General features: G+C 38.0%; 6 protein-coding genes and 1 long non-coding RNA gene across 9 annotated transcripts; 3 read left to right on the forward strand and 4 right to left on the reverse strand.

The window, feature by feature from the left end:
- Positions 1-18,946: 18,946 nt before the first annotated feature.
- Positions 18,947-19,721, reverse strand: LOC6638857 (peptidoglycan-recognition protein SB1). Its single transcript, XM_002062045.3, has 2 exons — positions 19,622-19,721; positions 18,947-19,553 (listed from the first exon to the last, which is right to left on the reverse strand). Exons 1-2 carry the CDS (start codon positions 19,680-19,682, stop codon positions 19,036-19,038), a joined length of 579 nt encoding a protein of 192 aa, XP_002062081.1. The 5' UTR covers positions 19,683-19,721; the 3' UTR covers positions 18,947-19,035.
- Positions 19,722-19,986: 265 nt separating this feature from the next.
- Positions 19,987-22,390, reverse strand: LOC6638856 (probable ATP-dependent RNA helicase Dbp73D). Its single transcript, XM_002062044.3, has 3 exons — positions 22,285-22,390; positions 21,402-22,231; positions 19,987-21,342 (listed from the first exon to the last, which is right to left on the reverse strand). The coding sequence occupies exons 1-3, from the start codon at positions 22,305-22,307 to the stop codon at positions 20,150-20,152; spliced, it is 2,046 nt and encodes a 681-aa protein (XP_002062080.1). The 5' UTR covers positions 22,308-22,390; the 3' UTR covers positions 19,987-20,149.
- Positions 22,391-24,531: 2,141 nt separating this feature from the next.
- On the forward strand, positions 24,532-29,827 carry LOC6638855 (myrosinase 1). The gene is made up of 5 exons (XM_023180443.2): positions 24,532-24,773; positions 24,933-25,144; positions 25,474-25,675; positions 28,078-28,968; positions 29,046-29,827. Exons 2-5 carry the CDS (start codon positions 25,104-25,106, stop codon positions 29,565-29,567), a joined length of 1,656 nt encoding a protein of 551 aa, XP_023036211.2. The 5' UTR covers positions 24,532-24,773; positions 24,933-25,103; the 3' UTR covers positions 29,568-29,827.
- Positions 29,828-31,323: 1,496 nt separating this feature from the next.
- Positions 31,324-34,903, forward strand: LOC6638784 (myrosinase 1). The gene is made up of 4 exons (XM_002062042.4): positions 31,324-31,496; positions 31,887-32,088; positions 33,250-34,140; positions 34,200-34,903. Exons 1-4 carry the CDS (start codon positions 31,456-31,458, stop codon positions 34,710-34,712), a joined length of 1,647 nt encoding a protein of 548 aa, XP_002062078.2. The 5' UTR covers positions 31,324-31,455; the 3' UTR covers positions 34,713-34,903.
- Positions 34,904-41,302: 6,399 nt separating this feature from the next.
- Positions 41,303-42,700, reverse strand: LOC6638783 (lipase member H). Its single transcript, XM_002062041.3, has 3 exons — positions 42,467-42,700; positions 41,682-42,394; positions 41,303-41,612 (listed from the first exon to the last, which is right to left on the reverse strand). The coding sequence occupies exons 1-3, from the start codon at positions 42,648-42,650 to the stop codon at positions 41,379-41,381; spliced, it is 1,131 nt and encodes a 376-aa protein (XP_002062077.3). The 5' UTR covers positions 42,651-42,700; the 3' UTR covers positions 41,303-41,378.
- Positions 42,701-43,735: 1,035 nt separating this feature from the next.
- Positions 43,736-45,215, reverse strand: LOC6638782 (L-lactate dehydrogenase). The gene is made up of 3 exons (XM_023179290.2): positions 45,064-45,215; positions 44,006-44,844; positions 43,736-43,936 (listed from the first exon to the last, which is right to left on the reverse strand). Exons 1-3 carry the CDS (start codon positions 45,158-45,160, stop codon positions 43,772-43,774), a joined length of 1,101 nt encoding a protein of 366 aa, XP_023035058.1. The 5' UTR covers positions 45,161-45,215; the 3' UTR covers positions 43,736-43,771.
- A 4,064-nt stretch (positions 45,216-49,279) lies between these two features.
- Positions 49,280-109,835, forward strand: LOC111519750. Of its 3 annotated transcripts, none has more exons than XR_006954724.1 (6): positions 49,280-49,503; positions 49,571-49,835; positions 69,131-69,205; positions 69,268-69,389; positions 109,146-109,391; positions 109,450-109,835. It is a non-coding gene; the product is annotated as an uncharacterized LOC111519750 (long non-coding RNA). The 3 variants fall into 3 exon arrangements; XR_006954723.1 differs by having other exon boundaries at positions 109,146-109,385; XR_002724471.2 differs by lacking the exon at positions 109,146-109,391.
- Positions 109,836-113,751: the final 3,916 nt, after the last annotated feature.

Raw genomic sequence — 113,751 nt, forward strand, 5'->3', positions numbered from 1 at the left:
TCAAGTAGACTTGAATAACTATAAATTGTTAAATTATGTTTTTTTTTTTTTTAATATTTGTATCCTGAAGAAAACGAAATGCTAATTTGTATTGAGATCTTATAATCTCTAACTGGAGAGATGTAGTCTATTCTACTTATATCTAAAACAACTTTTACAGAAATGATATTTATATAAACTAAGGGTGTCGTAAATCATCTTTTTATTGGCCTTGTTTCATTTTCCTTTGTTGGCAGTACACTTTTTGGTTTTTTAGAGTATGAAACAAAGCACAAAAATCAAACCAAACTGAGCCTCTGGGAAGGCCTTAACATAGTCCGTATGGTGTACCTTGGAGCGCCATCGAGTTAACAGCAAGTGGCGGTGCATTTGGCTTTGATCTAAAACTCAAATCTTTGTTTTGTTGACTGTTTTCCAGCTGCGCTTTTGGCATTGCCCGCTGCTGTTGCCTCTTCTTTGGGTGAGTGTTTGTTTCTGTGTGTGTGTGTGTGTGTGTGTGCCTCTGGTTTTTAGCCCCGATTCCAATTCAATTCCGTTTCTCGTTTGCCATTAAATGCCACCAAGTTCACTTGCTGTGATCTTATGTGTGATTGTAACTAAAATGATATTGAATGAGAGCCTAAGCCAGACCAGACTCACATCAGACCCAAGTCTGATGAGGTGGATGAGCGTCTGTGATTGTGAGCTTTTGATTTGTACTTGTCTTGCGGCTTTTGCCATGCGTCGTTCATTGAAGGTGTGAAAGGTGTTTATTGTTTTGACTAATTGTTGGATTAAAGTTGGGCATACCAAATGAGTAACTGAAAAAAAAACGACTACTAACACCACTGTGTCATATCGACAATAACACAAATAGTCATTCTCAATCAACTTCACATAATAATAAATGCCAAACGATCAAACTCAGACAAATACACTCAAAATACACCAAAGTATTCATATTGTTCTCACGCTTAAATTGTTCTAAATTCTAATTTAGACAGAAGTTTCAATATATTTCATTTGGATTTTCAATTGTTCATTTAGATAACTGACCTTTAAGTGTAACAAAAAGAAGTCCTTACTTCAAATAGTTGGGAGAAAGGAGCCTAAAACGCATTTTTCTAAAATTTCACCAACAATTGAAATGATTGATGGAAACAAGCCCTTTAATTAAAGCTCTAACAAAAGTTATTTTCACTAAAATAACTTAACAAATTTTACTTTAATCAAATTGGTAAAAGTTTGAAGAAGTTATGTAAATAAAACAAGCATTATTTATGGTGAATTTTTGGTTGAAATGTATATACAGTAGAATCCGGTTATAACGACTCCGCTTACAACGTCCGTCCGCTTATAACGACTAAAGTTCGATGAGTGATTGGTTAGTCCCAATACAAACATACATGAAAGGGCCTCCGGTTAGTCCCTTGAGCGTCGTTATAACCGGATTCTACTGTATATTGTAACTAACTTAGCTAACTTATGCTTACTCTAGATCAATTTTTAAGTCGTGTCAATTGCATTTACATACTTAGTCTAAAGTTAGTGTTTTTCTAAAAATAATTTTATATTGACTTTTGGTCCTGAATTTTAAGGCGTCAGAGTATAGTTCCGATTGCTTCGCCTTTATTTAAAAGGAGTTTTCGTTATGCACTTTTGGTTTTCTTCTCTCATTTAAATAACCTTGTGGAATTTGCCACAACCAAGGAAATTAAAAAATCCTTGTTTTACACAAGTAGGATTTTCGATCAGAGCAAGTAAGCTAAAAATAAAGCTATCTATATAAACTTGCACTAAAAATAGATATCTACCTACTCAAGGATGAAAATCAGACCTATCCTGCTTCAATTCTTAAATTAAGAACTGGAAATTTAATGTTATTTAAAATTGCATTTTCTTTGAGTGTATGAGGAGGAAGCGTTGCGAATCGTATAACGCCTGGCCCTAAGATGTAATAACAACAAATTTATAGCTAAATAATGAACCTTATATTGTTCAAGAGTTGTGTGTTTGTGTGTGTGTTGTATGCGTAGCAAATGTGAAAATTCTGCTGACAGGCAAATGAAAACAAAGTCAGAGATTGGCAATTGTATTGTTTTGTTCTGCCCCGTTTGTCTGTTTATCTGTTTGTTGTTGAAATATCTGTTACATTCAATACACTGTTGAAAAATCACAAGATCACAATTTATGAGTTTAACAACAGAAGGTCGGTCGATCTTTTGTGATGACATTTTGAAGAGCGTGCGCATTAATCAATAAATTTGTTTGGCTGCCAGAGTCAACATACCGCATAGTCGCAGTCAGCCAGTCAGCCACTCAGTCAGTCATTCAGTCTGTCCATTCGTCCAACCCTCTGCGTTATACCAAAACAAAAGGACAATGCTTCGATTTTGGATGAATGTCCTTTAAACCCTCATTGATTCGATTTCATATCAAGTATTTTGTTTTGCTCTCGTGCTCATTTAGATGCCCTCCTTTTGTGTGTTGTCACAACACGGCAAAAGCAGCTGCAACATGCAACATGGCAAATGGATATCGGGGATCTCCATTCTCCATATTTTCGATTTTTATTGGTAGGTGTTGCCCAACAGAATATAATCACCCTGATATAAAACTCCATTCATTTACACCTCATTGAGCTTTGGCAATTGACAAGAATATCCCAATGATTTGATAAACTCTAACCACCGCGTTAATGGGTCCGATTATTGACTTGGTGACGGCTCATTAATTATTTATGCCAGTTGACGCCCATTCCGCCCATTTAAATGTGTGTTAGCTTGGCAAAAGAGTACCACATAAAAAGTATGAAGGCGCACTAGAATCAGCATCAGATATACCACAAAGTACTATATCCTATCCTAAAATAAAACGTTCGATTGGGAGTCTCATTCTCAGAGAAATTGGTCTCCAAATACCCTTCTTCAAGAAAGGAACTGTAAATTCTATTAAGAGAAACTAGAGAGCTGATATGAAAAAAGAGTATAGACACTATGGTAACCTTTGCCAAGAACAAATATTAAAGACCTAGACACATATTCCGACTAACTGAAATACTGAGCCAAGAAAAAATACATTAAATAAAACTAATTGTAGTGTTTCAGAATGAAGTACTTAAAGGTTATTTCATGGCCAACAGGTTAAATATCTGAAGTAGAAAATATAAATGCTATTTTTTGTTATAAGATTAAAAATATTGGAAAACTAGAATGAAAGACCAATTATTTGGCTTTCCAAAAGATAATTTATAGTTTTAAAGGTCTTTCTAGGCATTGCAAAAGCTTAAATTTATATTATTGTGTAGGTATTGTCGATTTCATGTACACAAAATATATATAAATTAGTTTTGGCTAAATTTTAAGACACAACGACGAACATAAAATGGTTCCATTTTTTATAAATTTGTTAGGGGGCAAGAAAGACAACCTTAGATAGTTTCTTTGATATTTTGAATGGCAAAATCTAAAGGATTTTATGCAGAATAAGGCTATCAATATAGACACAATATATACTTGTACGTAACATATATACTTATAAACGGTTGCCTTTGATGAGACAATTCGTTGATTGCAATGGTGACTGAGTTTGCTTTTCATTGGGTGACAACTGCCAGGCAATTTCCCCCAGCTACACAGAGTTGGCGGCTGATGGAGTGCGAAGGGGAGTTTGTGTTGTGTGTGTGTGAGTGTGAGTGAGTGTGTGGATGAGGGAGGTATGAAATTCCCGTGACCATGCCAGCCACATGCCAAACATAGCCAGAATGCCGCCGCATAGGTAAAAAGAAAAAGTGTGAAGCGCATGCGCAAATGTGCGATAAGGTAAAAAAAAAAATAAATAAAAGCAGAAAAGAAAGAAACAAACAAAAGGAGATGGAGCTGAAGGTGGTTGGTGGTGCTGGTGGTGGTGGTGGTGGTGGACGACAACGACTGCGGCTGAACGTTCGCACACTTCTTCTGGCCAAAGTCAGGCAAAGACAAAAGGCAATTGAGCGGCGGCAGTGGCAGCCGCTTGGTCAGTTCAGTTGGCAGAAATGGTAACAAACGATTACATCAATTTATGCGCGCCAACACTATAAAGTAATTTTCAGCTCGAAAATAGTAATGGAAGCGAATACAGCGAGTCAGAGTCAGAGATAGAGACGGAGACAGAGACAGAGACAGACAGAGAGATATACAATATATGGAGTTGCCAATGTCGATAAGCAACTTTTGCCACCTCAGTTGCTCGAGTTCGAGTTCAAGTATCGGTATCTCCGATATCTTGGTATCTTGTTGCGCCTTTGATGAGTGTTTGCCGTAATTGTTTCTGAACTTATGGCAGTGTGATAAGCAGCAGCAGCAGCAGCAGCAACATCGACACCATCGACAGCAGATGCTGCCGAGCAGCAATTGTTGGTAGTTACTTTGCCAGCATTGCATGTATTAATTAAGTCGACTCTTGCCACTTGGCAATAACTCAAAATGTTTCATGCGGCTCAACAACATTCACATTCACCTTTGGCAACATGTTGCAGCTACCTGAACATGCAAACTGCAACTGCTCAGCATTGGGAATCAGATAAACAAGGCGCACAATTGCAACAAGCGTAGTTTGCACTAATAACAACTCAATAAATAATAAAAGCAACATTCGCGATTTGCCTGCCGAGCTTTCTTGGCCTGGCTCCCTGGCTAGTTGTGCTCCTCGTTGGCAGCTCTTTTTGGAGCCGCTGCAACACAATAATAAACATGCGCATCTTTATTTTTATTTAGTTTTTACGCCTTATTTGCCTCAGCAAATTTTTGTTGAGCTTCCCACCGGCAACAGTAACAGCAGCAACAACAAGAGCAACAGCAACAGCAACAGTAACGATCGATCCTGTTCCTGTTCCCACCATTCCGCTCTCAACCACAGTGGTTGAATAAATTCTTAAATATAAATATTAAGTACATTAAAATGCATCAATCCGTTTAAGTTTTATACATTTTTTTTCGTGGAAAATTGATACTAAATCTCTCTGTCCAATTTTCTTTCTCGAGGTCAAATCATATATATTTTTGGAAAGATTTGACCTGACCATATCTTTCGACTTATCTACTGAAAGTGAAAGTCAAAAGATTTTATAACGTTTTATCTACAAGGATTCAGAAATCATTTTTACATAGAATACAAATCTTGCAAGTAAAATCAATAAAGTTTCTACATAGCAATAGACAAAACCCAGAACAATATTTAAACTTTGAACAATTAGCTATATCCAATGAAGAGAGTGGATCGTAATTGCAACTACTGCCAAATTATAAAAATAAACAAATATTTGTTTATCTTAAAACTATAAAACAATTACAAGTACAATGGCTTAGAAATGTTTCATGTATTTCCCGTGTATGTGATGTCACTTTAATAATTTTATACAATATAATACAATTCGAATATTCTATAATTTCTGTAAAATATTTAAAATTAAAATGTTTGAAAACATTTTTGAAACCACTGTGCGTTCATTTCGTTTCGAATTGCGATTTGTTGCCAGCAACATATTCTGGCAATGGGGCAATCAACGACCGCAGCAACATTTTGTGTTGCAGGCCGCAAAATTTATGCTAATATCCATTATGTCGAACATGTTATAGTTTCTTTTTTTTTCGGTGTAACCTCTCTTCCCCCACATCTTTGCTTGCCGCTTCTTCTACTTCATTTTTATTTGGCCAATGCGGGGCGTTAACTTGAAAATTGCTGGTTTACAGCGGCAGCAGCAGCAGCAGCAGCGGCGGCGTCGTCGAAGTTACTCTTCTTGCAGTAGCGCAAGTGTTGAGCTCTTAATAGAAAAAATATCTATATACTGCACTCAAGCCTCAAGTATCCGTAGGCGTTATTGGAGAGTCTGCATCTGCATGCAATGCTGGCGTAAATCAGAAGGTGTTATCGTCTGCATAAATATTGATATTGTTTGGCTCGAGTGATAGCCGGCGTTGCGCTTGCATCAGTAATTGCAGGGTTTTCAGGCCACATTCAACTCCAAGTCGTTCAAGTCGGTATCGAAGTCTGGGAAAATTGGCATTGCCATTGCCATTGCCAATGCCAATGCCATGGACATGGCCAACTTGAACGTCCCATTTTGCCTCCTTGTGTGCTGCACTAATGTTGCCGCTTAGGTGCGCCTAATGGGGCGTGTGTTCCCCTCTGTCTGTGTGTGTGTGTGTGTGTGTGTGTGTACATTGCCTTTGACTGGTTAACGCCTTCTTCTCAGGCTCCAGACTATTTGCGATTGCTTTTGGCTTTGCCTGGGTTTCTTTTTTCCTTTTATTTTTTTGTCGACAATTTAGTGATTGAGATTAGGAGGTGTAAATGCGCTTTGAAATTAATTTGTTCGCCACAAATTAAATTTTTATTATTAAAATGTCTCGTGTGTGGTTTTTCTTTGGCCTAAAAGAGTTTACCTAACATATGTATGTACCTTTGGCTTACAAGTAAGCCATCTCAGTTAGTTAACTGGCTCCAGCAGGATGTAATAAATGTTTATTTTGTTGGTATTGACCTCATCTAGAAGATAGTATTGACACCTTTAACTCTAAATTTCTCCACCTTCTGCTAACCTCATTTATTAATACATTCCAACTCTCTGATTCATTAGCATAAATGTAGCATAAATGAAGACATTTTGTCGGTCAAATAACAAAAAACATAATATCTGAGTAGGCATCATCGTCATCATGACCAATAATGGGAATCAGAGCACCAGAACTATTTTTTCCCAGCTTTTTATTATCGCCAAGCGATCTTGTCTTGGTATTGTAATAGAGCCAAATGGTTTGCTTCTTGATATTTCTTTTTTTTTTTTGTTTCTGTTTTTTGCTTCTCTCCTGTTTGTTGTGCATTGAATTAAATTAAAATTCAATGACAGAATCATCCTCAAGAAGGCGCTGGTGGTTGTCTACAGTTCGGTAGCGAGGGAGGGGTTAATACTGAGGCACCTACGTTTCGGTTTTGTCGTGCAAATCAAAATGAAATCACGGACAAAAAGAACATGAACCATGGGGTCCGAGTCAAAGATGAAGTCAAAACAGTTCGTGACTTAAATGAACCGCAGAAAATCATTTGGTAAACACAATCCCAAAAAAAAAAAAAAAAAAAAAAAAAAACCAAACCAACAACAACAAAATAACAGCAAAACAGAAGCAAAAGAAGGCGCCATGGCAAAACAAGATCAGTTATGGTAATGATCAAAGTAGATTTTTCTTCTGTTTTCTGTTTCTTTTTGCTCTTGGACATAGACTGGGCCCCACTTGTCATAGGACAGCTGGATGATGTCAAGACTTCTCTCAGTCTAAGCACAAAAGCACCAAAAACCGAAAAACCACTGAGTGCTTCTTTGAAATACACTCTAAGAAAATATGTTGCCGAGAACTATAAGTAAAATTTATTGCTCCAAATAAGGACTATGGAATACACTGTGAGAAATAGAAGTAGTTGAAAACCATTAGCTTTCTTCACTTTTTAGCCCCTTACCATGATTGGAGGAGAATTCCCGGTTATGGGTTGGGTTTTGTTATGGATCTAAAACAAAATAAATGGCTTTGACAAATGTAGAACTCAAGATATCAGAGAAAAGCTAATATCTTGTTTCTACGTTATACGGTTATAAATGGGCATATTGGTGGGTCCTTAACTTGATTAAACTAAACTTTTATCCTTTAATAGGCTGTATCGGTTTCCCTTTTTTTAGTTAGAATATTTTCACTATTCCATCCTTTTGGTATCTTTCCATTTTTCGTGAGATTTCTCAGTGATTGCTGATCGCAAGGATCAATCAAACTATATTTCTATAGATGATAACTATTGATAATAATATTACAGTGTATGGGGTTTTCTTTTTTGTGGATGGGGGGGGGGGAGGGAGGGGCTAGCAGTTTTATGGCTCACACATGTCGGCAAAAATTAAAAGGGGTAAAAACTCGGCGAAAAATTATAAATTTAGGTGGAATGTCAACGTTATCGCTGAGCTCATATCTACGATTGGGTTGCAGCATCTGCTGCATTGCTGCCTGCTGCCTGCTGCTGTCGTTTGATGGAGCCTTTGCCGGAGTCGGAGTTGAAGTTGCAGTTGGAGTTTGAGTCGAGGCTAAAACTGGGGAGGCATTTGCATTTGGCCTAAGCTGAAAATGTTTTGCTAGCTGCCGATCAATGACCAAGCTGCTGCTGCTGCTGCTGCTGCTGGGGCCAAGTCAAGAAGCGGGGCTATTTGGTAGGTGTTTCAACTTGGCAACAACAATTGCCGTTTGTCGCCCGTTTGGGGAGGCAAATTAAACTGTCGAAACTATTTCATGTCCAATGCGCGATTTGGCAAACAATTTGTGACATTTGAATGGCTGGCCGGTTCGTTCGAATTGACAATTGTGCCTGGTCCTCCTGGCTCTTTGCTCTCTGTGTTCTCTGTATCTGGTCATAGTCTCTGGTCTCTCTATCTCTATCTCTGTTTGTATGTATGTATGTACGTATGTATGTCTGGCCTTTTAGCCAGTTTTAAACGTTTTAGAAGTCTTTTGACGATCGATTCTTTGGGAAATGAAATCAGTACTAAAAGCCACCTAAGTAGCTCAATTTTTCGTTGTCGTCGTTAATATGGAAAATGTCTCACGCTCTAAATCTTACAATGTTGTCCGGGCAGTAAGTTTCATCGTGTTTATTGTTGTTGTTGCTGTTCGTTTTTACCTTTCTAATGCGAAAACTTTTAGTTTTTTTGTTGTTGTTGTGGTATTGGTTCAATGCCAGCATAATTTGCTTGGCCAACATTCAAGTACAACACATAGTAATAGTTGCTGCTTCTTCACTCTTCTCATCTATATTAGCTTCTTGGCAATTTTCTGTGCTAATTTCTCGTTTGCAATGTGTGTGTCTGTGCGTGTGTGTGTGTGTGTGCATCATCAGCCCGCATTTAATTTAAGCTCATTCTCATTTTAATGGCGCAAGTAGCAGCAGCTCCAGCACCAGCACCAAAGTAGCCAGTCACAGCAACTGGGGCCAAATGCAAAATTCATGTACCACATGGTGCAAATGCACGCACTGGTTGCAACAGCAGCAACACCACCACCACCACCACCGACGACACCAACAGCAACAACAACAACAACAACAATAATAGCAACATTAACTGGACAAGGGGGACATTAGCGGCTTGTTTACCAGCATCGGTAGCTGGGCAAAAGCTCACCTATTAACTGTTGTATCAGCAGTAGCAATAGCAACAGTTCTCTCAAGTAATCGTTGCATTTGGCAGTAAGAGTCATCGTAGTAGTTAATAACTTTGTACGTTAATTAATTGAAATTTTATTGATTAAGAAAAAAACTGACAAAAATATACAATGAAAACCCATGCGGTTCCTTTTGAGGGTTCTGCTTTTCTAATTTACAACGACAATTAATGTACTCTAACAGATGAGAAATCTAGAAATGAATCTATAAGTTTCCTTGACACAGGGATAGATTGATCCAAAGAAACTCTTTATCTAATGGTCGCATTTTGGTCCTATTTTGCAAAGAGACATAAACGTTTACTATTTTGATTTTAAACAATTTTAATTTCTATTAAATGATATGAAAAATTAAGTTTTGAGCTCATCATTTAGATTGTAATTGATACTATTTCTATTGGGAAATTTGTTAGTTATAGGGAAATGCAAATCCATTTTATACATTAGAAATAAACATATGAGTATATTCTCTCATATAAATGCAAACTATGAGATCAGAGATGCCTTGATATTAAAATCATTTTTGTTTTTGTTAACAAAACGACCTTGAAATCGAAATATTGTTCACAGATAGTAAACACACTTTTGCATCCACTCATTAAGGCACTGACAATAAAATAAAGTCTTTCAATTTTTATCCCCTGACCAATGGCATTGTTAGTTTGCCTTTTTTTTTTGTTTCTACAAAGAAAGATTAATCTTCCATGTACATAAATGTATGTATGTATATGAGTAGCCTCTCTATAGCCATGACCAGCAGCTGTAGGTAATTTAACTTGGTTTAAGTTTATTACAACAGATATCAATTTAATTGCCATTTGATAATTAAACATTTTTTTATAACATTTTCGTATGTTAATATAATACCATATTAGGAATATTTTTAAGCTTTGAAAATGCACTAAAAAGTTTTGATTCCCCTTTTTTAGATTATTATGTCGGGCTATAGCTTCCTGATACCTTTTTAAGTAACCTTACATCTAGTCCAAAGTAAGTTGATTCACACAAGGGTGAAAATTTATTTAATTCTACTTTGAACCATTTAAAAAATTTTGAATCAAGTGATATATAAATTTCTCTTCTGTGAAATCTTTATTTCAAGAATTTTAAAAGAATATTTTTAATTTGATATTAACAAATTTCAGTAGTCTTGAATCGTAATAGATTTAGATTAGTGACTAATATCATTATTATTACTATGGTCAAGAGTTATTTGTTTTAGAATTCATTTCACTTCTTAATCAGAATTCTATTTATTTTCAAAAAAGAAAATCTTGTGTAATCTTAGTAGGTTAAATTAGGTGGTTAAATGTGCTAAAAATTAAAGTCGCTAACTTTCTTCTTAATAATAATATATATAAAATAGTCTACAACAAAATTAAGTAAACTAAAGGTTTATAAAGGTCGTTATCATTATAAATAGGTATTAATGAAAGTTTGTAGAATAGTTTTCAAACGATTTTGGATTAACATTAGACTAGATTAGATTATGATTAAATCGTCTTTTTTAAAATCTATTGCATTTACACTTTCTGACTAATATAAAACGAGTAAACATTTTGGGTAATTAATTGTCTATACTCCTTTTTTTTTGGCAATTTTGATTAAGCCTAAATCAAATAATTATAACAACTAAATTACATTTTGGGAAAATCTGTAGTTTTTGAAAATTGTCAGAGTCGAGTCATAATTGTCAATGTTTTTGTTTTTGGTTTTGCCTTTCGCTCAATATTCTGTTCTCTCTGCTTATGGGACGTCTGGTCTAAGTGGTTGGGTGTCGGCGGCAATTCTTTGTGCCATTATCCCAGGTCAGTTTCATTTTGCTGCTGTCGTCGCCGCTGCGGTCGCCTTTTGGCGCAAATTTTTGAAATTACCGCTGAAGAGGAGAGGAGAGCTCTCATAGATAGACATACATACGTTCAGAGTTGGGTTTGGGCTTGGGTTGGGTCGGGTTGGGTTGGGGGGTATCGGCTCACTTTAGAGGTTGACAAAATCGTGTCGGCCGGCTAAAAGTTCCGCATTGAATTGCGGCGAACTATGTCGTTTTGTGGCTGAACTCCCTGAGAATTGGCTGAGTTGACTCCCAGTTGGCCATTGTAATTGTTGGTTGGTTGGTTAAAATCTGTTGAATCTGTGAGACATTTTAATGAATAAAAAATGTGCAAAATAAATATTTGACTATTATTAAAAAGAGCTTCACCTGGAGTCTGAGTCTGAGACAGTCATCAAATGATTTAATGAAAATGTAAGAAAAAATAGTTAACAATTAAATGAATACAATTGATTAAATGATTGATGGCCACAAACCATTGTCAGGGCCGGACTAGCCAAAACCGGTGTGTGAAATCCAATTTGATTGGTTTTAGAAAAAAAAAACTAAAATATTGTATCTATAAAACATATTCCACTGACTCAATTGTTAGCCCTTGTTGTACATTGAGAATTGAAATGAGAAAATATTTAAAATTAGATGTTCATTATGGGCTATTAGGTATTTACTAGCAACTGACTTGGAAGTTATGGTTTTACTTTATGGGTTTTGACTCTTTTTAATATGCTAGTTTACGATTTTTGCATAATTGAAATCTTCTTCTTTTTGATTTCAACATCGCTTTATGGGATGGGCTATGGGATGCTATACGATGCCGCTTTATGTTGGGCCTATTCTGCCATTTGGCATATAAGATAAAATTTTTGATTTCGGAACTGATATTTCTTCCCCTACATTCATACATACATAGGATGAAATAAATGTAAAATGTTGTGCAATTAGTTGACTTAAAGCATAAATCAAAGAGCCTAATAGACTGAACAAACATTGCCTGATGACTTTGACGTCAACAACGGCTGAAAAAAATAAAAATGAAGATGATGTCGATGTCGATGTCGATGTGAATATGGATGATGATGTGGCTGTGGCAAAGGTAAACCTGTTGCACTCTGTTGATCAGCATATGGCAGGAAAAATAAAAAAACAGAAACAGAAACAAAAAATATCAGAGCTCCCAACAATGTATGGGCAGAAACGGCTCTTGCCTCTTCATTTCAACCTGAGAATGCCATAGAGAAAGAGAAAGACACGTAATTAGCAATTTTGGTAGGCCGAACCGGCATAGATATAACTATATATATGCATGTACATATCCATAGATATCGGTGTAAAAAAAAAAAAAACCGAAAGTCAGAGCATATGTGGCCTCACTTTTGACTAGCATCATCTTTAAATGGGTTGGACCCAACCCTCTGCTAGCCGCTGCAGACTATTTAACAATTTTGTGTTTTTTACTACTACTAAAAATTCCAGTAACAGAAAGGCCCATCTCCATCTCCATCTCCATATCCATATCCAGCTCTAACTTCAACTCCAACTCCATTTGTAATGCGGGCGTTGCAAATAACGCGAAAAACAACAAGAGAATCGCAAGTTGTAAAATCTGGCTAATGGCAAGTTTGTTGCAAAAGCGTTAATTAAAAACCCAGCCAACTAGCCAACTTAACAGAAAAGCGAAAAAAAAAATAAACATCATCAGCCAACAACAAAAACTGACAACAATTTGAGCAACAAAAAAGAAGTGCATTAACTTTGTTGCCCCGAAAAACTGTTTGGCAGTTTGCTTATTGCCTGGCACAAACCAAACTAAACCAAACCAAACCAAACCAAACCAAAAATACACCACAAAATAATACATAGAAATGTTTGTTGCACTCATTGTTACACTAATTTGGTTTGCTATAGATAGATACTCATACATTTGTATACGATTGACAGTTTAGTCTATCGGCCATGTCTAATCAGGGTCGATTGTTTACCGCTTTTGGTCGTTAAATGAATAATAATCCTTAATATGGAGCATAAATGCTACGATTGTTACAATTCTCATAAAAGGCATGCCATATTGACACATAATGCCAAAAAATAAATAATATAGGCATATTTATTATTTCGTCGGTCATGATCATGGGAATGTGCCGAATCCAGAATACATACAAAAAAACTGCCAAAAATAAAATAAAACTTACTTAGCAATTGACAAGATAAACATTTGACAATCTTCTTATTGGCTGAGTACAAAAGCAAAAATAGACACAGACATAATAAATAATCAATTGAATATCTACATACTTATATATGAATAGTATTAGCCAAAATTAGAAATGTCAGCCAAAGACTAGAAAATATCATGAAATGATATTGGTAAATAAAACCCTCAAGAAACGTTCTGTGTGCCCTAGAAATGTCCTGTCCATCTTCTTCTCCATTATCTTCAATGGAGTAAAATTTTCCAAATAAATTTGGGATAAGAATTGAATTCCTTTACGTTTTTTTTTTGGAAAATTCGTTAAACTTAGTTTTTATTATTTAGATTTGGATGGGTTTTGAACGTGGATTTTACCTCTGAACCTGGTAAATATTTCCTTTATAACGCCTGGATTTCCTTCCATAATGCCTCATTTCCCCCACCCAAGGATGGAGCTACATCCGCCACTGAGAGCGGAATTAGTCGAGAAAGGGAAATATCAGTGTGATTATAAAGTATAAATGACGTTTGGAAAAGAATCCGGATTTTATCTAACTTTTAGCTACTGCGTTGCAGAGCATCCTTGGAAAGTTAATAAGTAAGCTTCAACTTTTTGTGTTGCCCATGATGTAATCTTCTTTACAAGATCATTATAGACATTGAGACATTCCAAGGAGTTTGAAATTGGAACAGATAATGTTATAAAATTATAAGATTGGTAAAACTCTGCCCACAGTAAATACCACAGATTGAATTGATCGATTGATTGATTGATTGGTTGAATTAATCTAATTTGAAAAATTTGTTTTTTATTTAGTTTTCAATTTAGCTTTTATGTTGCTGCATGAAATTGTCTACAATTTATAGATTTTATGCTAATTTAGTGCAAGTTTTATAACAGCTAATAAGAGTAATAATAATATAATCAATTGATTTAGATTGCAGTGCGGTTTCTAGGTGAGCTTGTTAGCCTTTGTAAAGACTTCAGAGTCATTCAATTAAAAGTACTAAATAATGGTAATAAGAATTAAAATCAACATAAAATATTTGTAATTATGACAGCAAAATATTGAGTGTATGTATTTAATTTAAAGTTTATTTAATAGGTCAACTAAACCAATTGATTTAATTTGATTTCAGTTTTTGTATATTTCGAGATTCAATTTTAATATGGTTCAATTGATTGGCTCTACTTTCAAAGCAAAGTTTAAAGATAATACATGTTTCAATTGTTAGTAGATTATTTGGAATAGCTCGTTTGTTTTCCGTGAAGCTAAAGATAGGTATTAATTTCCTTGGATATTTTAATAAAGTTGCCTAAACTCCTCTGTTTATTTATCAGAAAACTAAATTCCTGAGCTGACACCTTAAAAACAACAACAAAAGAAATTACAACAACAAAGGTGAGCATAAATGGGGGGAAGAAAAAATACCTCAAAGGCAAGATGATTGCGTGCCAACGATAAGGCGTGTGCCGCCGCATCCAAGTTCCAGCAGGAGGAGCAGCAACTTCTCCTGCGGTCAGTTGAAAGATGCAAAGTTAAAGTGCGCCTTATATCTTTGAACACGGTAGCTAACATGCTTAAGTTTAATTAATGATAAGAAATCTGTATCTAAGGCTGTTGCCGCCACCTCCACCGCCACCGCCAATATGCCCCAGCAGCTTGATCTTGGCCCATCTTAGCTCAGTTGAGCTCTGATCGTAATGAGGCAGAGAATTCAGGTGTGCGCTTGACCGATCCACCTTGTGGCATCTCAATATCATGTAGATTTTTGCTAATGTGTACACTTACTCTCTCCATCTCTCTCGGTCTCTCTGTTGGTCTTTTTAGTTATTTTTTTTTTTTTCTTTTTTTCGGGATAGCATCTCATGCTCTCATACTCGCCATTAATTAGTTGAATTTATTAGATGGCCATCTTCTTCGATGTCTCGTCGTCGTTGTTGCCATACGCCTGGGAATTTTTTGAATCCCTTGCATTTGCATTGCTTTTCGCACTATGCAAACGAAAAAAATCAAAGAAAAAAAAACAGGAGGAGGAAGAGGCCAGTCTTCCAATCGAGAGGCCATACCACTTACGCACACAAACACGGATGCATCTCTCTGGACGTGATTTGGACGTGGTTTCCACTCAGTTTACGATGTGGCTTTGTTCATGTTTGTCGAATCGAATGGCTTGAGCTGACATTGCTAAACGGAGGGGGATTAGAGTTCTAAACTTGACTATCATATTAGATATATAAAAGCGAAAAAACGAAAAGAGTAGAGAAGATTTTATATTGTTGCATCTTTTGCGATTTGGCGTTTTTATATCTGTTTCTTGCGTTGTATTGACATCTGATTGCTCTACAGATTGGCCTATTAGTAGGCTGATGGCACCCAAGGGATTTGTGTGGAATTAATTGCCGGATTAACCCACAAAAATAAAACCAAACGAAAAGAAAACAAACTTTAGTGTTACAAAAAGAACTCAGTTAGATACATACATAGATAAAATGTCGTTCTATTTTTCTCTTTCTCCTCTCTTGCTCTAAGTTATAGTATCAATATTTTAATGATATATGTATGTAGGTATGTATATATAAAAGCTTTTCTTGATCGGCAACAATAGCTGAGGGAAATGTCGCCAAAATGGAAAGAGAGAGAAAAAAAAAATACATTTCCATGGCCAATATGTTAAATCTTCACCCAGGCATCGCACAATGCTTATGTGACTTGTCAATGGATTTTGCTACCACGATGTCCCCAAGATTTGCAACCGACTTCACAGTTCAGAATGCGCGACAGAGACGGGAAGAGTGAGAGAGAAAGAAAGATCAAAGTGAAAATGCCGTCCTGGAAGCAATACCATGGCAAAACCAAAACCTAAAGCAAATACAAAACGTTAGTAAAGGCGCTAAACGGCGGCTACCCAATGGCGTGAATTTTCATTGCCCATACGCCCCGTACGCCTTGCCAATGCTTGGCCCAGCCCTGTCCTGCCCTGTCCTGCCCTGCCCAGCCATGCCCTGTCCTGCACTGTACTGTCCTGGCCCTGTTTATCTCTGCTTCACCATGGCACACCAGACGATCAATCTCTATTGCTATAGAGCAGTTTCGTCGTCGTCTTCGTCGCCGTCGTCGTCGTTGGCTCACTTGTTAAGCGCCTTGAAGCGTTTTGTAAGAACATAAATCCTTCAACTGTTGCCCCTGCTCATTCACTCTTGCCATCCCGCCTTCCGCTTCTTGCTCCTCGTTGGCGGTATTTGAATGCACCTACCCGTTTTGTTTTTTGTTTTCTTCCTCAACTTCTGCAACTCTTTTTTTTTTTTGTTTTTTTTTCCTGTGGCCAGGTTAGACGTAGCTGTTTTTTTTATTGCCATAAGTGGCAGGTAATTATGTCGCTTACCTGATAAATTACATTGTGGACATCGGCGGCGGGCGATATGGGCGACGGGGGTTGGTGGCGGAATGATGGGATGCCTTCGGGGATAGAGCAATTTTTGGCTATGTGGGAAAACGCAATGGATGTCATCATAATTTCACTCGTTTGTTTTATCTTGTCTCAGAGAAATCGACGACGAATTAATGGGGGAAATGTGTTTTTCTTGCTGAATTTCACATTTCAACTAAATCATGGTGAAAAACCTGATTTCATATCATACTCTGAGTGGCAAATAGTAGTTAGGCTTTCCCTCAATTAAACCTTTTCTATATATATTTTCAATAGGGTGCGCCTAACATAGATTAAGTTCTAATTTATGAACTTTATCATCGCTCTGAACTTTCAGCTTAAGTTTAGTATATTTAAAAGGATTTCTAAAAGCGCTGCCTTTTTGAATCGAATCTTAAAGCAGTTCGAATCGAAATCGAAACTTCATTATCTTTGGGTAAATGCTGCGTCAATAGGCGAATCCATCTTAAGTAGATGATCCACTAACCTAAGGGCACCATCAAATAGGATTAGTAGGAAACTCATCTGAAAAGATCTATACAGTCCTGGCCTTACAATATGATTAGTCGAGACAAATGTAAATATTTTCAAAATACCGAGGAATTTTATATTTAATTTTTAAACATCCAAAAATATTGATTACAAAGTGTTCTGTCAGACTTAAAGACCAAATTTAATTATTACATCTTTTTGACATCGTCTAACCGTATCCATCCGTCAGGGTTCTCTTATAGAGGAGTGGAAATATATTCACAGTATTCCTAATTCCACAAACAAATTTTTCTTAAATACTGTCCTTGGTCTGTGCAATTCAGGATTAATTAAAATCACAAGAAAACGAAGACTTAAACCTGGTGAAAAGGCTAATGAAAATGCTTAGAATCCTATTTAATAGTTAATTATTTAACAGAGTTCACAATTCCATATACGATTAATGCTTGAAACAGTAAAAAAGGACGACAACTTCCATAGTGCCCAGGAACATATAAGCCATTTTCTTAATTGGCCCATTAATAGTGTAGCCAATAAAAGATTTTGTGTATATTAATTTGACTTTGTCATATTAGTGCATATTGATTTGTTTGTTCTCTTTGTGGGAAACTCTTTGTTTTCGCGAAAAGTGCTAAAACTATTAGACCTAATGAGCCTGCCGATCGTAAACGTTAATGGGCAAAACGGTTATATTGGGGGCTAAGTTGAAGATATTCCAATGAGTTACGCGGGTGTGTAGTTAAAAGGAATGCAATGACAACCGCCAGATTTTTGTGTGTGGACAAGCCAATAGGAAAAACAACAACGTTTCCACGCATTCAACGCATTTTTCAATGCCTGCAATATCGGTAATCATCAGACAGAGGAAAACGTGCTGTATGTATGTTGCCTTTGGTGGTTGCCTAGTGGTGCTTGGTGCTTGGTGCTTGCTGGTGTCTGGTGGCTGAGATGGCTGATGCTTTTGGCTGGTTTGGGTTATGGTTCAGGTACATACCCGGTTACCTGACCTGCCCAATTATGCACCGCACGCCAAATGGTGAAATCGATGAAGATGCACAAAATGCAAAACGCACTCTCGGTCTAATGGTCAATGCGGTTACAGACACACACACACACACACACAGGCACACACACACAACCCAGGTATATAAATACATGCATTCGAGATATGTGGCCCGTACAATTATGGCCAAACAGGCAGTGGCAGAAGAAGCTACAGGTGGGTTGTGGTTGTCGATTTTGTTTTTTGTTTTGTTTTTTTTTTTTTTCGCTGTTGCTGTTTGGCTTTTCCAGTTTGCCAGTAATTTTATTTGTATTCACATTTCGGCTAACGAGCTGTGAACGTGATTATAACTGCCAGAGCAACATATGAAAATTATGTTCAAAATGCAATTTGACCAAACGAAAAACTAACCATCTTATGCTTCCCCTCCATCTTCATCTGTTGCCGTCCCCCAACAAATGCAAACAACACAATGGTTAAATAGAAAAAAAAAAGTAGCAAGCAGAAGCCGGTGGATTCAGATTAGGCACACAGCTTAGAAAATGCTGCAGATCAGTAGCAAGCAAAGCGAAACCAAACCCATATTCATGGAGTGAAAATATTTGGCTTATTGCCAGTGCATTGTTTGCTAATGCTTTGACCTCCTCCGATCACGGTCAGAGAGCGAGCATATGAATTATAATATGAATACAAAAGCGATTACAAAATCGTATAATGTGATATTGGATACAAACATTCTCGAAACTCAAACTATGAGCTGATATTTCAGATATTTAAAACTCTCTAAATCACTGGAATTTAATGGGGTTTTCCCATAGTCTAATTGATTTTCATCAAAAATGTTTAAAATATACAAATTGGAAATTCTAACTAAATCCTAAATACTCCTCCACTTTGGCCACGTTTTAATCTCATTGTATAGAGCAGTACCGGGACAGGCTGTTGCCTTGGTCTGACGATGACCCAGCAGCGTGTAATCATCCTTCAAATGTCCACCTTGTTTGGCCAATGCAATCAGATCCTTGGCATTCTGGAGCATTTGCTGCGATGGGGCTTGATTCTCAAAGTTACCAATGAACACAATGCCAATGCTATTGCGATTGTAGTTGGGGGCATGGGAACCGGCCAGACCGAAGCCACGACCCTCATACACTTTGCCATCGCCGGCCACAATGAAATTGTAGCCAATGTCACTGAAATTGCGTCTACCCTTGTGATCCGATTGAATGGCCTTGATCATACGTTTGCATTGTTCCGATGTCGTACATCCGTTGGGATTATCGGAATGATGGATAATCACATAGTCGACAGCGCCACGAATCCGAAGAGGAGAACGAGCTGAGACTGCTCCCCAACTGCTGCGTGGCTCGATGGTGAGGGCATCCGAGCCGAATGCTAAAAAGAGAGAGAGAGAGGATCGATTGGCAACAATTCCTCCAAATTGATTGATCATCGGGAATTACCTAATGCACAGCAGAGCAAAGCTACAGCCAGAGCCGGAAACTTGATTGTGGCTTCCATCATAGTGAGATACTTTGTGATGCTCAGCGATTCGACGCAGGCTGCTTAAATACCTGCGATAAGGGAAACAGAACCGTATACTCTATTCCATTTAAGTTTTGCTTATTATGATATCATTCTTTGGAAATTCAAGATTTTTCAATAATGAAATAAATTCTAAACAAACATAACTCCCTTTAATTGAGAGCATAAACTTAAACATTAATTGTCCTTAACTCTTCTGACTACATCAGTAAAGAAAGAGAATAAACAATTCGTGGTTTCTGAAATTTGTTTACGTACTCTAAGGTAATGTACCAGGGGGGAATCACAGTGATAAGACAGCAAACAGAAACATTTATTTATATATATACTAAATATATATTGTATATAGATGTTTATATACATACGGACATATATAGCGTAGGTTTATTTAAAATCTAATTATATTTACATTCAAAAAAAAAAATAGGGAAAAAAAAACATTGCTATTACTTCTCGATGGCTTTAAATATTTTGGCTTGACGTTTCCTCTTTGTTTCCTTGGGTTTGGTGACACCTTGCAATGACTTGTCGATTTTATGCACCTTTTCTCCTGGTTTCTTTATATCAGATATTGTTTTCAATTGCAATTTCTCCATAAGAGTTAGAGTACGCTGATCCTTGTGCTCCATCTCCTTATGCAATTTGGCATGATGAGCAAGGCGACGTTTCGTAATTGCCTTCTTGGACTTTTCAAGACTTTGTTGGTCTTTCAATGCACTCATTGCAGTCGAATATAGGTTGGCATGTTCCACTTCAAAGTCGGTAGAGACACTGATCTCATCACCCATGGCTTTGCCAGCATCAAGAAGCATCTTTTTGAACTGATCGAGATCCTGATCACTGAGCAGAGTCACGGCTGTGCCCAATTTGCCGGCACGAGCTGTTCGACCGACACGATGTATATAGGTTTTGATGTGACGTGCAGCCTCGTATGATATAACAATATCCACATCAGCTACATCTATGCCACGAGCCAAAGCATCGGAACAAATTAGGCCATTAATTTTACCTCTTGCAAAGTTGTTTAGAGTAGTAGACCGCTCCAGGGCCGACATATTGCCAGAAAGCTCTTCGACTGTAATGTCGTATGACTGGAAAAGTATTTTCAACACAAAGGCCAAGCGATTAGCCGTGTCGGCACTATTGCTAAAGCAAAGAAAACGCTTCCATTTATATTGCTGGATCAGGGCGAATAGCGTCAAAGGTTTCAGCCGCATTTCCGTCACACAATATTGTTCGGTTAGCTCAGCCGGTGTCGTATATTTGCCAACGATTTGATCCTGTACTGAATCCGTCTTTCCTTCGTTCAGTTGGAAAACGGGCAGATTTAGTACAGTGGTAAACAATTTTGGTTGAAAGAGACGCAAATTCTGTAATTTCTCCGGATCTTGTGAGAGGGTGGCCGAGAAAAGTAACTTGTGCGGTTGTTTGCCAAAGCTGGACAGCAGCTCGGCATAGCAGAGGGGCGCCTGTGTGCCAGACAGTAGCTGATCGGTGGTCTCCCGTACATGTGTATCCAAATGATACAACCAATTTTGAAAAACTGCATCCATAATACGATCCGCTTCGTCTATGACCAGAAATTGAAGAGACTTTAAACAGAAACCCTTTGTGGCATGGAGATGATCCACAAGGCGACCTAAAAAATAAAATGTTTCCATTATTAACTGTATGTAAGCTTGGTAATGTGGTAATTACCTGGTGTGGTCACTACAATATCCACCTTAGAGTAGTATTTGCCCTTGTACAGTTCCAACAGCTTTTCCTGCTCATCCTCTAGGCGATGTTGTTTGGACAAAAGGCAGACTTCAAGCTCAGTTTTGCTGCACAATGAGCTAATCACTTTGTAGACCTGTAGAGCCAATTCCGCCACTGGCAACACCACCAAAGCTCGAACTTTACACTCCACACGCTGGCTCAGTAATTGAACAATGGGTATGGCAAAGGCCAGAGTCTTGCCGCTTCCTGTGGGTGCTGAAACACAAATATCGCGCGGACGGAAAGGCTCTGGTTTGGCATGAGCCTCCAAAATCCATGGTATGACTGCCCGTTGGACGGGAAATGGGCGTTTTATCTTCATTTGTTTCAGGGCTTGTCGTGTGAAAGACTTTAAATAGCCTAACTGTTGCAGGGCCGAAACCGACTCTGTCTCATTTTCGGCCTGCTCTTCTAGCTGCAAATTGCCTTCAATGAGAGTGGGATGAGCCAGCCAATTCGGTAAGACTAATTCCACTTTTTGGCGTTTGGCTGCGGCTGCCAAGGCTTCAGCTCCCAGTACTTGAAAATCATTTGAAGGGGGTGTCTCTTCCTCTGCCAATGATTCGCTTTGCAGGGGCTCATCATTTTCTTTCTGATGCTCCTTCTCCTCCTGAAGTTCCTCGGCTACGATTGTATGCTCCGTTGTCTGTGGCTCCTTGTCCAGTTTCTCTTCTTCTACGGCTTTATGTTTTCGTTTACGTTTCTCAGCCTTTTGTAATAGTTTTTGTAGAATTTCATCTTCATTCGTCGACTTTGCCTGGTCGTTGTAACTACAATTGAATGTTGAATATCGTGTTTTTTAATATATGTGGAGTTCGCTTACCGATTTACTGTAAATAATTCCATAGTTCTATTAATAAAATTATGAAAATTAGAAAATTAAAAGAGGCAGCCCGGTTCCACGTGCTTTTGTTTTGTTTATAATAGAGATGTGCAACAAACTAAATATGCGCAACATTGTCTATCGGTTAAAATGTCGTGATAAAATGGTCACGAAAATAAATCGATTTCGTAATTAGCTCATCTCTAATATATGCGCGCCTCATTCAAATTCATAAGCGGTAAGCGGAAAAATTATGGCTTGTCTAATTGTCATTTTACAAGCTTAAAATGCAAATATTTTAATTATACAAGTATTTCGAAATCTTTGTTATTAAAGCATTGCAGCTTTAGTTATTCTTTTTTTCATGATTTTTGTTTTACATCTAACCATAGTTGGGTTTGTTTATACTAGCAATTAGATTTAAGTATTCTAAATTGGTTATTTGTGACGCACTAAATTCATTTAGTTACTTACTAGATGATTCGACTTTGACCTAGAGACATATGACAACTAAACTAACGAGAGATGCGAACTGTGCGAAATTGTGCTATCATCGCCGGCTCGACTGAATTAATTAATGCTGAATGATTATTATCGTAAAGCGAAACCGGTTAAATGCGTTCTTTGCCTTCGTCTGCATAGAGCTAAAAAAAGATTTCAGCTAGACTGAATTCTATGTTTGTTTTTATTCTTTGTTTGTCTGTTTTTATAATGTTCTTAAATGTATGCAAATATGCGATACGAGTTTTATTTGGCACGGAAAATTTGCAGACGATGCAATAATTTCAGAAATTTCCAAGTCTCTTTAATCATAAATTATAGAAAAGAAACCATAGATGACTTGGCTTCATGGTTTAAGTAAAATTTATTGCAAAATTGAGAAATAAAAAATCCATGTCGAATTTACTGAGATTTACAAGCAAATGTTAGTGACGTCAAAACTATTCCCTACATAATGATAAATTCATGATTGGTATGGGAAGATGGTAGATATATTATAAATCTACGTTACATCATGTGCTATGTTTAATTAAATTATGCATAAACGATTGGGTTATATGTTTGTAGGTTCATTCAATGGAGAAAGCTCGTGACCTGTATTATGCAAAAGTAATGAAAATTATATATAAATATGAGTGAATAAGTGAGACGACGCCCTCTTTCAAGAGATAATTTCGTTTTTTTTTTTTTTAATTTGTATTTGCATGGATTTCCGTGTTTAAATGGTTGTAAATTGAATTTAATTGCCAGATCGGTCATAAATCAAAACAACTTTCAGTTCAGAAGCAACCAAAAACACCTGGGCATCGATGTGCCCAGGTACACACATGTATATATATATAGACACACCCTTTTTACGACAATCCCGCCAAGTTATTTATGAACAATATATATTGATTTAATATATATATTGAAAAATTGGAAGCTTCCGTTTCAATTAACAGTGCAGTGCACCTTTTGGCGGTTACGGAACGGAATCAAGTGATTTGTACGATTTATATAAAACGTGAGCCCAAAAATAGGCTTACTTTCGACATTTCAATGAAATTAACCCAAAAATTCCAGAACCCTTTCATTTAAACATTAAAGTATGTACATATATATGAAACAAAAGGCCAACAACTGGAAATATATAAAACCGATTGCGGATATGAAAATGTGCATTGGGTTTTTTGTTTCTCTTAATTTTCTTCATTTTTTGTTTTTTTTTTTTTTTGTGGGGGTTTTAAAAATAAATACATACAACAAGCTGCACAAAAAAGGTTTCCGTTTTATGTCGATATTATCACATGTTTTAAAAATTTATTCTTTTATTTTAGTCTCTCTCTCTCTCCCTCTTTTTCTCTCTAGCTTTTTTTTTTTGAAGTTGGAGATGGACTCTGCTATTTAAACGGAATACAATGCGGTTTTATTTTGCTTAGATGTCATATCTTTTGCTTTATGTACTTGATTTTTGTGTATGTGTGTGTGTGCGTTTTTATCACATTCTAAATGACATGATTTTTAATCAAAGGCTTTCTTCAGTCTGGCTATTCTTATCTCATTCTCAAGTTCGTACAAGTGCACTTGTTTAAACATTCGAAACGTTTGCTTAATTAATAAAAATGTTAAACATTTTTCTCAAAGTTTTTGTTTTTTTTTTTTAGTTTTTTTCTTCTCTCTTTTTCTCGTTTTCTGTGAGTTTATGAGTGAAACGTGCCCTTTGTGTTTTCTGTCTCTTGTTTGTGGGATTTTTATGCCTTCATTAATTTCAATTTCAGTTTCAATTTAAATCGCAAACTATTAGTATAAAAAAAAAAACTGTTTAATTAATCTAAATCGCATGATGCAAAAGTAAACATTATAAACCTCCCCCACTCCCTCGCCACACACACTGAGAGAGACACACAGAAAATGTTTGAACCGAAAGTAAAGAGTTAAACGATAAGAGTCCCTCGGCTTAAGTCTGCGTATTCGAATTCGATTCTCTGTTGTCACCTGTTTACCAGGTGAGAATCCGCTCAGTGTTGTTGCTGTTGCTGTTGTTGTTGTTGTTATTTAACCCGCTGCCCACAGCAGCAACTGAAACGTCGACAGCAACGTCGACTTCAACGACCTGAACGACGTCGTTGCGTTTGCTTTATAATGGTAGGACTTGAAAATTTCAGAGTTCATTTGCAAATCTTTCGCGATCGTGTCGACAGCGTAAATTGGAAAAGTCAAACCGAAAAGAAACAATCAAGAAGTTTTTGTTTAAGAAAAGTGCAAAAAAAAAAAACATTGCTGATAAGGATATATCCATCATACTATACCGCCTATACATATATGATTTGTGCAAAATGTTGAAATTTATTTGCCCTATATTAGTTTTAATTGTGGCGTAAGTGAAACTGAGATAAGCAAAAGCAAAACAAACACCTCAAACATTTGCCCATGGTCAATAGTTTTTTTTTTTTTTCGTTTTTTAATTTTTTTCCCTCCTCTCAAAGTACATACTTCATATTCAAACCCATATATAGACCTTGATAAACACTCAAAACGCATTTAAACGCCGGCAAAGTGTGTCTAAAACATATAAATGATATGTGGGGGTCTATTGACATAAACTTATCTAAAGATTGTAATCTTTTTAGAAATTTATATTGTTTTGATATGATAAAATTCGCATTGTTTTATGTTTACTTATATCTAATCTTATCTAATTTGCAGCATCCATGGCGATCCAGTGAGTAAAACCCGTACCTTTCCCCAAGACTTCTTATGGGGTGTCGGCTCATCGGCATATCAAATCGAAGGCGGTTGGAATGCCGATAATAAGGGTGAATCCATATGGGATCGTATGGTTCATACATATCCCGACAAGATAGTCGATCAATCGAATGGTGATATTACATCAGATAGTTATCATCAGGTAAGAATATATGTTAATATATATGTATAAATGCAAATTTCCATGTCTGATGTTTTGAGGAAGTGCCAAATCGAACCGAAACAATGTTTGTCTAGGTCAAAAATTGTTGAAAACTGGTTTTTGTTAAATTATAGTTTTTTTTTTTCCAGTTTTTTTGTTTTTTTGTCAGAGGCATTGCTCTCTTTGTGGGTTAATCCATTATCTAAGCAATTATATTACAAAGTATGTGTGCATAGATTAGCTGTCAATATACTAACAATAAGTATATACATATTGCTTAACCAAGTGTGGAAATCTACTTGACAAAGATTCATCAATTATGATCATAGCATAGCATTTGCATAGTATTTTTAGCGAATGTCTCTAACGACTCCAACTAGTTGCTAGTTTGGATTATGGTTTATGGTGGAGACACCTGTTTTTTTAGTTTTCGTCCACTATCTTAGTTGACTGGCGAATCGTTAAGCGCATTGCCGCCTTTGATTAATTAACTGAATAATTGTAATTAATTGTCAACTTTAGCCTGATTGACTTAATGTGTTGTAGGCGTGACTTGTTTTTGTAGTTGACAATTCATTTAAAACGGAACTAGAGTAAAATCTAACCAACACATTCCATATAAATGATAAATAAATCAACAAATGAAGTGTGATAATAAATGTAGTGGAAAGTTTTTTTTTTTTTTGCAATTAGTAAGGAAACTTTTAGCATCTAATAAATATATATTTGCATGATAGGAAATTTACTTCAGAATTTAAGAAAGAAACTTATTTCGAGCAGAGAGATATTTAAGGCTTGAAAAAAGGCATCTCCGACTATAAAAGGTATATAATATAAATTCTTAATCAATATGAAGTTAAGAAATGGCAGCTGCCTCTTTAGAGCATTGAGTTTTATACTCTTTTTTTTTTGGGAATTTATTCCATTTAAGATGAAATTTCGTGAAGTTTTTGTTTTTAATATTTCATTATTTAGGATTTTTTTCAGGAATTGAAATTCAAATGTATTGAAATGATTTAAAATTTATTCGGCTTACTATTTCTTGGGAACAAAGTGGTCAATAATAGACCTTGAGATACGATTAATAGGAAGAACTAATTTCGTTCCTTTGTAGTTAGGATTAGTAATAAAGTTGAAGCGATATGGTAACTATGAACTCGTTTTATCAAGCTGATATATACTATTCTCTATAATGTTAGAGATTCTTTGGAAATTCTGGCATAAATTTAAATACCATGTTATTTGTCAGAATTATTATTATGAAATGTAAAACCTAATTTTTAGTTTTACACTCTCATTAGTCACTGTGCCAATTTTGATCGTAAAGCTTTCGTGGCAACAATCAGTCTCTCCATATTATTATAATATAATTAGTCAGATAATGTAGATTTTGTCCGATCAGCTACAGTAGGTTTATTTTTTTGTGAGTCAGTTATTGAAGTTTGCAAATAAATATATATAGATTTCGGTTAAACTTCGGTGACATTTATATGATTCGATCTGATATAAACATATTTACAATGTGCAAATAAAATCAATTAATCAGTGCAACATTTTAGACTGATATTCCTGGAAATTGATCAATGGACTTTGTTATATACCGAGATATGCAGTTATTGCAAAAACTTTTCCATTCCATTCGAAAGGAGTTTAATGGAGTTCAAATTTGAAAATGTTCAAGACATTATCAAGAATCTGTTGAAATGGATTAACTGTTAGTTATAAATAATCAACAATCAAATGATTCTGATACGAACAAGAAGTATGTACATATGTATATATTAGATTAGAGTCCAAAAATATAAACAAAAGGCTTAAATATTCACAACACCCAAACAAACATAAGTGTGTCGAAGCAGCAAGGTTATCATATAATATTATACGATCCAGATAATGGATGGATGGACGATTGCTATGGCTCTCTGTCTCGCTCTCTCTTTCGCACTCTATATATAGAACATGCAATTTTGTAGTAGACTGACAATTGGTTATATATCATATAGCCTCGATCTTATCGATTGCGAACAAAGTCATTGCCTAACTCATATTTAATGGCTGATTAATTGATTTAGCATAACTTATCAGAAATACCGTCCAGCCCCCCAACCTCCAACGCCCTCTTATACGCCTTATGCCAATCAAAGTGGACCTGCTGCCTGCTGCTGCAGGTGTTGTTATTGTTGTTGGATTCGATTGATAAATGGCACTAAATATGTTAGTTTGGTGGGCCATACGCCTCCTTCGTGTTGCGATTGCATTTCAATGCAAAGTCACATAATTAGCCTAACTAACTGACTAGCTGACAGGCAGACAGACAGGCAACAACACAATAGCATGGAGACTTGATCTTGGTCAAATATTTCAACCGGTTGACCTGCATTTTTCTTCTCCTTCTCTCTCAGTGGCGACGCGATGTCCAGATGGTTAAGGATCTGCATGTGTCCACCTATCGTTTCTCATTGTCGTGGACTAGAATCATGCCCGGCGGCTATATGAATCATGTTAGCACCGCTGGCATTAAGTACTATAGCAATCTGATTGATGAGCTACTTAGATATAATATCACACCGATGGTCACCATTTATCATTGGGATCTGCCGCAGCGTCTGCAAGAGCTGGGCGGCTGGACCAATCCAGAGATTATACCCATATTCAAGGACTATGCTCGTCTAGTGCTGGAGATGTTCGGTGATCGTGTCAAGACCTGGACCACACTCAATGAGCCATGGCATGTGTGTGAATATGGCTATGGGGTAGACTATATGGCACCTTCATACGATTTTCCCGGCATACCCGCCTATCTCTGTACCCACAATATGCTCAAGGCCCACGCCGAGGTGGTGCACATGTATCGTGAGCAATTCCAGAAACGTCAACGTGGACGCATGGGCATCACCATCGACTCGTCGTGGATGCAACCGAAAGACGCCAATTCACCGGAAGATCGTGAGGCCTCGGAACGAGCCCTGCAGTTCTATGTCGGTTGGTTCGCCCATCCCATTTTCTCCAAGGAGGGCAATTATCCCAAAGTTATGATCGATCGCATTCGGAATTTGAGTAGGGAACAAGGATTTGGCTCTCGATCACGTCTGCCAGAGTTCACCGAGGAGGAAGTTCGTCGCATCCGCGGCACAGCGGATTTCTTTGGCCTAAACTCGTACACCACTTACTTGGTCCATCCAAATGATCATAATAATTCGGTGAATTTCCGTGTGCCTTCATTCGATCACGATATGGGAGTGGTGCAGACCAGAGATCCCAATTGGCAGGGTTCTGGTTCGACTTGGCTGAAGGTGAGTAGAAATTTCTGGTTCTCGAATTTCTTCGGTAATAAACTGTTCACTGTCTTTCCAATTCCTTCCATTCTTAGGTTGTTCCTAAAGGTCTTTACAATCTGATCAGGTGGATTCATCGCGAATACGATGGCCCTGAGATTATTATCACCGAAAATGGAGTAAGTGATCGCGGTGGTCTGGAGGATTATGCTCGCGTTGACTATCTCAATTCGTATTTGTCCGCCGTATTGGATGCCATTGAGGATGGCGTTAATGTCAGTGGCTATATTGTCTGGAGTTTGATGGACAGTTTCGAATGGAAGGCCGGATTCACCGAAAAGTTCGGTCTCTACCATGTGGACTTCAATTCGCCAAAACGGACACGTACACCAAAGATATCGGCCAAAGTGTATGGGCATATTTGCAAATCCAACAGTATCGATTGGAGCTATAGACCTGTTCTGGATGAGCAGCAACTGGTGGCCATGGCCCAGTTGCCGGCTGACGATGACTCATTGGCCAAGGCCTCGGGGGCAGCATCCACGGCCACAATTTGGAGTTGGAGTCTGGTCTTGCTGATGGTGACGTTGGTGGGGCTAAACACTTGGCATTGCTAGAGCGGATGAAGTTAAAGTTGAGAAGGGAAAACGATTGTCAGTTGACTGTTTTCTCTCATGTTGTTGCAAAGTATTTTTTTCCATTTAAGTTTTGTCTAACAACCAATTATGTATGTATGTATCTTCTTCTTTTTTTTTTATCTCCCCCCTGTATATATGTATGTAATTTTATGTGTAAGCAAGAGACTCAAACTGAATAAAGAAATTTTTGTGATATTTGCAAAAGTTTTTGCAATATCTAGGTATCAATTTTCAAAGAGTTTCTTCAGTGTTTTTAATTTATTGGCTTTTACATTTACATTTTACGATCGTCTAATATTCAAAAATTATGCGTTTTGCGTGAATGAAACACCGCAGGGGATCTCGTTTGATTGGGTGAGACAACAACAATCTTGATTTGAAATCTGGTATACGAGAATGCTGTCAATTTTTCGATACTAAATACCAAAATGACGTCAATTTATTTTGATCACAAACGCATGAATCACTTGGTGTTTCCTTCTACCTTTCGTTTTTTTTTTTACGTAAACGGAAGTATTCCCCCTTTTACTTTTTGTTATTAAGGTACAAATTGGCTAAAATGATTCAGCTATAATCATACCCTTTTCCTCTATAACCATACAAATTGGTTAGAGTATTTCGCCTTCATTCAAAAATTAATGGTTAAGAGTCTCTCTCTCTCAAAAATCAAAATAAAATAACCGGTAAAGCACTATGTCATCTCTTATCTGATGGGATCACTGGGTTATATACAAAGGAAAGTTTTAATTGGAACTTAACAAGCCAAATAGTTGATGCTCTTATACAATTTCTTACAAATACATTAATTAGAATATTCAATTTTGATGTTTTGAGTGAAGATACCCAATATAACTAAGATTTAAAAAAAATAAAAAATTGCCAAAAAGAAAGATTAGGATATTACATTCTAAGAAATGGATGCAAAAGTTATGAAAAATAGTTTCAACAAACTTTACGAAATATATTTTGGGCAAATTTAGAAACAACAATTGTCAAATATATTTCCATTTAGAATAAAAACTTTCTAAAAACTATTTTCCTTATTAGTATAAAAACAAAAGACTTCTAGAATCTCATTAAACTAAGCAAAACTCAGTCAAGGATTGAAAAAATAAAATGAATTTCTTGTCTTTGATGGGAATTTGTAGTAAAATTGTTAGTCAATAAGAAAGAGTATTGCAAAGTCGTTGAATGTTTAGAACTAAGGAGATATCCCCGTCACACTGTCATGGCCTCCTTCTGTACATTTGTTTTAGTTTGTTAGGTGTCAATTTAGTTGGGATTTTTATGCCTTCATCAACATATTTGTATGTTAGTTTATGCGTGAAGCTCACATTTAGTTTGGGTTTTTTATGGCTCAACTAATTTGTATCAACGGTCTCGAATGCGATACAATTTATGATAAGCTGCGGTCTGCGATCAATCTGTTATTGAGTGGTCAGTGAAAATTCCCCGCCTCCTAGATACATATGAATGTTTTGAATGATATGCAAATGAGTAAAAGCAAACAAAACGATATTACGAATAATAACAATAATCTCAATATATCTCCCAGTCACCACCTGTTTGCCAGATGAGAACAAGTTGTTGCTGTTGCTGTTGCTGTTGTGGTTTAACCCGCTGCCGACTTCAATTGTAACGCCGGCGTCGAACTCGACGTTTGCTTTAAAATGGTAGAACTTAAAAATTTAGACTTCATTTGCAAATATTACGCGAACGTGACAAGATCTAAACGAAAAAGTTGTAAGCCAACTCTAAGAGAAAGGCTTAACAAGTTTTCATCAATAGCCAGTGAAAGTGAAGTGTTAATCACAAGGATACTTCCCCACCCCAACAAAAGGATACTCAATTCGAATAGTGCACAAAAATGTTGAAAATATTTTGGCCAATTTTCTTTGTAATTGTCGCGTAAGTGAGATTCTCCAATTCAATATCGATCGAAATGTAAAACACGACAAAAAATTATATAGTATAGATAGTCGAATTCCTGCCTTGAGCTGCCAAAAGAAACAACAAAATAATGAAACCAAGGCAAACTATTAAATACAAAAATAAAGCATTTGAAACCCGAATTGCTTAAATAAAAAAAAAGTCTCCCAATGACCTTGATAAAACCAGCAATTGATACAAAGCGAAATTAAATAAAATCCGACTTGGCCATAAATTCGAAAGTTGTTAGAAATTTGGAATTATTTTTTGTTCGTTTTTTTTTTTTATTATTTTATTTTTTTTTTTTAAGAGTTTTAGCATATAGATACTAAGTGCTTTTAATTAAATTTAAATCTTAAATGCTTCCAGCATCCATGGCAATCCAGTGAGTGAGACACGCAGGTTTCCCCAAGACTTCTTGTGGGGGGTCGGCTCATCGGCATATCAAATCGAAGGCGGTTGGAATGCCGATGATAAGGGCGAGTCGATTTGGGATCATTTGGTCCATACGCATCCCGAGAAGATCGATGATCAATCGGGTGCTGATGTAACAGCAGATAGCTATCATCAGGTAAGTCAATGCCAATTGAGGTAATCGAGTGGAACAACAAGCCATTGAATAACCAACTACATGCACTTGGATGACAGACTTAGACAGACCTTAATTATTCATGTTTAAGACAACCTGCTCGATAGCCAATTAGACGTCATATAACAATTAGATTAGAGGCTAATAATTCATTTTGCGGGTCATCAGACATGCCAGTGGAATTTTTAGCAACAATGTAGCATCAATTATGTACCAAGTATTGGCCAGACACCTGTGTTGATTATCAGAGTTGATTATCCGAGTCAATTTATTAACTAAATCATTTGCATACATAAGTCAAGGGGAACACCGGTGCGTAATGTCCTCCAAAGACGTGAATCGGGGACCAGATAGATTACATTATTCCATTTTTATAATCATTTTGTGGTCATCATAACTGGTTTTAAGTCACAATTCGCATATGAATCGGAAATTGCAGTGGATTCTAGGCAAACAGATCGTATAATGATGAGTAAGAGTGAGAAAGGGGAACACCACTGCGTAATGTAACCTGGTCCAGTGGGAGAGGCGGAAAAAAACCCGAAAAGTGGAATCTTTACGCAGTAAACTGGTTAGATATAAAGCCCTAAATGACTTACTTTGGAACAATCCTCTTTCGGTTCATCATATTTCTAGGTAAATTAGATATTTCTGTTGGTTTTAAATCATTGAGTCATTACTCTAGTCATATTTATGGCTAATTAATTAACCTCTCCTCTAGCGTCTCTCTATATGTATGTATCACTCCCTTGGAAGTTTTACCTCAAACGATTTGGAGCTGCTGCTGCAGGTGTTGTTATTGCTGCATTCGATTGATAAATGGCACTAAATAGTTTGGTAGGCCATACGCCCCCTTCGTGTTGCCATTGCATTCAATGCAAAGTCACATAATTAGCCTAACTGACTGACTGACTGACTAACTGACTGAAACCGATACCAACACCGACACCGAGTTGATCTTGGAAATTAGTAGTATTGAACTGGGGGAATTGGACTTGGCTTTGGCATGTGTCACCAATCAAAACTGAGCAAACTGACCAACTGGTTTCTTGTTGTCGGAAATTCTTGGCATACATTTTTTTGGTCACTAATTAAAATTCTTTTTGGTTAAATGTTTTTGCTTTTGCGTGTTCTGTTCTGCAGTGGCGACGAGATGTCCAGATGGTCAAGGAGTTGCATGCGTCCACCTATCGTTTCTCATTGTCGTGGCCCAGAATTATGCCCGGCGGCTATATGAATCATGTTAGCACCGCTGGCATTAAGTACTATAGCAATCTGATTGATGAGCTACTTAGATATAATATCACACCCATGGTCACCATTTATCATTGGGATCTGCCGCAGCGACTGCAAGAGCTGGGCGGCTGGACCAATCCAGAGATTATACCCGCATTCAAGGACTATGCTCGTCTAGTGCTGGAGATGTTCGGTGATCGTGTCAAATTGTGGACTACCATAAACGAGCCATACCAAATCTGTGAGATGGGCTATGGCTTGGACTATATGGCTCCGTCATATAAATATCCGGGCATACCCTCTTATCTTTGTGGTCACAATCTGCTCAAAGCCCATGCCGAGGTGGTGCACATGTATCGTGAGCAATTCCAGAAACGCCAAGGTGGACGCATTGGTATCACATTATCCTCATCTGGTTTTGCGCCCAGAAATCCAGATTCAGCTGAAGATCGTGAGGCTGCGGAACGGGGATTTCAATTCTTTGTGGGTTGGTTTGCCCATCCCATTTTCTCGCGGCATGGCAACTATCCCAAAATTGTGATCGATCGCATTCGAAATCTTAGCAAGGAGCAAGGATTTACACGGTCACGTCTTCCAGAGTTCACCCAGGCTGAAATACATCGGATTCGTGGCACAGCGGATTTTTTTGGCCTTAATACGTATACGACCTATTTGGCGACTACAAATGGTCATAATAATACTGGCAACTTTCCTGTGCCATCGTTTGATCATGACATGGGAATCATTTACAATCACGATGGTGTGGATTGGCCTAGTTCAGGTTCAGTCTGGTTAAAGGTAGGTTAAAATTTAAATTGTCTTGTGAAATCTTTGCTAGAATCGCCATCTATTTGCAGTCATATCCCAAAGGCATCTACGATCTGATCAAATGGATTCATCACCAATACAATGGACCCGAGATTATGGTCACCGAAAATGGAGTAAGTGATCGCGGTGGTCTGGAGGATTATGCTCGAGTTGACTATCTCAATTCGTATTTGTCCGCCGTATTGGATGCCATTGAGGATGGGGTTAATGTCAGTGGCTATATTGTCTGGAGTTTGATGGACAGTTATGAATGGAAAGCGGGTTTCAATGAGAAGTTCGGTCTCTATCATGTGGACTTTACATCGCCCGAACGTACCCGTACACCAAAGATCTCAGCCAGAGTTTATACACATATATGCAAAAATAATGGCATCAATTGGAGCTACAGACCCACTCTGAATAAAGAACAATTGGTGGCTATGGCCCAATTGCCAGCCGAAGACCTTGCGGGGATCAGTGGAGCCAAAGCCAACACTGGAACCTGGCATTGGTGTTGGAGTTTGACCCTTCTGGTCAGTTTGCTGAGGCGGGTGAGTGAGTGAGCCAGTTAGTTTATGGGCGTGGCGTGAGAAGGAAAGATCGTTGCCATATATACATTTTTTTTTTTAACGATTTTAAGCGAATGCTGTTTCAAAGTATTTCTTAAATTCGTAGGCTCGTAAACATAATTTTAAATATTTTAAGCCAGAGACTTAAACTGAATAAACCACTTTGTTGTGATACCATTTATAAATCATGTTTTGTTGGTGGTTTTTTTGCACAAAATAATAAATTAATGTGTTCTTTTGATTCTATTGTCAATGTGTACAAAAGACATAGGCTGATGTTGTGTGTGTGTGATCAATCGAATTTGTTAGAGTTTAATCGTTTGTAAGACAATTTAACATATGAACACACAAATTTAAAAGACACTTTATACATTTTTTACACCGAAACGTAAACTGTCTCAATGTGTTTCCGCTTTAGACATCAAAAGGCAACCAGACAAAAGGTCGCTAGAACAGAGTGCTCTTTGGGGTGACTGCCAATGGAGCGAGACACACAAAGCTCTGGGGTAATTGTAGGTGCACCTACCGTTTGGGGCTATGGGAAGATAAACCTCATGATCGTAAGGTCGCAAGTGGTCTTTGGTATCATTAGCTATGATTAAATTCATTGGCGTGTTATGATTATGCATATTAGGACAGACATGGGGGGCAAGCATCGACGTATTCTTCTCCAATCTGATCTGATCACATACACACAGCTGATCAGAGTTGGCTTTGATCATTTCGCATCCGCCTTGGTTTCTCTCCTTTTGTCCAATGAGAAGAATGCAAGCCCATATAATCCTAAAAATAGAGTGTGCCGCCCATTCTGTGAGTGAACAATTAAACCAGAAACGGAATTACATAAAAAGTTCGAGAACCAGAACCGAAAAAAATACAAATTCAAATACAAATACAAAAAACATATAAAAAAACCAGTTATGTTACCTTTCATTTCGGAGAGGCATTCACGTATACTTGGTACTCGGATTCTAATTAGCATTTTACTTGGTTGCGAGTCACACGAAATATTAAAAAACGGTTGGCATAAATTAAACAAAAATAAATAAAAATTAGACTTGCAACTTGATTGGGTTTTGTAATAGGAAATCTCTGTGCATACACACTCATATATCTATTCGATATCTACCCTTCAGTCTTCAGTCTCTCGGGCTACACCTGTCCAGCAAATGAGCAAGCGAGCGACCCAGAGAGTCACGAGCCAGGCGACCCGGCATTTTATAATTTATTATCAGCCATGTTTAAGTCTGGAGCAATCATGGCGGGGCGTGCGCCCCGATCTTTTGAGGTTCTCAAGTGTTTACAGCAAACACTACAAGATCAAGAGGGGTTTTTGCACTTTAGAGCTACTACCCACTTCATGTCCATTTGGCTAATTGTGATTAATGAAATTCGAAAATGAATTTCAAAGACCAAATGTATGTCTACGAAATTTATTTGACATGCTGCCTAGCAGGCATATGATATGTCGCTCACTTTTACAAGCATTCTTGCGGCGCGATCAGCCTACTGCCAGCTCCGGCCTTATGACCCACATAGAGAAAAATGTTTAGACGTAGAATTCGAATAGTATTTTTAGTCCGATTTTAATAAAATTTGGTGTGTCGGTAGAAAATAATAACACTAATTAGTGTACCAAGTTTAAATCAAAAAATTTGGGGAGTCTAGCTTTTATAGTCTCCGAGATCTAGTTCTTCATGCAGACAGACGGATATGACTCGTCTCATGATGCTGATCAAGAGTATTCAGAAGTATACTTTATGGGAACGTAAAAGGTTTCTTCTGAGTGGTATTTACACTTTGGCGACTTTAATAAACCATTTCATCCTCTGGGTTAATGGCACTTACAACAAAGTGAAAAATTATTAATTGGTTTCAACTTTTAGTTTTCGTTTTTATGGTCTAACCAATTTAAGTTAACGGTTATGAATTCGATACAATTTATAATAAGCTGTGGTCAGTGAGAAGTTGTTGCTGTTGTGGTTTATCTGCCGCTGATTTCAGTCGAAACAACTCGGCGCGTCGGTGTCGGAAGTGACGCCTTACGTTCGTACAACTTCAAAATTTAGAGTTCATTTGCAAATATTAAATGAACGTGACAAGAAGTCAACGAAAAAGTTATAAGCTTAACAAGTTTTCGTTAATAGCCAGTAAAAGTGAAGTGCTAATCACAAGAATACACCGCCCAAAAGGATACTTAATTCAAGTGATTCCAAATATTTTAGAGAATATTCTTAACAATCAATCAATTTTAATATCGATGAAAAAGTAAAACACGATTGAATTTTGTGGCTTAGATTTTCAACCATGAAGAATTTTGTATACCCTTGCAAGAGTTTTTGCTGCTCTTTCGTTACCTACAGGCGTCAAATCGACAAATACTAGTTTATAGTATATTTTCTATGACAGCTATATATACGGGTTTCCGATTTGGAACATTATGTGCGTAAGTAAAATTATTTTTAAACTATTCTATGGCACCTACGTAATATAGTCATCCGATCTTGACGAAATTTGGAACAGTCAATAATAGGCATATTTAACAGACAAATAATTGAGAAAAAGTAATTGAGAAAAGTCACTGTTAGTAAATTTGGCGTTTCTATGTGAGTTGTATGATATAGTGGTTCGATTCAGCTGAGTACGAAATATTCGTAGAACACGATATAATTGCATGCCATGTTTCTTGAAGGAGTTTGCGGTGTGTCAGAAGGACGGATACGGCTACATGAACGGTTGTAAGTCATTATGATCAAGAATATATTTATCTCGTATAGTCGGAGATGCTTTCTTGCACACTTCTGACCAAATTAATATACCCTTTTTTTGCAAGGGTAGTAAAACTCATCCAATACAAGTTGGGCATTCGAAAGTTGGTAGAAATTTTTCATTAGTTTTTTTCTTTTCATTTTTATTTTTGATTTTTAGCATATAGATACTAAGTGCTTTTAATTAAATTTAAATCTTAAATGCTTGCAGCATCCATGGCAATCCAGTGAGTGAGACACGTAGGTTTCCCCAAGACTTCTTGTGGGGGGTCGGCTCATCGGCATATCAAATCGAAGGCGGTTGGAATGCCGATGATAAGGGCGAGTCGATTTGGGATCATTTGGTCCATACGCATCCCGAGAAGATCGATGATCAATCGGGTGCTGATGTAACAGCAGATAGCTATCATCAGGTAAGTCAATGTGCCAACAGCAGACTGGCAATTGCCAATTGCCAATTGAGGTAATCGAGTGGAACAACAAGCCATTGATTAACCAACTACATGCACTTGGATGACATAGCAGATTGACAGACCTTAATTATTCATGTTTGAGACAACCCGCTCGATAGCCAATTAGACGTCATATAACAATTAGATTAGAGGCTAATAACTCATTTTGCGGGTCATCAGACATGCCAGTGGAATTTTTAGCAACAATGTAGCATCAATTATGTACCAAGTATTGGTCAGACACCTGTGTTGATTATCTGAGTTGATTATCCGAGTTAATTTATTAACTAAATCATTTGCATACATAAGTCAAGGGGAACACCGGTGCGTAATGTCCTCCAAAGACGTGAATCGGGGACTAGATAGATTACATTATTCCATTTTTATAATCATTTTGTGGTCATTATAACTGGTTTTAAGTCACAATTCGCATATGAATCGGAAATTGCAGTGGATTCTAGGCAAACAGATCGTATAATGATGAGTAAGAGTGAGAAAGGGGAACACCACTGCGTAATGTGACCTGGTCCAGTGGGAGAGGTGGAAAAAAACCCGAAAAGTGGAATCTTTACGCAGTAAACTGGTTAGATATAAAGCCCTAAATGACTTACTTTGGAACAATCCTCTTTCGGTTCATCATATTTCTAGGTAAATTAGATATTTCTGTTGGTTTTAAATCATTGAGTCATTACTCTAGTCATATTTATGGCTAATTAATTAACCTCTCCTCTAGCGTCTCTCTATATGTATCACTGCCTTGGAAGTTTTAACTCAAACGATTTGGAGCTGCTGCTGCAGGTGTTGTTATTGTTGCATTCGATTGATAAATGGCACTAAATAGTTTGGTAGGCCATACGCCCCCTTCGTGTTGCCATTGCATTCAATGCAAAGTCACATAATTAGCCTAACTGACTGACTGAAACCGACACCGACACCGAGTTGATCTTTTGGTATGTGTCAACAATCAAAACTGACCAACTGGTTTCTTGTTGTCGGAAATTCTTGGCATACATTCTTTTGGTCACAAATTATTTTTACCCTTATAAACGGTATACCAATTGTATATTAGTCAATATGAGAATGGGAAGATTCCGATTACATAAAGTATGTAATCGTACGAAAAATCGGTGAAGGATTTGGAGTGTAGTTATAGGTAATATAAGTCGGCTCTGCTCAAATGCTGCCGACAACGCTGTCAGTAGCCCTCAAGAGCAAACCAGAAGCCAACAGAAAAAATTATCTGTGCCTTTATACATTTTTATTATTTTGTATATTCGTAGGCTCTTAAACATATTTTAAGCCAGAGACTTAAACTGAATAAACCACTTTGTTGTGATACCATTTACAAATCATGTTTTGTTGGTGGTTTTTTTTGCACAAAATAATAAATTAATGTGTTCTTTTCATTCTATTGTCAATGAGTACAAAAGACATAGGCTGATGTTGTGTGTGTGTGATCAATCGAATTTGTTAGAGTTTAATCGTTTGTAAGACAATTTAACATATGAACACACAAATTTAAAAGGCACTTTATACACTTCTTACACCGAAACGTAAACTGTCTCAATGTGTTTCCGCTTTAGACATCAAAAGGCAACCAGACAAAAGGTCGCTAGAACAGAGTGCTCTTTGGGGTGACTGCCAATCGACCGAGACACACAAAGCTCTGGGGTAATTGTAGGTGCACCTACCGTTTGGGGCTATGGGAAGATAAACCTCATGATCGACCACTTGCGGGTCTTTGGTATCATTAGCTATGATTAAATTCATTGGCGTGTTATGATTATGCATATTAGGACAGACATGGGGGGCGAGCATCGACGTATTCTTCTCCAATCTGATCTGATCACATACACACAGCTGATCAGAGTTGGCTTTGATCATTTCGCATCCGCCTTGGTTTCTCTCCTTTTGTCCAATGAGAAGAATGCAAGCCCATATAATACTAAAAATAGAGTGTGCCGCCCATTCTGTGAGTGAACAATTAAACCAGAAACGGAATTACATAAAAAGTTCGAGAACCAGAACCGAAAAAAATACAAATTCAAATACAAATACAAATACAAAAAACATATCAAAAAACCAGTTATGTTACCTTTCATTTCGGAGAGGCATTCACGTATACTTGGTACTCGGATTCTAATTAGCATTTTACTTGGTTGCGAGTCACACGAAATATTAAAAAACGGTTGGCATAAATTAAACAAAAATAAATAAAAATTAGACTTGCAACTTGATTGGGTTTTGTAATAGGAAATCTCTGTGCATTCACACTCATATATCTATTCGATATCTACCCTTCAGTCTTCAGTCTCTCGGGCTACACCTGTCCAGCAAATGAGCAAGCGAGCGACCCAGAGAGTCACGAGCCAGGCGACCCGGCATTTTATAATTTATTATCAGCCATGTTTAAGTCTGGAGCAATCATGGCGGGGCGTGCGCCCCGATCTTTTGAGGTTCTCAAGTGTTTACAGCAAACACTACAAGATCAAGAGGGGTTTTTGCACTTTAGATCTACTACCCACTTCATGTCCATTTGGCTAATTGTGATTAATGAAATTCGCAAAAAAAGAAAAAGAAAAAACAAACCAAGAAACTATTAATTATTCTGAACTTTTACCAAAACATTTTTTTTTTATATTTGTTTATTCATTTCTATTGAGGAACGAAATTCGGAAATTTCCAACCACATGGGGAGTACGACCAAAAAGGCTGATGAAATTTCTTAACTAAATTGCATGAAGTTTGATCAAGGTTTCCCCTTGCACGAATGTCGCCAAAGCAAACATCGGTGAATCGGAATCTAAAACTGATTTATAGTTTTATAATGTGGTTGGGTAGATAATAAACAAAAAATACATACAAAAAAGGTCAGATGTGAATAATAATAGTGAGCCAATGCTTACTACTTCCCAATGGAAATTAACCAATGATTTTAAACAATTTTTGCTTAGAATTCGATTTTCCACATTCTCCTAACCACGATGAAATATTTTCTACTCTTTCTAAGCATAATAATGCTTAAGAATTTGATCTTTCAAGTCAAATATGTTATGCCCCTTTGCCCTAAAGGCAAGCAAAGCATAAATTCACACTAAAGTGTGGCCTACTTTTAAGCGCAGACTGAAAAGTGTTGAGTGAAACTAGGCAGAATATCGAATGACTTGATTTTGAAATCATTTGTGGGAAAAACACAATAGATTCATACAAGCTCGATTCCGATTTAATGAAATTAATCTTATTATTATTATTTTTTTGTGATTTTTTCTTTGAAGTCAAAAGATTTTATATGGAGTTGAATATTTTATTTCAGCTCAATCCCATAACTGACAGGTGCTCCCTACAGATATGCAAACAATTCTCGTTTAGTTTAACAAAAAAATAAAATAACTTTATTAACTTAATCTTAGCAATTAAATAATAGTCCTAATAACTCATTTCTATACACTTGTCTTATCTAACGAATTAGCCTCTTGCCGTGACTTGTATCTAAGGCCATGTTCCATATATGTGAATGGAGGATTGGGTTGAGTTAAACAGAAATACAGGCCCTTGGCATCGGCGGGATAGACAAGACCAATGTTAAGGGTATTCTTGAAATTGCAATCAGCCAAACGGAATTTGGCCCAGCTTTCACATTTGGTAGCTGGTATCATGACGCCCTCAATTAGAGCCTAATAGATATGAATATGGCAATAGATATTAATTAGACTTAGTTAATCGGCAAATAGGAGTTCACTTACCTCCATGAAGAGAACAAATGGATACATATGACTGCAAATCTTGGACTCGCAACCAGGCTGAAGTTTACGTCTGGGAAAGAAGCCCACACCATTCGGATAGATATCAACATTGCCCAGTGGAACACGCACTCCATATACATCACCCTCGCCATGGATTACAACCACACGAGTGGCAAGGCCTTGTTTCACCAAAATATCGGATGTGCGACACATGGTGGCTGGATCTATGGCTATTAACTGATTGACCAACTGTTTGCTACCCTTGGCATACAATTGAGCACCCAGAGCGGCTATATTGGCTCCCACTGAATGACCAGCCAGGGTAATGTCCTCTGGCTTGATGCCTGCATCAGTCAATGAGTTCAATAGTTTGTATATGAAATAGCCATGCACCGACAGATGATGTCGCACTGCATAATACAATTGCTCCACATTCCTGGCAAAGTCCACCACGATGACATTGAGATCACGACGAGACGTTTGCAGGAGAATCAAATGTTCCTGCACACTGAAATAGCTGTCGTTCGTATGGAAGGCATTCACATAGATAAGGGTCTTGCGTTCCGTATTGATATCGAAATCCTTGAGCTGTGACAACGAACGTACGGGTAGCTCAACGCTTTGATTTGTTATGGTCATAACATGGAGTCGGCCATCACTGGGATGAATACCTTGAAAGAGTGACATGACCCCCTCATCAACTGGGGCATCACCTGGAATAGAAGCAACCACCATGCAACTCAATTAGTGAAAAAGTCAGTTTTTGGAATGTTTTCGAAACTTACAAAAGGCTCGCCATCCTCGATTCAATTGCTCCGAGAGTAACTTGATATTATGTCGCTGAATCTGATCGATATCCGTTGCTGATAGAACCCAACACCGACCGATCAGGGCCAGAATAATGCCATAACTGAGGTAAATGCTCATCTCGCTCATTGCCACCGCTTGTCTAAAGCTTCTCTTACACATTTTCCAGCTGTGCCAAGTTCTTTTATAGCCAGACTAGAGCTGGGAAGTTGGATCTTATCGTAACCAAGTCTGGCTCTTATCTGGCTAGTTGGGGCAACTTGTGTACACAGTGTACGTTTTTTTTGCTTACCTTAGCACGTCTCTTCTACGTCTCTCTTCGGTCTGCAGTCTGCAGTCTGCAGTTAGCATTTTAGTTTGGTCTACTCAGCAAGATAAGTGAGTTTTTTTTTGCCATCTGCACGTCGTAAGTGCAGCCCTAATCTGGGTTTTGTTATTATTAATTCTTCTTCTTTCTGGTGGCTATGATTCTTAGCTGGTCGATTGATTGGATGGATGAGTCTCTATGTCTCATCTGGGTGTTGCGTGCCTTTATAAGAAAATTTTTTTTTATGTCAAAGAGCATTTTGGCTGTTTTCGTTTTTGGTTTTTTTATTCATTGAAATTTACTTTATTTCTTTGCATTTTTGTTGAGTGCGTAAAGTTAACTAGGTGTGTGATTTAAATCTTGATTATACTTTAAGTTGGTGTAAGTTGTTTTTTTTTTTTTTGTTTTTTTATCGATTAATGACTGTAAATTTGACTAGCACTTGAGTTCGAGGTGCATTTTTTTCATTCAAAATTTACGCTAAATGAGGTAGCGGCGGTTGTTTGTCTTCTTCGACTTTCGAAGACGGAAGTCTTCGAGAAGTGACTTAAAAATATAGTATATAGTCATTACATAACTAGAGCTAACAGAGGTAAGACAGAAGGAGAGAAAGAGAGAGAGATGAAGAGAAAGAGAGTTCTGGATAAAAGGAAATTCATGATAAATCATAGGAAATTCGGTTTCCATTCTTTATAAATTTCCCCTTTTAAATGAAATCAAAATATTCGAAATTTCTTTTTAACTTAACTTTGATAAAATTTATTACATTTAGGAACACAAAATGAACAATAATAATAATAATGATAATAATAATAGTTTAAAAAAAAGTGTTTATAAATAAATATGAGAAGTAGTCAAATTAAATACTGGGTGTCCTCTCTGTGTCTCCCCTTTTTTCTTCTTTGTTTGGTTTTTTTGACAAAAAAAAAAAACATTTGACTAATTTATATATTTTTGTTGATTGTATTTAGTTAATTTAAAATTTAAGACCGGCTTGGACTTCAGCCATAATGTTGGCCGACTTCTGCAACTGCTCCACTTCGGTGTCGGTGAGAATCTGCTTAACCACAGAGGTTACTCCATTGGCATTCAGGATGCATGGCAATGACAAGAACACATCCTTATCGATGCAGTGTTCGCCCTGTGAGAAGAAAAGAAGACAGGTAAGTTATTGCCTCTTGTGGGACTTAATCTCTTTGAGGGAACTTACCAAAACGGAGGTGGAAACAGCAGCCACACTGCTGGTGTTCCTCAAAATGGCCGAGGCCAAGGAAGCTGTGCTCAAGCCAATGGCCCAGGAAGTGTAACCCTTTAGCTTGATGACCTCATAGGCGGAATCGACAACCTGCTTGTGCAGCTCATTCCATTTCTCTGGATCCTCGCCAGTGCCCAGAGTTGGGTTCAATTCACGCAAGCGGACACCGGCAATGTTGACACCCGACCATACGGGCACCGAGCTATCCCCGTGTTCACCAATGATCCAGCCGTGGCAGGAGGTGGGGGCCACACCCAGACGCTGCGACATGAGGAAACGGAAACGAGATGAATCCAAATTGGTGCCGCTGCCAATGACGCGGTTCTTGGGCAGACCGGACAACTTCCAGGCCACATAGGTCATAATGTCCACAGGATTGGAGACCATAAGCAAAATGGTATCGGGACTGTATTCAACCAGCTTTGGAATGATGTTCTTCAGGATGTCGGTGTTGCGTTGCACCAGGGACAAACGGGATTCGCCCTCCTTCTGACGGACACCGGCCGTGACAATGCACAGCCTGGAATTGGCTGATGCGGCAAAATCGGTGCTAGCGGTAATTTGGGGATTCTTGAGGAAATTCGAACCGTGCTGCAAGTCCATCAGTTCTCCCTGCAGCTTATCACTGCAGACATCGATGAGGCACACCTCCTTGGAGACATTCTGGGCTAGGATGCTGAAGGCACTGGCCATACCAACCTGGCCAATACCGACAACAGTCACCTTATGACCGGAACTGGGCAACACCTCGGCAACTTGGGCCAATAGGCTATCCTTAATGGCGGTAGACATGGCTGTAAAGAAAAACAAATGCTTTCTGTTAGCTTCAAGAAAATTAACAATCGACTAGATTTAGTTTTCGGATTTGCGGATTAGTAATAATAATTGGAATAATTCTAATCACGTGCCTCCAATTTAGCCCCAAAAGACATAATTCAAAAATGTGGGCGTAAGGGGGCTCCCCCACACCCACACACGCACACACACACACACATAGACACAAATACACATACGGCTAGTTAGTTCGCGTTGTTTAACCTTCACGAAGGTCGTTTTAATGAACACAACTCGACATCGCGTCAACACGCAACCGGAGCAAACTGAAAACATTGCCGAAAATTAAGAGAGAGAAAAAAAATACCCGAATATAAGAAAATTAACTAATTTTGTGTCTAGTTTTTTTTTGTTCACATATTTTCTTTTTAAGTGAGTGCTTTGTTTCTGTTTTTTTTGTATTCTCTTTTATATAGCAATTTCATAGGGCAAACTTGTGATCAATTTGATGTGTGTCACAATTCAAATTCAATTGGAAATTGTCAGTTTATCTAATTCGAACCGAAATTTTGCAGTTCTGTCTATCAAACTGGAAACCAGGAAACTGAAGCCCAAAAACCTTTTTTCGCAAAGGGATTTCTGTTTTTTGTTGTTGTTGTTAACGAGTTTCAGTCATAATTACTTTCCAGAAATCATATCTCATATCTTATCGCTGGCAAAAATATTAAATCCAATTACTGTTAGGAGAATAAATCGTTCAATTGTTTACTTTCTGAATGAGTGTACGGTTCTATATATGTATATAGAAGATAATGGGGAAAACTAATCATCGTGACGTAGCTCTAGTGTGGGCCAAAGTTGAGGCCCATTTTAAGCGATGGCTAGATTAGATTGTCCCAATCGATTGTCGATCGTCGAGTTATGAACGTTTATTTGCATTTGCATTTTGTTTATCAGTGGCAACAAATATTTACATTAACATTGTGGCACGTTTTTTAATTAGAAACGAAAAACAAGAAGAAGAATTATGCACTAAACATTTTTGTCTTTTATTTTTTTTTTTGCTGACTTTTGGGTTTTTGGCGGTTTTAGAATTAAAAGTTCTTGAGAAATTTACTTGGTATTAAAATTATGTGGTTGACAAAAAAAAACCAAACCCAGAGAACAGATATTTATAAACTTCCTCTGTGATTAATGTGACAAGTCGTTGGATATATTTATTTTTAAAGTGTCAAAGAAAAATTCTATTGAACAACTAGATTTTCAGTATAGATTTTAGATTTATCTTCTATATATGTATATGTAGGTATATGTATATAATTTACTTTAATAATTATTTTCACCAGAAATAGTAATTAAAGTATGAAATTTTCTAGAAAAGTTTTCAACATTTTTGAAAGCTTTATGTGATTATTTTTAAGTGACTTTAGTGAGCTTAGTTTATTTTTTTAAGAAATTGAGATGGAGCTTCATTTGACCTAATTCTAAAATAATTTCAATATCTATGAAAATTTTAACACAATTCTGCTTAGTAATTTCTTTAAAATTGCAATTCTAATTTCTACTTTTGGCCTAAAATGTAGGTAATCAACATTTGATCGGTTTCGCTTCAGTTAGTTCGGTCAACTTTTCTGCCTAATGTATATATATATCTATTACATATGTGTATGTGTGTATATTGACTCATAAGAAAGGTCGTTAACATTGACCTCTATTAACCCTTCATGTTGACCCCAAAAAAGGAACTCAAAGTAACTCAAATGGATGAACTATCTATCGTATTAATATAGTTTTGTTCTCCTATAGTTTGGCAACTTGTTGCAAGCAGTGGAGGAGAATAAAAACTTGATGCCACAAAAAAAAAAGAAGAAATATGTGTGTATGACCTTCTTTCAAAGTCAAATATTCGAAAAACAGCTGTTTCCATAAATGAAAATTAGCAGCGCATGCTCTTTGCCAGAATGAAATTGAAAGTGAAAGTTAAGTGGAAATGGGTGGCCACTACCCATCCGACTAGTGCGGAAATGCGGAAGGCCAAGGGCGAGGTTCTTGCCACAGAAAGTTGAATAAACTTTTAAATCTAAATGTCCTCCGCCCGTGAGTGTCGCCCCCGACTTTTTAGTCCTTTTTTAAAATTTGTAATAAGTTTGGTGCTTACTTTTTCTTGATTAAAAAAAATTCACTGGGTTTGAATTTGGAAAATTTCTTTTTTGAAATTTACTGTTGCACTTGGTTTATTTTTGGCGCCTCCGAATAATTTTTTGATGTATTTTGAGGTCGTCGACGTTTTGTGTTGCGTTCACTTTGCGCGTTCGTTGCGAACTGTTTGGTTTGGAATTTAGCTTGCCGCTGCTGGATTTTTGTAGCCTCTCTCTGCTTATAGGCGGCAACAGCCGCAGCAGCAGCAGCAGCGGAGGCAGCAGAAGCAGCTGTCTCTGCCGACGTCAGGATGAATGACGAAACCATTGAGAGGGAATTGTGAAAGTGAGTTCAGTCAGCCCGGTCCGGGCTCTCTCTCTCTCTGTCTCTTTCTCTCGTCTTGCTACCACCATGCTGCTGCCACAGTCTGTCTGTCGGTTCATTTCTCTCCTCTCCAGAGCACTTCAGTCAGCCAAGTTAGTCTCAAGGTGACCTTTTGGTTACCGCTTGCTGTGTGTTCGTTTGTTTTTTTTTTTGTGTTGTTTCCCTGTTCTTATTATTATTTCTTTTTTTTGGGTATTTTTAGCCAAGACATTTCCCGGTTAGTGGTTTTCGTGTTCTGGAGTTTGAGTGCAATGTGGGTGGAACCCCTAGGCCAGGTGCCTAGCACCTGAAAGTTTTGTAAGCCATGAATCACCCTAAGTTCTGTCGATGCATAACAAAACGTTTCCTTCATTGGTTATTCCATTAGATCTGCAATTCGATTGTTTTCCCATTTTGGGAGTGGTTTTTTCCTATGCACTCGGCATGGTTGGTGGTTGTTCATGCCTCGTGACATCTGCTGGCACACGTGCCCAAGATCACACGCATGCACACACACACACACACTGGCAAACGTGATCTCGACAATAAAATTTTGGCCAACTGCCCAAGTCAGCTGGCTGCAGTAAATTAGCCAAGCAGATGCCTTAAATAATTAATAGTCACTGAAATTTCAATACTCTGCAAAAATCAAAAAAAAAAATAAAACAAAAGTTTTCAAAATTCTCAAAAAACATATATTTTCATAAAAGAAGCTCTAACAATCGAATTCATGGACATGAATTGAAACCTTCTAACCATATCAGAGGGTCCAATGGTTATTAGTATTATTCTGCAATATATTGAAAACTAATTCAATCAATATCGAGTATAAATATTGGTTGTTTTGAGAGCATATAGATATTTTAGTGTCTTCCAAGTTAAAATGCTTCGTTTGTATAGATAATATCTGCAGATATCAAGAGTGTTATATAGTAAAAAGAGAGAACTTCTTACAAACTTTTAGAGTGTTTTTTGTTGTGTGTTAATTAACAGAAATTGGCGAAAATTTGACGTCATAGTTTGATAGCCAGCAATGCAATGCCCCAATGCTTGTACAATGGATGAGTTGGAGGCAGGTGGGCGTGGTCGTTCCGCTGCACCTCACCGCCGGCGTACATGACTGACAACACATGGCTTGGTCTGGCTTGGCTCTGCGTAAATGAATCATTCCTCCCTGCATTCATTCCGGAACGCTCTCGGGCTCTCTCTCCCTCTCTCTCTCTGTGTGTGTGTGTGTGTGTGTGTGATGCCCCACACGTTTCACAATTGTAGCCAACGACTACGTCATGAACTTGATTTCCATGAGCGGAAGCAAAAGGGAGGTGAGCAGCATGCCGCTTAGTTGCTCTCAATGTCGTTGCAATTTAACGCATTTGTTGTGAAAGTGTCGGTGACCCATTTTTTTTCATTCCAATGCCAATGCCACTTACCAAACGAAGGTTACAGTGGATGGCCCCATGTTAGTTGCCCCACAATTGTGAAATGTTTGGCTTGCATTTTATGAAAACTTGTTTTTCATTGGGTTATTGAACCTTTGTGTATACATATCTAGATGGCTAGTCGGCTCATTTGTTCAAATGGATTTCTGGGAATAGGTGAAATCATATTACTCTTTGCTCTGGCTGATTACATAGTTCAAGACAATTTTGAAATTAAACAACTCTGTTTGGGTAATGTGAGCGCGGTCTAGACAGATGGCTCTTGGCTCTCTCTGATGAAATGAGCAATAACTAAGTGCATTTGTAATTCAGATCAGACACACAAACATTGTGTATATTGAGAGGCTTAAAAGATGTATGTATGTATGTACCCACAATTTTAAATTTTGCGCCAAATGAGAGAGAAAAAGCTCACTGGCGCTAAGAGAGAGTGACTGCTAGCGCCCCCTAGCAACATAGTCACAACGAACTGGTAGCCTTGTGTACTATTTTTCATTGTCTGGCAGCCCTTTATTTTCGTCTTGTGGTTTTGCCGGGTCATTCGTCAAGAAACTTAAATAAATTGCTATTTGTTTGGATTTTTGTTGCAAAATAATACAAAAATATTCCAGGCACATCCGGAAAAGAAGTAAACGAGTTAACAACAAATTTATTGTGCAAAAAGAAAGCCAATATCAACAATCTGAAAAAATTTTAATTGTAAACGTTTACATGACTTTGTGGCGGCCTCTGGCACAGGTAAATTTTTTTCTCTCTGGCCACTTGCATGCTTTAGTTTGATTTAATAATCAATTTTGATTGGCAGATAACTTTAAGAAATTGGAAGCAAAGGAGAAGAAAAGTAAAAACAACTGTAATCCGTTTTCCATGTTGCCACGAGAGGCCAAGTATATTGCAAATATTCTTCCAATAAGAAAATAACATGCAGTGGCGACCTCTGGCAGTGTATGTGTTTGTTTCGTTTACTCACGCTAGAGGTGGACTCTAGCGCCAAGCGGGTAAACAAAGAAACTGCAATATTGGCGCGGAATTCAAATTTGATGTGAATTTTATGAAAATCTTATTTATAGGTATGTAAACATAGTTCATAAAGTTTATTTCTCCTTTTATCTACGTTGTTTGCCGACCACTCTTTTAGCTTCTCAGTTTTCTTGATTTAGAAATATGAATCATTCCAAAGAGGGGCTATATACAATTTTAAAAATCGTTCTCATGCGTGCAAGGGTCTTAAAGTAAACTAATAGCAGATTTTCAGAAAGTCAACAACCAGTCTGTGGCGGCGTTATCAATGCGACAGAATCTGATTAGCACTCTGCCAATAAAATAACGTGTAAGCCAAGTGGCAGAAATTGACTTCATCCAGCTCCAGACACGCAATGCAACAAAAAAAAAACGGACCTCCTTTTAGCCACAGAAGATGTCGTAGCCGCCGAAATGAAAAAAAAAAAAATTAAAAAACGAAACAGAAACCCAAGAAAACTTCACTGCCTTCTCAGGCCGCAGAGCAAATTAATATTCAAAAATTGCGTTTTTATGCTAATTTTCACACACACTCAACTATATATAGGAGATTCAACTAAATGGCCAACCTGTCGATAGATTACTCAATGACAAGAGAAGAACAGGAGCAAAACCAATGGAGGGAGAATGCAGCAAGCGGAGCACTAGGTAGACAGCATTGGCTAGTGATGATCATCAGAGTCGTCGTCGTCGTTGTTGTTGTTGTTTTTGTAGTCGTCTTCGCCGACGTTGTGGGGCCTATCGCGTCTTGCCATCTTTTTGGGTTCTCTGACTTTGTTATTAATTTTGTTCTTCTTTTCTTTTTTTTTTTTTACTGCGGCTAGAGCTGGACACGAATTTCATTCACCCCAACTACCCGAAATATTACTCATACGCAGTGTTGTTTATTTATGGATAGTTGTTCTTGTGGTTGTTGTTGTTGTTGCTGGCATAGTTTAGCAATAATTAAGTTGTTAAATTGTTGCACGTAAGTCAAGTTTCAACTTCTTTTCATCTTCTCATTCTTTCTCTCTCTCTCTCTTTCTCTATCTATCTTTTCGTTTCTCTGGTGGCTCCGCTTAATAATAATGTTCAGCTTGACTTACGATCCACGTCCTTGGGTTACCTGATATAATATATGTGATACTTAAGGTATTTATTACAAGCGATTGTAATCTTATGCCTGAATTTCTTTGTATGCTTTTTTCGCTCCTTTTTGTAGCAGCAGCAGCAGCCTTAGCCATAGCCTCAGCCGAAGCTGATACGGGAAAAAGCACAAAATATTTATAGACAAGACGCCCGGCTGTTTGTTGTTGTCTTTAGTTTGGTTAAATGTAATTACTTGAAAGTAAATGACTATCAGGTACCCTGTTTCTTGAGCTTATTTCTTTGTCAATTCATTATCTTGAACTTAAAAAGTGATAGATCTTCATTCTTAGTTTTTGTTTTCAAGTGATAAATTTAGCAATTTCTGAGGAGATGTTTAATCTAGAATTCGATTTGAAAAATCTGATCGAATTCAGCAAGTACATATATGAATTTCTACAAGTATTTTGTGTGTTTGAGATGTTTTTATTTTAAATCTTCTAAAATAAAATGAACATTTTAACTAGTTATAAATTGTGCTTGTGCTCTCAAGATAATATGCTAATTTATTGAGTTATTAATCCAATTTAATGGATTAAACTTATGTTAGATATAGGTTTATTTCATTCATTCTGGCATGCCACAATTATTTCTCACATATACCCTGCATATTTTGCACTCTCCGCCTCATTAGGAACTGGAACTGAAACTGAAGTTGGAGCTGGCCAAGCGGTGGCGGCCTGTTGGCATCTTTTAGTTCTGCAGCGTCCACCAAATTATATAATACATAAACTATATCAGACATACCAACATCCAAGTATGTAGATATATAATTTGTATGTATGTATGTACATTTAGACCATCCTAGAGGCTTGAAGAGCAGAAGCAGACCAGTTTGCCAAGCTTGTTGCACTTGTTACCATTTTTTTTTCTATATGTATATACATATGTAGGTATATATAAACTTTTTTTTTTGTGTTTTATTTTTTTGCATGCCAAATATGCAAAAAGCTTTGGCGCATGTAATTTTCTTCTCTCCCTGTTGTATGCCAGTATGTGTGTGTTTGTTTGTGTGTGTGTGTGTGAGTTTGCATATAATGATTATTGTAGGTACAAGTGCGAGAAATCGTGTTAGATCGCGGGTAATAAATTTCGACACCAAACTATGCAAAAGGAGTCCTCCTAGTCCTACCACCAACCTCATCCCTCCCATTTGGCCAACAGAAGTGGCAGCCTTATGCACTTGCCTTTTGCTGCTCTTGTTGTTGCAAATGTTGTTCTTGCTCTTGTTGTTGTTGTTGGCAGTTTTAAGCACTTCCTTTTATTATACTTTATGGGCACTTGTTGTTGTCGAGAGACTTTAGTGAAAGAAGTCCATGAGACTAAGGCACAGTCAGAGGCAAAGTTAGAGGCTGCTGTCGCTTTTATGGCTGTCTCTCTTTTGGGGCCCCAAGTTAAGTAAATGCAATTCGAACGCAAGTATTTAAAATTTATACGTGATCAGAGCGATTAAACAGAACATTTCTATAGTATGTATGTTAAGAATTTAATAGGTAAATGAACAAAATCTATTACAATCGCAATCTTTCCCTAGAAACAATTCAATTTCCTTTAGTCACACTCGATTGATTTGTACAAATTCAATTACTTTTGATATATATATGTACATATATATTAATAGCTTTATGGCAAATATCAATCAATTGCAATCCGCCCACATATATATGTATGTACATATATCTATTACATGTATTCCTCTATACACCCCCACACAACAAGAAAATCATTTAAAAGGCGACCTCAAATGGTGAACTTTTTTTTCCTCCCCCTCTCCCTCACTCCCTGTCTCTCTCTCTTTCGCTCTCGCTTTTGCTCTTTGTGGCTTTTTCTGTTTGACATTTTTCCATGCCATTAACGACAACTTTAAGCAAAACAAACCATTTTTTGTGTTACCTTCTACTTGATCGTTGTTTTGTAGGTTTCTGTCTGGCTTATGACTTTTCACCAATGCACTCGACTGACTCGCGATGGCTGCCATAAGTGAATGGCTTTAGAGTTTGGGAGCCAGCCAAGGAGACTCTAAAACTGTGTCTGCCGCCCGCCCAGCATTATTGGCCCTTATCACCCCCCGCCAAAAGGAAAAACAGTTAAGAGTCACAAAGCGTTTGGTATTAGTTAGATGTCATATTAATGGCAACAACAACGAATAGAAAAAAAAGCCACCAACAGCAAAATATAAGCAACTTGACTTTTTTGTTTTTCGTTAAGCCACGACATTCAATTTGAACGCCCCATGGGGGCAAAACTTTAACCGACTAAACAGAGATAGACACAGATTTGAAATCGCCCAGTTAGAGAGAGAGAGAGAGAGAGAGAAATTGCCAACTATTTTGCAGTTTAAATTTTGGCCAATTGTCTGGTAAATAAAATATTTCAAAATAATAAACTAAATTGCTCATGGTAAGCCAATAAAATTGCTCGAATTATTAATTATTGACTCTGTAAAGGAATTTGCATAAATTCTTCAACAATTCATTCATCAATATGTACTAGGCACACCAACAACAATAGTTTGTAATTACCGCAACAACAATTGTTGCTTGTCACCGCAGCAACAGACGCGCCTCTGACAACAGTTGCTAATGACAACAGCAGCAATAAACTTCAAGTTCGACAAATTATTAATTAATTTTACGATTTCCAAAATTCATTTGTCTGTTTATTACCCATAAATTTCTAAATTGCCGATGCCTCTGCTTACTTTTTGTTAATTTTGCGTTAATTAAGTAGCTAATTATTATTATTGTTAACTCCTATGTCACTAAAATAACTCAAAATTTGACAAAAATTTACACAAATTAAGTTTTAGTTTAAAACAAAGTTTTATTATTTTTTAATTCTTATGTAAATATCTTGATATCCTTATCTTAAGATATGCATATTTTTTTTACATTCAAGGAAGATAATTTTACTTGGATTTCAACAGTGTTTATCCTTATGTTTACTGCTCTTACTTTGTCTTGGTAATGCTCTCTATTCAATTTCGATAAAAACTGCCATATATCAGGATTTGAATTGAATTGCCACAGCGGTTGAACTCTTTGATGATGCTGAAGTTGAAGCAGGTGGAAATTGAAAGTAAAGTTCAATAACCCATTCACATTTGCTTTAATTAGATCAAAAAGCAAATTACCAAGGTCGAAACAAATTTCATTTAGATTTATACACACACGCACACGACAAAAGACGCAGGGAGATCGGCATCAAGATCGAGATCAAGGGAACAAGCCAACAAGAACGAGACCAAAAAACTACAAACAAATATAAAAAAAAAAAACGAGAACGGACTTTGGCAGGCTTTTAGCTTTTAGCTCTGCCATAATTCAGTTGCCCAGATAAGCGATCTTAACTATCTACACGATCTGAACAGGGGATTGGGACTGGGACTGGACCCGGACTGGGGCGACTGTCGGCGACAATATTTGCATGCCATCATGCCACACGATGCAGTCGTCTGTCTGGTAAGCCATGGAGACTTCATCTCCATCTCTATCTCCGCTATCGACACATGGCTTTCTTTCTCTCTCTCTTCGACTTGAGCTTTCGCTTAGCTTCTCTTTTTGGTATCAGGGCCCATCATCGGTCCATCTTCACATTTTTCCTCCAACTTCCCATCTCTCCAATCTACCATCATCAATGCGAAATGATCGCAAATTATCTGCCTGAGTGGTATGGGACTTTAAAAGGCGAGCGGGTCTCTTCGATCTTTTACAGCTGACCATTGTGACATTGTGGCGGGATGTGTCGTTCGTCTTAATGGTTTTGTGACATTTTAAGATTCAATTCGATTATAGTTACTTAACGATGGCTGGCGCAAGATGAAAAGAACAAACACACACACACAAACACACATACACATACATACATACATGTGTGGGAAATTTCTATAATATTTCACTCACAGTCTGCTAGAAATGTTTCTACCTAATACGCCATGTTCACATTTTAATTGATCAACTTAAAGTTTTTGAAAAATAAAGTTGTTTTATTTCTTCTCCCTTTTTCTGTTTGCTTTTCTTTTGGACTTATAATCTCTCATCTTTTATAAAATTCTTGATAAAAGCAACACGATTGACATTTTTGGTTTTTGTCGCTAAAAGACGAACGACAACTCCATTTGTATGCGTTTTGCGTTTGCAAAACAACGACTGGTGAATACCCTATTTAAAAACTGTTAAGTTATGGTGCAAAACTCTTGAAATGCTTCGAAACGTTATAGGAATATAATTTGTTATTTAAACGTTTTGAATATTAACAAATGAAATTGGCTATATATGTTCATATAAAGATTGCCGAAAGCTTAAATTGATTAAATTTATTATACTTTATCGATCTGTTATATAAGATTCTCTAGTTGATTTTTAGGTTACCGATTTAAGGAGTTATTCTCTTTTGGTTTTAGAGTATTTCACAGGTAAACTGGAAATGGCAAGCAAATTGTATTCTCCTCCCGCTTACCTTACCTTACCCAACCCCTTTCGTCTGTTTTTGTTGTTTTGGTTTTTGCAGCTAAGATTAGCATCAATTTCTGGCTACTGTTGTTGCTTTTGGGAAGCACAACAAACCAAAAACAACAACAACAACAATATAACAACAAATTTTTATTTTTTTGGCCGATTATGATGACTTTTTGAAGGGGAGGAGAGAATGCAAAAATGAGAGACAGAGAAGGATAGTGAAAACGACAAGGAAAACGTTTTTGGGGGGTAAATGTTAAACGAATGTTTATGCAAATTAGAAGCGATCGCCGCTTCTGTTTGATGTCCTTTGCCAGCCAAAATAAAAAAAGAGTTGAATCTGTTGCCGCTGCTTTGGCTGCTGCTGTTGCTGTTGCCAAAGCCAAATTCAATGATGAGATCAAGCGTTGGCAAAGCAATTTTTGGCAACACGGGTAGCTGGGCCCTCCTCAGTCCCAGTCAGCGAGAGAGAAAGAGATTAAGTCTCGATACCGCAAACGGTAGCTGCAATTTGGCATAACATTTTGTGGCAACAGTTGGCCCAAAAACAAAAACAGCAACCAAAACCAAATTAAAGCAAAACGGTAAAGGTAATGCCAAGGCAAATGACAGCAAACATAACTCGGAAAGGCAAGGCAAGGCAAAAATCAATGAGAAATTGAATGCATTTGTCGTTTCTGTTTGTTTCCTTTTTGTTGTTGTTGCTGTTGCAGTTGTTGTTTTATGTTTCTCATTTAATTAAGTTAATTATAATGGTTAAATCGATAAATGGCTTGCAGGAAACTCGATGATAATCTTTGATTAAAACTTCATGTTAATATCAAATACTATTCACACATTGATGCCACCGCCCTCTGCCAGTAGCTGCCACGGTTTATTCCCATTTCCATTTCCATTCCCATTGCCATCCCAGTGACAGGCATATTGGACCCACCCACTTTAACTCTAACTGCACTGCAACAAAGGCGACCTGAATTGCTACAACTCAGCCAACAGGCAACAGCAAACCAGAGAGAGACGGGGGGAGAAAAAAAAATTAAACTTTGCATTTAAATTGCCATTTCTATTTGTTTGTCCAGACAACAGTTGAGCAGTTGGCAGGTTGGAAAGGCCCAGGAATAGGAACACACTAGTGACAGCAGCAATAGCATAGCACAGAGCACACTAGAAAGTAGCCAAACACACACACTCACACACACACACACTCACGTAGTCGGGGACAGAATAATAATTGCATCTAGTCACAAATTAACATAGTACAAAAAGCTTTACAACTCAATTTCAATAGAAAACCATGTTAAAAGAAGAGCACACACATTTGTGCCGACAGGAAATCTAATGATCATCTTAATTGTGTGTTTCAATTAATATCGTTTCAATTTCAATGTTTCTCAGTGCATGATACCAGATGCCAGAGAGAATCTATGAAATGCATTTGCCTGGCATAAACATTATGGGAATGCCTGCCATGGAAAAGCTTCTATGTTTCTCTTAGTAACTGCAGCAAAAATTCCTTTTGTCATCAGCATCAAATTGGAAGCAAGAATTGTACATTCTAGTAGAAATATCTACTGTGTTTGTGTCCCATAAGCAACATTTTTGGGTGCGATGGCAACAGTTTTCAGTTCCCTCATCAATAATTGCTAGTGACAGCAGGAATAATTAGCTTTAACTTGGCCAAGCTTTTACTTCGTTAAAATTTCAAGGGATATTTCTATTAGTTTTATGCATTTTTGGTTTTGGCATTCTCAAAGGACATAAATTTTGTCATATCAGAAGGAGCTTTTTGAATTTCTAAGGTTAATGTCCCTAATAGGCCTACACCTGTCAATTGAACACCTGTCAACCCTTGAATAGCTCCCACTGACACCCCACTGCCTTTGGTTATGCCCGATTCAGTTGAATTTCCTTAATGCCTGTCGGTCTGTTGGTTTGTCTGTTGTTCGCCTGTTCGTCTGTCTGTCTGTCTGTCTATATGTGGCGTCTGCATGATTGGCGTTTGAGGCGTGCGCGTGCGCGTGTCTGTTTGGCGTTGCTGTTGCTTTTGCTGTATCGGTCGAAACAATTAATTTGAATAATTAGCAGCTAACGACGCGACTTTACGACGATTGCACCGTGCCGCTGCCGCTGATTGCTCCAACTCAAGCTCAACTTGTCGATTGTGTCACGCCAATAGAGAGAAGTCGCAGAGGAGGCAGTTTTGTGAAACAGACAGAGGCAGGCCAAAGTCAAAGGCGGCTCAAGGAAGGTGGTAAGTGGAGGAGGCGAGAGATGGCAGGGGGCATCGGGCAGGTTGGCAATGCTGGCGATATATAAAAAATGCATTTGGCACTTGAGAATTTATGTGTGTATATGAGGGGTTGGAGACAAGGAGCATGTTGATGACGATGATGATGAGGATACGAGGAGAACGATGAGGAGGAGTTGGCTGGCTGGCTGGCAAGTACGTCACGCGAAATGATGAATTACTCGCCGGGGACGAGCGTCAGGCTTTGATGAGAGACGACAGCGTGAAATTAGACAAAAGGATAAGATGGGAAGAGCGGCGGTGGTGTTGGAGTTTGTGTTGGTGTTCGGTTATTAGGACCTAGAGGACGGGAAAAAGCTGTAATATGTGGAAGGAGAAACCATGTACCATATGTGTGTATACGCGATGTGACTGTCTGGGCCCTGTCGGCTTGACTTTGCACTCGAGGCGGCTGCTGGTGCTGCCGCTGCTGCTGCTGCAGCAAAACGCGCCTTGACTTAATGAAGATGACAAGAGGAGTTTTCCTTTTATTTTTTTTCTTTCTTATATTTCATACTCATTTCATTTGGGAGATGACAACGTGAGTCAAACCACCAAAATCTGATTAAGCTAAAGAGCAATTTGAAATAAAAACATGTTAGTTTGGAAAGAAGATAGAAGATAGATAGAAGATAGATAGAAGATAGATAGAAGATAGATAGAAGATAGATAGAAGATAGATAGAAGATAGATAGAAGATAGATAGAAGATAGATAGAAGATAGATAGAAGATAGATAGAAGATAGATAGAAGATAGATAGATGATACATAGAAGATAGATAGAAGATAGATAGAAGATAGATAAAAGATAGATAGAAGATAGATAGAAGATAGACATAGCAAGTAACAAAAGTCTGTTTTTGGTTATATAAACTTATTATTTATTCCTTTTGTCTTTTCATACAATAAGCGAGAAGGTTCGCTGCTCATCCTGTTAATGAAATAATGATGTAAGATATAACTTAAACATGAAACCCTTAGGCGAAGGAATAAAACTAATCATATTGGATGAGACAAAGACAGTAATATACACTTAATACGAAACATATTGCTACATATAGAACAAACCTAGAAGGAGTAGGGAAGTTAAGCTTAAGGACAAAAAAAATACATGTAGGTTAAAAATCAGTAGACCTTAGACAGAAGATGATGTCTAGCGCTTGTAATTAGGGTTATTCATTGGGTAATTCAGCGGAGAGCTATGCTTAGATGCGTTTGGCTTGTGGCACGTTGTCATCTCTAGGTCGACGCATGGGCGTGTTTCGGTTTGGCGAATCCTTCATAGAGTCATAGAGGTATAAAGGGACATGCATGCATTGCATAGGTGTTGCTGCTGTTGTCATACGAGGCGTTAATTTATTACAAATTATTATGATTTCTTTTTTGTGTGTGCGTGCTTACTTTATTCTCTCTTGTTTTTGTTTTTGTTGCATTTTTGTTTCTTTTTTTTTGTTGTTTTTATATTTTTCGCTTTTTGTTTTTTCTTCCGGAAAAGAAAAAACCAACAACAAGAAGAGAAGAAACAGCAGCAACAACAACAACAACAACAACAACTCTCGTTGAAGACGTCTAGACAAATGCACTTCAAAGGTTAACATGATAAATGTCGTTTGTTGCTTGTGACGCGACAAAACTTCGTGCTGCTGTTGCAGTTGTTGCTGTTGCAGCTGCAACACTTGGCTTGGCAAATGGGTAAAATGTCGCCGCAATGCAGTTGGGGATTTGTTTAATGTTTCTTTTTTTGTTGGTTTTTTTTTCCCTTCCTTCAGTTTGTTTGTTTATTTTTTTGTCCTCTCCTTGTATTGTTTTCTCCGATTTTGTTTGAGTTTTTTTTTGTCTGTCGTGTGGCAATTATTAAGCTAAGCAAGTCAACAAATTAATCAAAGACGTGAGCAATTAAACTGGCTGATGGAAATATTCAAGAGACTTTTAGTAAAATATAGCTCGACTTAGAGTCATTAAGAGTTGACAGACAAAAGCAATTTCTAATTGCCAAATAGACAGATCTGCAAAGACTTTATAAACAAAACTAATTCTTCTCATCTCTAGTGTGTAGGCAACTTTCATAATGAGAAACCTGATCAAATGCCACAAATCATAAGATTGCCGATTTCCAATTCCAATTCCATGTTCTTCTAATTGTGGCCCCTTTTGCAATAATTGCATTAAATATGCGAGAAAAATGGTAAAAGCTAAAAACAAAAACAAAAGAAGTAACACCAGAAAAAAAAATAAAAACTTGTCTATACCGATTGGCCATATCTATCTATAACTGTGCCAACACCAGAGGAGGTTCTCTTTGTGGTTGTTGGTGTTGGCTGTTGGCTGTTGCAAGTTGCTTCATCTTCAATTCCTCAATTCTTTGACTCATATGTGAATATGAGATGTGGTGAATGGACCGCAAACCGCGACACCAACGGCCACTAACTGGCAGCAACAGTCAGTAACAACGGTCAGTAATAACAGCAACAACTGCAACAACAACAACAACTGCAACTGGCAATACACTAACAAGCGACTTTTAGCCAAATTAAGTTGTCCAGTTTGCGGTGTACGCACAGCGGGTTGCAAATAACAATCTCCTGTTTACAGCAACCACAACCAACTGCAACAACAGCAATCAAAAATTGCCAACATATAACACCAACACCAACAACAACAACAACAACAACAGCATCAACCAAAAACAACAAGAAATCATAAAAAATTGCAACGACCTAAAAAACGCATTTAACTCATATTTCTTGCCAGTCTCAAAAATGTATTTTGTTTTCATTTTTTTTTCTTCAGTTTTTTGTGATTTTTCTGTTTTCCTTTTTGGTTTTTCTCTGTGTGTAACGTTACCTAGACAAAAAAAAAACATAATGCAAAGGCCTTTGCTCCTACAACATTGCTCCTATGTCGATTTCATATAAATTGTCAATATTTGACACATTTACGTGCCATGAAAACCAAAAAAAAACAACAACAAGAAAAAACACAAAAATATCAAATCAGAGAACAGAAAAAAATGCAACGAAATTTATCACAGTAAATCACATTCAATAAAAATGTAATTGAAGCTCGATTACCCTTACTTTTATCTACGGCAAAAAAAAAATGTATTCTTTATACGAAGAAAAACCATTGCAAAAGAATATTTTACGATTATTTAAACTTATACGTATAACATGCAATTACGGTTCAATAAGCAAATAAACTATATATACACTATAGAGTATGTATGCCATATTGATTTCATGTTTAACCATATCAAACATTAATTTTTTACATTTTCCCCTTAGTAAATTTTACAGATTAAACTCTTTGAGAGAAGATTGCCCTAAAGAGAAATTCAATTTGTTTTGTTTAATACTTAAATCAATAATTAAATTATAATGCCTTGCTTATGTTAGGGTATAAGAAAAACTTCCTTAATGAAAATGCCCTCCCCTTCGAGTCAAGAAAAATTAAGTTAATTTTGCTAGCCAGACAAAATATTTTTCAACACATTACGAAAGTTGATTTGTTGTTGTTTTTGTTTTTGTTGTTGTTGTTGTTGTTGCTAGTGTCTGCTCTTGGCTGTTGCTTCTGCACATCGTCGATGACGTCGAAGTTGGACAGCAAAAATTATTAACTAAAAGAGAAGGAAGAGTGCAACAAAAAAAAAAAGGAAAAAACACTACAAAAATTGCTTGAAAATTGACATTTGCTCGTTAATGGTGTGTATGGTATGGGCCACTTGGCTGACTTACCTGGCCAAGACGGCTGGTTAGCTTGGTCATGCAGCTGACCAACCAACCAACCAACCACCAGCCTCGTTTGGGTCTTTGTGTAGCTGCCGCCAGAGCCGTCGCCTGCGATTGCCAATAATTTAGAGCTTTTAATAAAAATGTTGCTGCTGTTGCCATAGCCAACTAGCCAGTAACAGCAACTGCAACAAGATTTATATCATAATTTATTTATTAATTTCATTAAGTAAATTTTGATTTGATAAATGGACATTGTATTTTTGGTTTGCCTTTAGCCAACGGCAAATGCCGAAAACTGAAATGGAAATTCAACTTAATAACTTAAACTCTACCCACCTCTCCACTTCTCGTTCTCGTCTCGTCCCCATGCCACTGCTGCCACCCTGCAAAACCAATTACTCTCATACATGTCTATATATAATAGATATATCCATACAGACCAAAGAAAATACAAAATTCACATGCATGTTTATAATCGGAAGCCAATTAAGCTTCAATTATCCGAATTCTCACAGATTTTGTATTAGATGCCAAACTAATTTGATTTGCTTCAACAAATTTAACAATTTACAATTTGAGCCAAGCTAATAACGATGCATTATCCTAAGCTGTAAAAGGAAGACCTAATTATATTTTGACTTTAATCCTTTTTGAATTTGTTAATGTTGTATTCACAAGAGGCTTTAATCAAGGAATGCATTGCTCAAAATTCGTATTTACCATCCTTAATCCTTTATTTAGCAAAGTTTTCTTCTAGATTGCTTGCCATAGCAAGAAAGGGTTAAGTTTATATCTTATATTAAGGCCAATAGTTATTTTCAATTAGGGCATTGTATTAAGTATTTATTATTAATTATTTAACTAATATTAACCGTAATTGATTTCAAGAAGATTAAGGAATTCTAGAAACCTTTTGCTAAAACAAAAGTAGGCCAACAATTCTCTCAATTAAATAACATAATTTATTTTACAACCAATAATTGTTAAACATAAAATATCGATTTAAATTTTTTGTTTAGTCATTTTGATCGAAAAGAACAATGAAAAGCAATATCATAAATATCGATAAAAATTAAATAACATCTTGAATAATGGCCAACAATTTTTGGATGAACATAAAAAAATGATTAAAACTACATTTAATTTTATATACAATAATAAAACTAAAATGCAACGAAACGAATAAATTTAAGCTACATAACAGCAACAACAACAAAGAGGCAAATGTTTGCGCCATCAACAGCAACAACGAAAAATCAAAAGCCCATAAAACTGACGACTAAAATCAATTGGCATAGCCTAAACTTAAAGGCGGACAGGGGAGCACAGATAGATAGAAGTGGTACTGGTGGGGGGGATGGAGGACAAAGGAAGGCTACCAAAAATTGAAGGTTTTTTTTGCCAGGCAACAACGGTTACAGTTGGCCTCTTGCCAAATTCAATGGATTTTACTTTTCGCTTTTTAAAAGCGAAAAAAATCTACTGTCGTGACCAATTAGTGATCCAACTGAGCGGGTGAAGCAGCAGCAGCAGCAGCAGCCACCACCAAAGAGCCAGATCGACGGGGGGAGGCGTGGTCGCGCAGGCGCACGTCAACTGAAGGCAGGCAGGCAAACGGACGGACGGACAAGAATAGAGACAGCAAAAAGCGAGAAACCAAAAACCGAAAACCAAAGTTGCTAAGCAAAGTTGAACCGCACTTTACATTCAAAATATTTTTGGGACTCTACAAAAAAAAAAAAAACGTTTGTTGTTGCAGTTGCATTTGCTGCTTCGAGGGTCTCCGACAGCATATTTGTTTATTTTTTCTCCCATTTCGTGTGTGTGTGTGTGTGTGTGTGTGTTGACTGTTGGCAAATCTTTTTGCCTGTTTTCGTAGTTGGGCGTGTTTTTTTATGGTCTAATCTATGGCCCATGTGAAGGAGTTGGAGGGAGGTGACAAGTAGAAGATGCAGTTCAGTTGAGACTAAACAAAGTGTTTCTTTTATTTAAATTGAATATTTTACCACTAAAAGTATGCAATAGTCAATGAATGCGCTCTATAATTGGGCCAAATTGAGACAAGACTTTTCCTTTCCTTCTATAACAACATGAAGTTTTTCTGTTAAGTGTTTGTCATTAGGTTTCATTAGATTGCAAGATTATTTTGTCTGCTTATCTGCAGTTTAAAATTAACTACTTAAAAGTTAGTGTCAAGTTTTTAATTTGGAAGTTTCTCTTTCTCTGTGTGTGTGTCTCTCTGGTCCATATTAGTCAGTGAGCAGTGAGCATCATCACCAGCAGCAGCAACAGCAGCAGGAGACAGCATCCATGACTCATTTGGCTCAGTGGTACTTTGGCTTACTGGCTGCTCGCTGCTGGCTGCTGGCTGCTAGCTGATGGGCGCGACACTCACTTGAGTTGCAAAAATCTGCCAAGAAATAACTGACAGTGTACACAAGCAACACTAATTGCTGTAAAATTACAAAACACAGACACAGAGAGTGAAAGAGACATAGAGCAACTACAACAAGTGACTGAGACTGAGACTGTAACTGGGGACTGGGATTGGGATTGGGTCGGAGTTTGCGAGTGTGCCTGGGATCCTGGGATCCCATGTTCCATGTGAAGGCAACTTAAACGAAATGAGCAACACAACATCAACAACAACACCAGCAACAGCAGCAACGAAAAAGAACTGCAAACAACTCAATTAACACAAAAAAACAGCACACTGTAATCGGGTTGCGAAAAGAAGTTCTTTTTTTGTTGTTGTTGTATGTACTTTTGTTTTGGTGGATTTTGGGTTGTCTTCTGACCACCATCAAACCACCACACCACCGACCCTTCACAACCGACCAACTCAACAGACTCAAGCGTCCTGTGGCATGCCACATTTTTTGTGGGTTCCTCATTGCCCTTGCGCTTGATGATGCAAATGTATGCAAGTTGACAAGCCAAAAGGAGGAAAAGAAATATAAACTGGAAAGAGAGATGGGAGCAACATTGGTAAAACATAATGTGACCAAGAAATTTAAAGAGAATTTAGGTTAAGAAAAGACCAGCTTGAAACCGACCTAGTGAAACTAAATGAGTTTGAAATTCTATAAATTTTGATTAAAATCTGTTTGAAACTATTTAATATTTAGCTCAGCATGGGTATTAGATGCCTTTTAGATTTAAGCCTAATAATATTGGCAATACATGGATAATTGGCAATACATCTGTATTTATGTCTAACTTATAGTTAACATAAAAATGGGGGAATGAAAAGTTTTGTTTACAAAGTGTTCCTTATCATTTAGTTAGGACAATATTCAGTTAAGCTACAAGCCATAAAAGTAATAAAAAAGACGCACAAAAACTGTAAAAAAATAAATAAATATAAACATTTTTATATAATAGGGTAAATTATCAGATGTCCTGCTTTGGCTCATCGTCAGAGTCACGCCCTAAATCATTTTAAGCAAACACTTGAGATCCGTAAAATGAACGCCCATTGTATGGGGTTCTCGTATACATCTCATTGTTGGTTTATCAAAAGAAAGCTTATTAATAATGCACAAATGTGAATACGAAGAGAACGAGCAACAGTGCCTCCTCTCAGTCTTCACATAATCACTAAATCAAAAAGGAGTAACTAAAAGCCAGAAAAAAATATGTATGTACATACAAACATAAATACAAAAAACTCTTCTGACATGAGAAATATGAAAATTGAAAAACGTTGAAAACGTTGAGCAATGCCAAGTCCAGTTTCAGTTCAGTTCAGTTCAGTTCCAGGAACAACAGAAGACAGAGCAACAACTCCATTGATGCACACATAACTCAAATCCAGGCCCCAAATAAAAAGAACCAACAAGCTCTCCAGCAACTGAAAACGCCCAAAGCGCGAGACTCAACACTTCAAACAAGTTTTTGACACCGAAGCACACACTCTCACATACCCCAAAAAAGAAACAACAAAATAATAATGAAATGAAATGAGTAAAGAAAAAAAAAAATCAAAAAACGAGTAAAAGGGAAAATATTTTTTATTGGCCATTTCAATTATCTTAATGCACTTTAATATACCCAGCAGATCTGCCAGAGATCCCAGAGAGTTGAAAACTTCAGTTTTACCGTTTTCCAGTATGTACATGTGTGTGTGTGTGTGTATGTATGCCTGTGTGTGTGTGAGTGATTATCAGCTAATAAGGCATCCATAAATTTTGGTAAGCAGCAGCAGCAGCAGCAACAGAAACCACAGCCAAGCCCGAAAATGCCAACGGGCCATTGCCTCGAGATGATGCCACAGATTGAGCCAGGGAGATTGCAATTAATTTGCAATAACTTTTGATAAATGTTCAAGTGGATGTGTACAGGAAAGTGGAATTAACGTCACACGATAACAAGTTGACGCGATTAACCGACTGAGATATACCCACTGAAGGGACTAACACACACACACATATAGACACACACGTATAGAATCAAGAATTTATAGTCTAAAAACAGGTCAGAATCATGTTCTTAAACACAACACTTTAAGGTGTTCAAAACTAAATTTTAGTCACTTTTACTAAAGTTTTTACTGGTGATTCGAAAACCTAAAAATAGAAGATTTAAATCGATTTCAAATCTTTTTTGTCCCCATTTAAGTCTTTGAAATTTTAAAATCAACTCACTAAATAGTGAATTTCAAGTGTTTCAAAAGTTTTTCAAGAGAGTTTTTCCCGTCCATTCCCGTTAATTACACTCAATTAAAGCTAATCCATCGGCGGCGCTATCAGTGCCAATTAAGGTGAATCTAATATCATTGATTTTGGTATTGGTTTCATTTTTTTTTAAGCACATTTTGCTGTTTTGCCCAAATCTTTTTCGATAAAATCTCAGAAACAGAAATACACCATAAGGCCATCTAATTTTATTAACTTGGTCATCAAATTTTATGCACGCCTCGAGCAAAAAAAAAAAGAAAAAAAAAACATTACATGCGACAAATTTGCCAACAGAGAGAAAGAGAGAGTGGAAGAGGGAGGGAGAGGGAGATATGGAATGGTCGTTGTTGCCTTTTGGTATGAAAATATTTGAAAAATGTTATCAATGAGCGAAAAGTTAATAAAAAATAATTAATTTAAGCGAATTGCTGGGAAACAGCAGCCGAGCAGCCAAGCGACCAAAGCGACTGGGATACCGTGTTCAGGAGGACCAAGACCAAGGCGAAGACCAGGGCGGGGTCCACATGCTGTTGCTGCTGCTGCCAGCACATTTAAATTGAATAAAAGTTGCTGAAAACGACGTTGAAGCTGAGGCTAAAACAGCAAAATGCAACGGCAACAACTTGGCAAGTTGCTGTTGTTGTTGTAGTTGTTGTTGCTGCTGCTGCTGCTGTTGCTGCTGCCGTTATGCGCTTAACATCTTGGCATCCAATCAATTAGTTTTTATGCGCTTCCCATTGCCAACTGTTGTTGCTGTTGTTGTTTATGTTGCTGCTGTTGCTGTTGCTGTTGTTGGCCTGGGCCAAGCCTCTCTTTCTCTTTCACTGCACTCTGTGTACTCTGTGGCAAAAGTCGTCAGCACAGTGTCAGCAACAAATTGGCGAAGGGACCCAGCGACAACGTCGTCGTCATCGTCATCGTCATCGTTGTCGTCGTCGTCGTCGATGATGATGACAACTAAACGTGGACAACACTCGCAGCTGGCACAAAAAAAAAAACACTAGATAACATAATATTAAGGAAAACCAAAACAAAAAAAAAACAAAAAATGGAAATGTAAAGAAAATATTACCGAAACGAATTTCGGTTCCCGTGAACAACGGCAACAACAACACAACCATTTAAGTTTGCTGAATTCGTTTCGGTATTGGAGAGACTGGTAAACCGCAACGAAATTGCAATTTACTTTGCGTAGTGACTGACTGGCTGACTGACGCCCCACAGCTAATGAAATGTCCCTGTCTGTCCCTCTTTCTCTCTGATTTGATTGTAATTTGTAGAAATTCTCAATTGTTAGACTCTCTTGTTAATGTAACCCTTTTACCATTGCATTCCCCGATGGAAAGTTCTTGGACCTTGTGGTCCAGTGTCTACCAGCAGCTTTTTGTCTTCTAGTCAAATGTAATGCAGCAAACATACTTTCGTAAAACAGAAATAATCGAGAGCTGTGAGCCAGCAGTCAGCAGAGAAACGGCATCAGGCTTAGTCTTAGCCTCAAATGTTATTCAAATGGCTTTCAAATGCCAACAAAATGTGCGCAAGTTTGCGGTTGTTTTTACCCCCCACTCCACCCTGATGCTCTCCCTCACTCTCTTATTCTCTGTTGGTTTTTTTTTTTTTTGTCTGTTTGAGTGCGATTGACAAATCAATTTGGCGATGGCTTTTGGGGTTTGTGTAAGTTGTGAGATTTTGGCAGGAGCAAAAAACAAAAAAGAAAGAAAGAAAGAAAAAAAATGGGCAACACCTGCTGGTGGTTAGTGGTTGTTGTTGTTGTTGGTGGTGGTGGTGGTGCAGCAACAGCAGTGACTGCATTTTGGCCAAGAATCCCCGCTAACTGACACCTCAACCAAGCCAAGTCGGGCCACGTCGATCAAAGCGGATTCGCATTCGAACACTTGGCAAATATATGCGCATTGCTAAGCAGAAGTGCAACGGGGGAGGGGTATGAAGATGGGGGTAAAGGCGGGCGTTGGGGGATAAATCGACGACAAGCTGGCGGCAGCTCTGTCTGCATAAATGCATGCGGATGAGGCTGTGGCTCTCTGGCTATTGCTCAACCTGGAGCTGGGAGTCGGGAATCGGGCGTCGGGAGTTGGGAATTGGAGGATCTGCCTTGTGGCATCTGCATTTTGTTGGCAAAACTGCTGCAATGGCAATGGCAATGGCCAATGGGCTTTCGGCCAAGTCATTGCCGCTTGTTGTTGCCATTGTTGGCTGTTGTCCAAACACAACTGAAGTGCTAAAAACATTCCAATGTCAGGTATTAGCAATTTAAGTTAACCACATTGATGGGGCAGCAGCCTCAGCCTCAGCATCAGCAGCAGCGGCGGTGGTGGCGGCAAACTTCTTCTCTTCTCTCTGTCTCTGGGATTCAAAACTCCCAACTCCGACTCCAACTGCAACATCAAACATTAACTGTGGACACAAAAAACGATACGATACGTTTGTACGTAGAATTGAAAAGATAAGAAACATTTCCCATTGATTGCACAACAATGTTGAATTTTAGACACCTTGGCTAATTTACTTGAAGAATGCTTTCAACTCATAAATCATGAATCATGTGTCAAGCAATACAGCATACCGATTCATCATAAGATGCAACCATTTGCATTAGCTTTTCATCGCTACGGCAACAGCTCAGACAATTCAAATCTCCTTAAAACCACAATGAAACCAACTGACATTTAGACAAGAATTCGTTTGTCAGATCATCTCTTTTTAGAGATGAAAGGCTACTAAATATCTGCCGCTTCAGTTAAATATCGATCAAGTTTAAAATAAGTATTCAAAAATGAAGTCCTTAGCTAGCCAGGACATTGCCTCTTCAAGTCTAACAAAGTGAATCTACCTAAAAGTGCCACAAATGACGTTTAGAACAAAAGTCATCCCAACGATGTGAAGGACTTAAAGTTAGTAATTAGTTTGTTCCTTCAATTTGAATAACAAACTAATTATTGTTAATTAAATGAAAAGTTACTGCAAAGATTGACACAGAGTTTTTTATTCTTATTTAAAAAAACCTTTTTAGTTATGAAATAACAAAAAATTTTTTACTTTTTACAGAACTAAAACCACAACCTTGAATTCAAGCAACATTTGAAGAGCTAAGTGACCATAAAAGTGATATATCAAGATCAGGTAAGAACAATAAGGATAAAACAATTGAGAATTTCACAAAGTAATAATCATTATTTCCACAGAAGACAAACTGGAATAGATGAGCGAAAGAAATGCATCTTAAGTATGTCTAAAAAGAAGTGTAACTTACTTTCATTTCATTTGCTAACGGATTCCCTTACTTTGGAGCTTGAAGAAAATGCAGGTAATGTTTTCTCTTGTCATCTACTTAACCCTTTTTTTTTTTTGCTCTGCGCCATTTCGCTGGCAGTCATAAATCTTGAGGGGCTTTAACCCAGAAACCATTTCTTTGCCATTGGCATAGAAATTGGTATTGAGGGAATTGGCATTGGCCAAACCCTTTCCAAGCGCAGCGTTGACAGCCATTTGGCACCACCAGGAAGTGAAATGTGTGCTGCTACAACGAAATCGTATAGAGAGTCAGAGAGAATTAAAGTTGTTTCGGTTTCCTAGAATTTTCGCTGTGAGGCGTAGCAACTGTTTACTGTGACATGTTTTGATTTGTGTCGTCGCAGTTTACGAGTCTTGTCATATGTTTAGTGGGCCTCCTCCATGGAGGATGGCTGAATGTTGTTATCGATGACATTAATAGCAATTGAGTCTGGGGCTTTCATCAATTACATGGACATGAATCTGTGTGTGCGGTTGTTGGGTACTTTGGTTGTTTGCTTGTTTTGTTGGGTTGCTTGGTTAGTTTTGGGCCTACGCAAAAAGAGCGAAAATTGTAAATTATGACAATGGCCAAATGATTTCCATATTGTAAATATGATGGAGAGGGCTTGATAAAGCCCTGAAATGGCAAACTTGGCTCAATGATCGCCAGTCGAGCCAGTCTAGATCCCCCATTCAGATTCTGATTCAGAGTCAAAGTCAAGGCAACAACAACTGCAGCAGCAGCAGCAGCAAAACTTAGCAAGGTTTAAGTAATTTTTGCAAGTACCGTTTTGCCTTGACCACCACCAACGATGTCAGAGCGGTGCAATCAAGTCACTTGGAGTCCAACTCGAACTCGCGCCGAACTGTATTAACTCTTGTCTGTGACCGTCTGTCCGCCAGTCTTTCGCTCTGTCCCAATGCCAACTGTTGCCTGTATGTATGTATGTACTTGGAACTGGAGACTGAGTATTCCAATACTGGGTACACTGGGCCTGGGCCTGGGCCTTGCTGTCAGTTGAAAGAATCTTCCTGTTTGCACAAAACGTCACGTTCGAGTCACGTTTCCAACTGGCGGAGCCCATCAATGGTGGCCGGTGGTGGTTTAGGTGAGGAATGGGGAGGATTATTTCCATCAGCAATTGATGCTCATGTCTGTTGTTGTTGTTGTTGTTGCTATTGTTGCTGTTGTGTTGCTGTACCTAGTTGATGTTTCCCACAAATTTAAGGCCGCATTTGGTCGCGCTGGCGTAACGCAACAATTTCGCAATCACCTGACAATGTGACAGGTAATAGTCGTGTCCAGCCCCAGACCTAGACATTTGCATAGCAAAAGCCCATACCCCACACTTCTCCTTCTTCTTTTTCTTCACCTCCTCCTTCCTCAATATAGTATATCCATATCCATGGTATAAGGTTCAGAAGTAATTTCGGTTGGTCATCTCCTTATTCAACCCGGCCACTTGGCAGCATACTGTGATAAGTAATTGCATTGCTCACACACACTCGCAAAAATTGGTTCAACCTACAGGATGGATGGGGTCCAAAGAGACGAGAGAGAGAGAGAGCGAGAGAGAGAGAGAGAGATCAGGGTCCCGGTAAAGAACTGAGCTGAGTTGCGCTGGGCTGAGCTTAACTGAGCTGCTTTCGCTTCCCATTCATAGACAGCCAGAGACTCTGTCTCCGTCTCCGCATCCGTCTCTGCGTCCGGCTTCATCTCCAGTTCAAGTCGATGCAAACAGCAAACATAAATTGCTGAGATTTCTCTCTCCTGGCTGGCGTTGCCTTGTTATTAAAAAAGTTCAACCCACATGAGAAGCAATTTGCAAACAGTTAGAACGTATCAGTACAAAAATAAAAAAGAGGAAAATAAAAACACATTGGGTTGGGCTAACTTTCTCAGAGCCGAATATGATATACCCTTCCTTTAAACTGTAACCCTTTATTGGAAACCAATTTATACATTTTCTATCAAATCATTTATCGTTTGCTGGCCTATAGCCATGGTTTTAACCATTTCCTAATTTTATGGTCAAGTTTTGTATCATAAAATGATTTCGTTTCGCTGTTGGTAAAATTGTAATAAAGGAAATAGTTCTTCAGATTTTGATGCCATTTCAAAAGGTCTTGAGGAAAAAAAAGACAGTTTGCCCAATTCTTTCACGCGGTACTTTAGTCAATATGGAACCGATTTAAAAAGTTATATATATTTTTAATTTAAATGGGCATCAAAGTTTTGAAAATATAGATCAACTCTTGAGCATTGATTTGGTCTTTGAATGCAATGCATATTTCTGGGCAAAATGAATATACCTTTTCTTGCAAGGGTAAACAAAAATTGCTGGATATTGTGCTTTAGACAGTGCGAACGAGAGAATGAGATAGAGTAAAGAGTGAAACTGAGATCTTAAGTGGCCAACTAACAGCTTTAATTGAGCAGGATTAACAACTGCATGAGAGCTGAGAGATTTTCTCGAGAAACACATGTCCATGCATTCAAAACAAGTCCTTACAAATTCGTTAAATTTTGTTTTTTTTTTTTTGGGTTTTTTTGTTGGAACTGGCACAATGAAAAGTATGAATTTTTAATTGCATCTACCATATCAAGAAGAGAAAACTACTTCTGAGATTGTATGGAAACAAATCCTGATTATTCTTGAATGGAAGTTGGTTAGTTAGAATTAAATTGGTAATATGAGCTTGAAGCTAAGTTCCTTTTACATCTAGTGAACGTATTTAAATGGTTAAACCTATGTTAATATATATTTTATAGTTCCTTACTCAATACAAATCAAAGATATTGATAGATTTCTAGATGTCCCAAAAATGAATGCAAAAGTTTGTTGTCCATAATAATTAGCTCTTTCTTCTGTAATCTTAAATAATTAAAAAGAAAATCGTAAATGAATTATTTTTACCAAATTTTGGAGGGCTTAACTGTTATATATTGTATAGTATATTAATTCATATTGATGTAATAAATTCATAGTGTAGAGTGGCTTTAAATTGTTATAACAGTTATTTATGGCTTTCAGCTTTCTTTCTTTCGCTGTGCTCCTCAAGCAATGCCAAGTACCAAGTGGCAATCTAAGAACACTCCCCCACCCCACCAATCCCACCTCTGACGACTCCTTTGCCCAATGGCAAAGTGCATTATGAGATTTATTCAATGGTTCAACAGCTGGCACAGCCAAACCTTCTTTTATTTTCTTTTCTGCCTTTGACTTGGCGTTTTGTGATAGCGATGCTCGCTCCTCTCCACTTTTATTCATTCGTTTGCCTTTGACTCTTCTTGTCTTGGCTTGTTTGCTTTTCGCTGATTATTTTTCACTGATTAAGTTTATGGTTCATAAACCTGAAAAATATTCAATTCCAAATGTTGTAGGCTAATTGTATGCACAGTCAAACAAGGAAATCGAAATACTAATATGCATGTGTGTTCCCTCTGCTTTATTGTTAACTGTCCACTTGCCTACAATCACCACCTGCCTTGGTCGAGTGGTGATGGGGAAGGGGGAGAGAGAGGAATCGGCGAATTGAGTGTGATTTTGGGCTGGGTTTGGGTTTGGGACATTCTGTAATTTGCAATCCCCTTGTAAGAGATGCTTCCGCCAATCTTTTAATAAGAATCAAACAGTATGCTTGTTGGAGAGACTAGTCTGGCGAGCAACAAAAATTCAAAACCATTTCGAAACTTATCACTGATCGTGCCGGTAGGTAGGTAGGTAAGTTGGCAGATAGGTGGGTAGGATGGTTGGTTGGTAGCAGCAATTCCTCTCAGTGGGCAGAGCCAGAGAGCTAGAGAGCCTTATTACACTATGTTTTGTTGGCCCCCTATTTTGGTCCTGGTTCAGATGGTCAGACCATCTTATGGTCTGTGCCAATCATGCGTTCTCAGCTCTATACTCCACACTCCATACTCTGGTTGACTGTACTCTACTTATGCCGCTCCTCCACTCCATGAAAACAGAAGTTCTTGTCGCTGAGTTTTCTTCTTTTTTTCTGTTGTTGTTGTTCGCCTCGAACATTGAATATTTCAAATTGCAATCAGTTGGCAGGCATCTTTTTTACTGGCTACCGGTTCAGATCAGTTCTCAGGTCTCAGTCCCAGTTGCCTGCTGCTGCTGCAGTTGGGGCGGCTTTTTCTTCCTACTTACTGGCATTAGTTTCAATGCGCTTTAATTTATTAAAATATCAAATTTAAGTACATGCTTTGGTTTAGACTCCAGCCAAGTCATTGAGATTTGTGTGTGTGATTAGTGGCATTTGAAATTGGAGAAGGCCACAAAAGAAGTGCTGCAGATAGAAGCAAAAAACGTGTGTGTTGGTGTGTGTAGATGATGAATTGGAATGTTCCTTTGGTAGTACACCATACTTAATTATCAATTATCAGCAAGAGCTTTGAAAAATATCACTGCAAATGATTACGAAATAAAATGTTTTGGTTTGAAAGTGGATTTTTTTATGTTTCCTTTTTCGAATTGAATTTCCTTTCCTTCCCTTGAATAAACATATGTGTGTGTATATGCTCTTAAGATTATGCCTTACCTTCATTTTATCTCTTGGTTCTTGTGGCACATTTTTGTCGAGACTAATAACTTTGCACTTTAGCCTGAAAGGCAACGTTGCCTTGCCACGCCTCCACTTCTGGCAACACACACACACACACACACACACACACACACACACACTATCTGACCCATTTTTGTACTGTCTTTCAAGTTTGTTGCGTATTAATTAAACCTTGCAAGAGACCCAACAAAATAATAATAATAATAAAAAGAGTGCAAAAAAAACAAAAAATTGGGAGAAAACCAAAAATAAAACAAAGGAAACATAAATTTTCCACTAAGACAGTTTCCTTGTGGACTCATCTGTGTGTGTGTGTGTGTCAGAGAAGCCCAGAACCGTTAGCATTTTCAGAGCGTTGTCGTTGTCGTTGTCTTTTGATGTTCGCTTCGACGCATTAACATAAATATGAGCCAAGAGATAAGTGAAGAACACACCCAGCAAAAAAAAAAAACTCCAGAGAGGAAGAGTTTCTGTTTTTTTTTTTTTTGGGAGGCTGGAAAAAACTTGCCTCATTGACATGCGTTAGACAACAGGAGAAACTGCAACAGCAACAACTATGGTGGGCGGTAGGCGTGTCCTCCAGGCATCTGGGTAGAAAAATCTCAATAGAGATGATCGTAAACACAATTTTCATAACGAAGCCCGAAAATGTCGAGTGGGAGTGGCTGACTACAAACGCCGGCAACAGCAACAGCAACATATTTGACGCATCAGCAACATGTTGGCACAGGCTGAGCCAAAAGATTCAGCATCAAATTCAAATGTTCAAGGTGTGTGCAAGGGCTTTTGGGCAATCAAATGAGGTCCGGTCCATGAGGACTTTCTGACAGACGACGACGACGACGACGATGATGATGATGTTGATGATGATGATGACTACGACAATGGCAATGGCAATGGCTCTCTTTCCCTCTCTGTCTCTTTTGTAGGCTTGATGAGATCCCAGAACGAATTGCAATGCAATGTGCAACACGTTAAGGGTCGTTTGCCGCAGTCAAGAAGAGGCGGCAGCAAAACAACGCGCAATTTATAAAATGTCTTAATTTTTGCCTTTTTGCCAGAGAGTGAGAGAGAGAGAAGGGCGGAGAGGGAGGCTGGCCGGTCGGTTGGTCGGTCGAAACCAAAATGCCGCAGGAAGGCCGCATGTTGTCCAGCAATATTATTGCAAAGAGGTAAAGATGAGACGGCAGCAGCAATATTTTATAGTTGCCAGTGTATCGTGTCACGATTTACTCACATCACTAAAAAGAAACCTTGACCAGTTGACTAAAATGACTGACGCTGATGCCTGTCAGTTGGTTGGACAAGTTGTTTTTGTTGTTGTTGCAGCAGCCTGTTGCTGCTGTCGCCGTCATCAATTTTTTCGCAGGATTGTTGCTGGCGATAAATTGCATTTTAAGCGTATTCCCTGGCATTATTATGACTTTATAAACTCTGCGGGCCTTATGCTTTGTGCACTTTGCATTTTGTTGTACTCTTGCTATTTCAATATGGTTGTTGTTGTTGTTGTTGCTGTTGTTGCTGCTGCTGCTTTCTCACCGCCCTAATGCAACGCCTATTTGGTTGAACGCATCTTGGCCAAAAGGTGTGAGCTATTTTTATCCATTTTGATTGGCAATGATGAAATGCTCGCCAAGTTAGCTAGCCAACCATCCATCCATCCATCCATCCATCCATCCATCCATCCAGTCAGCCAGCTAGCCATCCAGAATGCAAGGATCCAGTGAAGAGAGAATAGCCCTTGGTTTTGGTCAATCGGGCCACTTGATGTGCTTGCTGGTTCGTAACAAGATAATTGCTTAATTTGATTAGCAATTGTTGCCTGCGTTGCTTTTGCTGTTGCAGCTTCTGGCTGGGCGTGCAAATTGCTAACAATTTTGATATTTAAATTATTGGAGCCTGTTGCCCAGTTGCCTTGTTGGCAAACAACCTGGCAGAAAACAACATGACAGCTCAATAAAAAGAGAGGCATTCCAACAGCCCAAAAGGAATGGTGTGTAAAAATCCAATTTTCATAAGTGGATGGACGACCACGTCCTTAGCATAAATTAGCAGATGCAACTTCCACAAAATAGGTCTACCTACCTAATTATGAGAAATTCACTTAATTCACTTCATCATCATTTCGAAATGCTGGTGAACTTTATTTTTATTTTCTTCCCTTTTTTTTGTCATCTGTTTCAACAAATTTATGTGAACTTTATAAAAATGAAAAATTAATATAATAATCATCAGGTTTTTGTTTTCGTTGATCGATCAAATTGCTACACAAATGACCGAGTTATGGCTGACAGCAACAGCAGCAGCGGCAGCGGCAGCAGCAGCAGCAGCAGCAACTAACAAACAGTTACATGATGTTGCTGCTGCAACGGCTGCAACATTGTCGGCAATTAAAAGGCATTAAACGTCTTCTGAGTGAAGCTTAAAAAGCTAAAAGGATTGGCACCGACACTCTCGAATATTAATATCATCGGGGTCCCCTTCCCCCCTTCTCCTCCCCATCGCGTTCTTTCTCAACACAGTCTGGGCACTTTCAGTCTCAAAATTTGGCCCTTCACTCCGAACAGCATGTTATATTGTTGTTGTTTATATTCTTCTACTGATTAATCACTTTAGCGCGTATAATAAATTAAAAATTTCAGCAATTTTGAAAGTCAATTAATCATTGAGAAGGCTCTTCTGTTGTTTGCTGTTGCTGCTGCTGCTGCTGTTGTTGTTGATGTTGCTACCTTTGGTAGGAGAGACGAAAAAAATGTCAGGCCCATGACTACGCTAGATGATGATGAAGTAGCCATTGCTGCTATTGCTGCTGCTGCTGCTGCTGCTGCTGCTGCTGCTGCTGCTGCTGCTGCTGCTGCTGGTCTCTTCTATGGACTATGAAATGATGATGATCGGTGTGGGCCTGCCAAAAGGTGCGGCTACCACTTTCTTCATCCTTTTTTTTTTGTGTTTTTTTGCTGCTGCTGCTGCTTCTCAAAGAGAAGGCGACATATTCTTTGGCAAGTTTTTCAGTTTATTTCTTTACTTTTTGCTGCGGTGATAAATGAATGTGAGGGTCAGTTTCGTTTCCAGGAGCAGCAGCAACAGCAGCCGCACCAACAACTTTCAAGATATACGCGCATTTGTCAGATAAACTTGCAACGCCTTTCCCATTGTCAGACTGGCTCAGGATAGTTGTTTATATGTGTGTGTGTGTGTGTGTGTTTTTGTATGTTTGGTTTTACTTTGCTTTGGTTTGGTTTGCTTTGAGACTTGGACTCTCCGTAAAATATGATCAGTGAGTGTTGAAATTTAAGTTTTTAATTTAAGCGATATGATGAAGAAGGAAGGAAGAGCTTTGCCAGCACAACTCAAAGTTCCAGATTCTCGCCCAAGAGTTGTGAACCACAAAATGAAGCCATTTTCATATTTATGCGCTTGTTTTTTTTTTTTGTTGGGTTCTTCTTCATCATCATCGTCATCATCATCATCTTATCGAAAGAAGAAAAACGAAAAGGCGACGCTTCAATTGGCTATCGACACACTGACTCAGAGTAGCAAATTAAATATGGGCAAACCATAAACGATACTGACAGGCCACAGTCGGAGTTGGAGCTGAGCGGAGAGTGCGGGGATACAAATCGCATCCTCTGGCTCTTAGCTGAGTTATTAAGGCATCTTTATAGCCAATCTCAATGAGGTGTGAAGTGCAATCGTTGTTTGGGCTTTTTATTAATACGCAAAAAGGAAACAACACAAACAAAAAAAAATGAGAAAATGAAAACGTATACAATATAAATATATAGATACACTTGCACACACACACATACATATATCGGCATACATATTTCTTATATGCTGTTATTGAGATTAAACAGCAGGAGCAGATCGCAACGTATTGATTGGGTGGAAAGGCGATTTTTGTGCTTCTTTTTTTTATGAGTTTACTCAAGCGGGAGTCAATTTTTATGGGATTTGCAACAAGAGAGAATATTATGTATTTCATTGGTAGCCAACGATTTCTTTGGGATGGATTTCGTTTACTGTTACCTAAGTGCCTGAGAACGATATTGAAATGGCCTCTCATAAATGTGTAATTAACTTTAATTAGGCCAATTGGTCTACGAGGTGTCCTAAAAGTGTAGACGAACTATTAGTAGGTCAAAAAATGATGTAAGAAACTTAAAAAACATTTTTATTATCTACAAAGTATGAGTTTCCTTAAAGTAAAGACATTCATTTAATTTGTATTTGAATTATTTTATTTATTTTAATTTTAATATAAACAAATGATCTTTTATTCTCGAGCATCTTTTACAACTTGTGCCATAACATCCTTCTCATAAAATTGTACTGGGATATGAATTCCTTGTGTACTTTTTCCAAATTTGAATTATTCACATGAGTATGCTACAAAAAGAGAAAACACATACATGTAGATTTATATTGAATATATGAAAAATCGTGTAGCATTAATTTTAAATTTTTGTGTTAAAAAATTGCCTAAAAAACCACTCAATTTTGCGAATCTGTAATTCTGTTACTTTTTGGACGATTTTCAAAACTCCAATATGAATTATCTTACTGAAAAATGATCTTGCAATATTAAAACCTCGAGTATTTATATCATCTCCAATACGAAATTAAGTTTTTTATATATCCAAGTGATTGATGCTATTTAAAAATGTACTAAAATACGCTCAGATAAAGATATAAATTTTTGTAATCGTTTCTGAACTGGCCTCGCGAAGTCAACGTTTTTTCGTTTTTTTCTTGCCGTAGCAAGAAAGGACATTGAAGAGGAGTTCAGCACCGCAAAAACTGAAAGCCCAACTTCATCACTTGAATTCAAAATATGAACTGATTTTATTGAAAAACGTCTTGTGTACATCAAAGAATTCTTAGACTCTAAGAGGCGACAATTGTTCTTAAAAATGCTTACTCTAATGTTTATATTAATGCTTGTTTATATCATGCACAGCGTTGGCGACTTGATATTGCGCCGTTATTAAAATCTTGAGTGCTTTCCCACAGAGTGTGGATGCATGTTTTGTTTATTTCTTTGTTCAATCTGATTTGGTGAAGCCGTTTCAGATGAACGCGATGTTTATTCTTAAACAGACATAGTTCCCTGAGATGTCCTTGGTGAACTCTATAGATTGGAATCAAAAAATTTCGGGTCTTCCAAGGATACAGGATATACAATTTTCTAAAAGGGCCTTTTGTGAGCTTTTCGAACGACATTCCAGGACCTGAGGATGGCAATCGATGCGCATGGACAAAGACCTAGCCGCAAGGGCATCCAAATCGTCTTTAAAATGGCCAAGTGATAAACACTTTTCGTTTTTATGAACTTGTAATCTTTTCCAAGTCCAAATTCAACCAAGTGGTGAAAAATATGGGAAAAATCACAAAATCCTGAAAAACAGAAAATCCTTCATATCTCAGCTACTTGCAGGATTACCGTGATGTCCTTTTCACAGGTTATTGTCCTAATCCTACAAGAACACTTAAAATATTTGTGACTCTTTTTCTAAACCCAATAAGTATGCAACGCTTTTATGCTCAAAGTATGCAAAATAAATTTTCCACTTAAGCTAAAAATTACAAGTCTAAAATACAGAAAACTGCTTATTACTCGGCTATTTAAAGGATAATCGGGATGGCCTTTGGCCAGACGAAACTCCTTTTTCATCCGCATCGACGGTGGTCACCAGGTCCTGGAAAGTCCTTACCAAAGCGGAGAATAATGTCTTTTTCGATCAATTTCATGAGCTGCATTCCTTGATGACCCCAACTCTTTTTGATGCCAATCTGTAAAGATCATCAAGGACATCCTAAGGAACCATGTCCTTTCGTCCTGCGGCAGAATTTGTGGTTTTAGAGCTAAAAAACGAATTAAGGATAATTTTCTCGAGTTCAGTACTTCGCAGGACATTGACTGATTTCGACAGCACATACCTTTTGTGGTCCTCCAAGATCAGGACTATCGATCTGCACTCAAGGATTTTCAATATCCTTCCAAAAATATTGCTTGAATTTTTGTAGGGGGGTGAGTCAAAAAAATGGCCACAAAATCCCAAAAAAAACACAAATGTCTTTATAACTTAGCCTTTTTAAGAACTATCAGGATGTGGGTTTGTCATGTTTTAGTCCTTGATAACTCGCATCGACTGACATCAGCAGATCCTGGAATTTCCTTCTGGAAACTGTGATGTAAGGACTTTTTTGTTTCAGAAAAAATGGCAAATATCTTGAAAGCCCTTTAAAAGATCAGGATCATAGTGTTGTCAACAAATTTCAATCGCCCCGGACCATAGTCAGGGCACAGGACATCTCGATAGTCCTGCGGAGAGCTGAGATGTCAAGGATTTTATGATTTTTCTCCCCGTTTTTGGCCCTTGGTTCAGTTTTCAACTTGGAATAAATTATAAATCAAAGAAGCTGTAATTTCCCATTTCCTGCAACGAGATGTAGAAAATTAAAAATTTGAATGTATTTATTTGATAAGCAATTCACTAGATGATTATGTAGACTCGTGTAGTATGTAAAGTAAACAAGTTTATTTCAAGTTTTTGCCACGCCCCTTTCCGCCCCCGCAATTTAAAAAAAGCGTTTATCTCAAAAACTAGAGACACCATATTTGGTATGTATATTTGCTTAGTAAATACGCACATTATGTATGTGTAAAGATTTTGCCACGCCCCTTTTCGCCCCCGTAATTTGAAAAAACTCGAGTATCTTCCGTATTTTTCTAACTTATGCAATCGAATTTTGCACACTTAAATTTGATACTAATATCCAGCAAAATACCAAATTTGATCAAAATCGGACAAAAAACAGTCGAGTTATGCATATAAACGGCCAGAGTTGGCCGTTGACTGGTGGGGGCGCTAGAGTGCTCGTATGATTGAGTGAGCGAGATACTAAGATATGCTTGTAAAAAGCATGTGTAAATGCATTTGATGCATTTGTTTAATAAATTTGAAATATTTGCTTTACTGGTGTATGGTATACCTAAGTCGGCGAGACGACTTACTTACTTCATTTCTATTCCATTTCTATGTAACTTTACAGCAAATAGTACAAGTAAAATGTATTATCTTCAATGCATTCCCTCTCTTTTTCGCTTTTGCGTTTTCTTACCCATCCATTTGGCAATTGGCAATCGCATCTCTTAGCTTGCATTTTGGCCATATTTCATATTTAAAGCGCTGATCTTTTGCTGAGCCTGGGCCCTTTTCGTTTCAGTCAGACGACAGCTGAGGTCGTTCACTTGTCGTCTTAATTAAGTGCAGGCAGATTGCTGATGTTGTTGTTGTTGTTGTTAATGGAGGGAAACGCATTTTGACTGTGGCGTCAATGAAATCCTTTAAGCTGACAGCAGCAGCAGCAGCATCAGTGGCAGGAACAGGAGCTAAGGGACTAAGGGAAATATGTTGGGCCAGTTGCAGCCAATTATTTATTAACATAAGGTATGGTTCTTTTTTTATTGCGGAGAATTTGTACGAAAATTTTTAACTTTAATGACAACAAATGTTGGCCAGTTGGGCTTTATGTTGCTGCTAACGGTTAACATACAAATGGGTTCAAATGGCGTGACTTCCTGGCCACATTATGCGGATTTAAATTTGAATTTGGGAATCGAATTTTGTATTTTGTTCATCTGACTGCGCCAAGTGCCAAACGAAGCCCCCCCCCAAAAAAACGAATCGTATCGAATCACAGACGCGATCGCAAAATTCACGCCATAAGTAGAATGTGATTTTCTCGCTTCGTTCTCGTTGCCTGTGTTGCCGGTGTTTGTTGCCTTCTGCTTTCGTTTGCTGTTGTTCTTGTTGTTGTTGCTGTTGTCGCGTGTTGCTGTTGCCGTTGTTGCCTTGTTACGTTGACCAAATATGAGCAACATCACGAGAATCGTGCGGATTAACCTTTGCATATATTTTACAATCCCCAAATTCGAAATCCCAATTTCTGGGTAACAAACATAACAACAGCAACAGCAGCAGCGACAGCAACAGCAACAGCGATGACAGCAGCAGCAGCATCAGCAACAACAACAACAACGAGCAGAGCAGAGAGAGAGGGAGAGAGAACATCATTACCAAAGCGGCAAACCCTTCGCTATGTATTTTCTTTTTACCCTCCTTCAACTTTTCCCCAGCCATCTCTTTTGCTGCCGCCACCAAAAAGATATCGCGAGAATCGTAATGAAGTTATTTGTCCTGCGGCCATGCGAAATCAACAACGCACACACACACACTCATATTCGCATATCCTTTTTGGCAATTGCAATGTGCGCGCCCCTGTCGCATAAATCATTTGCCACTCGCACGAAATTGGGCATAAATTTGCTCCACTTTGGAGAAGAAGGCTCTTTGGCTTTTGGAGGAGCACCAAAAATAATACAAAATAATACAAGTCGATGGCTTAACGAATTCAACCAGCTGAGACTGAGACTAAGACTGAAGCAATTTATTCTTTTTGGCTTAGAGATGGCAACGTGACAATTTTATAATTTTTCTCTTTAGATTTATATGAGGGGAAGAGTCGGCGTTGTTGTATAATTATTGTTCTTGAAGTTATCTTACCTTAATTTTAAGATCAATCACGATGTTATTGTTGTTGTTGTTGCTGTTGCTGCATCACAATGGATTGGAATGGCCGCACCCACTCAGCTCAATTGTGATTCAGTTGTAAAGTGAACTTTCCATGCTCGAAATTAGCAGTGAATTCGGTTATTAAAACAGCAAATCCAAATCCAGACAGTTGCCTCTGGGTGTTAAGCGAGAGAGAGAGAGAGAAAGAGAGAGAGGTGGAGAGGTGAGCAAGGATCCAGACCAAGAGCAAGACCCAGACCCAGTTATTTTTCGGTTGTACCTGCTGTGATAAATCAACGTGAGACTAATGCGAGCTTAACACGCGAATTATGATTTTGCAAATGATGTGAAGCGGGAATTTTTGCTTATATTTTTCGGGGTTTTTTTTTCAAGGAGTGTGGGGGAGAAGGAGAGTCAGGCCAGTTGATTGCTTTATAATCGCCTTCACATCCACATCGTTGTGGCCTTTAATTGCAAGTTAAAAGAGTCGTCTCCTCTCTGTGTATATGTCTCTCTCTCTCTCTCTTACTCCTTTTTGGTGTCTCTCTTTTGAAAAAGTGACCTTTTGAACTATTGATAATTAGTTTTGAGGCACTAAAAGAAAACGAGACGAGAGAAATCAACAGCAAATCAACACATGCGCCTCTCCCTGACACACAGACCCACAGACAGTAGTGAAGCAACTAACGATAGCTTCGGTTCAAGCATTTAACCTAGTTATTATGACTGCCATTTATTATGGCCAGCAATTGCGGTAGTCTAAAAGATGGTCGGCAATGTGTGTGTGTGTGTGTGCGGGGAGGGGGGGGAAGGGGTCTATTTTGGGTTTGCCTTTGCTGTGGCTTCATTGGTTCCTGCTGCGTGGGTGTCCTTTTGACCCGCATGTCATTTATAGCTGATGCTGATGCTGCTCCTGGTCCTGCTGTTGCTGCGGTGTCCATTTTGCGGTGGCCTCCCTTGTTTTTGCCAGCCTCGGCCCTTATTGTGTGTGTGTGTGCGTATACGTCTGGGGGTCAGGTCAGGAGCAGAGCCACGACCACGACCACTGTTTGTCACCCAACAACATACAAAGACCGAGATGGCAGTAGCATGGGAAGCATTGGCCATTCGCTGACAATGGCACAGTTTTGCATGCAATTGACTTTCACAGCTCGTTGCTCTTTAGTGTTGCTCCTGTGGCATGGGGTGAAAGGATGTCCGTAAGGATGGAGGCATATACTGAAGTCATTCTACCATGTTAAAGGCTGCTTCAATCCAACACCTTGTGAGAGCTTTAAATAAATATGCATTCCGTATGATTTTGCAAGGCAAAAATAGGCGAATATCTAGCTAGAATGCAATACAAATACATTTTAAATGTTACTTAATCTTGAAAATATAATATTCTTGTAATATCCTTGAAAACTCATACAAATTTAAAAAATATCAATAAGAAAGTGTGACAAAATTTACAAACACTTTTGAGATTTTCAAGGTAGGGTAAAACTATAGAAATAACTGTAGACCGATGTTGTCAGGACAGCCCCGAATATCCTTTGAGAGACAAAACTATATTTTTGGGAGGTTGATGTTCAATTTTGCATCACTTCTTGAAAATTACTGATCCAATTTTTATAATTTTTTAAGGGTTGGAGTTAAGCAAAAGTCACTCTATTAATCATTTTAGATAAAAGGACACAAAATCGCATTTAAGGATCTTTTTGGCAAATGTGTTAAACAAGAAAGTGGAATTCCTGTAACACCGAAAGCAACAATTTGCGTAAATAAGTACATATATTAGAATCTAATAGATTATATAGATCTGATAATAGATTTGATTTGACCTTATTGAAGTTTCTGCTTAATTTCAAGCCAATTCACTCGACTTTATTATGAAAATAGAAAGAAAACTCAAGCCATTTCAATTGAATTCATTAGAAAAATAAGTCAAGTCAAACTAGATGAAATTTCTAAGAGGTTTATCAAGGAGTTTGATTTTGTTTTTTCTCAGGCTGCACTTCTGTCGATTTTAAAGCAAGAAAGAACTTTAAGAATCTATTAGAAAACGCTTAAAGTTCACTACACAAATACTTCTCATCTCATCTGTGTCTTAAGTTTTTTATATTTGTGTTGGGGAAAACTTTTGCAATCATCAAATCATCGCCTTTAACCCTGTCAGCACATCTCTCTCTCTCTCTCTCTCACTCTCTTTACCTTCCTATGTATGTATTTTGATCCCTTAACCATAAATACAGAGCTGAAGAGCCAACATAGTTGCATTTTTCCCTTCTTTGAGTTGAGCTCGTCATAAATTTTAATACACATTTTGGTTTGCAAATTGCCACAGTCAAGAATAAAAAGGAAGGAAAAGAATTGCAATTCGCGCTATCTCTTTTTGGTATGGGGGTAGGGTAGGGTCTCTCTTGCTTTTCTTGGTTGCCATCGTCCTTTCTTTCCGCTGCTGCTGCTGCTGTGACGAGCACGTCAACTTTTGATTGACTGGCTAAGTTCAACCGATTTCCTCCTCCAACTTCTGTCTCTGCTCTCTCCCTCTCTCTCTCTCTTGCTCTTGCTCTTACTCTCTTCATACGCACTCACATAGAACGAAAGAAACGGCAGCAAATTGCATAATTTTTACATAAAATATGCTGACGTGCATTCATAATCATAAAAAAAAGGGTTAGCAATTCTGTTTTCTCCTTCTGGTCTGTTATTTATTTGGCCTCATGCCTGCCTACATACAAACTTTCATACATATATAAATGTATATTTGTTTTAATATGCAGCCTAATAGGCACTGGCTTTGGGGGTCTAACCATTCCTCCACTCAACCCTCTGCTTAACCCGTCTCCCCTCTCCTTTCTCTCTCTCTCTTTCTGACTTTAAAACGAAAAATTGACAAAATGTATGCAAAGTTAAAACAACAAACACAGTGCATAAAATATTTATGATGGCGAATTGTGTTGGCAATATTTTCAGGTTCAATGACGACTTCTACACAAAAGTTGCGCCCTCCCCCTTCCTTTCCTTCATCCATCCATCCATCCATCCATCTATCCCTTTCTCCTTACTCCTTCCTCCAATGGAAATGAGTATGCGAATACGAATATGAATTCAAAAATGATTCATGCGTAAAACGACAGACAATTGTTGTTGTTGTTTTTGTTTTTTGCGGCCAAGTTAATCTTACAGGTGGATGTATAAATTCGAATCGAATCGAATCGAATGGCATGGAATGGGTCGAGTTGCCATGATAATGGCAAAAGTTCAATAACATCAACCAACATGACCAAAAACCCAACACAATTTCTCCCTGTTCGTTTGCTTCACATAATATAGTTATTTGATTTCCATACAATTCAAACAAAAAGTACTACCAAATGCAAGATTCTCAATTAAACTGCATACAAATTTAACATGCAATTTTTGTCATTTTCTGTTGTGTAATTTCGACTGAGTGATTAGTGAGTTACTCGCCGCAATTTAGCTGGTTACTTAAACATTTTTAAGTCCTTTAAAGTTTAGGGAAACAAATATTTCAAATTCGTTTTTCTAAAAATTTGTCAGAAATGAAGTCGGAAGAGTTGAATTAGTTTTGAATGCCAACCCATGGAAATGAAATAAATTAAATTTTTCCCAAAATAATCTGAACTACACCTACACAATTTTGAAGTTTTCAAGAATTTTTATCTTCAATTTTGAAGCATTTGTATCTTAAATTTCAAAGACATTTTTTTATCTTAATTTTCATCTTCAATTTTGAAGCATTTGTATCTTAAATTTCAAAGACATTTTTTTATCTTAATTTTTAAGAACTTTTATCTTAAATTTAAAAGATCTCTTATCTTATCCTAAAATTTGACGATCTATTATTCGTAAGTTTGAACAATTTGAGATGTTAAATGTTGCAGATTTTGAATGTTAAATTTTTAAAAAAAGTGTTTAGTGTTGAATTTTTAAGAATTTTAGTCTTCATTTTTTAAGAATTTTAATCTAAAATGTTTAATAAATTCTAAGTCTCTTCGGATTAGGGGACTGAAGAGTCACGAATATTTCCACATATGAGAGAGGAGAAAGGAAGGAGATAGTATAAAAACTGACAATGTAATGTTTGACAAATGCTTCGATTATATAAGAAGAATGTGTGATTGAAAAGAATTCCTTTAGCAACTTGTCACATCAGCAATGTAAACTCTTCCCCTCTTTCTCCCACTCTCTCTCCCTCTTTTTCACTTCTTATTGTTTAAATTACGCCTTAACCTAAGTATTCTACTTTTTTCTAAGTTTGTTGCTCTTTTTTTGTGTATAAAACTTTACATATATCACTCATACGCCACATAGAGCGACCCCCAGAGTATGCTTGCTGACTTGTTGTTGAAATAAAATAGAAAATTACAAATGCAGCAGCAAATTTATTGGCCAATGCGTTGAGATTGACAAAAATCGTCTCTGGGAACGGGCTTTGGACTTGAGACTGTGGCTGTTTGAGTGATCCCTGATCGCACATTTGCCAACCGACAACGGGCAACAGGCAAACGGGCAAACGGGCTAGGCCACTGCCATTTGCGATCGATCTTTGGTCTATGACCATGGCAAAGCTAAAAACCAAAAAGGCGGTTTCCAAGTTTGTGATTCTGATTCTAAAAATCCTGATGCGGCTATCGCATATGCTATTTTCCGCTTCTGCTGTAGTTGTTGTTGTTGTTGCTGTTGCTGTTGCTGTGTCGTTATCGAATGAATTATGGGCAATGAAATTTTTGGCATTGGACTTTTTGTATTTGATGTTGGGACAAAGATTTCTCTCCATCCAACATTACGAAATGGAGGATGATGAACTTTTCCAAAAACTTTGTTTCTGCTCTTTCTATTTTGGCCCAAAACTTTTCATTCATACAGGAAATTGAATCTTAAATCTCTTAGATTTATGACTCACCTTAATAAGCAAATCAAAGGACAGACAGATAGAGAGGCAGAGAGAGCGAGAGAGAAAGAGTAAGTAAGCAACAGGTAATAAAACATTTATTTTTTCCTTTCGTTTTGCCTGAAATTATATTTTCGGCTAAAACATTAATCATAGGTGCCTTCTTCATCGTCTTCATTGAATAGAAAGAAAAGCTTGTAACCACTAAAAATGGCCATAAAAATTGAGTTATTTAGCAGGTGACGATGGCCCAGGGTCAGTGTATTTGTCCACTAACCAAAGCAAACCGAAACCGAAACGAAACGAATCGTAACGAAACCAAGCCGAAAACCGTAAACCAAACAAACAGCAATCAGTGCAAATGCCCAAGAGAAATGCAGGTCAGCGGGCAAAACAAAAAAAAAAAGAAGCAAAAAAAAGGAAAATCAACATGCAAGGCACACAAAATGTTTTCCCAACTCAACTGTTATTTGTGCGTATGTGTGTGTGTGTGTGAAAGTGTGTGAGTGTGTGTGCTTGGAGTATGTAAAACAAAAGAGTGGAAAATTATTACAGTTGCCAACCAACACAAAGCGAGCAGCCACCCAAAAGAGGTGCCTGGGTGGTTGGGGTGGTTCGTTTTGGGTGAGTGTTGTGAGAAGGGCGAGAAAATTCAACAGCAAAACAATTACTACAGTTGCTCCAATTACGGCGCATAAGTGTAGGAGGAGACAAGGAAGGGACAAGGAAGTGAAGGAGATGTTGCCTGCAACCGCAACAGCTTGCTAGAGGAGTTGAAGCTGAAGTGGATATGTCGAATATTTTTCCCTGACAAGCAACGCGATAACAATTTTACATACAAAGCAAATATTTTCCAGCTCGAAGCTTTCAGAGGCTGGCAGCCAGATAGACCAAAATGGCAACCACCACCAAGTTGGTGTCCATATGCTCCTCCATTTGCTAGCGATGACGATGATGATGATGATGATGATGATGACGATGATGGCGATGATGATGCTGTTGCTCTTCTTCGCCTTCTCAAAGTTTTATCAACAGCTGCTGCTTCTCCATGTAGTCAACCCGATACTCACATGCATGCATATATGACCCCTTAGGGCCTTCGGGGTGGCGGTTCCTGGGATAAGATAAATGAAAATTAAGTTTCCCTTGCATTAAGCAAGCCACCAAATATGGCCCTGATAATTGGCCTTAAGTGCTTGCAGTTGATAACTGTTACACAGCTGAAAGAGAGCACATGGATAGAGAAAAACAACGCTGCAAGGCTAACGCTGACAGGAAGTTAAGGAAAATTGAGTTTTTCTTTCTTCTACACTCTCAACCCAATGGGACATATTTAATTCTCACAATTTTCTGCCTGGCAATCACTTTAAAAACGATTTTATTTCATTTCATTTTGTTTACACTTTGACCTACATTGCCACTTGGCCAATCAAATTTGCATGCAATTTCCAATTCGACTAGCTTGGGCAAAAGAAAATCCAGTTATTTGCCATAAATAAATGTGGTAAATAAGTCACCGCATCGACTTTAATATGCCATGTACTGAGTGAAACAATTTATTGAATTAAGTGAGGGAACAAATTCGAAAACAAATCGAGCCTGTAACAAACATTTGGGCGACTCTAATATACCATTTCACACTATGAATGCTGGGTATAAAAATATCCACATGAAGAGAACAAATTCTCCTACTCTCATCCTTTCACTTCTTGGCATTCTGTCAGTTGGCGTAATATTATTATATTTAACTTAACAATATTTATCAATTTTTGCCACAAAGTCAACCTTAAAAAATGGAAAAAAAAACAACATTTAAAGGTCATTTCTATTTTCATTTAAATTTCTATCAATAAAAGGATTATTTATTTATGGCTTGTAAATCCATTTCTAATAAATATTTCAAAATTATCAACAATCCAACTGAAGATTACATGAACTCGAACCTCAAAGCTTTATGGCTTAATTGTTTGAATTAAATGAAATTTAAGAAACTATTTGTTAAATTCATTAAAAAACTTTTGTTTTCCAGTTGCTTCATATATTTGAAGCATTCATTTGCGAAATGCATTTTCATGGTCATGACAAGTTACCAATAATATAGAAATATATGCATAAAAAATATTAAGCTAAACAGACAACAAATAGAAATGTCATACCTACATAAAAAATGTATCTAAATTAGTTAAGCAACCAAAAGTTATACAAAGCAACTTTGATGTAATAGCCATGAAAAGGATTAAACTATTAAAAAACAAGGAAATAGAAAATTGGCATTGATATTAAGAATTATTTGAATCTCTTAACCGATTAAACTCTATAATTTTCGGCTTGAAGAATTTACCAAAAAAACGCTATATACAATACAGAATTCTTGGCCTGAACTTAGGAAGAGATGAAAATAATTGGGATAGTGGAATAGAGGAGAATTTTTGGGGCCTAATTTGGATGCGGGAATATTTCAATATTTCGATAAACACCTTTGCCTTTGTCTGGGATATGAGGTAATTCGTCTCCTGAAGTTTGAATAGATTTATTCCAGAGCTAAAATTTTTACTGAGGCTTATTTTGAATCGAATGTTTTTTCCAAAAGTTGTTTATTTATTTATAAATATATTGCATACTTTGAAGGGCAAATTCCTCTCCGCATTCCTAGATACGCTAGAGCAATAGGTTTAATTAATCTGTTTATAGGCAATTGCTTATTAATTATCCCAATGACTAAAGGCCAATAAATAGAAATTGAGGCAAAAAAAAAATATGGATCTTTAATAAATTTTATGCTTAGTTTTTGTGAAATTATTAGAATAAGAAGAAATTTTAAGTGCTTAAGAGTGACCAAATAAATGTTAAACAAATATTTTACATTGTAAATTCAGCACATTGTAAATTCAGACTTTTATCGTTCACATTGTGTTGAGAATGTACAAATAACTTGACAATTTGCTTTTGGCAGGAGCTGCATGGCATGAGCAAGAGTTCCCCATTACAGGTGGAGTATGAGAGGCAATTGAAGTTGGAGACCTTCATCTCTTTGGCATCATCACGACAAAGTTGAGTTGCCAAGTTGGTGAAAGTTTAGCCAGCCAATCGGTTAAAAAGAAATATCTTGCTAACAGAGACATGAATTTCAATACGAATTCCATTTTGTAATCCAACGATCGATCCATCCATCGTCATCCACATCGTCATCGTCATCATCATCATCATACGCAAGTCTTATGGCAGCTGAAACATGGCAGCAAACAGGATTTTGTGGCCAAGAGGAGCAGCAAACGAAGGATTGCATTAAATGCTAATTTCTTGCGGATTGTATGATCAATGGGTACAAACCTTATTTGGCAAGGGACACAAATAATGGTAGTGAAAATCCATATAACTGTGTTCCCATTTCATATCGAGGGTAATGGAATATATGCAAAACAGATGCTAAACAGAATCATCAGAGTTTCGTGCAATATATGCCTGGATTAACTGAGTTTAGTCTCACCTCCCACGGGCCCTCCCTCCCTCCACGCTTATCGTGCATGATCGATATTTATTTAATTGAGCAGCCGCCGCCGCTGACGACCAACTCCATGGCAAATGGCCATTAGAATTTTTGCATTTTTTCGCCATATGTTTGCATATATTTAAATGCCACTTTTTGACTGATTTCAAGTAGGCGTGGTCGGCCATACAGAAACCAAAAAACTAAAATATATTTATGCATTTTTCAATGCCATTACTCAGCGGCTGTTGCAGTCGCTCGGCTCGGCCCGCGGCGATTCGTTCAATCGATAATTCTTGCACTAAATGCTACCAAATTAGTTTGAAATTATCTTGCAAAATAAATCGTATCTACCCCAAAAAAGACCTCCTCATTACTCCTACCCCCCACCCCGTTACCCCCTTACTTATCTTAATGGCAGCAGCAGCAGCCGTTGACCGCCTTTTTTATTGCATTTTATGAGCAAAAATTATTTATTATTTGCAGCTTAATTTGCTTCCGAATTGCAATGAATTGAAGCTTGAGGGTAATTTTTGTGTTCTCTGATTTTTAAGAATGTTTTTAGAGTTGTTCGAGTGGGGGGAGGGGGAGGGTAGAATACTTTTGCACCAGGTGGTAATTGATCTGAAAATCGTGTCTAATTACACTTGGCCATACAGTGTAAGCAATATGTATGCAACCAAGCGAAAGGAAAATGTGCAATTTCCACCTTAGAATTCATATCCAATTGAATGTCCGTCCGTTCCAATGGCAAATTGCCTTAGGTTAGCCAAGCAAATAACTCCAAAAAGCAAGTACTTTTTGCTAGCACTGTGTGCAACTGTTTACATCTGTGTCTGTGTGTGTGTGTGTGTGTGTGTGTGCTAGCAACTCGTATATCATAGTTCCGTTTTGTTCTTGGGATCCAAGCAAAAATTCAATAAACTGCAACTTTTTGACTTGCTTCCGGGCTTGTGTTTTTTTTTTTTTGGCTTCTTTTCGGTTTGAGAATTGTGTTTTGTGGCTCGTTTGTTGTGTTTCTTTTTTCTTTTTGCCACCAACTGTGGTTGGCATTTTTATTGTTTGCCTTGATAGCCTTGTGATTTCGATTTCAGTTTCGGTTTCGGTGTATATTTTTCGAGGGAGATTTGCAACGCTTTGTCGGCCATGATAAAAAGTATACAAACAATTTTGCAGGTTTTTCAATGCATTTCTTGGCTGCTGGTGGCCGCAGGACACACACACAAAATGAACAGCTCCATTCCTGTCCCACCTCACCTTGGCTCCCTCTCTCTCTCTCTCTCTGTCTCTCTCTCCTTGCCAAGTTGAGTCAACAATTTTGCAGTTGCTGCTGCTGCTGCTGTTCATTGGCACTCAGTCAAAAGTCAGCGATGGTCTGGCAAATATTTTATGTTAGAGGCAAACAACTTTGACAGTAAACAGGCAAAAAGGGTCGTCAAGGCGGGACCACACCTTGTCTCCACTTTAGTTACCTCACTTCCACCACTTGCCCATTTGGCTTTCCCTTACAAAAAACACAAGAGACAAAAATAAAATTCTTCTCATATATGTATACGGATTCTCATTCTTATTCTTTTCGCCTGGGCCGGGGCGACAATTCATCAAACAGCAAGACTAAAAGACAGCAAATGAGCAACGGGGGTCGTCCACTGTTGACACTGACATACAGGTTGCTCCACCATTGCCCATCTCCATCTCCGTCTTCGTCGTCGTCGTCGTCGTCTTCAATTCCATCTCCAACTCCAACTGAGTGATGACCGCGACAATGGCGAAAAACGAAAGCTCCAGACGGTGCGATCAAAACTTCCTGGAAATTAATTAAACTCTAACTGGGTAGCCATACACTGAGAGAAACTATTTCAATGTGATTACTAACAAATTTAATAATAATATTTGTAGAGCTCTTAAAGCGAATTTTTCTACAAATATGAAAGCATTTTTCATACTTATTTACATATGTATATAAAAATTTATAACTTTTTCAATCATTGATTCTTAAGTTTTTAGTCCTATAACAATTTCAAGCTGTATTAATAGTATCTATATTTATCGATTAAGCCAAAGTTTTAATTTTTAAGTTCTAGGAAACATTTTTGGGGGATTTTTTAGAGGGCTGCATTTTGTTAGATTAAGAAATTGACGAAATTGACCAACCACTTTGAAGATTCACTAATTGGAAGTATAAAGAGATGAGTCATGGGAGGCGGGGGAGGGGTTTTACAGCCGCCCACAATCAGTCTATTATAATGTCTATAGTTATTTTAGATATTTTTTCTCACTTTTGTTTTTAATGGTCATTTCAAACAACTCGCCGAAGTTGCCTAAGGAAAACTGTTTCTGTGATTCATTTGTACACAAATTGTTTGTACCGATTTTTCTCTGTGTATGGTCAACCATCAGCATTTGGTCTCTAACGAAGTTGCAGCTTCAGCAGCTCCAGCTTCAGCTCAATAATTATCGACGCTTATCAAAAGACACCGTTACAGATGCTCGCACATGAGCAGAGAGGTAAAGTCAACAGCCGCCGCAGCATCAGGCCGCATCAGCACCAGCACCACCAAGTATGGACACACACACACACATAGACAGTGTGTGTGTGTGTGTGCCTAGGTCTAGGTCTAAACCTAGGAATGCGGCTGACTTGGCGGCTGCTCCTGGAGTCCAGCAAGTAGGAAAAAGAAGCCTTTGTTCATTTCGGTTCTGTGCAATTAATATTCAACGCCGTTGGCTGATCATAATTTACGTGCTGAGTTTACGATGCGAATGCGTCGTCGTCGTCGTCGTCGGAGTTGGAGTTGGAGTCGAAGTCGTCGCAGTAGACTTTGGGTTCTTACCAGGGGGAGGAGGCGTTGCCGCCAACCGCCTAGTACAAAAAGGGGGCGTGCTCTTTACATGGCAACTGTGGAATGGGGGTGGGGTAGGGTGGATAGGATAAGCAAGAACTAGACGACAAAAGGGCATGCTATTTACATTTAGACAGAGAGAGAGAGACAAAAAAGTTTGGAGACCCAAAGAGATCTCCACTCACACGTGTTCACCTCAGACATGACCAGAGGCCAACAACTTTTGCATTGCCAGAGAATTAATTCTGTTGTTGTTGCTGTGTGTAAGCTCTAGGCTTTTAGGAATTCAATTTCAGGCAAATTGATAAGTTCACCATGATAAATTCATACAGAATTTTCAACTTACTCAACGACAAAACTTTCCTTTCCTTTGCACACCAAAACAAAATAATAAATAAATCGTAACGAAAAACGAATCCAGGCCAAGAAAGTATCAATGAATGGGCCACCCAGCGTCAAGATATATTCATCAGCTGCTTCGAATGGTCTACCGAATGCTGTTGATGTTGTCCCCATTTATGAGACAGGGTTAAGAGTGACAAAACCCAGAGAGTGAGAGAGAGAGAAAGAAAGAGAGAGAGATAGAGAGAGAGAGACCTACATTTGGAGGGATTGCAATTTAACTGATTTGCATTTGCAGCAGCCTAACGACTTGGACTTGGATTTAGACTTGAGGTTTTTGGACTGAAACTGAAGCTGGAAAGTTGCATTTCTCATGGATTTATGCAAAAAGTCATTCGCACCGCTTTTGCCGCTTTTCTTACGGTTATCAAATAAAAAAGATCGCTTACAATTTTGTCTTTCTTTTGGGACGAGGTCATTAAAATATATTTGACACCCACAATGTCTCCATCTCCCTCTCCCTCTCCCTCTCTCTCTCTCTGTCTCTGTCTCACTTATACAACTAATTAGGCACACGTGCCCGCTTCTCCGCTTTTGCCTTGAGTTTCTTCCTCGTTTCGTTTATAGTTTTGTTGTTGCTTTTTTCGGGGATTCGTGTGTGGTCCAATTAATTTTTTTCTTCTTTTTTTTTGGGATAGAGCAATCAACAAGTTTTGCTCTCCCTTTTACTCATCCGCTGACTGGCGCTCCTTTTTCTCTTTCTAACTCGATGTGTATGTGTGCGTGCGTGTGTGTGTGTGTGTTATGCTTGTTGTTCCTTCAGGTCAATTTGTTGTCCCAATAAGTATAAAAATTCATTTCTGTTCAAATTCAGATCGACTGAAATATACCTCAATCAGATATTGCGTTTTATTTTTAGTTCAGCACATTGTGGCGCCCCCTGGCGTACAATATCTGTTCTATATATCAAAGGGACTGAGTCAGAGTCTGTGCGATGACAATTTCTAGTCACCCATTTTCATTAGACTGTATTTTGGCCGAGTTTTAACCAATTTTAAAAAGTATCAAAAACATGGAAATGTAAAAAACTTGAAAACTAACAGATCATTTTCCTATAAAGAAAAATTGGTATATAAATTTTTGAAAATCTGTATAAAAATGTCAAGGGTTTCTGACAAATTTTTCTAACTAATTTCTATTGAGTGAAAGTTAAGTCCCATTCAAAATGCAAGTTTTCAATCCAGAGTTAAGATTCAATGGAGAGATGCAAGTGGATAATGTATTCTATATACTCTTAATGCCTACAATTGCAGGGTATGACAAAGAAGAACACTTCCCCAACTATGTGTGTGGTCCCTGCGCTTAGATGATGTCGAACAAGAGGCAACAAGAGATTCCATAATACTTTGAGTGTTTTTCCCTTTTTCTCAATTAGTATTGGTTGTCTCTGTTGGTTCTTGTTTTCACCATTGTTGTGGTTGTTGTTGTTGTTGTTGTCATAATCGTTAATTAGTTAGTTGTCCTAAATGGGTATTCGCCTTATTTGCACTTCCTTTTTTTTTTTTTTTTGTTGGTTTCTAAGTCTTTTTTTTTTATTTTGTTTTTATCATTCTGTTCAACTTAATTAATTTGATGCCAAAGTGCATGGCGACCGTGACATGAGTTTCGCTGCTTTGTTAACCCAAATTTGACGCTGCGAAAAAAAGAGAAGAAAAACCTTTGGCTAATTAGCAAAAGTGTGCCTATGTCTCGAGGCTAGCAGCCCAAAAACTGAGACTGAGACTGAGTCTAAGCCAGAGGACTTGAGATTGCCTAGGTGGGCGTCCTATATGGCAATTTAGCCATGTGGATGTGGATATGTGGCTGAGGTTGTGAATGCGGTGGGGCTTGTGTCTATATGCAGTTGCAAAATGCAAATTGCAATTGCTGACTCAGTTACTTTGTCTGTCTGTAAATTGCTTAATGTTGTTGTAAACTAGATTGGTAGCTACATTAGCTTGCTGTTTGTATGCCTGTCTGTCCGTCTGTCTGTCTGTCTATCCGTTTGGCTCGCTGCCTGCTGAATGATGATGATGTTAACCACATTTGGAGCTATTTTATTTGAGTGTTGAAAATATTTAGTTAAGCTGTATATACTGTAACTACATTACACTCAAAAGAGTCTTTATTGCCTATTCAAAAGTCTTCAATTGCGGCAATTTCTCAAAGAGGAATCTAAATTAACTCATACTTTAAACAAGAAGATCAAATAAGCTAAAAGTAGAAATAATTTAATAGAAATTTAAAGGGGATTTAACATTTTTTCCTGAACCAAAACATCATGGATTTTAAGGCCACAATAAAAACTTTAGAATAAAATAATAAATAACAGATAACTGATTTAGACAGAGGCTGGCAATTTGTTGCTTTATTATTGAGTGATATTTATGATCATTTCCATTCGCTTTTTCTATGCTTATTCTCACTTCTTTTATTTTAATTTTGAATAATATTTTTAAAACACACATACAAAACTAAGTTTAAAAGAAAATTACCTTTTTCATATGGTTATAAAACAAATATAATAGTAATATGCTATTGATTTTTGAAGATAGTGTTGTAAAAGAAAGTTATATGGGTTTGAATAGTGTCGTAAACGGTGAAAATATTATCTTGCTAATTGTTTATAAAGCCGTCAAGCATTGCCATTTCCATAACTTATCTTACTTATTTCCTGATCATCTCGAGGCACCATTAAAATGTCTGAGAAACATTTTCCGGAATGTTACTCCATAATCGTAAAAGTAACGCTATATATATGCTCAAGGAGTGTGTGTATGTGTGTGTGTGTGTGTGTGTAGCCTAGGTCATATTTGCAATTGCATTCCAGAGCTCTTTTAGTGTTTACTCTTGAAGATAAGCAAAAGATTTTTATATTTTTTATTATTTGATTAGAGAATGAGCAAATCTTGTGTGAAAGACCGAGACTGAAAAAAGAAACCAAAGCAGAGTGAATGAGAGATACAGAGATGGATACAGATATAGAAACCACAACCATATACACACACACACACACACACACACACTTATAGACATAGTCGACTCATAAATGTCAACTTGGCTAGTTTATGTTTGGCTATAAAAGCGAATCGCAATGGCACTTCAACTGAAGATTAAGAGTGAGGCGATGACTTAATGACTGACCAAGTCAATGCCGAAAGGATTGCCATTCGAAATTGAAATTGAGTTTCTTTTTTCGGAGATACTAGATGAGGTGGATGTTACGCTGAACGATAAACAGTATATAGTAGTAGGGCGAGCGGAGGGGAAAGAGTGTGTCGGACCTGGGATTTCAAGATGCTACAACAACAAGGCCAACAATGTTGAGCCAAACTGACATCGATCGACGACGGGGAGTTATAAAAATGCAGCAATTAAACGCGAAAAGCGCCAACAAAAAAGGCAACCACAGCTGTCAATTATTTCGAGTACTTTTCACCAACGCCTCACGCAGAGCAGCAGGCAGCAGGCAGCAGGAAGAACTCAGCTCAGCTCAACCAACCGAACTGACAGCTCATGACCAACATCCAACAACAACAACAGCAACAACAAATGCAGTTAAAACAACAACAACAACAACAAACGATACAGACCCAATGAGAGAGAGATGGAAGACAGAAAAACTCCAAACATAAATATCGCCCAGGCATACTCACATGTTGCCCCGAACTGTCAAATTATTTCGATTCATGAATATTAACGCCCCAGCCTCAGATGGAGATCCAACAGACGACACACGTTGCTTGGCAGGAGGAGAAGGAGGAGGAGGATAATGATGAAGTAGGACGAGAAAGGCAGAAGAAGGAGCTGGCTGGCAGACGAGTCGAACCGAGTCGAGTCGTCGACATTCACGTAATTGACAGCCGCACTTCCACTTCTCCTTCTCTCATACCCCTCTTCTTTTGCCCGCCCCTCCTCTTTTACCGCCTTCAGCTTTCATCTTCAGCCACTCATCCGTCTCCTTGTTCTCGTCGTCCTCGTCCTCGCCGTTGCGGTGCCCTTTTTTGCGTTTGTTCTCTTTACCGAATTTATCAATTAATTAAAATTCGTGCATTTTTATAAAAATGAATATATATATGTATATATATGTATATTGTGTGTGTGTGTCTCTGTGTGTGTGTATATGCATTTATTGATGGGACATTTTATTGGACAGGAGATGCGACTGCAGTCAATGTCACACAAATTATGCAATTTTTTGCACCACAATTTTAACTCGTTTTGGGTTTAATGGTAATGAATCGCATTCATGTGGTTGTTGGTTGCTTTTTGTTTGTGTATGTTGTGTTTTTCTCTCTCTCTCTCTCTCTCTCTCTCTCACTCTTTGTCTCTGTCTCTGTATATGGGCCGGGATGTGTCAAGTGGATGCGAATGCTATTGCGGATACGGATGCGGTTATTGAACTCATTCTCTCTCTCTCTCTTTCTCTTCATTCCACTCATGAAAATTATTAAATTATGGCCTACATCTTTTGTTATTGTCACCCAGAGAGACATCAAGAGTGGTTGGCAAAAACAAAAAAAAAAGAAGAGAAGTTCCTTTCTCTGACCATTTTTGGATTTTAAAGTAAATTTTCAATTTACTTTAACAATTTGCTTTCAGCAAACTTAGGGCTTCTTCTTTTCTTTTGATTAGTAATTCTTAGATTTTTTTATTGGCATGTGAATTGCTAATAAAATTCTCATAATTTTTTGCTTAATTAGTCGAAAGGTTTAATGTCTGCGGCAATGTTTATTCATCTTTCGAAATTAAAATGCATTCGAGAAATATCTAGTGAGTAGAGGGGTTCTCATCTATTTTTGTATATCCCCGGAAACGCCTTTCTATCTGTATCTCTCTCTCTCTCTCTTTCTCTCCCTAACTTTCAATTGCATATACCTTTTGGCATCTCTGTTTACACTTGTTTATAAGATATACTCAAAAATTGTTTCTTTTACTAATAAAGAATAGATTGAAGTTATAAAAACTTAATAGGTTTTTCAACAATTTTAAATGCTTCTCTTTACTTTATTTTGGTTTTAGCTCCTTCTGTCACATCTTTTTCGTCATCTCACTTCGTGTCAGACAGCAAACGGTAACGTATGTAGTGTTTTTTTTTTCTGGGTTTCTGTTGCTGTCTTCAAGACGAAAAAGTGACCAAAAATGGTCTTACCTAATTTTCCATGAGTTCATAAATCAATGTCTTCGTCAAAAAAAAAAAAAAAAAAAAACATAAAACGAAAGGCAAACGCCATTGATTGTCTTTCAATTCATTCCTGTGGAAAGGTTTGTTGAACCCCAAGGCAATTATAGGTGTTCCCGTTGGTGCTGCTTCATGTTGCAGCCGCATAAAGTAAGCAAGTAAGTACGTAAAGAAAAGAAACCAAAGCCAAAGCCATGGACTCATTAGCATATTTGGAAGATTTGCATTAACACCTTCGCCATTGGATTATGTAATTTCCTAGGCCAGAGCGTGACTTCAGAGACATTTATTGTGGTGTGTGTGTGTCGTTCTCCAACTCCTGCTTGTCCTTTATAGGAGCGACACCAAACTGAAGCAAACTGAAACTGAACAGAACTTGGCTGCTGAGTTATTACAAGACCCTGCGATGTTGTGTGCGATTTCGTGAGTGCATCTTATAATGCTATTAATTATTTGCATGTTGTGCACCTTCCTTTGACTGTGTGACTACTATGTACTACCATTTTGGGATTCGAATTTCGAATGGGAATGGGATTGAGAATCAGAATGAGAATGGTTTTTGGGTATACACAGAATGGTGTAATGCGTAGAGTTTCTTCAAGTAAAAGCAATGCCAACTTACCTGCAAAATTTATGCTGCCAACACGAAGAAATTGTAACAACATGGCAATTTATTCCAAGAACCTCCTTTAGCCACCAGACTCGACCCAACCGGGCTAAAAGGATGCAGGAGTAAAAGTGGTAGAGAGCGAGACAGAGAGAGAGAGAGAGAGTTTGTGAGTGAGAAAACATGTCCCAATGTCCCGAAACCGTCGCGAAGTCTGCATAAAATTTGCAAAACTATTTCACTTGCTTTACTGTTTCACTAAGGGCAAAAATGCATTTTCATGCACTGACAAAAAATTAGACACACTTTCAAGGAGAATTTTAAACTTTCTTACATCCTTGTGGTTAAAATTTAGTTATTTTTATCAAGTCTATATTAACAATTAATTTATTGGACAGTTAGGCGAGTAAATTATTAGCTTATGAATGTATTTTTAAAGTTTAGTTTTGGAAATTTCTAAAAATGAAATTCATATTCTCATTAATTGTTGATGTTAAATAGTCAGTTGCAATTTGTTGCCGCCCAAGTTGCTAAGATTACTTAAGAATAATTCATCTAGAGAACTCTAAAATAGATTTCAAATCAAAGAGTTTTATAATAAACTCTATAGAATTTTCGAAAATTTTTCTCCAAGTGCAGCATCCTATGCAATGTATGAGTTTGTGTGCGGAACTGTGTTTAGATTGATTTAGTTTTGGGTTTTTTGGGATAGGATAGAAAAGGGTAGACCAACTGACTGACTGACTGGCTTTTGCCTGCAGACTGCAGACTGATGAAAGCATTTTCATTCACATTCTCATTTCACTTGCATTGAAAATTCTGACACAAAATTTACTTCCGGTGCGTTTGGCTGTTATTTGGAAGTTATATGAGAACTGACAGGATTGAAATCAATTTGTACATACATACATACAAACTCTATCTACTATGTGGTCTGATGTCTGTGAACTCAAAGTTGATACAAAGTAATAAACATTGAATATTTCGAGACACTTGCAGGCAGTTGATTAAGCTCCTCCCATTTGTGGTTAGTTCTCATTCGTTTAAATTGCAGAGTGAGTGATTGGAGTATCTCAACCAATCATAAGCATAAAAATTTCTCCCTCCCCTCTTTTCGGTTTTTATTTTGCAATTGCTTCGTTCACCTTTTTTGAAAAGGAAAAAGGGGCCTCATTGCCATGTCTTTTTGCATGCCATGTCACGGGTATTCCCCCAATTGAAGACGACCAGTTGACAGTGAGTCTTTGGACTTCATCTTTTACATGTAAGAGCAAAACAGCTGCTACATCTGCTTTGGTCAATGCCCAATGCCCAGTGAGTGAGTTGCCTAATTGTTTTAATGAAATTGCTGCGGTTTTCAAGCAATTTGCATGCAATTTCTTGTTGCAAGTCGACAGCTGAAAGGGCAGCAGAAGTAGCAGCAGCAGCAGCAGCAGCAAAGCGACATTAGTTTGTGGTACACGCACATGGCTAATTGAAAATAAATTGCACTTTAATTTGATAAGAAGAGTTGAAGCTCAAAGTAGATGGATGATAAATTGTTTTGCAAATGTCAAAATGCTTGACCACAATCGACACACACAAACACACACACACAGACATACATATATGAGAATCAAGTCTCCAAGTTGACTTTCACTTTGGCGTCCTCCTGATGCAAGGAGACTATGTGACATGTCGCCCACTCCTCAGTAACCATAAATTGCAACCTATTAAAAGAGAGGAACCAACCAGTCAACTAGCTACACACACACACACACACACACACACACAACCAACACCAGCGAGTCATAATTTTTTTCTCCTTGGTCTAATTGTGCCACTGTTGTGGCAGGCAACTTCAATGTGTGGCTTTTGGAAGTGAACGTGTTGGGTTTGCCTGCCTATTTTTCGCGACTATTTTTCCGTTTAATGAAATTACAATAAACGCCTGCATGGCATGCAAAAAGAGTACAAAAAAAAAAAAGGAACCACTCTGGCACAATGGCATGATGAGGTAACGAATGGGGTTGGGGGAGTGTGGTGGGTGGTGGTGTTTGGTGGTGGCTAAACTGGTGGAGAGTTGGCATCGTTAGCAAGTTGCACCACAAAGCAGCCATTAGTGCGTTGGCGTCTCCTTCTCGGTCGTCGTCGTCGTTGTCGTTGTCGTTGTCATTGTCGTTGGCTTGGCTTTTGCTTTGCTTTCCTTTCCTTTCGGTGATTTCCTTTTCTTCTCTATTCCTTTGTTGTTGTTGTTCTCTTCTCCTTCTTCTGCTTCTTCTTCTACTCAGGTAATCCCCATTATTAGCGCAATTAGCGCAAAAAACCGCACAGCCAAAAAGGCATTCAACTCTCTGCTCAGGTCTGCTCTTCAGTCAACTGAATGTGACCATTGTTAGGCCTTGAATTATGTATGTGGGTCTTGTCTCTCTCTCTCTCTCTCTCTCTCCCCTCTCAAGCCACTAACCACCCACTTTAGTAAAGGTATTTAGCACTGATTGGATGGGAATGGATTTGATTTGACTCCTCAGCTTCCCCTCTCACGTTATCTGCCTTTATTGAATGCATTTTTGATTATTTTTACCTAACTCTTGGACGAATTTTTATAATAATAATGGTAACACACCTCAAAACACCTGCTAAATTCTCACCTTAGCTTAAAATCTTCTTGACGGCATTCCATCTTCCCATCCATACCAACACACACACACACTTATACTTACATATATATGTTTATTTATCCTCAAGCCAACTAGAGAAAGAGAGTCAAGCACTTCCCATTCCATCACATCATATCAGAGAGTCTTGTCTCGTTTACCTCAAGGGGGCAGCTTTTTGCTATAATCGCCATGTGCTGCACTTGAATATCAAAAAGGCTGAAAACCAACCGCACACCGTACACCCAGCCACCTACCGCCCCTCTAAGTAACCCATCTACCACTAAGTTTGCCACCTCAATTACAAGCACCTCCTGACAGGCACAGGCAGAGTGAGAGAGCGCGAGAGTGACAGAGAGAGAGAGAGAGAGAGAGAGAGAGGGAAAGAGAAATAAAACGCTACGTGACGCAACCCACAAGAAGACACACAGCACAACAGTTGAATTTCGGGGTAGTTGGGGGAGAGGTTGATGTAGAAGAGGGAAACACCTGTTGTTGGGGGCTACCGTTGGATATCCAAAGGCAAAGCCCACGCCAATCGTCGTCATCGTCAATGTTGTTGTTGTTGTTGTTGCTGTTGTTATTGTCCGTTAATCGCCACGGCACTCGGCATAACTTGTTGGCGCTGACAACGACAACGGGATTTTGTTGCAGCTTTTGATAAAAAGCCAAGCACAAGTCCCTCGCGGAGGAGTTGTTGCCGCTATTGCTGCTGGTGCTCGAGCTGATATTTGTGATGGCGGGGCGGTGGTGGTGGTGGTGCCGGTGGTGGTGGAAATCACAAGAAAAACCATATTTAATAAAATGACAGTAACTGTCAGACGCCGTCAAAAAAAATATTTTCATATAAATATGGTTTTTTGCTTGCAAGGCACGAGCAACAGACCCCGACTCTGAGACCCCTCTAGATCCCCCTACAAGACCCTAGACCCAAAGCCAAAAAGCCACCCGCCGCCTTAGACTTAAACAATACGAATGGCAATTGGCGATTATTGAATATTATTTGTTGTTGCTGTTTTTGCAGCAGTTGCATTTTGTCATTCTGTCTGCCATTCTGTCTGTCTGGCATTCCGTCTGTCTGGCATTCCGTCTGTCTGTCTGCTTGTCTGTCCGTATGCCTGTTCGTTGTTGTGTTCAAGTCAAGTCACTGGAATTGCATAACAAAAAGGCCAATTAATATTTATTGTGGGCGTGCGTTCACATAGATTCTGATTTTGTGTTTCTGAATTCTGAATCTTGAGGCCTTGATGAAGGAAATGTTATGCAAGACATGCACATGTCGTAATCTCTGCTTAAGTATGCGGTTAAAAGGCGTCCTTGCTGCTATCAGAGATGAGCAAAACAGGCAGTTTGAACATGCGTGAGATTCAATTGAGAGATTGAAACCAAAGTTGCCAGCTTGATTGATGTGAGACTACTATACATAGAGTTTCCACATGATTGCTTTAGTTTTTATAGTATTTAGTCAAAAAGGTTTAACAAAGTTCCCTTTTGAATTCTAAAACCTTAAACTGTTCCTCATCATTAATTAACTGAAATTTATAAACTTTTACCATACAAATGCTCATCTATTTAAAGTGAATTAAATAATCTAGAACTATGGAATATTTACTATCCAAAGATCAATACTTTACCTCAATTTTTGATATCGAAGACCGTTTTGCAGATTTCACCCCTTGAACAACCTAAAATCCTTTTAAATTATCTATTATTTGTTAGTTCCACAAAGCTAAATGAAAAAAGTAGGTTTCGACTATTATTTAAATCATTGTGGAATCCCTAACAACTACGAAATGAGAGAAGCTTTTGAAGATGGCTTACAGGTTTGATAATATCTCTTTATATCTCTATGAATCGATGATTTCCTCGAAACTTCCCAATGCCTAGAATCTAAGATTCACCATCATTAGAAGTCAAGGGTTGGTCTAGGTTCTTTTAATGGTTAAAAAACATAAATCACATCGATGATGCATCGACAAGAACTTCGTTAGCAATCGTAAAATGCAACTCCGATTCCCCGAGGAACACCAAGTGAATACATTTCATAAGCTTATGCTAACGTCTAATGTCAAATTGCGGCAAAGTTCTTGTATAATAGACGGTAATCATCAGAGAGAGAAAGAGATAAAAAAGCTAATCACTTATCCCATCATCCCACTTATATATGTATGTATCTTCTTATTCATTGTATACAAATAAAATTGTGAAGGAACTCATCAAAGGCTACTTAAAAGAAATAAACACACACATTTGTTAAGCCTTTGCTGAAAAGACAAACTAAATGGCATTCTGCCATCTGCCATTTGTGAAATGCTCAGAACTAGGTTAGATCTTTTAGATTTTCGCAAATTGTTAAGGCCGCGAACAGCGAACAGCTAGAAAATTATCATAACTGAAAGACTGTAAAAATTATTGAGGGAAATCTAAGTAAAAATGTCTGAAATTTGCAACAAGACGAAGCCAATTGCTATGGCACAACAACAACAACAATAATAACAGCAACAACAACATCGATAGCAATAACAATGGCGTTGTCGAAGTCAAAAAGTTGGGAGGATGCGCGCAGCTATGAAAATTGCGTTAGAAATCTGCAATTTATATCGCAATGCCCCACACACAAGAAGACTCCATCCAGACAGAGTCGAGCAACAGCAACAGCAGCAACAATAAAGGAAAACTGAGACTCAGTCTCAGGCCGAAAAAAGACGAGAAAAAAAATACACACACAGAGAGAGAAATACGAGGATAGAAGAGTTATCGAACCATTGAAATGCTTGGGGGCTAGAATAATAATAATTCGAGTAGAATGAATTTGGTATACTCTATGAGAGTATATTATAACGAAACACTTGTTCAATACAAATTATGAAATTATAGAAACAGAAGTGGAAAAGGATGAGCCTCAAATTGAAAAGGTTTAATGAGAAATCATTTGCCATGTCTGAGCAGCATACAAACTCTAGGATTCTTAGGGTATTTTGGTAGGAAAAGGAACAAAAAAGAAGGAGTTTCGCGGCCACGTACGATAATCACAATGGTTTTGCAGCTTGCGAACCGCAGCAGCCTCAACGCATACCTTGTGGTATGCGAGAGACGGTTGCTGTCGTCGCTGGTTGTTGTTGTTGCTGTTGCTGTTGTTGCTGTTCGATTCTGTTGTTCGATGGTCACAGGAAACATTGGAAAATTGAGCATGGAAATGGACGATGCAAAAAGAAACACAAACGAATTGCCAACGGAAAACCTCTTCATTCAAGTCATCGTTTCATCGTCTCGTAGTCCCCTCTATCTCTATATCTATCTCTTTTTCTCTCTTTGATGCTCGTTGGGCTCATCCGTTTGCTGTCGTTTTGCTGTCTCATTTTGTATGCGCAAGGCGTTTGTCTGGCTCAAAAAGTAACATTCCACAAAGAGTTTCTTATAGGACTAAACAATTTGTTGTTGTTGCTGACTGTTTTTTTTTTTTTTTTCTGTTGGTGTTGTTGTTTGGTCGCAAAACTAGAGCAATTATTGCACAGTCCTCCACCTCAAGCCCCCCTCCATCAGCTCTCTCTCTCTCTCTCTCACAGTCTTTCTTGCTGGCTATGCTGAAATCGATTTGGTATGCATCTTCCTGCAACATGTTGCGGAAACCGCATTGGCAACATCATGAAGCAGTAACAGCGAGCAAAATTGATTTGTTGCTGGTAAGCCGCTGAGTGTTAATTGCCAAGTTGGTGAAAGACATGAACTAACTAACTGTAAGTTTTCTGTCCGTTTTTTTTTTGTTGTTGTTTCTTTCCAATTCGCGGGAGGTGGAATGTGCTGAAAACTTACAAAAATTTCTAATGATGATTTATTGGCTAGCAGGCAAGGAGGAGGCCAAATATTTTCAGCTCAGTTGCTGCTGCTGCTGCTGCTACTCCTATCAAATTAACAAGATCAACGCTTCTGGCCAGCAACAATTGCAGTAGTTTGGCCAAATACAATAAACTGCTATAAAAAATTCAATTGACTTGGCGCATTAATCTTCTCGGGGGCCAGAGCTTCTCCCTCATTGAACATCTTTCGTTCAATTTATGCGACGACGTTTCTGATTTCACGTCAAAACTCATGGGTGTACAAATGCATCACTTTTGATGGTCATCATCAGTCTCTGACTATATCGAAACAATCAAAAAACAAACGGCAGCGGCAGCAGCAGCAACAACATGACGACGACGACGTTGGCGTTGGCAACAATTACCTAGGCAAAAAAAAAAAAAAGCTCTCTTCTTAGCTTGACTGCTACAAATTTCAAGACAGCGAAACGACGACGACGACCAAGCACACAGCAATCTGCACTTCAAAATCTAAGCACAGCAAGCAGCAGCAGCAGCAGCAACAGTAACAGGAGGAGGAAGTGGCTGCCAACCAAGCAACCTGTTTCTGCACTTGACCATGGCAAACTGCCGACGCCGACGACTGGCAACTGGGGAACTGCTGCGGCAACATGTTGCCGAATTGACAATCGCAACTGTTGTTGCTGTTGTTGTTGTTGTTGTCAATTGTCAGTTGGTTGGCTTTTGGAGTTTCTTGGTTTATGCAAATTGCCAAATGCATTTCGCTGCTTGGCCTAGCTTCAAGTTCAAGTTCCAAGTGGGCGTTTGATTTCAATCGCTGAACATTTTCACATATCCCCAAATGCTATTCTCTATGCCCCAATGTATGTATGTATGTATATGCATCCAATCCAATCCAATCCAATCCAATGGGTGTCGACAAAACGGATTCTCGTCCTCATCCTCATCCTCATCTTCGTCCTCATTCTTGGCTTGTTGTTATTATTAACGGTTTGCCATTTTGATTTTATGTTTAGTTATATTTTACTTTTGCTCGTTATTTTTCATGCCAAATGTTTTCGTTTTGCCTCAATTCATATTTGGCCTCTTGATCTCTCTCTCTCTTTCTCTCTCCTTCTCCTTTATCTCTAACTCTCCATAGATCTGGTTATCATTAATAATGAAAAATGAGTGAAACGAGCTGCTTTTTTTTTGGGTGTTGATGATCTTTTTTTTTTCTTCTCTCTTATAACCGTGTTGATATACAACTCCACCCCAAAATGTATAAAAATAATGTTGACATTGCCACTGCATTCCAATTGAATGCTTACCCACACACTCACACACACACACGCCTTTGGGAATCTTATCAGGTAATTTGATCTTAATGCCCATCGTGTTTATTTATGCCCAAAACAAAAAAATTAATCTTCCACACTTGTACTTATCGATTATCGGTGGAGTGGGGGGCGGGGGAGTGCCAAGGAATGGTTTGGGAGTTCTTTCCTTTATTTTTTTGTTTGTTTGTTTTGGTAATATTCAATCGATTTATTGTGTGGGATGTTAGCTGTCAACTCACTGACATTACACACATCAGCAACAATGTCCAGATGCAAATGATGGGGAAGGCGGTGCGAGAATGTGACATTTGAAATTGGGCATGAAAGATTTGGGTAAGACGGTCGGTCAATCACACAGAAGCGTCGCCATTTGAACAGGCAAAAGCCGAAAGGGGGTTTCCTTAATCGAATCCCCCTTTAAATGAACTGTTGGAAAATAAATATATTTTGATGTATCTCATTCATGGAAATACTCTACAAATGGATACGGAAAACCCTTAACTATTTGTAAATAAAAAATAAATAATGCCCAAAATTTACAAAAATCCAGCAAATCTTGTTTATAATTTTTTTTGAAGATCATAACATAATATAATCCAAAAAAATATAAAATATTATACTAGAAGTTGGTTGAATATACATTTATTATAGATTACAATTGTACCTTGTATATTAGTTAAATGAAATCTAAACAAAAATCCATAATTTATTACATTAAAATTTATTTCAGCTAAATAACGATTTTGAAAAGGAGATATGACTTTGGTTTATAAAAATGTAAACTATTTTGAACCAATTCACCTAACATGATCAAAGAATTATTTCATAGCTGATGTACCCGATTGGTTCAATTCGTTTCTGTGTGTGTGTGTGTGTGAATAATTATGCACACAGCGCTCAGTGCCCTAAGCCTGGGCAATGCAATGCACTGCATTCGAATGGCATTCACAATGCAATGCACGTTCCCTCCAAAGTCGTTAAAAATCGAACACGCACTCGAACAATCAAGTCACATTGATCTATAGAGGAGTTAGAGCTATATCTATGGATATAGACACACTCACGCACACACACACACACACACACTCACTATGATTTACGATTGAGCCATGTGAGGAATGTCATGATTTAATAGGCTTATCGGCACTCGAACTTTTCCAAAAAAACGAAAAGAAAACCAAAAACCGAAATAGAAAAACTCAAACTCAGTTCCTTGCCTTGGCTTAAACACTGCGTGCGGTCTAATTATTTTATGACGAACTTTATTTGATTAAATGTAGAAGAGAAGGAGGCAGCTGGGTAAATTTTGGGGAGTGGCCATGCCCAGTTTAATTAAAATTAAGAAAAAAAGAGAAATTATTGAATATTTGATTTATAGGAAAATGAAAATCAAGCTTGCTATAAATAAATGAAAATATGTGTGACATTTAAGCCGTTTAGTTTTTGTGTTTTTTCTCTTTTAGGGCCACATGGTGAGCCCCCCCACCATGAGGGGGCATTTACTACATACGAAAGAGAGACAAAGGTTCCTCACCCCCCTTGCACCTGCGCCTGCACCTGAACCTGTCACACTTGCATCTAGCTGTTTTATGGATATACGAAAATCGTTTAACTTTGATTTCATAGTTCTCTGATTTATATCCCTCAAGTTTATGTAGCGCCGTTGGTCATAAATATCCCCCCAAATATATATAAACATATATGTATGTGTATGTATGTATGTAGTGTGTATATCAAAGAAAAACTCACCATAATTTTTAATTGCAGAAATTTATGGCCATGCGACGCTTCGGCTACGGCTTCGGATTCACCATCAGCATCAGCATCAGCATACCAGATGATGTAGAGCTCTGCTCCATCTGGCCTGATGACGGCCGTTAGCGGTTCTTTTGTCCAGTTTTAAAGGCCCGAGAGCAGCTATTAAAATCGAATAAAATCAATGTTTAAATATTTCGGCTTTTTCGTTATGTTTTGTTATGCTATATATGTATGTATGTATGTCTTTCTTTCGTTTCCTTTTTAATGAATAGTCCATTGCCATAAATCAGTAATGTATACGTTGGTTCCTCTGCCCACGATACGATATTTATACATTCATTTATGTAGTGCCAATAAAACTCTTGTTGTAATGATGCATTTATAAAAATGTAAAACTGTTTGTTTTATTTATACATTTGACACAGCAAGACAGAGAAAGAGTGAATCAGAGAGAGAGAGGGAGGGATATTAAAAATTAATTTAACTGGCCAACATTTAAAATGTTAATAGAAATATGTAAACGATAATAAAAACCCCTTAAATTTGTATATTTTCTGTAAAGTTTTCACATAAACCTCAAACCCAAATTGCTTGTACTTTTACTTTATTAAACAAGTCGAAAGAAACTTAATTTACTTAAGTTTTCAGTAGATAAATAAAACACAAAATTGTGCAAATTTATCGGAATCTTTATAATTTGACACATTTTTTAATATTAATTGCCATTGAAATATATAAACTTTCTTTTCCTGAAGTTTCTTTAGTTTGTAAGATGATTTTCTCACCAATATTGTTTAAAAATATAATTAAATATTTCCTGTTTTTAAGGTAAATATCATAAAATGTGCATGTAGTCTACAAAGCAACACCAATTACAATATCCTTTGATTTTAAATTTGATGTCCTTGTTGATAAAATGGAAATGCAATGAAAATGGTCCAAAAAATGAAATGGCAAAAGTTAGAGCCTGCAATTGAAATCGAAGACTGATGCGGTCTTTATTTGGGTTCTTGAAAGATAAGTATTTTCAGCTTTTGCAGAATTTACACAAAACTATTTCTAAATTCTGTTTTGCACCCATTTCTACCTTTTGGTTGGCCTCTGTTGTTAGATAACGCAATGAAAACAACTACAAAAATAAAAAGAAAAAAAAAAGAAACTACATTTCGCATAAACAATGACAACAGCAACATCAGCAGCAACAGCAACAGCAGCAGCAGCCGAATGTGGCAAGAGTAGTTTTTAGGGACACAGGGATTTGAGTAAGAGTGAGGGAGAGAGAGAGAGAGAGCAGAGCAGAGGCTGGGTCAGGGGCAGGGTATAGGTGGGGGCAAGCTCATGGGTCTCATATTTCAATTTCGATTTTTTGAAAACGATGTGCGAGCTAAACGCAAACAAACAAACAAACAGACAAAAGCAAGCGAGCAAACAGACAAATAAACGAGCAAACAAACAAACAAGCAAATACATTGAATGCGTTTATACTATATGGGAATATATATCTATAGGTATAGGTATAGACACATATATGTATGTATGTACATATATACATATACATTCGACAGGGACATGGACATGGGACACATCCGTGCGGATACGCAGAGTTTTGCAATAAATGCAACAACGCAACTTTTGGCCCGGTCCCTGGCATAACATTTGATGCCGAAAATGCCGATGCCCGATGCCCCTTGTGTTGGTCAGTCTTTCGGACGGTCGGTTGGTCGGTTGGTTGGTTGGCTGTTTGCGTCTCCTTTGCTTGGCCTGTCCAAAAATGAGGCACAAACATGCGCATGAATTTTGCAACAGCAACAGCAGCAGCAGCAGCAGGGACCTATAACAAGTTGTCCCCCTTCGGTTTTGTTGCAGTCCAGGAAATGCAGCCCAGCACAAATAAATGAGCAGGCAGCAGCAGCAGCAGCAGCAGCAGTTGTCCTCGACAATATTTTAGCCATTTGTAATTTTATATTTTTTGGCCCAGTTGACCGCTTGCATTTTAGATTTTTCGCCTTATTGCCAATTCCATATATACATATGTGAAACATGTGTAAATTCTCCTTTTCTCTCTGGGGGCATTTGCAGCTGCTGTTATTGCCTTTGGCAAAGACTTAGTTTAACACCTTTCAATAATTATAACAAAACAAAACTTCTGGCTAATATAATGTAATAGTTGAGAGTGTTGCTTTCACACTCACCCATGTCCCATGGCCAACAAAGATTTGCATAAACATGCAACGTGTCTAATACCCGAAGCAAGAACCTTAAATGCTTAAGGTAGACCAAACTTCCGGTTAAGAAAATAAAAACTAAATTCAAAATTCAATTAGCAGTAGATAAGAACATGAGAATGGCGTGGCCGTTGGCTACCAAAATAACAACAAGAAAAACAAAATTAAACTCTCGAAAGGAAAAAAAAAAGGGAAAAGTTCAATAATAAGTTCAAACATAAAGATTAGGCGATTGAAGGTTGATTTTGGATGCTGATGATGTACCCGAAGGCAAGGGTAAAGGGAATATAAATTCAATATAATTTATGTTTAGACTTCTTCTTCAGGCATATCCCTTCGAAAATACAAACTTGAACTTGAACTTCATCATCGCGATCATGATGATAATCATCATAATGAACTGAACGGAAGAGAGTAGAAGAAAAAAAACTACCTACCGCACACACAGAGTTGAGTTGAGGCAGCAGCAGCAGCAGCAGCCGGCCAAAAATGGTTACAACTCCAGTATGGCGTTGGCGGCGTCTCGCAAGTGGCGTTTTGTCAAAATATTTTCCAACAGTTTTGCCCCCGATGGTCCCGAAAGTTGTCCCTCTCTTGCTACTGCTGCTGCTGTTGCTTCACGACTTTTATTTAATGAATTTCGCTTGAAAAGCAGCCACATCTCACGCATGCGAAAACGGCCAAAATCGTCGGCCAAATCGTCGCATGTCGGTTGTCTGTCGGCCACAGCACAGTACACAGCACAACACAACACAATGTGCAAATAATTGTCTCAATTCCACAGATGCCAATTGGTTGTGGTTAAGTTAAGGAATCGGTAGCCACAAAAGTTAACTTAAGTTTACGAATATACATATGTATGTACGTATTCTGGCAATGAAAGTCACCTGCAAGCTACCAAGACCTTGTCTTTTAGAGTTGCACCATGCATTGTTATCGATATATTTGAGATTTTCGAATCGAAAGCCATTCAACCTTAAGGCATACATCTCAGAACTTTGATTGTAATAGTCGGTCCAGAATCAGATCATCTTATCTTGGGCGCCAGATTTTCAAGGTTTGGGCGTCAAAATTTGGTATTATTCTGATGCTGATTCTTTTCCCTTGGCTATAACAAAACAAAAAACAATTCCATTGATTTGCAAACGAAACAAGCCTATTTCATGCCTAAAATTCCATTACCATTCGCTCATTTGCTGCGTTCGCAGAAGACTGCGCGTTCTTTTGCGCTTCTCCCGCTCAAAACATAGCCGATCTTTAAGAATGAATTTTGCCAAACACAGATGACAATGAGCCGGGCCAAGAGCTTGGCGACAAACAGACACACAGACAGACAGACAGACACACAAACAGTTCAGTTCTTAACGACAAAACCAAAAAACAATCGTCGTCAGTCAATTCGCAAAACGATTTGGGGTATGCGCGACAGGTATGCCTATGAACCACAAGCAAAGTAGCAGCAGGAACAGAAACAGAAGGTAGAGGTAGATGTAGAGGTACAGGTCGTCGCTAACTTAAAAAACCTGGCGACAATTTTTGCAATTGTCTCTCTCTCTCTCCCTTTCTCTCTCTCGCTCTATCTGGTGGCACGTCTACCAAAGTTGTAGTCATCGATGGCAACCATGGAGGTCGTCGTCATTGTCGTTGGCTGTTGTTGGCTCCATTGGCTGTTGCATTGCTCACATAATCGACAATGAAAAGCGCCGCAAAATTGCAACTTGCATACAAAAATCTGTTTTTGGCTTCAGACTTGTTAATTGCGCCATTCAATGGGAGAGTCGAGAGCATTTAATTGTTGTTGCTGTTGTTATTGCTGCTACTGTTTACCCATTTGCCGTTTCCACCTTGAACCTGTCGTCCAGCAGCACCACCAGCAGAAACTGTCTGGGTCGTATCTACCTCGCACTCCCCCTCCAACCACTTGGCTCTCCACCCTTTTGTATATCCTATGGGCATGTGCGTGGGCAGCTCCAATTACGCGCTCACAAACACTAAAACCCTTAACCTTAAACCGCTTGACGCCTCCCGCTGAGCCTCGACAAACCACGCTTCAGTGAACTTCAAAAAGTGTGCGACAAGAGGGAGG

The sequence above is a fragment of the Drosophila willistoni genome, assembly GCF_018902025.1.
Source record: "Drosophila willistoni isolate 14030-0811.24 chromosome XR unlocalized genomic scaffold, UCI_dwil_1.1 Seg144, whole genome shotgun sequence".
NCBI classification, from domain to species: domain Eukaryota; kingdom Metazoa; phylum Arthropoda; class Insecta; order Diptera; family Drosophilidae; genus Drosophila; species Drosophila willistoni.

Excerpts from the sequence above, each read along its gene's own strand:
- LOC6638857 (XM_002062045.3), bottom strand. The coding sequence starts at position 19,682 with ATGATGGAAGCCACAATCAAGTTTCCGGCTCTGGCTGTAGCTTTGCTC. Across the intron at positions 19,554-19,621 it reads TTTGCTCTGCTGTGCATTAG|CATTCGGCTCGGATGCCCTC; the intron begins GTAATTCCCGAT and ends CTCTCTTTTTAG.
- LOC6638856 (XM_002062044.3), bottom strand. The coding sequence starts at position 22,307 with ATGGAATTATTTACAGTAAATCG. Across the intron at positions 22,232-22,284 it reads GAATTATTTACAGTAAATCG|TTACAACGACCAGGCAAAGT; the intron begins GTAAGCGAACTC and ends ATTCAATTGTAG. Across the intron at positions 21,343-21,401 it reads TATTGTAGTGACCACACCAG|GTCGCCTTGTGGATCATCTC; the intron begins GTAATTACCACA and ends TTTATTTTTTAG.
- LOC6638855 (XM_023180443.2), top strand. The coding sequence starts at position 25,104 with ATGTTGAAATTTATTTGCCCTATATTAGTTTTAATTGTGGC. Across the intron at positions 25,676-28,077 it reads CATCAGATAGTTATCATCAG|TGGCGACGCGATGTCCAGAT; the intron begins GTAAGAATATAT and ends CTTCTCTCTCAG. Across the intron at positions 28,969-29,045 it reads CTGGTTCGACTTGGCTGAAG|GTTGTTCCTAAAGGTCTTTA; the intron begins GTGAGTAGAAAT and ends TTCCATTCTTAG.
- LOC6638784 (XM_002062042.4), top strand. The coding sequence starts at position 31,456 with ATGTTGAAAATATTTTGGCCAATTTTCTTTGTAATTGTCGC. Across the intron at positions 31,497-31,886 it reads ATTTTCTTTGTAATTGTCGC|CATCCATGGCAATCCAGTGA; the intron begins GTAAGTGAGATT and ends AAATGCTTCCAG. Across the intron at positions 32,089-33,249 it reads CAGCAGATAGCTATCATCAG|TGGCGACGAGATGTCCAGAT; the intron begins GTAAGTCAATGC and ends TCTGTTCTGCAG.
- LOC6638783 (XM_002062041.3), bottom strand. The coding sequence starts at position 42,650 with ATGTGTAAGAGAAGCTTTAGACAAGCGGTGGCAATGAGCGAGATGAGC. Across the intron at positions 42,395-42,466 it reads TCGAGGATGGCGAGCCTTTT|GTGATGCCCCAGTTGATGAG; the intron begins GTAAGTTTCGAA and ends CTTCTATTCCAG. Across the intron at positions 41,613-41,681 it reads CATTTGTTCTCTTCATGGAG|GCTCTAATTGAGGGCGTCAT; the intron begins GTAAGTGAACTC and ends CATATCTATTAG.
- LOC6638782 (XM_023179290.2), bottom strand. The coding sequence starts at position 45,160 with ATGTTTTCAGTTTGCTCCGGTTGCGTGTTGACGCGATGTCGAGTTGTG. Across the intron at positions 44,845-45,063 it reads ACAACGCGAACTAACTAGCC|CCATGTCTACCGCCATTAAG; the intron begins GTATGTGTATTT and ends TTTTCTTTACAG. Across the intron at positions 43,937-44,005 it reads CTGTTTCCACCTCCGTTTTG|GGCGAACACTGCATCGATAA; the intron begins GTAAGTTCCCTC and ends TTCTTCTCACAG.